Genomic DNA, 144179 nt, shown 5'->3' on the forward strand with positions numbered 1-144179 from the left:
GGAGTGTGTGATGGGACGGTGTGGAGGGAGATTCACTCTGTGTCTGACCCTGGGAGTGTGTGATGGGACGCTGTGGAGGGAGATTCACTCTGTGTCTGACGCTGAGAGTGTGTGATGGGACGGTGTGGAGGGAGATTCAGTCTGTGTCTGGCTTCGGGAGTGTGTTATGGGACAGTGTGGATGGAGATTTTCTCTGAGTCTGACCCCGGGAGTGTGTGATGGGACTGTGAGGAGGGAGATTCTCTCTATGTCTGACCCCGGGAGTGTGTGATGGGTCTGTGAGGAGGGAGATTCACTCTGTGTCTGACGGTGCGAGTGTGTGATGGGACGGTGTGGAGGGAGATTCACTCTGTGTCTGACCCTGGGAGTGTGTGATGGGACGGGGCGGAGGGAGATTCACTCTGTGTCTGACCCCGGGAGTGTGTGATGGGACAGTGTGGAGGGAGATTCACTCTGTGTCTGAACCCGGGAGTGGGTGATGGGACGGCGTGGAGGGAGATTCACTCTGTGTCTGAACCCGGGAGTGTGTAATGGAATGATGTGGCTCAATGCCGGTATTCCTCCCCCCATCCCTATTGTACTCGGGACCCAAGTGAAATCACGTCTGACATTGCAGTCGATTTTAACTGTCTGCGGGGGCAATCGGGCACGATGGGGTTAGGGTGGAGATGCGATCTTGGGCACACAGACTCTGAGACGCTGCTGGACCAGTGTGATGAGCTCAGACCCGTTAGTGCAGTTCACCGTGGGCGGGGGGGGGGGGGGGATGGCAGCAGTAAACCCAGGTCACTGTTTCTCCTTTCATGTGACTCGAGTCTGACAGCGGTTTATTGATTCATCATGACAAGTATAAATTAAACAATGTGTGAGCTGCTGACGTGCGGGAATAAATAAGCTGCTCCCGACTCACTCACAGTCACACACAATTAACTGACCGGCGACAACGAGTGACCGGTTGAATAATCAGTCCCGTTTCTCACCGTCACTCTGCATCGGGGAACCGATGATTATAAAATCACACTTCAGGGCCGTGTCCGAGATCGCTGCAGATCCAGGGTCACTGCCGAGGGTTTGTCAATTTAACATCATTATATCGGCCAGACTGCCGAATGCACCGTCCTCAGCAAAGGGAGCAAAAGGATTCTCTCCCAGAATAATCCCACCCCGGGATACCCGTGTCCCACCTGAGCCCCGTCCCCGGTCTCTTTTTGTCTGTGTAATTCCCCGGGGTCTCACGTGGGGGAGTCTTGAACCCGCACATCTGGCGGAAGCTGGTGCTGGACCGGAGGAGATTATACATAAGTACAGGAGAACAACACACAGCACGAGACAGGAGCCAGTTCCGTTAAAACCGTTGGGAATCACACCTGGAGCGCGGCCATTAAATGTAAGGGCGGGAGTTAAAATGGAGGGTGTGGAATCTGTCAAAATGTCCCCATCCTGCGGGCGGGGATGTTCGCACATTCAGATGTTCACAGATCCACTACTATCAGTCCGGGTCTGAGTCCCCGCAGAGAACTCAGTTTATTCCCCTCGGTCTCACTGAACTGATTCCAGTGCAGCCTGAAACAGATGGAGGAATAAAGATGAAATAAACAGATTACACAACAGTGTCAGTCACAGGGGACCGGGGTTTATGTTTCAACAACACTCAGACAAATATCACCAGAAAACCCGCGGATCCACTGATATTTTATCACATTGAACATTAACACAAACACTCACCCGATCCACGCCAGACTCGGGAGGGTCACTATGAGGTGGCGGAGAGCGGGGACAGATCGGTCTGTCAGAGAGTTTGATCCCAGGTTCAGCCACGTCAGTGATGGTTTTGTACTGAGAACGGAGACGAGATCCTCGACACCAGAATCTGTGAGACCGACACTCCCCAGACTGGAGACGAGAGAGAGTGAGGGTGAAGGACACAGAGAGACAGGAGACGGTACAAATCCCCAGTGTTTATCAGCAACACTATTACTGATCACATTAATGTTCAGTGTCAGACACCCAGTGACTGTAAACACAATCTCCCACAGTCTGGTACTCACCGCAGTGTCTGTATTTTACACTCTGGGTTCCTCAGAGCCGCAGACACAAGTTTCACTCCTGAATCTCCCAGTTTATTATCACTAAGGTACAGCTCCGTCAGTGATGGGATTGTACTGAGAGCGGAGGCGAGATCCTCGGCACCAGAATCTGTGAGACCGACACGGGTCAGCCTGGAGATGAGAGAGAGTGAGGGTGAAGGACACAGAGAGACAGGAGACAGTACAAATCCCCAGTGTTTATCAGAAACACAATTACTGATGTTTTTTTCTTCAGCACGGCTGCACAAGTCGGCCAGTGAGAACAGCGAGAAGAGTTTAAAAGGAAGACAGATTTACAGAGCGAGCGTCAGAAGAGCGGGAGACAGAGTAGGAAGGCTTTGGTTCAACGGGGCTTCGGCGATAAAGGGTCGAGGTGAGATAGGTTATCTGTTTACAATACAGACAGAGAGTATGTGTGTGAGGTTGGTTGTCTCTACTTAGTGTCAGATGTGGGAGATCCGTCGTCTTTGTGATTATTATTAATGACCTAGATGAGGCAGTGGAGGGATGGTTTAGTAAGTTTGCTGATGACACAAAGGTTAGTGGGCATTGTGGATAGTGTGGAAGGCTGTTAGAGGTTTCAATGCGACATTGATAGAATGCATAACTGGGCTGAGAAGTGGCAGATGGAGTTCAACCCAGATAAATGTGAGTTGGTTAATTTTGATAGGTTAAATGTGATGGCAGAATGTAGTATTAATGGTAAAACTTGGCAGCATGGAGGATCAGAGGGATCTTGGGGTCCGAGTCCATTGGACACCCAAAGCTGCTGCGCATATTTACTCTGTAGTTAAGAAGGCATACGGTGTATTGGCCTTAATTAATCGTGGGATTGAATTTAAGAGCCGAGAGGTAATGTTACAGCTATATAGGACCTTGCTCGGACCGCACTTGGAATGCTGTGCTCAGTTCTGGTCGCCTCACTATAGGAGGGACATGGAAAACATAGAAAGGGTGCAGAGGAGATTTACAAGGATGTTGCCTGGTTTGGGGAGCACGCCTTATGAGAATACCTTGAGTGAACTCGGCCTTTTCTTTTGGAGGAACGGAGGATGAGAAGTGACCTGACAGAGGTGTACAAGATCATGAGTGGCATTGAATGTGTGGATAGTCAGAGGCTTTTCCCGAGGGCTGAAATGGCTAGCATGAGAGGGCATGTTTTTAGGTGCTTGGAAGTAGGTACAGAGGAGATATCAGGGGTAAGTTTTGTTTTACACGGAGACTATTTAGTACGTGGAATGGGCTGTCAGCAGCGGTGGTGGAGACGGAAACCATAGAGTCTTTAAGAGACTCATGGATGGCTACATGGAGCTCAGAAAAATAGAGGGCTATGGGTAATGCTTAGGTATTTCTATGGTAGGGACATGTTTGGCACTGCTTTGTGGGCCGAAGGGCCTGTATTGTGCTGTCTGTTTCCTATGTTTATTTGTTTCTACTGATCACATTAATGTTCAGTGTCAGACACCCAGTGACTGTAAACACAATCTCCCACAGTCTGTTATTTACCACAGTTTCTGTATTTTACACTCCGGGTTCCTCAGAGCCGCAGACACCAGTTTCACTCCTGAATCTCCCAGGTCATTCCACCCAAGTCTAAACACAAACAGACAGATTGATGAACAAAGTGATTCAAACCGTGGGTCTGGGGGAATTTCTCTCACTCGGATATTTCAGGAAACATTAAACCCTTCAGTAAATCACTGATCCGAGTTCCCATCACTGTCAATGTCCCTCACTGCCCAGCTCCAGCGTATTTACCGAATGCCAGTAATTTAGTCCCACAGTGAGAAAGATTTGTAAATGGGAAAGTGTTAATGGGAGATATTGGAAGTGATCCCACCTGAGGGAAAGGGATAGGAAGACAGATCCTGCAGGAGGAAAGTGATTGAGGAAGAGAGATCCCACAGGAGGATGGAGGAGGGGTCCCAATAGAGGAAGGAGGATGGGGATGAGAGGTTCCACAGCAGGGAAACAATAATCCTACAGGATGAGATGATCCAAAAACAGATTGTACAGGAGGGGTTGGTCTGAACTGAGGCCCACAATCGGGAGAGGAGATGCGCCCATGGGGTCTGGGTATCTGGTAGTGAGCAAACTCACACAGGTGGACTGATGGTGATAGTCACACACGGGGAAGGGCAGGGGAGGACAATCTCACAATGGTATTTCTTTCCTTCTCACTGGGACAGTCTGCTGACGGTCTCTTGTCCCTCACCGGGAAGGGGATGTGAATCTCTGACCCACCTGCTGCAGTCAGTGTCGGTCTGGGTGTCAGTAACAGTGAGAAGGAACATTGTCAATGGACGTGTCACAGGCAGCGAGAAACACGGCCATTCCTGTGATTTACTACCATTAAACCAGTGGCCGTTGTTCGCTGATCTGATGAAATCTCCAACATCCCTTCACAAGGACCCCCGGACCCTCCCATCATTGGGGAATTACTGACTGACCCCGTGGGCATTTGTCACAGTTCTTGGCAATCTGATTTACTACAGTTTTACCCAAAAAACTTTACATTGAAATAACACAATGGAACAGATTCACAGTTCAGAGTGAGAGATAAATCAAGTTACCTCAACTCCAGGCACTTGTGCAGCCCGGGTCCCAGCCGCTGGATTCCTTCACACTGAATGTGGCAGTTGTCCAGGTCGAGGTGTTTTATTGTATCACAGAATCCGATGATATGAGACAGGACCGCGCAGTCAATCGGGGTCAGTGTGATTCCACTGAATGGAAACGTTTCCACAGACCCCAGTGCGGCCTGAGCCAGCCCATGATTCTGAGACTCAAACAGGTAGTGCAATGTGTTCAGGAGGCTCCTTTTACCAGCTTCATTCCTCGTGTTTCCACTCTGGCGTTTAACCTCCACCTTCACCCAGTCAATCACCCGGCAGGTTGTTTGATGAGGAAATGGACCCAGAAACTCCTCCAGGCCCCGAGCTGTCATTGGGGAGGAGAGACCAGCAACAAAACGGAGAAATACCTCAAATCGCCCATCTGTCGTGTTGTGGGCTTCAGTGAGGAATATCAGGATATCCCCAGGATGTGGATTCAGGAATTGTGCGACTGCAGCTACAAACTCTTGGATGGTGAGGTGTGGGAATGTGTACACCACGCTCCGGGCAGAATCCTCTCTCTCCAAAAGCTCCATCAGGAACCCGGACAGGAACTGAGAAGGCTGCAGATTGTACTTGATCAAATCTCCATCTGTAAACACAATCTTCTTCTCGGACACTCCTCTGAAGGCCATTTGACCAACCCTGAGTAACACATCACGGGGCTTCTCAATCTCACGGCCGTGGTTTTTCAGGATGTTGTAAATATAGTAGGAGTACAGTTGGGTGATGGTCTTGGGAACTCGCTGTGGGTCCCTGACTCTTTGTGTGAAGAAGGGGCCCAGTGTCAGAGCAAGGATCCAGCAGTAGGAGGGGTTGTAGCTCATGGTGTACAGGATCTCGTTCTCTTCCACGTGTTTGATAACAGCTGCTGCCATCGTATGATCTTCAAAATACCTGATGAAATATTCCTTCCATTCCTCACCAACAAATCCAAGAATTTCAGCCCAGACACTAATCCGAGCCTTTTCCAATAAATGTAATGCAGTGGGACGGGTGGTCACCAGCACTGAACACCCTGGGAGCAGCTTGTGCTGGATTAAACTGTACACAATGTCAGACACCTTGCACTTGAATTCAGGATCTGTGCATGTGGTCGGAGGTTCTGTGTCTCTCCGACTATCAGAAAAATCAATTTTGTCATTGAATGTATCCAAACCATCGAATATAAATAGCAATCCCTCTGGGTTCTTCCAGACCTCTCTCAGGATATTCCCAAAGTAAGGATACTGATCCAGAATCAGTTCCTTCAGGTTTATTCTACAGTTAATTGTGTTTAAATCCCGGAATTTGAAACTGAAGACAAACTGGAATTGTTGGTATATTTTCCCCGTGGCCCAGTCATAAACAATCTTTTGCACCATTGTTGTTTTCCCGATCCCCGGGACCCCAGCTACTGCTGCCGAACTCCCAGATTTGGATTTACTCCGGGAAAAGCTGCTCTGGAACAACTGATCAGTCCGGATTTTTTCCAGCTTTCGGCGGAGATGTTCCTCTCTCAATTCTTCGTGTTCTCTGCCTCTTGCCTGCAGCTCGTGTTCCACCAGTCTCCGATCTCGAACAGTAGAAATGACCGTGAGCTCAGCGTATCGATCAACCAGATGGAAAACCTTCACCTTCTCTGTCATCAGGATCGTGTTCACTCTCAGTGTTTCAGTTTGTGCCCGCAGAGACTCCTTGTGTTTCTGTTGAACATCTTCCACGGGAACAGAGAACATTGTCGCAATATTAAATAGCTCAACTGACAAAGAATATTATAACTGCATTTCAGCATTCAGTGTTTCAGATTACATGAATTAATTCAATGCTTCCATGGATATTAGGACAGAAAGTAAAATTCTGTTCACAGTCACTGGAATTGACAGCGATGGATGTCTCAGAAAATGTCCAATACTCATATTCTGATACTAGTTATTTGTGAAGGTGAACATTCCCCTGATATCCTATTCCAATCCTGACTGCACTCCGTTACAACAACATTTCACTATATTTAAAGCATTGTTTGCCTCATTAACAGAGGATGTTAATGTTGATCTTGTGTGGAACTATGGAGAGCAGGACACTGTGCATTTTGGCCAATCTGCACACTGGGGAGTCACAGATGTCCACTGCTCTTGCATCACAACAGGAGCAGAATACGCGGGAAATACTCAAGTCGGGCAGCATCTGGGAGAGAATCACAGTGAAATTGCGGATCGATAACCCATCAGAACAACAAGAATGAAAATGGGTAGTTTTCAGTCTCAGTGATGGAGGAGTGGAGGAAAGATGGAAAGGAATCTCCGTGAATGGCAGAGACAATAAGCGTCTCAGTGGTGTACATCGTGTACGTGGAGAGGGTCTTGGCAACTGCTACTGCTACTGATCAGTCTGGCAGGTGGAGTGTGGGGCTCTGTATTATGATGCCTCCACCTATCAGAGTCGACCATGGATGTTGTGGCCCAGATGACTAGATACTCAAGCCAGGACACTCTTCCATTGGTTAACTTCCTTCTCCTATGATAGTTTCTTCATTTTTATGGATTCTGCTTTCATTTCCATTCAGTGATGTGTACCCTTTATCAGAATTGCATATGCTTGTATGGAGTGCTGAATCCTCCTTGCGTTGATGACAATATATCCTTAGGGCTAGTTGTGGATTTCAGTTAGGCCACACTTGGTTCTGGTCGCCTCACTATAGGAAGGATGTTGAAGCATTGAAAAAGGTATAGAGGAGATTTACCAGGATGCTGCCTGGTTTTGAGAGTATGAATTATGATCAGAGATTAAGGGAGCTAGGGCTTTACTCTTTGGAGAGGAGGAGAATGAGAGGAGACATGATAGAGGTGTACAAGGTATTAAGAGGAATAGATAGAGTGGATAGCCGGCTCCTCTTCCCCAGGGCACAACTGCACAGTACAAGAGGACATAGTTTTAAGGTAAGGTGAGGGAAGTTCAAAGGGGATATTGGAGGAAGTTTTTTTACGCAGAGAGTGGTTGGTGCGTGGAATGCACTGCCTGAGTCAGTGGTGGAGGCAGATACACCGGTGAAGTTTAAGAGAGTACTAGACAGGTATATGGAGGAATTTAATGTGGGGCGTTATATGGGAGGTAGGGTTTGAGGGTCGGCACAACATTGTGGGCTGAAGGGCCTGTAATGTGCTGTACTATTCTACGTTCCATGTTCTATGAGTATTTAACCTGGAACTAATATATTGATGCAGCTACAGAGAAGGCACAACAGTGGCTTTATTTCATCAGGATTTTCCAACATCACTCAACTATTTCTACAGATATAACTTGCAAAGCATTGTAACTGGTTGCATCACCGTCTGGTTCATGGAGACTACTGTACAGGATCGGAGTAAGGCGCACACTCAATGATTCAGGAACAACTTCTCCTCTGCCATTCAGTCTCTGAATGGACATTGAACCCGTCGATAGTGACTGACTAATCTCTTTTTTATTTCTATTTCTACACAACTTGTTTAATATTTTATAGAATCACACAGATATGCATAGCTATATATGCTATATATGGTTTCTTTGGAAATTAGTTCCAGTATTTGAATTAATAGTTTTAGCTTTACTGATGCAAGAACAACTAATTTCCAATCATCCCTGTATAGCTGTGTCAAAGTATAATTTGTTTATTTTTTTCTGATTTTTGTCCGTTTCAGTAAATTAGAAAGCAGGTTTACAAGTCACTCTGGAATACGCCTACATTTATTTTTGTAACAGTGGTTGGTCCTCTGTGGTTGTTAATAGGGCGATTATTGTACGCCAATGCTTCATCAGATGTTGTAGAAATTTCACAAAGATTGGTTGCATCTTATATATATTAGGAACTTCTCTTAAACACACGAGGGGCAGAATCAGGCAACACACACAAAATGCTGGTGGAACACAGCAGGCCAGGCAGCATCTATAGGAAGAAGCACTGTCGACGTTTCGGGCCGAGTCCTTTCATCTGGACTGTCTCAGAATCAAATCGTTTTTGATAGACAATATAATATTGAAAGATTTCTGCTTTCCCCAGGGCATGCTATAGAATTACATAATCTATTAGCAGTTGTTCCTTAAATCTGTTCATACCCACACTGTATTCTTACTGCTCTTCTGTTTGTCTATTGTGGTTATCTAAGTGAGTGGTAATTAGTTAGGGGATGCACGATGTTACAATTATACATACATACATACATATATTTTTTTTGATTTATTATTAAGAAACCAATAATAACATAGTAGATGACCTTTCAATAGTCTTATAAATGCAGAATTAAAGATGTCCTTGAGGCTGTTGCTTCATGCCTTCAGCCTTTTATATCTTCTGCCCCATGGGAATATGACAGAGAGAATGTTTGTGGTGGGTTAGGGTTCAGCAGTGAGGCTTTGGCATGGGGGGGGGGGGAAGTAGCGTCTTGCAAACTTGAATGAGTTCTTCCAGGAGGTGACAAAGGTGCTGAATGAAGTTACACATGGATATTGTCTGCTTGGATATTAGTTGGGTGTTTGACAAGATCCCACATGGGAGGCTCATGCAGAAAATTAACATGCTTGAGAACTGTGTGAATTGTCCTGGCTGCCAGGGACCCACACTGGGAGAAATTTCTTTCACTGGCTGGTGGTGAATCTGTGAAATTATTGTCATAGACAGCTGAGGAAGACAAGTCATTGGGTATATTTAAAATGCAGGTCGATATGTTCCTGATTAGGAAGAGTGTCAATGTTTACTGGGATAATGGAATAGAGAGGAATTGAAGAGAAAATTCACTGAGCCGAAAGGCTTAATTCTGCTCCTAGATCTTTTGGTTTTAGGGAGCATCTGGAGTATTGTATTCACTTCTGATTGTCCAGCTCTTGGAAGGATTGGAGAGGGTGCAGGACAGGTTCATCAGGGTATTGCCTGGGTTCGGTGGCATGTGCTACAAGTAGAGTAACTTGATAGGCTTGGTTTGTTTACTCTGGAGTTAGAATAGAAATCTGACAGGTGTACGAGTTTGAGAGATACAAATTTAGGTACACAGCCTGTATTTTTTTTTCACATATGACTGGTGTCTAGTACCAGAGGTCATTTGGCGAGGGTGCGATGGGGTAAATTTACAGCACGTTGGTAGAGTTTTCACATGGTGGTGGGTGCCTGGAAATTATTGCCTGCGTCATGTTGGATGCAACTATGATATAGATTCTCCTAGATATACACATGAATTGTGCAGTAAATGCAAGGGTATGGTCAATAATATAACAGAGGATGCCAAAGTATTTTTTTTCTTTCCCAGATATGTAAAGAGTAAAAGAAACTGAGAGAGTCGATATCGGAGTGCTGAAAAATGATGTTGTAGATGTAGTAATGGGTGAAAAGGAAATGGCAGACACACTCTGTAGAAGTCATTAGGGGAATTACAAAATGTAAAGAGCATCAGCAGACACAATTGAGTGTAGCTGTTGTTATGAAGGACAAGGAGCTATGGAATCTGACAGGTCTGAAGGTAGAAAAGTCATCTCAGCTGGAGGATAAAGTGTATCAGGAGCCTGCCTAGGGTGTGTGGGCATTCCTTGAACATTAGAAACTGGAGTGAAGGGTTCAGCACACCCAACAGCTGGATTGATAGAAAAATACAATGTAGAATATTCAGGCTGCAGCGAGAGATTCTCTGAATCTCTCCAGACATCAGCGAATAATTATTGGTGAATTTTGATTCCCAGGTTCCACCAAGTCACAGTCAAACATTTGAGATCTGGTTTGAACTGAGCATTTCATCACTCACCTATCAGATGAGAGGGTAACTCTGATAACCCTTGGGCGATATTCATATATTCCTGTGGATCAGGACCTGTTTAAATCAAAAAAATTCCGTGAAAACAGAACTAAAATAATTAAACCTGATTATTTCAATGTGCCTTTGTGTTCAGTGCGTGGTTTTAACGTACTTCGTTCCTGTATTTCCTTCAGTATTCTGTCCAACTTTGGTAACTCAGTCCTCCATGTCACAAAGGATTCCCACATCGCCCTCCGGGCCCGGGAGCCTTTGCCCATCACCAAACTGAGGAAGAGTCTGGAACTCTGTGTCCGGTTTCCCTTCTCTGTCAGTTCAGTGACTTTCTACAAAAGGAAAACAATGAATTTATTGTGGAGCAGACAGACAGACATGGAGAATGTGCAGGAAAGTATCTGTTCATGGCCCCAGTAGCTTCAGAACAGATGCAGTCACTGGGCTGTTGCCTCATCCTCCCTGGGTTCAGTCATTAACAGAGAAACAGTAACTGAAGGAAATTCTCAATCAATTTTGTGAAAGCATAAGATTTTACTGACGCCTTGTGGTAGATGCAATGTTATTAATTTACTTGTCCATCAATGTGCAACATTACATCAAAAATATGCGACAACAAGAACGGAAGAGGGGGAGAGTGAGAGGCAAAAAAATGGATGGCAGGCATCACTGAATTGTGGCAAAATGAAGATCCTTGTTGGGTGCTTACATCTATGGATAAATACTTAATCAAAAGGATAGGCAGGTGGGTGAAAGGGTCGGCTTGACTCCTTTCTCGTAGAAAAATAGAAGTCCTTATAAAGAAGTGATATTGGATTGGACGATGTAGATGTTAAGAAATTGCACAGGACAAATTACCCTGACGGAACAGTAACCAAGGATGTGGGCTACAAATTCCTGTGGGAGAGAGAAGAGGCATGTAACGAGGACAACGTTACAATAGTCATGGGGCATTTCGATGTGCAGGTAGCTTTGGAAAATCAGATCAGTGCTGAATCCCAAGTGAGGGAATTTATAGAATGCCTATGAGATGGCTTTTGAGAGAAGACTATGGTTGAGTCCACCATAGGAAAGGCGGATCTGGATTCGGTGTTGTGTATTGCACCAGATTTGATTAGGAAGCTTAAGGTAAATATACCCTTAAGAAGCAGTGTTCATAAAATAGAAATGGAGGGAGGAGGTAGTTAGATGCATCTGTATTACAGTGGAATAAAGGAATTACAGAGGCACGAGAGAGGAGCTGGGCAAAAATAAATTGGAAGATGACACTAGCAGAGGCAACAGCAAAGCAGGAGAGGAGTAGATGAAGATTCAGGGAGCGATTCGGAAGGCGTCGGTAGAGGTAGATAATCCCAAATATGAAAAATTATACCAGAGGGAGGATGATCAACCGTGGCTGATGAGGAAGTCAATGCAGCACAAAAACAAAGGAGAGGGCATAGAATATAGCAAAATATAGAGGAAAGCTGGAGGACGGGAAGCTTTTACTAACCAGCAGAAAACAACTAAAATGCCGTACGTGGAGAGAATATGAAATGTGAAGGTAGACTAGCTAATAACGTAAAATGGTTCACCAAAAGGTTTGTCTGATATATATAATCTTTTAAGACAACCTTTTGATTTTTGGGGCAATAAGATATCAGCTTTACGTGCGGTGGTTCATGTCTAACCAATCTTAAAGTTTTTCCAGGAAAATTCATGAATCCAAGGAAGTGGGTGTTTTCTCTATGGAATTTAGCACGACATTTGACAAGGTACTGCATAAGAGGGTGGGCAAGAATGTTCAGTTGTTCAGCATTCAAGGTAAAATGGTAATTTGAATTTGACATTGGCTATTTGCAAGAAGACAGAGAGTGGTTATAGACTGTTGAATCTCTGACTGGGAATTTTTAACTCGTGCGGTGCCACAGGGATCGGTGCTGGGTCCGTTGTTGTTTGTCATCTGCATCACCGATCTGGATGAAAATGTGGTTAATTGGATCAGCAAATTTACAGATGACACTAAGACAGGGGACGTGTAGAGGAGAGAGAGGAAGACGACCAAAGCTTGCAGTGGTGTCTAAACCAGCTGAGATATCGGCTGGAAAATGACGGATGCAATTTAATGCAGACAAGTGCGACGTGTTGCACTTTGGAATGACCAAGCAGGGTCGAACTTATACAGTGACCGGTTGGGCACTGAGGAGTGTGGTAGAGCAAAGTGATCAGGAAATACAGGTCCATAATTCATTAAAAGTGGCAGAAAAGATAGATAGATCGGAAAGAAAGTATTTGGCACACTAGCCTTCATAAATGATAATATTGAGTACAGGAGATGAGATATGATGTTGAACGTGTATAAAACGTCGGTGAGGCCTAGTTTTCAGTATTGTGTGCAGATGCGATCACCTACTTAGAGGACAGATGCAAAGAAGGTTGGAAGAGGACAGATGCAAAGAAGGTTGGAAGAGGACAGATGCAAAGAAGGTTGGAAGAGGACAGAGAAAAGGAGACACTGAACCTCTAGTTCCCAGTGCTCCCCACCTTAACAGCTGAAACCAGATCTGCGAGAGACAATCAGAGATCAAAGTCTCCATTGCCATGTAGAATGCCTAGAACGTGCAGGAGATTAATATCGATCACTATTCCCTCTGATACCAGCAGTTCGGTGACAATACACTAAATACACTCACCTCATTTTCTTCTCTACTGAAATGTCCCTCCTTTGTCAACATCCAACCGAGTCTTTCAACCTTTTCTTCAATTGCTTGTTCCAGTCTGTCCCTGTAGAACTTTGTCAGTTGGTACAGTCGATATTCCTCCCCCTCTGCTAGGAGGTTGGAGACTGTAAACTCTGGCTCTGTGAATATAAAAAGAGAATGTATTCACAAACTCAAATATCGCTCGTCTCCCCCATTCTCACCCTACTTGACAAACCAGTCATGTCTTGAACCTCAGTGTTCACCTGCTTTCAGCTGGAATCACGGATTTTGCCCTAATCTCCAACACTGGTCTTAAAACCGACCCAAGAATGCTCTGGGCATGACGTTACCAGAAGGACCACATTCACTAGAAATCTGTCTCTCCCACCATCCCACCCACTCACCAATTTCTGCTTAAGAGGGGCAATAAATTTTGCGACTGTCAATGATAGTCACTTCCCAGAGATACTTTCTCCATCCTGGCGAATACATTTCCCATAACTCATATACTGGAAATACTCTCTTATCCTGCTTTTTTCGATACACATCCTGGAAATCATCAGAGCAGGTAGTACGTTTCCTGTAGTGCAGGAACGGATGCCTCACTACACCAGCACCACACCCACACATTTCCCCTCTCTGACCAACCCTCCAACAAGGAGTCACAATTACCCGCTTCCTGCCTCATTCTGCGAACACAGCACCCGCATATTTCACTCACCCACTTCCTGTTGGGGACTGGACAATTCTGTGTTTAATGAGTTTCCGAGCTGACAGGCAGTAGCCTCACTTTTGCCGGTTCCAGAGTTCTGCTCAGTGTCTTCGACGTCACTGCCTCTGGGCTGAATTTCCTCCTCCTCCTCTGCGGCCATTGGGACATTGCTCTCAACCTGACCCTGCTTTGGTACCTCGCTTCCCGTGTCCCGATCATCTTCCCTTGATGAGTTGCCTGGTAAAAACCTCTTGAGTACTTTCTGTACCCGATTTAATTTCCCACCTGAAGTAAATGATAAATAGCAGGTTTAGAGTAATTTATACTCGAACAAAGATTCATAATGGGTGGGTACAATGGAGCCCAGACTCTGGCTGACCAGATTTGGAGTGGGACTGTGCTGGTGAATGTGAACCACACTTCCTGCCAGGTGACCACTCCGATAAGCTAGTGTCTGGACACATCCACTCCCAGAAAAAGAAGTGGACAGACACAATAATACTGATCACCCACTACGCATTAGTTGAACACACTGATATCCAGCAGTAATTAATGGATAACTGGGAATACTGGGATACTGGGAATTATCACTGGGATTATTTTCCACAAACATAAATCTCCCTGGATCACAAACTGTCCGGTCACCTGTATCACTCACAGACAAGCCACTGGATTACTGATGGTCCGATCCTGCAGATCACACGTTCTCTGTTTGCTTTGTCACACACTGTCTTGTCCCCTGGGTCACAGACTGTCCATTGCCTTGATACGAACAATGTCCAGTCCCCTGGGTCACAGACTGACCACTGCCTTGAGACAAACAATGTCCAGTCCCCTGGGTCACAGACTGACCATTGCCTTGAGACGAACAATGTCCAGTCCCCTGGGTCACAGACTGACCATTGCCCTGATACGGACAATGTCCAGTCCCCTGGGTTACAGACTGACCAGTGCCTTGAGACGAACAATGTCCAGTCCCCTGGGTCACAGACTGACCATTGCCTTGAGACGAACAATGTCCAGTCCCCTGCGTCACAGACTGACCATTCCCTTGAGACGAACAATGTCCAGTCCCCTGGGTTATAGGCTGTCCATTGCCTTGAGATGAACAATGTCCAGTCCCCTGGGTCACAGACTGACCACTGCCTTGAGATGAACAATGTCCAGTCCCCTGGGTCACAGACTGACCATGGCCTTGAGATGAACAATGTCCAGTCCCCTGGGTCACAGACTGACCATTGCCTTGAGACGAACAATGTCCAGTACCCTGGGTCACAGACTGACCATTGCCTTGAGACGAACAATGTCCAGTACCCTGGGTCACAGACTGACCATTGCCTTGAAATGGACAATGTCCAGTCCCCTGGGTCACAGACTGTCCATTGCCTTGAGACGAACAATGTCCAGTCCCCTGGGTCACAGACTGACCATTGCCTTGAAATGGACAATGTCCAGTCCCCTGGGTCACAGACTGACCATTGCCTTGAGCCCATGATGCCTGGTCCCCGGGTCCCATCCCATCTCCTGAATGATGATTGTCATGTAACAACTATACAAGTCATTGGCAAAGGGAGAGTTGTGCGTGTGTTTCTAGTAGCTAAACTTAAAGACTTGCTTTTGCAGTTGCTAATCTATAGGATGGGTGTGATTCAGCTGGAAAGTGTGCAGAGGAGATTGACAAATATGTTACTGGATGGGGCTGTTTGGTTTTTGTGTTATAAGGTTCGGCTGGGATAGTTTGCCCTGGATCATGGGAGCTTGAAGGGTGACCTTACACACGTACATCAAATAATCAGGGGTGCAGATAGGGCAGATAGTCAAAGTCTTTTTCGCAGGTTCGGGGAGTCTGAGAGTCGAGGGCAGAAATTTAAAATTATGTATAAAGTAAAAATACTGGACCTTTACAAAAGGTATCCAAAGGTTGTTTAAAATGAGAAAAAGTCAATATGATTTGAGAGGAAAATATATATTTCAAACCAAAGGATAAGAACAAATGTAAAAATTCATTGTATTTCAGTCAGAGGGGTGAACCAATGGAACAGTTGTAGTGAGAATTTAAAAACATGCACCATATTGACTAGTTTTTAAAATTATTTTAAAACAATTTAATGAACAAATATAAAAATACCTGATTCAAAATGAATGGGAGTAATGCAAATAAATCATACTTGGAATTGGATTTTTTGTTAAAAGATTATGAATTTTTTTTTGATGTGATGATTAACGCCAAATATGTTTTTTGTATAGTAAGAGGGGTTGATTTGTTGGGCCGAAGGATGTACTTCCTGGCTGTAATCTTTATTTTATTCCACGTGGAATCACAGAGTTGAGCACAATCACAATGCCTACGGGAGACAGAGACAGTTGGTCATTAGTTAGACTGGGAACTTAAATTCAGGTAGCAGATCATCTCACGAGGGAAATATTGAGAGCTCATGTTCACTATTTGTCCACAGACCAGACATGGATTGGGCTATTAAAACAGAATCAAATTCAGGTTTATTATCACCGGTATGTGACGTGAAGTTTGTTAACTTATCATCGTTGAAAATGAATTTTTTTTTTTGCTATGATTGTACAGACCAAAATAAAATTTTGTTCATTCATTCATTCAAAAGGGACCGCAGGGGCATTTTTTCACATGGCAGATTATGGGTATAAATTACGTGCAGCCAGAGGAGGCTGCAAACAGAAATATTGAGAACTCACATTCACCATTTGGCCACAGACCAGACATGGATTGGGGTCTTAAAACAGAATCAGAATCAGGTTTATTATCGCCAGCATGTGATGTGAAATTTGTTAACTTAGCAGCAGCAGTTCAAGCCAATACATAATCTAGCAGGGAAAATAATAATGAATAAAATAAAGGAATAATAATAATAATAATAAATAAACAAATAAACCAATTCCGTATATTGAATAGATTTTTTAAAACGTGCAAAAACAGAAGAACAGTTTATTAAAAAGAAAAGTGAGGTAGAGTCCAAAGATTCAATGTCCATTTAGCAATCGGATGGCAAAGGGGATGAATCTGTTCCTGAATCACCGAGTGTGTGCCTTCAGGCTTCTGTACCTCCTACCTGATGGTAACAGTAAGAAAAGGGCATGCTCTGATGCTGGGGGTCCCTTATAATGGACGCTGCCTTTCTGAGATATCGTTTCCTAAAGATGATTTGGGTACATTGTAGGCTACTGCCCAAATGGAGCTGACTAGATTTACAAACTTCTGCAGCTTCTCTCAGTCCTGTGCAGTAGCTCCTCCATACCAGACAGTGACACACCGAAGCAGACCACAAGTTTATCTGAAACGAAGGGTCTCCTGATCCTCAGCCATTTCCAAGGCTGGCAATGTTCTCAGCTCGGCTACAGAAAACAGAGTTCGGAAAATTCCCCTCATCTACTTTGCGCATTGAGAGGGAGTTGATAGCTGCCCTGCCAGTACCTGAAATGTTGTATTATCACACAATCTCTGAAATCCCAGAAATGCTCTTATCTCCTGCCTCTGAATTTTATAAATGAAAGTTGGAGATGTCTTTCACCTCTAAACAGGCCCTGATGTGCAACAAACCCTAAGCCTGGACTTTTACCGAACAAACAACACCGCTGTCACATTCCTGTTAGTGTTTCACTCTCAACCTGCTGATTCAGGGTCTCCGGCTCCTTTCACTCAGATGAAGCTTTGCCTGGTGAGCGGAGTCATTCGACCATTACTGGTGTCAGGTCCCTGCGCTGGAACTGTTGGATTGATCGATTACACAAAGCCGCTTTACCAGTGGGATCAATGACACAGCTTGATGAAACTTTTCTTTGTCCTGTTAGCACCTGTGTAAGGTTCTTCATCTGAACTATTGTGCACCAACAGGGCAGAAGTTTAATTATAAAGATCCCAGTGACCATACCTGTAGCCATTCTGATTCTGACTGACGATTGTTGATTGTCCTCTTCTTGTTTACACTTTGTTTCCGGTGGAGGACAGCTCCACCTGCTGGTGATGACCTGAATTTCACAAAACAAGCAGAGTGAGTAGGATTACATAGCAAGTGTGACAGTATTGCCATCCTCTTATCAGAGCAGCAGTTCACTTTGGAACCAAACATTCCCTGTTAGCATCAACTCCCACACCATGTCTGTATGTCTGTCCAGTGATATCTGGAGCATCCTACTAATATTCACAGAGCAACAGATACAGACCCTTCAGCCCATCGAGACAATGCTGACCACAGTCCCCACAGAGATGGTCCTAATTTCCTAAATTGGATCCATTTCCCTCCTGGCCTCTTCATTCCATCTTCACATCCCAACTGCTTCTGGAGTTAAACATTTGTGCCTGCCTCATCCACTTCCTCTGGCAATTTCCTCCACATAATCACCAATCTCTGCATGGAACCATTGCTACTCGTGTTGGTCTTGAAATCTATTTACCACTCCTCTGCTCATTTAGATCCCCTATAAGCTACGATAATCTTCACCGAGAGAACCATCTACCAATTTTGTGTCATCTGTGAACTTACCGGTCAAGCCTTGTGCACTTGCATTCTAATCATTGCTATCAAATAACAAATAGCAAATGTCCCAACTTGTAGTTTTGCGGTACACCACTAGCTACCAGCCTCCATTCTGAGGAGAAACCTTCAACCACAACTCTTTGCTTGCTACCTTCAAGGCAATCTAGCTCTCTCTTTTTCTCTCTGTACCACATAGGACCTTATCTTGCAGGTCAGGCTGTCATGAGGCACCTTGCCAAAGGCTTTACTGTAGTTCAATGTACAACATCCACTCCCCCATTTCCATTGACAATCATCTTCAAAAAACTTTAAAAGTATTGTTGAACATGACTTTCCATGCACAATGCCATGGTGACTCCTGATCAGTCTCTGTCAAACCAAATGTTGGTAGATATTCTGCTTATGACTGGTCCACATTATGGAAAATTGTCTCCAGCACCTCCCCTTCCATTTTCTCTCTCACCTTCAAAAAGCCAAAATGGGAACCCGTAATAAGATTATGCTTCTCCAAATGTTGTCCCCAAGTATCCGTTCCAAGGGTAGGCCCACCCGAAATGTAACTATTATCCCCAGGATTAAACCAATTGGGTTTACTGAATTTGACAGCCTCCAATCATGTGTTACTATCCCTTGTCCAGAGAGGATACAATGATCATTGTCAATACACCATAACCTCCCCATCACTTCCTGCAGTAACGTGGTGTATATTGATAGATTGAACAACACCTCTTTCATAACATTACCATGCTGCTAAGCTATCGCCACAATCACTGTCCATCTCATTGGTAACTCTGAAGCAAAGCATTCATTAAGCACCTCACCTATCACTGCATCCTCCAGGCACGTTTCCACCTTTGCTCCTGAGTAGTCCTAACCTCAATCTATTCACCCTCCTCTTCTTCACCCACATGTAGAATGCCTTGGGCTTTCCTTCATCCTACTTCCCAAGGACTTCCCAAGTTCCCTTCGACCTCTAAATCACTTTGGAAGCTCCTTCTAGGCTAACTTATAATTATCTAGAACCTTGATTGAATGTTGCTTCCTAACCCTAAATAATGCTTCCTTTTTCCTCTTGCTTAAATGTCCTCTTATCTTGTGAACCATGGTTCTTTTATATAAACATATTTTAACTGTGTGTGGAACAAATTTACCCCGAACCGCATTCAAGTGTTCCTGAAACAACCTTTACAGTTCCATTGCGGATTTCACTTTGAAAATGTTTTCCCAATTTACACCCCCAATTTGCTCCTAATACCATTTTAACTATCCATCCACTAATTAAATACTGCCACGTATCGTCTGCTATTATCCGTGTCCATGACCATGAAAAAGTTGGGGTGTTGTGGTCACTATCTCAAAAAAGTCATCCATCGTGACATCTGTCACCTGACCAGCATCTTTGCTTCATACTAGATACAGTATGGCAACTCCTCCAGCTATCCCATCCACATACTATGTCAAGAATCCTTCCTGGACACACAGTGCATTTCGCCTCATTGACACATTTTGGGAAAAGGAGGTGGGGTCAGCATCAGGAAAGTTGAGGTCAACAGCAATAACAACTTTTTTTGCTTTTGCACCTTTCCCAAAACTGCCAAGTTATCTGCTCCCATTATCCCAGTAGCTTTGGGGGAGGCCTAGGGAATACTGCCAGAATGAAAGCCCCCTTCCGGTTTCTGACTTTCACCCACATTGATGTCCTCTGTTTATGTAGCTGTAATACCATCCTTGATTAGTAAAAACAATTCTCCCCCTTTCACCACCTCCCCATATCTATTCGGAAACAACGAAAACCTGGAGCATCAAACACCGATCCTGCCCTTGTAATAGCCAAGTCTGTGTAATGGTGATAACATGTTCCATCCATGTACTGAACAATATTCTAAGTTACTCTTATTTTTAATACTTGTTGTATTGAATAAAAACATTTCCAACTGACTGCCTGATGCCCTGTCCACAACCGATCCTTCCATAGTCTCTCTGAACATCAACTCTTCTATCATCTGACCCAACACTCTGGTTCCCATTCCGCAAAGACTGAGTTTAAACCGACCCCGGCAGTTCCAGCAGTCCTGGCTGCAAGAACATCCGTTCATCTCAAGTACAGATATAACCTGTGCCTCTGGTACAGGGTCAAATGGGAACATGACTTCATTTCAAAACTCATTTTGCTTAATCACAGATTCGTAGGTTCTGACAATTTATTAGGAGAAAAGTACGTGATGACGATAGGGTATGTAAATGTAAATTATTGGTTGGCATTTGCTAGTTAGGACTGAATGAAATGTGGTGCTGGGACATCTGGCTTCAAGAGGGTTTGCTCTTAGCAGGTGCTTGCACGACGATATACTCGAGGGCAAGTATATCATTGCAGCTTGCAATAGACAGAGGAGTCAATGACATGTTGTTGTAGTTCATGATAATTCCACATTTCTGCAATCGCTACAGCAGGAAACAACTGCGGCGTCTTCCAGAGGGAGGGAATTCTCAACACATTTTGAGATGATTGTGACCTAACACAGACAAGCAAGGAAACACCAGAAGTGATGTTTGAAATGAGCAAACAATATGAGGGAATGTGTGTGGCTTCAGAGAGCTGATGCTGACAGCATATCAGTAGATCTGGAGTGATTGCAACTGGGTCTGATAGACGCATAAATGGTATTTCGAGGCTCATTTAGTCTCAGTCCAGTTATTTCCTACCTTCCTTGGTATAGAAATGTAATGTCTAAAAGACCAGTGTTAGAATAAATGAGACTCACCAAACTTTCTCTTGACTGAATGAATGGAAACTCCGTCAGAAGGTTTACTCCAGTTGATGCTCTGAACCCTTGGGCAGGTTCACTTGTTGCTGTTATCTCATCTTCATTCGTGGTTTTCTTCCAATAAATCTCTCACCGCAGATCTAACGTTAACTAGAGAGATAATGATGCATGTTAACAATACAAACGAGAACAAAGCATTAAACGAAAATTTAAATCTTGAACACGTATATTAAGATCTGAGTGAAGACATCTGTAACTGACCCACACACTTTACAAAATCTGACATGTGATACAAAGGAACACAAACAAAATGCTGGAGGAACTCTTCCGGCCAGGCAGCATCTGTATGTCAACTCTAGTCTCTTCCACAGATGCGGCCTGGCCTGCTGAGTTCCTCCAGCATTTTGCGTGTGTTACTATCCAGCATCTGAAGATTTTCTCTTGTTTGTGATGGGATACAAAGAAGTCATCATTCAGTCATGGTATATACATAGGAGTAGAATTAGGTGATGTGGTCATTCTTGCCTGCTCCATAATCAATCTTGGAGGATGTTTTTATCCAACACAGTACTCTTGTTTTTCTGCTGTAATACTCAACCTATGTATCAATCCAGAACATGAATATACCCAACGACAGCCTCCACCAACATCTGTGGCAACAAATTCCACAAATCAACCAACATTTGGCTAAAGTAATTGCTCTCATCTCAGTTTTTAAGTGAAGCTTCTTTATTCTCTCAGATCCCAGAATCCCCATCTAATTGAGATATCCTCTCCATTCCCATTGCATCCAGAGTTGTTGTTATTCAGTTGGTGTAAATAATCAGCCCCGCCCAAACTTCCTGTTCCCCGCCCACCCCCCACCAAACCCCAATCACCATCACTCTGAACTCCACTGAACACAGGCCTAGGGCCATCAAATGCTTCTCATGCATAATGCTGATCATTCTTCAACTTATTCTTGTGAACCTTGTTAGAAAAAACTGTACTGAACACATTTCCAGGAATAACAGGACATTTGGTGCCAGGATAAATTACTGAGAAATGCTGTGGTTTCTTTACTCTTCTACTGTCACAAAACGAGCGCTGATTCACTTGTCCATTTCCAGGAGATTTAAAGTATTCCAGGGTGAATGTAATAAAGAGAAACTGGAATTATAGAGAGGGTCAGCCGGTGAGGAGCTGCCTTGGGGAGCGGAGCAAAGTTAGCGATTCGGTTTCCTAAACTTTCGTCAGAATGGATTCAAACAAAATCCAGTTTTTAGTGGAAATCTTGGGTTGTTCTCCTTGGAACGGTGGGGACTCGGGGAGGGGGAGATCTGATAGAGGTTTGTAAGATTATGAAAGGCATAGACAGGGAGTATCTTTTTCTGCTGTTTAGAAATGTCTAGTACCACTGGAAATGCCTTGATGGGGTGAGGGAGTAGATGCCGGTGTTTTGCCGTGGTGTTCCTGCCACTTCCCATTCACAAACTAAGGTGGAGCTCTCTGCTGGGACCAGGGCTCAGGCTGGTTCACCAGTCTGTAGATTGTGAGAGGTTGCGTGAAATCATCCTTGTGAACCTCCTCTGGACCCTCTCTGTGGAAAACAACCAGTCAGTGGCAGCCAATCAGAAAAGGATCCTTTTATTCCTACTCATTGCCTCCAACCAATCAGTCAATGCTCTAACTATGATAGTAACTGTCCTGTAATACCATGAGCTCTTAACTTGGTAAGCAGCCTCATATGTTTTCTAAGGACTTCTGAAAAACCAAATGCATCCCCTTTATCTGTCCTACTTGTAATCTCCTCAAAGAACTCCAATAGGTTCAACAGGCAGGATTTTCCCTGAAGGAAACCATGCTGACTTTGTACAATCATTTACTGTGTCACCATGTCCTTCATCACAACATGGTTAGCAATTCACCCTAACATTTTCCCAAACACTGAGGTCAGGTGAACTGGTCTGGTCTATACTTCCCTGTCTGCTGGTTGGGACTTCATCTTGTCTCCAGCAGCTGAAGGCAGCACATTTGATCACTATCTTTTTGCTGCATGGGACCTTGCCAGGCACAGTTCACTGTGATGTTTCCCGCAGTGTAACAAGAACAAAATATACAATTATAAATTAGAAAATGCTGATAAGTCAGTACATCCGTGAAAGGAGAAATGGTGCAAGTGCCAGTATCAGAAATGGGACTGACCACGATGCCACCGATCTGCTAAGCGTTTCCAGCATTTTCTCCTTTTTACTTTAAATTTCCTGCAAATGTAGATTTCTTTCTCTTTATTTAAATGCACAGATAGTAACTGATTGTAAAATGTCTGCAAAACCTCAGACAGAGCAAATGCTACACCACTCCAACCAATTTATTAGTTCTGAATTCATTCTGACCCTGGTGTAGTAAATCCCATACAGTCAATACTCACAGCATCCTTTCCTCCCACTATCACTCTGATGCAGTTGCTGCTGAGGCCGAACCTTCCCGATCAGCTGCCATGCAGGATGTTGTTACAGACTTTACCAAAGTTCAGATGAACAACATCACTGCCCAACTTCACCAAACTCCCTAGTTAACTCTTAAATAGTCTCCAAAACACTTGACGATATGATGTCCTAGTGGGCAGTTTAGACGGTGCTCTTCCAATAACCAATGTCCAACATCCCGGGATTTCAGCTTCACTGCAGACTGAGGAAATTCTGATCCCAGCTGTGGAATTACCAACCTGGACTGAATCCCGTATACTGCCAGTTCCATATCCTCAGAGTCACCGGCCCAATATCATCACCCATACAAAGATGCTTTGGTGCCGGCGATTTGCCGTGGTGTTCCTGCCATTTCCGATTCACAAACTAAGGTGGAATTGGAACCTAATGACCCTCTGCCGGGGCCGGTGCTCAGGCTGGTTCCCTGGACTGTATAGAGGATGCGGATACAGTTCAGCCTGACCCCAGCAGCTAAACCCAGCATATTTGATCACAATCTTCCTGCTGTGTGGGATCTTGCCCAGCACAGCTGGCTGCTGTGTTTCCTGCAGTGTAACAGGAACAAAATGTAAAATTATAAAGTAGAACATGCTGGGAACTCAGTACATCAGCCTACATCGCTGAAAGGAGAAATGATGGAAGACCCAATTTTCAGAACTGAGACTGTCCAAGATGCCGCCGATCTGCTGAGCGTTTTCAGTATTTTCTCCTCTTGACTTTAAATTTCCTGCAACTGTAGTATTTCTCCCTCTTCATTTTAATGCACAGATAGCAACCGATTGCCACCCTGAACTGTAAATGCCACCCCACCCCAAACAATTTGTTAGTTCTGAATTCATTCTGACCCTGGTGTAACACATCTCGTACAGTCAATGATCACAGCATCCTTTCCTCCCACTAGCACTCTGTTACATTTGCCCCTGAGGCCACTGTCTCTACCCTGAGAGGCGGTGACCACAGAACAATAAAATGTGCAACATTTGCTGCAGCTCTGACGGGCTGTTACCCTGGAAACGAAGGAACTGGCTTGCTGAAAATAATCGAAAAGGAAATAACAAATCCATCATATGCCACAAGTGTCATTATGACAAAGATTAACACTGCAAATATTTTGTAATGCTGAAACTAAAATTGTAATGGCTGTTTTTATGCTGTCCCGTGCTGTTTTCAATTAAACCTCTGGTAGCACCAGTGATCAAAATCCGAATGAGGTAAAGGGTGAAGTTCACAATGAAGGCAAAGGTTAGAGGAAAGATTGAAGAAATATACCATTGATGTCTTTGGATACAGACTGGACAGAGGTTGAACAAGATTGTTGATATATATCATTGAGGTGGTAGGATACAGACTGGACAGAGGTTGAACAAGACTGTTGATATATATCATTGAGGTGGTGGGATAGAGGGTGTATAGAGTTTTAACAATACTGTTGATATAAATCATTGAGGTGGTGGGATATAGGCTGGATAGAGGTCGAACAAGATTTTGATATATATCATTGAGGTGATGGGATACAGGTTGGATAGTCTTTGAACAAGATGGTTGATATATATATCATTAAGGTAGTCGTATACAGGCTGGACAAGATGGTATATATATATAGTGCAGGGAATTGAATTGAATTGACCTTATTACTTAGAACTTCCATATACACGAGGAGTAAAAATATTTACGCTCAGTCTTCGTCTAAATGTGCAATGTGCATTTTATAGTACAGTCAATATAACAGAGAAAAACATTCATATCAGCATGAAGTAATCAATCTGATGTCCTGGTGGAAGAAGCTGTCCCAGAGCCTGTTGATCCTGCCCTTTATGCTTTGGTAGCATTTCCCCAATGGTAGCAGCTGGAAAAGTTTGTGGTTGGGGTGACTCGGGTGCCCAATGATCCTTCAGAACCTTTTTATACACCTGTCGCTGTAAATGTTCTGAACATTGGGAAGTTCACATCTACAGCTGTGCTGGGCTGTCCGCACCACTCTCTGCAGATTCCTGTGATTGAGGGAAATACAGTTCACATTCCAGGCAGAGATTCAGCCAATCAAGATGCTATCAACTTTGCCCTGCAGAAAGTTCTTACAATTTGGGGGCCAATACCAAACTTCCTCAACCATCTGAGGTAAACGAGGTGCTGTTGTGCATTTTTTCACCACGCAGCCGGTATGTACAGACCACGTGAGATACACAGTGATGTTTATGCCGAGGAACTTAAAGCTGTTCACTCTCTCAACCACAGATCCATTGATGTCAATAGGGGTTAGCCAGTCTCCTTTCCTCCTGTAGTCCACAACCACATCACTGTGTCAGGGTGTGGACTTCTTTTCTGTAGGCTGCCTCGTTATTATTACAGATTAGACCAATCAGTGTAGTACCTCAGCAAATTTAATTAGCAGATTGGAGCTGTGGGTGGCAACCCAAGTCATGGGTGCACAGAGAGTAAATGAGGGCGAAGGAGGAAACACTGAGGGGTACGTGTGCTGAGAGTTAAAGTGCCACAGGTGAGGGAGCCCACTCTTACCACCTGCCACCAATCTGACAGGAAGTCCAGGATCCAGCTACATAAGGCAGGGTGAGGTCTCTGAGATACTTGTCAATACTTCATGCCTTCATATGGCTACTGCTCTGCCCATGACTGCAAGGAACTGCAAAGACCTTTGAAGAACAGAACACTCAGCTGAGGACATCAGAGAAACAAGCCTGCCGTCCATGGACTCTTCCTACACATCCGCCAGCATCAGAAAAGCAGGCCAAAGAATCCCACAATGTCAAACCCACTCTCCCATAGGGGAATAGATACCACCAGGCCCAAGAATGGTTCCCCATCCCTGACATATTTAGTTGTTTGTTTTTTTTCTCTCTCTCTCTGCCCATCACTCTGCCTGTTCTCCATCTCCCTCTGATGCTCCCCCCTCCCACTTTCTTTATCCCGAGGCCTCCCGTCCCATGATCCTTTCCCTTCTCCAGCTCTGTATCACTTTCGCCAATCATCTTTCCAGCTCTTAGCTGCATCTCACTCCTCCGGTCTTCTCCTATCATTTCGCATTTCCCCCTCCCCCCACTACATTCAAATCTCTTAGTATCTCTCCTTTCGGTTAGTCCTGACGAAGGGTCTCGGCCCGAAACATCGACAGTTCTTCTCCTTATAGATGCTGCCTGACCTGCTGTGTTCCACCAGCGTTTTGTGTGTGTTGTTTGAATTTCCATCATCTGCAGATTTTCTCTTGTTAACACATTAAATTCACTGGGTTTTTTATTTGTCAGAGTGTGCTGCTCGTATGTTTAATTAGTAACAGGACATTCGCCCCCTCAGTCCTGTTCCGCCATTCTCTATGATCACAGCTCGACTGTGATCTCAGTGACACATCCCTGCGACCGTCAGCAACACTTTACTCCCTTGTCCGTCAGTAATCTGCGTTCGGTGGAATTAAACATATTGAAAGAAGGCTCTGCTTTTCTTTCCCTTTGAGGAAGAGAATTCCAATGTCACACTAGTTACGCCTCAGAAAAAAATAACCTAATCCATCTTCATCTGTTTCAGCTCCCCCTATAGTAGCAAACATGTTCTCCATATGCCTATTCAGAATCCGTGTGATGTTCAATGTCCCCAGCAAGGGCTCAATTTCTAAACACCAGCGGATAACAACAAATCTCTTTTCCTTCATCTAAATAACAACGAATACATTCAACTCCCCGTCTTTATCTAATAACAGCGAATGTAGTCAAATGCCTCCGTCCATCCAGTACCCGAAGATAAAATCGTGTTACCTCTAATTCTACTAAGACAGTGAAAACAACCTGCAGTTGATAAACGGGGCAGTGCGGTAGCGCAGTGGTCAGCATTGAAGTGGACGGGAAACGGCAGAAGAAGGCCCCCGGACATGCACTCAGTGGCCACATTATTTGGCATAGGGTGCTCAAAGTGAAGTGTCCTCTCAGTCTAGAATCTGCTATTTTTATCTGCGGCCAGAGAGAATTACCACAATATTTATTAATATAAATATCACTGCCAGAAGTATCTCGTCTTTCCGAAAAAAAAATACACACACAGAATAATAAAGCTCACAAATCCATAAAGCCGCGCGATTTCAATGATAATATTGATATGGTAGCAATACTGGAAATACTACCGTTACAAGTGGGCTTATTAAAATACCATAACACTGCCGAATACAGTCCCTGTTCTTACCTGGTGCTGGACTCTCGACTCCGGTTTCAGTGAATCCGAGCATCTGAATTGTATGTCCCTACCAGTAAGTGAGCACACCCTGAGCAATGTTCAGTTGATAACACGCTCATAAATTAACTTCACCCTACTCAGCATGTAACGCCACATCTTGTTCCACAACGTGTGTGTTAAACCACACAAAGTCTCATTTTCTTTATACGAGTTTCTCTTACAAGTGCTCCGAGCCGGAATGAATACTTCAGTGCGAATGCAATGATGAACTTTCTCTAGAAAGTTTGATCCGCACCAGAGAGGAATAACAACCCGCATCCTGGTTCGGTTCGGCTGGTGTGATTGCTTTAATTTATTGTTCATCTTGCGAGCAGTTAATTTTCGGATTATAAACCCCAGCGACAGCTCAGGGCAAAGATCGCTGTGGGTTTATTGCACAGAGACAGCAGAATGAAAGGCGCTGTCAACTCTGATGAAATATTATGAATTTGGTGTATTTTTTTTCTTTTGATCTCAGTTAAATCCTGGTCCAGATTCAACTGTGCCCCAGTTGTCTGGAGCTGGCCTAAAGGTCAGCCTATTTGTAAAGAGCCATTTTTAACACTTGCTCTTAGTTGGATTGTACAGTAATGGGCGAATTGGGGAGCATCTGTGCCGAGGTAACCGTCTCCCAGAGATAACAACTGGTGAAAGTCGACAGAAAGATAAGAAAGCCCTTCCCCTTCAGTTTATTATTCACTTACTGGAAACAAGTTAGTGTGTCACAGCAGCAACCGTACGAAATTATGACCATTTCCCGTTGGTGAATTTGCCTAGCATCGCACTTATTTTACAAATACCTGAACCATTCCTGGTTAGAAAACGATGGGGGAAAAAAAAAACTAAACATAAAACTCACTGGGTTTCTTATTTCTCAGAGTGTGCTGCTCGCATGTTGAATTAGTAACAGGACATGCACTCACTCAGTGCTATTCCTGCGTTCTCCATTATCACAGCTGGACTGTGATCTCAGTTGAACATCTCTGCGACCACCTGCAGCACTTCACTCACCTGTCCAGAAACTGTGTAAAAAAATCTGCTTCTCTTTTCCTTTGAAAAGAGTTTCACCTCATAAAAATAACCTAATGTATCTTCACCTGTTTCCGCATCCCCTGGAACAGCAAATGATAGTATAGATATGGCAGCAATACTAGAAAACTGCCCTGACAGGTGGGCTTATTAAAACACCCTAACACAGCCCAGTACAGTCCCTGTTCTTACCTGGTGCTGGACTCCTGAGTCTGGTTTCAGTGAATCCGAGTGTCTGAACTTTATGGGCCCTAACAGTAAGTGAACACACCCTGAGCAATGTTCAGTTGATAACACGCTCATAAACCTGAACATCGGCGCCTTCAGAAGGTAACGCCACACCCTGTTCCACAAACCTTGTGTTAAACCACACAAAGTCTCATTTTGCATGAACGTCTTCCTAACATGTGGATCGATGCAGAATTACTACATCAGTATACGGTAGCAATGGTTACCTTTCTCTCTAAAATGTGATCTGCTCCAGAGTGGAATCATATCCCGCATCCCGGTTCAGTTAGGCTAGTGCAGTCTGATACACTCTTCACCTTGGGGCCGGTTTATTGTCAGACTATAAACCACAGCACCATCTACGGCTTTATTGCATTTAGATAGCAGAAGAAAGGACAGTGTTGACTCTGGTCAAATTATGCATTTGGGATAATCTTTTGCATTGAACACTGCACACTTCCTTTCTCCAGATCTAACGGTGCACCAGCTGCCTGGAGATGCCGTGATCTCAGGTTCTGCCTTTTCATGAAGCCATTTTCAACCGTTGTCCGCAGGTGGATCACTGGGGCAATTGACCATTTGGGGAGCAACTGTACCGAGATTACCATCTCCCAGGATTACCCTTCCCTTCAGTTGATTGCTCACTTACTGGAACAACTTTCCATGTCGGAGCGGCAATCATGAAATTACATTGAATTTGCCTGACATTGCCTTTATTTTACAGACACATCAACTGTTTCTCATCAGTCAGTGATGGGAAATTTCTGAACTCTAAATTCACTGCATCTCCTATTTGTCTGAGATTGATACTGCCATATTGTATTAGCACTAGGATATTCGGACTTTCAATCCTGTTCCGCCATTCTATCAGCTCATCTCAGCAGCCCAATCCTGCGTCCGCCTGCAGAAACCTTTCCTGTCAAGAATCTGTGCCCTGCGGAATTCATCACATTGAAAAATAAAAATTCTTTCATCCCCCCGACAGGAGCAAATATATTTTATGCAGTTTTTTCCTCAGAGAATTGTGAGTGCGTAGAATGGGCTCCCGGCAACATTGGTGGAGGCGGATACAATTGGGTCTTTTAAGAGACTTTTGGATAGGTACATGGAGCTTGGAAAAATAGAGGGCTATGGGTAACCCCAGTAATTTCTAAGGTAGGGACATGTTCAGCACAGCTTTGTGCACCGATGGGCCTGTATTGTGCTGTAGGTTTTCTATGTTTCTATATGCTCCAGATTCCTGTCAAGATCCCGCTTGAGGCTGTGTGTTCCAAGCAAGTGCACAATTCATTTATCTATATAATATCAAACACAATCAAGTCCCCGTCTTTGCCTAATACCAATGAATACAGTTATATTCTCCATTCATCCACTAACAGTGCATTAGATAGATTCAACTCTAATGCTTCTAATTCAGCAAACAGAAACAAAAGCTCACAGGTATTTCCTGAAAGGGAATTCACACCAACCAACTATCAATGTACTAAATCTTCTTTGATTGACATTCGTTCTGAAAAAAACACGTCACAGCTTGCGGTGACCCTCCTCAGGTCTGAGAAACAGGCAATGAAATGAACCCATTAACTCCTTACATCGGCAAAATGGATCGACCTTACCTCCAAATTCTTTACACTGCATTCAGAAATGTACAGAAAGTGTGATGTGGCCAGTAGAACTGCTCAGAAAGTTGCTGCAGATAGCTGAAGAAAATAATCAGGATAATTTCAGACATGAGAAATTCTGCAGATGCTGGTAATCCAAGCAACACACCCACATAAAATGCTGGAGGAATTCAACAGGCCAGGTAGCATCTATGGAAAAGAGTACAGACAATGGTGCAGGCCGAGAGTTAGTCCTGCTGAAGAGTCCCAGACTGAAACTTTGACTGTACACTTTTCCATAGATGTTGCCTGGCCTGCTGAGTTCTTCTGGCATTTTGTGTGTGTGATCGGAATAGATTACTGCGAGAAGCTGTGGTTTTTTTAGTGTTCGAGTAACTATCACAAAACGTGCGACTTGGCGCAGATCCTTTTCCAGAAGATTTAAACCATCCGAAGGTGAAAGTAATAGAAAGAAACTATAGTCATGAGAAACGCTCTGCAGGTAAGCAACAGCTTTGGGAAGAGGAGCAAAGTTAACGATTCGCATCACAACCTTTCATCAGAATAGCTTCAAACATTTTCTGGTTCAGTGCAGATCCCCAGCATCTTGAGTTGCTGTTTGATTTCCTCTGACTGACAGCCGTCAGTGAGGGTGGATTTCTAAACCTGATTTAAACACTGAACCCCCGGGTCTATTACTACTGGTGTGAAAACAGCGCAGTCTATTTAATCAAAGCCTCTTCCTGTGAGGAATGGAAAAGGAACTTGTTCTCTCCTCAGATTATCAGACATTGTTGCCAAAGGAACTCCAGAACCAAACAATGGAGCCCAGAGGAAAAATATTTGCTCAGCACCTCATAAAACCAGGTAGCTTGATCCGCAGTCCATTCTAACTGGGTGAAAAACTGTGATATCCCATCACCCAAGCTCACAGGGACTTGCCACTTAACCACCCGGTATGGTGAACTTTTTTTTAAAGCTATTATTAATGCTTTTTGAGTTAGTGATTTAGATGCATATCATATTATTACTGAGTTAAATATTGTATGTAATTAGTTTTTGCTACAACAAGTGTATGGGACATTGGAAAAAAGGTTGAATTTCCCCATGGGGATGAATAAAGTATCTATCTATCTATACCTGTCTGGACAAGCTCCCCCTGCTGACTGCTCCTGTGGCTCCTCCCACGGAACCCAGTATAAAGGCAATTGGGGTCTCCGCCCTGGTCTCAGTCTCCAGGCTGCAGTGTGGTGGTCAATTGCTGCTTGTTCTTTCTTCCAGCCAATAAAAGCGGATATCTCGCCTTACGTCTCCACGAGTTATTGATGGTGCATCAATTTTATTGGCTGGAAGAAAGTAGACAGTATCTCAACCCGGGAGTGTGTGATGTGACAGTGTGGAGGGAGATTCAATCTGTGTCTGACCCTGGGAGTGTGGGATGGGAGAAGTGGAGGGAACTTCTCTCTGAGTCTTACCACGCATGTGTGTAATGGGACGATGTGGAGGTAGCTTCATACTGTTTCTGACCCCGGGAGTGTGTGATGAGCCGGTGAGGCAGGAGATTAACTATGTGCCTGTGGTGAACTACATGTACCTGTCTGGACAAGCCCCCCCGCTGACTGCTCCTGTGGCTCCTCCCACTGACCGTGGCTCCTCCCATGGACCCCGGTATGAAGGCGATTGAAGCCTGAGTCCCGGCCTGTCTCCAGGATGTAGTGTGGTGGTCAATTGCTGCTTGTTCTTTCTTCCAGCCAATAAAAGCCTATACCTCTCTGAGAGTTATTGATGGTGCATCACCCGGCAAGTCTCAGACTGGTGGCTGTTGTTAGTAAATTCCCAACAATCAATATCCATCCACCGGAAACTTCTGTTTCACAGCAGGACGACGAAAATCCCGTCACAACCTCCGATGTCCAAACACTGCCAGTTCCATATTCCCAGAGTCCCCATCCCTGGATTTTAATCCAAGCACCAAAACACTCAAGACTCTTTGCTGCTGGTAATATGCTCCAGCGTCTCGGTCATACCCAGTTCAAAAACTAACACTCCCACACCAACCCACAGAACACTGAGAACATGATGATCCTCTGAATGCGCCGGAGATCACGCTGGAAAACCTGGCAGTCACCAGAGGGCAAGAATACGTCTCACATTGTCTCCTGAAGCTAAACTGAACTCATGTTATCATTATCTTATTGAACGAGACCTTCCCCAGCATAATTAATGATCACATTTCCTGCAGGGTAACAGGAATAAAATGTTTTTTTTTAAAATTATGATACTGAATATGTGCTGGTAACAGTATATGAGATAGGATCAGTGGAAAGAGAAATAGTGGAAGACCTGGTATTGGAATCGTGACAGAGCAAGATGCTGCCCAATTACTGAATGTTCTGACCATGAAATATATGAGCATAAATAGATTGTTTGGCCCATCGAGTCTGTTCTTCCATTTCATAGTTGTTCCATTGTCCCTCTGAGCCACAATCTCCTGCTCTCATCCCATATCACTTTCATCTTCCCACAGTAAAAACTGATCCAAGATACTTTTTCACTTCATCCTCTGTTTTCTTGTCCCACATTATTATTTTCTCAAATTGCGGGGTAAATTCTATCATATTATTTTCTAACATATTAAATTCTATCATATCACTGGCCCTGGATGTTTTTTTGTTTATCTGAATCTCTCTAATAACTTCCAGTTCACTGCACAACACCCAATACAGAATAGATGATCCCCGAACGGGATCAACCACAAGCTGCTCTCAAATTCTGCCTCTTGGGTTCCAGCACCAACCCAATTTTACCATGTTAAAATATCCCACGACTATCGTAACACTGCCCTTTTGAGATACATTTTCTATCTCCCGTTGTAATTTTTAGACCATGTCATTACTACTGAGTGTGGTTCTGTATATAATCCCCATCAGGGTCTTTGTAACACTTGCAGTTTCCTAGATCTACCCACAATGATTCAAGACCTTCTTACCCCATGTCAGCTCTTTCTAATGATTTGATTTCATTTTTCACCAACAGTCACGTCACCCTTTCTGCTGACCTGTCTGTCCTTTCGATACAGTGTGTATCCTTGGTTGTTAAACTCCCAGATAAAATATTCTGTCAGCCACGATTCAGTGACACCCACAATGTCATACATGCCAATCTGTAACTTTGCTGCGTTCGTCTATTATTCCATACACTGCACGCATTCAACTGTAACACTGTCAGTCTTGTACTCTCCCATTTCCATTTTGTTTGCTTTTACGTTGAAGCATCCCATTGACTGCAATTTTGCCCTATCATCAGCCTCCCCGTTCTAGCAGTATCACTGCACACTGCCATGTTTGTGAACCAACTACCCCATTACCACAAACACTACAGCACAGTACAGGTCCTTCAGCCCTCCATGTTGTGCCGACCCATATAATCCTTTAAAAAAGTACTAAACCCACACTACCCCGTAACCCTCCATTTTTCTTTCATACATGTGCCTGTCCAAAAGGCTTTTAAATACCCCTAATGTTTTAGCCTCCACCACCATCCCTGGCAAGTCATTCCAGGCACTCACAACTCGCTGTGTAAAAACATACCCCTGATGTCTCCCCTAAACTTCCCTCCCTTAATTTTGAACATATGCCCTCTGGAGTTTGCAAATGATGCCCTGAGAAACAGGTACTGACTATCCACCCTGTCTATGCCTCTCATAATCTTGTAGACCTCCATCAAGTCCCCTCTCATTCTTCTATGCTCTAAAGAGAAAAGTCCCAGCTCTGCTAACCTTACTTCATATAACTTGTTCTCCAAACCAGGCAACATCCTGGTAAATCTCCTCTGCACCCTCTCCATAGCTTCCACATCCTTCCTATAATGAGGTGACCAGAATTGAACACAATACTCTAAGTGCGGTCTCACCAGACATTTGTAGAGTTGCAACATGACCTCTCTAATCTTGAACACAATCCCCCTGTTAATGAAACCTAGCATCCCATAGGCCTTCTTATACCCTATCAATCTGTGCAGCGACCTTGAGGGATATATTGATTCGAACCACAAGGTGCCTTTGTTCATCCACACTCTTATGTAACTGATCATTAATACTGTACTCAGTCTTCTGGTTTGTCCTTCCAAAATGCATCACCACACACGTCCGGATTGAACTCCATCTGCCATTTTTCTACCCAACTCTGCAGCCTGTCTATATCCTCTTGTAACCTACAGCTCCATCCATTCTCAACATTATAACCCCAGGTCCCATCCTCCTGCAAAATTAGCCCTCCTGAATCGTTCTGGAAAACCTGCCTGGAAGGATCTTGGTTCCCCTCCTCTCTCCTCCCCACTCTCTCCCCATCTCTCCCCCACTCTCCCAACCCTCCCCCTCTCTCCTGCCCGCCCTCACTCCCCCCTCTCCCCTCTCCCCCCCCCCAATATTCAGCAGAAGCAGATTATTACAATCCTGTAATCTGCATTTTAAGTATCACTGCCAGATGCATGTCTGTTTTCCTTAAAAACACACACACAGTAAAAAGCATCCATGTCCGTAATGCCACACAGCTTTAAAGACAATATTGAAAAGGTAGAAACACTGGAAATCCTCTCCTGACGAGGAACGTATTGAAACATCACAATGTTCCCCACCCAGTACGGTCTATGTGTATACTTGGTGCTGAGCTTCTGTTTCTGTTCCAGCGAATCCGAGTACCTGAACTTAGTGGGTGCAAACAGTAAGTGAACACACCGTGAGTGAGATTCAGTTGATAACACACATATAAACCTGGGCTTCACATCATTCAGTATGTAATTCCACACCCTGCTCCACAGCACATTATATGACACAAAAGCTGATTCAAGCAAATGATTCTATTGGGCTGTTCGGTCCAGGCTTCCTATTGTGCCTCAGTGCACGGTGACACAGATTACATCCAGTATCTGTCCACAACTCAATCCGCTCCAGGGAGCAACCGCGACCCGCATCCCGGCTCCGTTCAGTTGGTGTCAACACACTAATTCATTGCAACACGCTCAGAATGCTGGAGGAACTCAGCGGGCCGGGGCCAGGAGGCATCTACAGAAAAAAGTCGACATTTTGGGCCGAGACCTTTCGGCAGCACCGCTTTCCAGAACACCTACATTCCGTCCGCCAGAAAAAGCGGTATCTCCCAGTGGCCGGCCATTTTAATTCCACTTCCCATGCACATCCTGACATGTCAGTATATGGCCTCCTCAGCTGCCGTGATGAGGAAACACTCAGACTGGAGAAGAAATACCTTATATTCCGTCTGGGTAGCCTCTAACCTGATAGCATGAATATCGATTTCTCAAACTTCAGGTATTAACGCCCTCCTTCACCATTCCCCATCCCTCTTTCCCCCTCTGGCCTTATCTCCTTACCTGACCATTGCCTCCATTGGGTGTTTCTCCCCACTTTTCCTTTTCCATGGCCTTCTGTCCTCTCCTATCAGATTCCCACTTCTCCAGCCCTGCATCTCTCACCAATCAATTTCCCAGCACTTTACTTCATCTCTCCCTCTTCCAGTTTCAACTATCATTTTCCGCCTCTTTCTCCACTCCCCTCCCCCTCCTTCTAGCTCTGACCTATCATCTATTTTTTGGCCGGTCTTGCTGAAGGGCCTTGGCCCGAAACATCGTCTGTATCTTTTCTGTAGATGCTGTTTGGCCTACTGCGTTCCTCCAGCGTTTTGTGTTTGTTGCTTGAATTTCCAGCTTCCGCAGATTTTCTCTTGGCATTAATTTATTGTATATTTGGGGAGCAATTTATTTTCAGACTATAAACCATAGCAATAGGCGAGGACAAAGATCCTCCTGAGCTAATAGGAAAAGCACAGCAGCAGGACGGGTACTGTCAACTCTGGTGAAAAGTTATGATTTTGGAATAATATTTTCTTTTGAACACCGGACATTCCCTTTCGCCAGATTTAACTGTGCCCCAAATGTCTGGAGCTCCACTGATCTCAGAGTCAGCCCTTTGATAAAGCAAACTTCAATATTTGTCCACAATGGGGCCATTACAATAATGGGCAAGGCAGCAATGTGTCAAGATTACAAACTGGAGATAACCACACCCTAACGAGTACTGCAAGACAAGAATGTATTTCACCTTGAAATTAATGTTCACTTATTAGAAATAAGTAACCTGATTGATCAGATAAAATTATGACTAATGGGTCTGTTTACTTTCCTACTGTTGGTGTGTTTCCTCGCTATCACTCATACTTTACAAATAGCTGAGCTGTTTCCCTTTACTGAATGATGAAAATCCCTTTTGCATTAAATTCACTGGATGTGATTTGTCAGCCAAAGGATGCTGATGTGAGATTTAATAAAATTCACATGCTGAATTTACTGTGACCAATCTAGGTCTGTCTGTGATCTCAACACCTTAATCCTGCTTCTCACCTGTAACATCTCACTCACTTGTCCTTCAAAGACCATTGTGCTGCAGAGATTACAGAATTAATTGTAATGATCTGCTTCTCCTGAATATTGTGGAGCCCATTCCAATGAGACACTAGACCCAGAGAGAGAGAAAATCTCAATTGCCTTCAACTGGCGGTGCCTGCTTTCAGTTCAATCTGATATATTTAGTTTACAACAATCTGATATATTTAGTTTTAATTTCCCCTCCCTTTTATTCTCTCTCTCTCTCTCTCTCTCTGCCCATCATTCTGCCTGTTCTCCATCTCACTCTGGTGCTCCCCTCCCCCTCTCTTTCTCCCTAGGCCTCCCGTCCCATGATCCTTTCCCTTCTCCAGCTCTGAATCCCTTTTGCCAATCACCTTTCCAGCTCTCAGCTTCACCCCACCCCCTCCGGTCTTCTCCTATCATTTAGCATTTTCCCCTCCCCCTCCTACTTTCTGCAAATAATGAACACATCCTGGTTAGTGTGCAGTCAGCTCCTGGTGATAATCATTAACTAAACCCACAGCTTTATCAGCGCTTCTCTCCGTGTCCTGTTCCTTAGTAAAGGGTACGTTCTGTCTCCAACAAACATCACCATGGAGATTAAATGTGATCTCAGTGATTTTGAGAGTGGAATGTTTGTCGGTGCCAGACGGTACAGTTTTATAGACAATAGGTTCAGGAGTAGGCCGTTTGGCCCTTCGAGCCAGCACTGCCATTCACTGTGATCATGGCTGATCATCCACAATCAGTACCCCGTTCCTGCCCTCTCCTCATATCCCTTGACCCCGCTGTCTTTAGAAGCTCTATCTAACTCTTTCTTGAAAGCATCCAGAGAACTGACCTCCACTGCCTTCTGAGGCAGAGCATTCCATAGATGCACAACTCTCTGAGTGAAAAAGTTTTCCCTCAACTCTGTTCTAAATGGCCTACCCCTTATTCTTAAACTGTGGCCTTCAGTGAGGAGCGAGGGGTGACTGAGTTGTCGTGGCAAGTATATTTAAATTATACTTGCTGACATGTGTGGTAATGGAGGGTTGGAGGATAGCAAACGTTGTTCTGTTTAAGCTCCGCTCCCTCCTCACGGCCTATCTCACTCGTCCCTCTCCCACAAATCCCCAGTCACTCACCCCTGCTTGCTTGCAGCTGCTCTCACTCACCCATCCTCCTCGCCCCCTCATCCACACCTCTCCTTCCTCATCTCCATCCTCCACTCCCCCCACTCCCGAAACCCCACTCACACTATCACTCCGGCTCTACTCCCTTATCCTCTCTACATCCTCTCCACTCTGTCCATCATCCTCTACACCTTTCTCTCCTATTCCACCAACACTCTACTCTTCTCACTATCTCCCTCACTCCCTTTCTCACAGTCCCACCCTCTCTCACCCTGTATCTCCTACTCCCTCTTACCCTTTCTCACTCTTCTTTCCCTTCCTACCTCTCACTCCCCCTCTCCAGATCTCTCTCCCCTTTCTACCCATCTTTCAAACCCCTCACTCACCCACTCTCTCTGTCCCTTTCTCTCTAATTATATCTCCTCCCACTGTCTACCCATTCTGTTCCAAGGTCTACCCCCCCATCTACCCTCACCCTCATCTTAGCTGCTCCCTGTCCACCTTGCAGACCCTCGCCCTGACCGTTTCCCTTCTCCCTGCTCAACCTCTCTCTCTGCACCTCATTCCACCCCTCACCTTTACCCTTACATCAACAATATTTCAAGGGTTATTGGCAACTTTGACTGAGAAAGATGCATGTTTCATACACTGTGTAATGTCTTTATATTAAGGAATGTCACAGTTGGGAATGTCGTGGATCCATTTTTTAAAAAAAAGTACTGGGAAAAAAAGTTTAAAAATAACTGCAGATAATGTGCGTCTGAAGTAAAAATAATTAAAAACTGCAAACTCACAGCTGTAATTGGTAACTCAGCTGGTTCGAGCCCATCAGCAGTGTCGTTTACGACATGCTACAGGTTCATTGCAAACTATTAACAGCTTAGCATATTTGCATATGCAGAAATAGTTAAATAGAATACTGAAGTGACTTTGTTTACAGGATTGAGAGTGAAATGTCGAACCAGTTTCAGCAGAAATGCCGCTCCCTGTTCTGAGGAATGTGCAGGCAGCTGCTTAAACACAAACCCTGAGCTCCGGGAAGTCTCACAGAAAAGAAACCTGCACAATCCAAATCAATCAATGATATTGCCTCTTCCCCCTTCCTTTCCAGTTCCTCTGAAGGGTCTCAGCCAGAAACGCTCCCTTTGTATTCAGTTCCATACACACTGCCCGGACCTACTGCATTACTCCAGCATTTTGTCTTTCCCTGGTTATGAAAGATCCGCGACTGGGAGTGTGTGGGCAGTTTGACTTCATATCAAAACATATCCACGCTGTTGAATATTCTTGGGGAATTAAGGTGTGAATCATTCAAGTCTGCTATTAATTTTGGATTTTTACTCAATCAAACCTTTGTCTGTGATCAAGCAGTCAGAGTCATAGTTAGAGAGTCATATCAAAACAGAACACAGTACAGGTGCTTTGTCTCAGTCATTTGAACCACTTGTTCCCACCCACCTGCACAGTAGCCATATTCACCCATCCATATTTTCAAAGGCAAAATCATGCTCGCATGTACCACTTCTAGTGGGGTAGTGGGGCTGTGGAATCTACTGCCCCAGAGAGCTGTGGAAGCTACTACACTCAATAAATTCAAAACGGAGATAGACATTTTCCTGGATAAAAATGGCATTAGGGGATACGGTGAGCGAGCAGGTAAGTGGACATGAGGCTAGGTTTAGATCAGCCATGTGATCTCCTGGACCAATTTTCGATAGCCTGGATGGGTCGGAGAGGAATTTTCCAGATTTTTTCTCCTCAATTGGCAACTCGGTTTTTTTCCGCCAGGTGATTACATGGGTTTGAGCGGGATGAATAATAAAATAAAATGGGTGGCATGGTGCCCTGTTGGTTAGCACTGTTGTCTTGTGGGATTCGGTGAAAACTAGAGTTAAGATTGGATCAGCCATGATCTTGTTGAATGGCGGAGCAGGCTTGAGGGGCCGATTGGCTTACTCCTGCTCCTATCTCTTATGTTCTTATGTTCTGTTGACAGCTCATTCAACATTCTCTCAACCCTCTGATTGAAGACTTATCCACTCATGTCCCCCTAAAACTGTTCATCTTTCACCCACAAAGCATGATCTCTGGTTGTTGTTTCACGCGACTTCAGTGGAAAAGGCCTGCTTGCATTTACCTATCTCTGCTCTATCAAGTCTCCTCTCAATTTTTAGCATTTCAAAGATTAAAGTCCGGAACTATTCATCCTTTCCTTATCAACCAGGTCCTCCAGAAAAATCCTTGACATTTTTCCCAGTACTCTTTCAAACTTACTTACATCTTTCCTGTGGGTAGGTGATGAAAACCTCACACAATACTCCAAATTCGGACTCACCGATGTCTTATACAACTTCAAAATAACATCCCATCTCCTGCAGTCAATAATTTAATTGATGAAGGTCACTATGCCAAAAGCATTTATTAACCACCCTATCTACCTGTGGCGCTGCTTTCAATTAATTATGGACCTCTATTCCCAGATCCTTTTGTTCCACCGCAACGTTAGTGCTCTACTGTTTACTGTGTAAGACCTACCATAGCACAACACTTTGCACTTGCCTGCAGTAAATTCCATCTGCCATTTTCAGCTCAGTATTTCCAGCTGTTCCAGATCCCTGTAACCTATGATAGATAATTTGCCTCACTGTCAACTACACCCCTAATCTTGGTGTCACATGTAAATGTGCTTATCAAGTTAAAAACATTACCATCCCAATCATTGATATAGATGACAAACAGCAATGGACCCAACGATTAATGGAGATAATCATCTACCATCACAGTCCACCTTCTAATGGAGACAATCATCTACCATCTCAGTCCACCTTCTGCCAAAATGACATTGTCTACTCCAACTTACTTCCTTACGTTGAACGTGATGCAAATGAATTTTCTTGACCAACCTCCGATGCAGGATTGTTAAATGCTTGCAAAAGACCATGTAAACAACATTCGCTTCATTGTCTTTATCTACTTTCCTGGTAACATTCCCCATAACCTCATCAAAAAAAAATTGTGTGTGTTGCCAGGAGTAAACAAAGTCATGCTGACTGTTCCAAGTCAGTCTTGTCTTTTCAAATACTTACATATGCAGTGCTTCTAATAGTGATGTCAGAAGCACTGGTCTATAATTTGCTGGTTTATTTTTTTAAGCCTTTCTTCAACAGCAGGCCTATATAACCCATGTTAGTATGGGGAGCGAGATTTTACACCATATTCCAGGTACAATCTCAACAAAACGCAAGTAATTGTTAATGTCATTTCACTCTTACACACAATTACTCTTTCAATAAATACAATGTACCTTTCACCTCCCTCTCCACCCACTGCACTTAAACTCTCCATTTTAACACACTCAGGATTTCAGTTTCTCCTACAGAAGTGGGTGATCTCACATTTCCCACATTGGACTCCAGTGACCTGTTGTTCCCACTCACTCCTTTTGCCTCCATTACCACAAAACCTCTCAACAAGAGACACAGAACATAGAACAGTACAGCACAGTGCTCAGTCTATTCAATTAATGAAATGGCCAACTAAACTAATCCCATCTGCCAGAACAGTGTCCATATCCTTCCATTTTTCTCACATTCATGTGCTGATCTAAATATCTCTTAAAAGTCCCAATGTATTTGCCACTACCATCACCCCAGGCAGCACAGACTGGATGGAGGTTGAACAAGATGGTTGATATATATCATTGAGGTGGTGGGATACAGGCTGGACAGATTGAACAAGATGTTGATATATATCATTTGAGGTGGTGGGATACAGGCTGGACAGATTGAACAAGATGTTGATATATATCATTGAGGTGGTGGGATACAGACTGGATGGAGGTTGAACAAGATGGTTGATATATATCATTGAGGTGGTGGGATACAGACTGGACAGATTGAACAAGATGTTGATATATATCATTGAGGTGGTGGGATACAGGCTGGACAGATTGAACAAGATGTTGATATATATCATTGAGGTGGTGGGATACAGACTGGAAAGAGATTGAACAAGATGGTTGATATATATCATTGAGGTGGTGGGATACAGGCTGGACAGAGGTTGAACAAAATGTTGATATATATCATTGAGGTGGTGGGATACAGGCTGGACAGATTGAACAAGATGTTGATATATATCATTGAGGTGGTGGGATACAGACTGGACAGAGGTTGAACAAGATGGTTGATATATATCATTGAGGTGATGGGATACAGACTGGACAGAGGTTGAATAAGATGATTGATGTATATCATTGAGATGGTGGGATACAGACTGGACAGAGGTTGAACAAGATGGTTGATATATATCATTGAGGTGGTGGGATACAGACTGGACAGAGGTTGAACAAGATGGTTGATATATATCATTGAGGTGGTGGGATACAGGCTGGACAGAGGTTGAACGAGATGGTTGATATATATCATTGAGGTGTTGGGATACAGGCTGGACAGAGGTTGAACAAGATGGGTGGGGAATGAGCAGATGGAATCAACTGGGAGAAGGGATCAAGGACGATCACTGATGGTCCTCAGGAGGAGGGGTTGGTCAACAGCCCGCCCCCTACATTTCTAATGAGCAGCACTGTTTATTGTTCTTGTGTTAAAATGCTTTTGTGGGATTATGATGGGATGTTCCAGTTCATTTATTGTTACCTTTTAGCTTGGATTATACAGTTACTTGCTTGTGTATTTCTGGGTCACACTAACTGTAACCAGGGTGTGTGATGGTCGCCTCCCCTGTCTGTATGAGACTGGTTGGGTTTACTCTCCGGGTCGTGCTGGCTGGTCTATTTTGTGTTTATCATGATAAAACTGTTATTGAGTTTAATGAGCTGCCTTATCTCTCGTTATGGACCAAATGCTCACCACAATACGACTATATAAAAGATCTGAAAATAACAAAGCTAGAACAAACCATAAGAACTTTGGAATATACACTTTGCCCATCACCAAATTTTATCAATGCATCATAAAAAGTTTCCCATCCGGATACCCCACGCATTGGTATGGTGACTGCTTTGCCCATGGCTGCAAGGAACTGCAGAGTTATGGACACAGATCAGCTCATCACAGAAACCAGTCTTCCCTACGTGAACTCCTTCTGGACTTCCCACTCCCTCGGTAAAATCAAAGATCCCCACAACCTGGGACATTCTCCTTTCTCACCCACCCCCATTAGGGAGAAGATACATATCACCAGGCTTAAAAGCGGCTTATCTGAAGTGAAAAAAGTTTTTGAGAAGTTCCAGGAAGCGAGGCGAAGTCGACAGTTCAGGAAGTTAACGGGACTCATTGGCCAATATTAGATTTCTCCAACAAATCCACGTCAGCTCAAAACGGTGACTGTACTCTGCCAGCCAAGAACTACTGCATTACTGCGCAATGAGATTTTCACATCGTCAGAGCCGGGGGTGGGGTGGGGGGTGCTCGGGAAAAACCCGCAGGCTGCAGATCTGCGGCAGAATAAGAGCGGAAAACAGGATACCGTGACCGGTGGGCGCGTCTCCCCGACAATAAACCGGCTCCATAGGACAAAGGAGCAGAATTAGGCCGTTTGGCCCATCGAGTCTGCTCCGGCGTTCAATCAGGGTGACCCTTTTCCCCCTCCTCAGCCCCACTCCACGACTTTCTCATCGTAACCACTCAAGAACCTGGTGAATACCCCCAACCGGGCCCCCACGGCTCCCTCTGCTAATTCCACACATTCACCACACTCTGGCTACAGAAATTTCTCCGAATCTCTGTGTGGTGAACTAGATATACCTGTCTGACTGCTCCTGTGGCTCCTCCCAAGACCCTGCTGACTACCCCTGTGGCTCCTCCCACAGACCCCTGTATAAAGGCGACTGTGGCCTGCTGCTCTCCCTCATTTTCCCCAGGATGTAGTGTTGTTCTTCAGTCAATAAAAGCCGATATCTCACTTCCTAAGTCTCGGCGTGAGTTATTGATGGTGCATCACTCTGTTTTAAATAGGCGCCCCTTTGCCCTGAGGCCGATTCGCCATTATAACTGTGTGGAGATTGGCCGCCTGGGTTGCTGGTTCGCAGGGAGAGCTCAGTGAAGTGTGTCCGTCTTAGAGGGGCACAGATAGTTGGAAAATGAGTAAATGGCCGACAGTTCGGGAAGTTACCTGGACTCACTGCCCAACATCGGAGCTGCCGACTCGACACTGGCCTCAGTACTCACCGATTTTCTGCCCAGGGCGGGAGGCGAGGACCCTCGCCCTACCACTCTCGATCCCCCAGACGATCCGCTTCAACAACGAACGGGATAAAAACAAACCACCGCCCATCCGGGGGCTGTGAGCATGCGTGGGGTGATTACCGCGTCAGAGAGGAGGGTCGCCCCAGGGAGCAAATTCCAGTGACCGACCCAGCAGACTCGGTGAGGAAAAACATACACGCCCCTCATATCTCCATTAATCTACCCCCCTCACCTCAAATGGATGGCCTCTTATCTAAAATATTTCAACCCTGGGAAAAATATATCATCTCTCCACTCTATCCCTCTCGTAGTCGTATAAATGTCCATCCAGTCTCACTCCAGCCTGCGCCACTCTGGAGAAAACAACTCAAGTTTGTCCAGCCTCTCGTTATAGCTCATGCCCTCTAATCCAGGCAGGGTCCTGGTAAACCTCTTCTACGCCCTCTCCAAAGTCCCGACATCCTTCCGAGAATGGGGGCGACCAGAACTGTATGAAACACTCCAGATGTGGTCTAACTAGTTTTATAAAACTCCAACATAAATTCCCAACTTTTGAACTCAATGTCTCGACTAATAAGGACAACCACGTCATTTGCCGCCTTACCCCCCCGATCAATCTGTGCAGTCTCTTTCAGGGAGCGATGAACTTGGAGTCTAATATCCCTCTGATCATCAACACTGTTCAGGGTTTTGCATTTAACAGTGTACTGTCTCCTACATTCGACCTACCGAGCTGCCAAGATGATCATCAATAATCAAATCTCACTGAGATTTCTCAGGTCCTGTTGAATTTGTTACCAAGTGCACAAGTACGTGAAGGTACAGGGACAGAGAAACACTGACCTGTGGCAGCATCACAGGCAAGTACATTCAAATAACACACAGAACAAGCAATTATACAATTCTCTGTCAGTAACAGTATAGAAACGTGTTTTACTTCATCCTGCTAATAGGACCAGAACAACAGGGGCTGAGCGGCGGCTCATCTCAGACGGTTCGGTGTGTAGGTCTCACAACCCGGACCGACCCCGGCAGATTCTGTGAAGGAAGCGAGGTGAGGCCGCCAGTTCGGGAAAGTTCATCCCCTCCCCCGTCAGGTTTCACTGATCACCTTGTGTTTCTCTCTCCCTCCCCCACCCCCACCTTTTATTCTCCAGTCCTGCCGAAGGGTTTCGGCCGCTAATGGTACTCTTTTCCATAGATGCTGCCCGGCCTGCTGAGTTCCTCCAGCATTTTGTGCGCGTTGCGCGCATTTCCACCATCTGCAGATTTTCTCTTGTTTGAATTCGGGTAAGTTAAAGGGACTCACTGCGCAACATCAGACCTCCCCGCTCGGGACGGGCTTCAATACTCACCGTAGGGGAATTCTTGCTGTCGCCCGGCAGAGAATAATCCATCACCGGCTCCCCGCCCCTGGGGGCAAGGATCCCGGCGGATGCGGATCCCGATCCCACCGCCGACCCATTAGAACAAAGAACGGAACTCCCTTCCCGTACTGAGCATGCGCGATGTCGTCAGCGCGTTATCCGAACGGTGGGCGGGGCCTCGGAAACGAACCTGCAGATGCTGCAGCCCTGCGGTACAACGGGATCACGTGACGGGTGGACGGTCTCCCACGTGACTCGGTGACTCCGCTCCTCGCCCCTCACACGCTGCCCGACCCCCCTCATCGCATTTCAAACATTATCTCATAATTACAATAGATATATTTTAAAATTTCCCTCTGCATCTTCCCCGTCCCCATCCCTTTACCCCCCCGGGTCACAGTTACGGGTTTGAATCCCATCCCGGTCCGGCACACATTTTAGACCCAAACCAGAATTGTGCAGGTTTTATTTAAATCAGTCTATGTTTCTATTCACATTTCCCCGGCCTCACTGGACAGGAACACTGAAACATCAAGTGAGAAACAGCAGGAGGTGGCCATTCAGCCCCTCTAACCATCAGCAAGATGGCGGCTGCTCTCCCATCTCAGCCACATGTTTCTGCCCGATCCTCATTTCCTCCATCCCTTCGGTCTCCACACATCTGCTGGCCTCTGTTTTATGTGAGGACGATCACTGAGTCTTCACCGCCCTCTGTGGTGGGGATTTACAGACATTCACCACCCTCGGAATGGAGACATTTCCCCTCATCTAAGTCCCGGACAGTCCACCCCCTTTTTCAGAGACTGGGATCCCTGGTTCAACCGGTAATGATGTTGTGCATTTCAATGTGTTCACCTCTCAGTCCTCGATTCTCTAAATGAAAGGGTTATCACATTTGATCTTTCTTCATATGATGACCCCACCACTCCAGGGATCAGTCTGGTGAATCTTCATCGCACTCTCTATAACAAATACTCTCTAACCTCTTTGTTGATCCGCTGTGGAATTAATTTCCATCTTCTGCAGCCCCGTGTTGCCCCACCCACTCACCTCCCACCCCTGTCACTATTTCCACCTCTCCACCTCCCCCATCACCTGGATCCACCTCTCACTCCCCAGCTCTTGCCCCATCCCCACCCCTCACCTCTTTTCTCTGACTATTTCCCGTCCACACTCAGTCCAGAGGGAGGGTCTCGGTCCATTTCCCTCCACAGATGTTGTCCGACCCACTGAGTTCCTCCAGCAGTTTGTCCTTTGGTCTGTATAACCCGTGTTAGTATGGGGAGCGGGATTTTACACCATATTCCGGGTACAATCTCAACAAAGCCCAAATAATTGTTAAAGTCATTTTCACTATTATACCTAATAACTCTTACAATAAATACAATGAACCTTCTACCTCCCTCCCTACCCACTGCACCTCAGTCCCTCAACATTTACTCAGACTCAATGTTTCTGTTTCTCCTACAGAAGTGGGTGATCTCACATTTCCCACACTGGGCTCCAGCTGACCTGTTGTTCCCACTCACTCCTTTTGCCTCCGTCTCCCCGAAACCTCTCGACAACACACACAGAACATCGAACAGTACGGTAGCAGAACAGGCCATTCGGCCCAAAATGTTTTGCTCAGCTAATTAAATTAGGAATCAAAGGGCCAGCTAATCCCTTCTGCCAACTCAATGTCCAGACGTTCCTCACATTCATGCGCTGATTTAAATATCTCTTAAAAGTCACCAGTGTGCCAGAACCATCACCCCGGCAAGCACATCCTAGCAACCCACCACTCTCTCTGTTAAAAACACTTGCCCCTCAAACTGCCCCCTCTCACTTTAAATACATGGCCTCTTGAATTAGACATTTGTAACCAGGAAATAAAATACTGTCTGTCTTCTCTATCGATGTCTCTCATGATCTTATACACCTCCATCGTCTCACCCCAGCCTGTGCCGCCCCAGAGAAAACCACCCGAGTTTATACAAACTCTTGTTACTGCTCATGCCCTCGAATCCAGGCAGCATCCTGGTAAATCTCCTCTGCACCCTCTCCATAACTTCCACATCCTTCCTATAATGAGGTGACCAGAACTGAACACAATACTCTAAATGCGGTCTCACCAGAGATTTGTAGAGTTGAAACATGACCTCTCTACTCTTGAACTCAATCGCCCTGTTAATGAAGCCTTGCATCCCACAGACATTCTTAACTACCCTATCAACCTGTGTAGCGACCTTGAGGGATGTATGGATATGAACCCCAAGGTCCCTTTGTTCATCCACACTCTTAAGGAACTGACCATTAATCCTGTACTCAAATCTCCTGGTTTGTCCTTCCAAAATGCATCACCTCACACTTGTCCGGATTGAACTCCATCTGCCATTTTTCTGCCCAACTCTGCAGCCTGTCTATATCCTCTTGTAACGTTCGACAACCTACAGCTCCATCCACAACTCCTCCAATCTCCCTGTCATCCGCAAACTTACACACCCATCCTTCCGCCTCTACATCCAGGTCATTTATAAAAATCACAAATAGCAGGGGTCCCCGGACAGATCCCTGCGGCACTCCACTAGTCACCGACCTCCAAGCAGAATACTTTCCTTCCACAACTACCCTCTGCTTTCTTCCTGTAAGCCAGTTTTTTATCCAAACAGGCAAGGTTCCACTTATCCCATGCCTCATGACTTTCTGGATGAGTCTCTCCTGAGGGACCTTGTCAAATGCCTTGCTAAAGTCCATGTAGACCACATCGACTGCCCTACCCTCATCAATTTCTTTTGTTACCTCTTCAAAAAACTCAATCAGGCTCGTGAGGCACAATCTTCCCTTCACAAAGCCATGTTGACTATCCATGAGTAGACTGTGCTTCTCCAAATGCTCGTCGATCCTATCCTTAAGAATCCTTTCCAGTACTTTGCAGACCACCGAGGTAAGACTCACCGGTCTATAGTTCCCAGGTTTCTCCCTATTAACTTTTTTAAACAAGGGAATTACATTTGCCATTCTCCAGTCCTCCGGCACTTCCCCTGCAGCCAAAGAGGATTCAAAGATCATAGCTAATGCTTCAGGGATCTCTTCTCTCAATTCCCACAACAACCTGGGGTGTATCATGTCCGGCCCTGGGGATTTATCAATTTTGATGTTTTTAAAAAGATCCAGCACTTCTTCTTCCTTAATCTCCACATTGTCCAGCACACAGGCCTGCTCTACTTCGACCTCATCCTGATCAAGATCCTCTTCTCTTGTGAATACTGAAGCAAAGTATTCATTTAGGACCTCCCCAACCTCCTCCACCTCCAGGCACACGTTGCCCTCTTTATCCTTTAGCGGTCCCACCTTTGTTCTCGTCATCCTCCTATTGTTCACATATGCATAGAACACATTGGGGTTCTCCTTAATCCTACATGCCAAGGCCTTCTCATGCCCCCGTCGAGCTCTCCTAAGTCCTTTATTTAGCTCCTTCCTGGGTACCCTATATTTCTCATGAGCCCCACCTACTTCCTGCCTCTTATATCTAACATATGCTTCTTTTTTCCTCTTGACGAGTTGCCTCACATTTTTCGTCAGCCATGGTTCCCTTTTCCTACCATTTTTTCCCTTCTCTCAGTGGGACAACCCTATCCTGAACTCAGCTCAAGTGGTCCCTAAGCTTCTTGCACATTACTTCCGTGCTTTCCCCTTTGAACATCTGTTTCCAATTTACTCTCGCTAGTTCCTGCCTCATCCCTTCAAAGTTAGCCCCTCCCCAGTTAAGCACTTCACCATTTAGTCTGATTTTATTTCTTTTTCATAGCTAGGCTGAAGCTAAGGGAGTTGTGGTCACTCTCACCAAAATGCTCCTCCACCAAGAAGTCTGTCACCTGACCAGGTTCATTCCCCAGAACTAGATCCAGTATAGCCTCTCCTCTCGTCGGCCGGTCCACATACTGTGTCAGGAATCCTTCTTGAACACACCTAACAAATTCAGCCCCATCTATCCCCCTTGCACTCAGGAGGTGCCAGTCAATATGAGGGAAGTTGAAATCACCCAGAACTGCTACACTGTATTTAGTGCACCATTCTAAAATCTGCCTACTTATCTCCTCCTCGGTGGCCTGAGGGCTATATGGGGGCCTACAGACTACTCCCAGCACAGTGATTGATCCCTTCCTATTTATGACTTCCACCCAAACTGACTCCGTGGACACTCCCTCTGCAGCATCCTCCCTTTCTATAGCCATGATACTATCCCTGACCACCAATGCCACTCCCCCGCCTTTTCTACCTCCCATCCTATTCCTTTTGAAACACATGAACCCGGGGAACTGCATCATCCAATCCTGCCCTTCCTCCAACCAAGTTTCAGTAACGGCCATAACATCATAGTTCCACGTACTAATCCATGCTCTAAGTTCATCCTCGTGGTTCCTAATACTTCAAGCATTGAATTAGACACATTTCAACCCCTTTAACTGGCTACAATTATGTTCTGTCCCCTGCCTGTCCTTCCTCATCAACTCAGAACTCTTAGCATCATGCCCTTGTCCTTCTACCTTAATCCCTGCACTCACATTCTGATTCCCACCCCCCTGCCAAACTAGTTTGAACCCTCCCCAACAGCTCTATCAAACCTGCCCGCCAGGATATTGGTCCCCCTGGGATTCAAGTGCAACACATCCTTTTTTTTTACAGGTCACACCCGCCCCAAAAGCGGTCCCAATGATCCAGAAATCTGAATCCTGCCGCCTTCTTCATTCTCTCAGCCATGCATTTATCCTCCACCTCATTCTATTCCTATTCTCACTGTTGCGTGGCACAGGCAGTAATCCCGAGATTACTACCTTTGAGGTCCTGCTTCTCAATTTACTTCCCAACTCCCTGTAGTCTGTTTTCAGGACCTCTTCCCTTTTCCTATCTATGTCATCGGTACCAATATGTACCGTGACCTCTGGCTGTTCTCCCTCCCGCTGCAGGATATCTTGGACGTGATCAGAAACATCCCGGACCCTGGCACCTGGGAGACAAACTACCATCCGAGTTTCTTTCCTGTGTCCACAGAATCGCCTGTCTGAACCCCTGACTATAGAGTTCCCTATCACTACTGCCTTCCTCTTCCTTACCCTCCCCTTCTGAGCCACAGGGCCAGACTCTGTCCCCCCTCCAGCAGAACTCAAACAGGAGTACTTATTGTCAAGGGGTACAGCCACAGGGGTACTCTCTAGTACCTGACTCTACCCCTTCCCCCTCCTGACTGTGACCCACTTCTTCAGTCTCCCGTGGCCCCGGTGTGACCACCTGTCTGTAACTCCTCTCTATCAACTCCTCGCTCTCCTTGACCAGACGAAGGTCATTGAGCTGCAGCTCCAGTTTCCTAACACGCTCCCTTAGGAATTGCATCTCGATGCACCGGGTACGGATGTGGCCGTCCACGACGCCAGGAGACTCCAGGACCTCCCACATCTGACACCGACCACAGAAAATCGGCCTCACACACATACAACTTCCTTTTGCAATCAACAACTGCCTCGCCTCGTCCCGTTACTGCCGAAGCCCGTTGAGCCAAAGCCCTTTCACTCTGCTGCCTCTCAATCCGCTGCCCGCTCCCAACACTGCCCGCTGGATATGGCTGCCTTCTTTTTAAACTGTTTGCATTCAACAGGCTGACGACACATGCCTGCGTAGTCTGGCCTCTCTCTTCCCCCAAGAACTCAAAATGTCTTCCCGCTGGAAATCCTTTGGTGCTCTCCCGCTGCCTTCTTGTTCCAAATCAAAAAATCTTCGGTACCCTCTCCTGGGCCATTGAAGTGCTTTCTGGAATGAGGCGAACAGAACTGCAGGAAATACTTCAGTTGTGGCCTAACTCGAGTTTTAAGAAGTTGCAACATAACTTCCTGAATTTTGAATGCAATATCTTGAGTTATAAAGGCAAGCATGTCATTTGCCTTCTTCACCACCCTGTCAATTCCAGGGAGCGATGAACTTGGAGTCTAAGATCCCTCTGATCATCAACACTGTTCAGGGTTTTGCATTTAACTCATACATTCGACCTACCGAGTTGCCAAGATGATCATCACTAATCAAATCTCACTAAGATTTCTCAGGTCCTGTTGAATTTATTGCCAAGTGCACAAGTACGGGAAGGTACAGGTACAGAGAAACACTGACTTGTGGCAGCATCACAGGCAAGTACATTCAGATAACACACAGAACACAAATTATACAATTCTCTGTCAGTAACAATACAGAAAATGTTTTATGTCATTAACAATATGTTGTGTCAATAGTCATAAATATACATTTTGTGTCATTAACAATGTATAAAATTACGTTTTTTTTCAAAGCAGCCTTGGAAATGTTGAATTTAGTCCCTCAGCCAAATTGTTGACACAGTTTCAGAAAAACTGGGCTCCAAGCACTGGTTCTTCAGACCCAAGTAGGGTCTGGTTTTTCCTTCTCATTAAATACACAGAGAACTGGAACAGAAACAGGCCCAGATCTCTCAGATCGCAAACTCTCCATCTAATGGAAACATCCTCTCCATGTCCACTGTATCCAGGCTTTTCAGTATTCGGTAGGTTTACTTAAACGAGCACCAACCCACCCTCAACTGATCCTTAATAAGTCAAGATATTGCATTCAAAATTCAGGATGTTATGTTGCAACTTCATAAAACTCGAGTTATGCCACAACTGAAGTATTTCCAAACAACTGAGACCAGACCAGAAACACTCTCTCAACACCTCATAAGCCCAAGCAGCTCGATCCCCAGATCCACTTTAACTTAGTCAAATTCTGTGATAGGGTCGCACAGCTGAACGTGACACTTACCGACCCCAGAATCCTCGCTCATCGTCCCCACATCAGGGATTCCCCCACAACCAATGTCCAGCAAGCCGAGACTTCTGATTCACTGTGGAAGGAGGAACATTCAGACCCAGCTACAGAAGTACTGACCTGTTCAAATCCTAAATACTGACAGATCCATATTCCCGGAGTCTACACCCCAGGATTACAGTTCAAGCACCAATTTTCCCAGGACTCCCTTGCTGCCGGTAACATGCTGCAGTGTCCCGGCCATTCAGAGTTCAAAAATTAACACTCCTACATCAACCTGTGGCAGAATGGGAACCTGATAAACCTCTGACTGGAGCAGATATTGGGCTGGAAAACTGGGCGTGGGTCACCAGCAGGCAGGGATACGTTTCACGTTGTCTGCAGCAGCTAAACTGAAATCACTTTATCATTGTCCGATTGTTAAATGAGATTTTGCCCAGCACAATTGGCCGTCACATTTCCTGTAGGCTAACAGGAATAACAGGCTTTTCATTTCAAATTGAAATTAAATGCTGGAAACTCGGTACATCAGATTGGATCTGTGGAAAGAGAAACTGTGGAAGACTCAGTATCAGAACTGTTGCTGCCCAATCTGATGAACGGTTCCAGCATTTTCTCTTTTTACTTTAAATGATGCACAACTATTGACTGATTACCAGATGTTTGTGACGGCCTGAACAAAGTTGCACAAATTTAAGTCCCACATTCATTAGTTTTCTCTGCATTCCAACACAGGGTTAATACAGTCGACACAGTGAATGCTCACAACATCCTCCCCACCCCACTATCAGTCTGTTCCATCTGCTCCCGAGGCCACTAACTCTCAATGAGGGGAAGTGACCGGAGAGCGATAAAAATGTGCACCACTCCCTGCAGATCCTGCGGCTGCTCCTGGCAACAGGAAAATTGCCTCTCCAAACATGACCAAAACAGGAAATATCAGACTCAACTGTAAACACTGGGAGTTTCTGTCTGACAAAGATTAACACAGCGGCCATTTGGTAACTTTCAAACTAAAATTGTAGAGACTGTCTTTATCCTTCCTCATTTTGTATTAAATAAATCCTCTGGTAGTTCCAGGTAACAAACACCGATTTCAGAAATAACTCCGTGAGACAAAAGACTTCACAATGAAGGCAACGGTAAAAGAGAGATTGTCGATATTTATCATCGAGGTGGTGGGATGCAGGCCGGACAGAGGTTGAACAAGATGGGCAGGGATTAAGCAGATGGAACGGGTGGGAGAAGGGATCAAAGACAATCACTGACGACCCTCCAGCAATGCACAGACACTGAATTAACAGTGCATACTACTATGTACTAAAATGACAAAGACAGAACAACAGGAACTTTGGCATTTACCCTTCTCCCCGAAACAACTTTTATCAACACACCATAGAAAGTATTCCCAGGTTCGATGTGAAGGTCTCACAATCCGGACCGACCCCGGTAGGTTTTGTCCAGGAAGCGGGGTGAGACCGCGAGTTCGGGGAAGTTAACGGGACTCACTGCCCAGCATCGGTCGGGACCGGACTCAATACTCACGGCATGGATCTTGTCGGTCCCGCTCCGCAGAGAATGATCCGACCTCCCGGCTCCCCGCCCGAGGGGGCGAGGACCCTCTCCCGATCCGGATCCCGTAGATCCGCCGCTCCGGACTCGCTTCAACACAAAGAAAAAAAATCACTGCCCAGCCCGGGAATGTGAGCATGCGCAGTGTGCTTAATGCGTCATCAGAGCGTGGGCGGGGCCTCGGAGACAAACCCGCAGATGCTGCCGATTCAAGTCAAGTCACTTTTATTGTCATTTCGACCACAACTGCTGGTACAGTACACAGTAAAAATGAGACAACGTGTTTTTCAGGACCATGGTGTTACATGACACAGTACAAAAACTGGACTGAACCACATAAAAAATAACACAGAAAAGAAAAAAAACTACACCAGACCACAGACCTACCCAGGACTGCATAAAGTGCACAAAACAGTGCAGACATTACAATAAATAATAAACAGGACAATAGGGCAGTAAGGTGACTGTCCAGGCTCTGGGTATTGAGGAGTCCGATAGCTTGCGGGAAGAAACTGTTACATCGTCTGGTTGTGAGAGCCCGAATGCTTCAGTGCCTTTTCCCAGACGGCAGGAGGGAGAAGTGATTGTATGAGGGGTGCGTGGGGTCCTTCATGATGCTGTTTGCTCTGCGGATGCCGTGTGTAGGGTAAATGTCCGTGATGGCGGGAAGAGAGGCCCCGATGATCTTCTCAGCTGACATCACTATCCGCTGCAGGGTCTTGCGATCCGAGATGGTGCAATTTCCGTACCAGGCAGTGATGCAGCTGCTCAGGATGCTCTCAATACAGCCACTGTAGAATGTGATGAGGATGGGGGGTCGGAGATGGACTTTCCTCAGCCTTTCCAGAAAGTAGAGACGCTGCTGGGCTTTCTTTGCTATGGAGCTGCTGTTGAGGGACCAGGTGAGATTCTCTGCCAGGTGAACACCAATAAATTTGGTGCTCTTAACGATCTCTACCGAGGAGCCGTCGATGTTCAGCGGGGAGTGGTCGCTCCGTGCCCTCCTGAAGTCAACAACCATCTCTTTTGTTTTGTTCACATTAAGAGACAGGTTGTTGGCTCTGCACCAGTCCGTTAGCCGCTGCACCTCCTCTCTGTAAGCTGACTCGTCGTTCTTGCTGATGAGACCCACCACGGTCGTGTCTCAGCGAACTTGATGATGTGGTTCGAGCTGTGTGTTGCAGCAGAGTCGTGGGTCAGCAGAGTGAAGAGCAGTGGACTGAGCACACAGCCCTGGGGAGCACCCGTGCTCAGTGTGGTGGTGTTGGAGATGCTGATCCCGATCCGGACTGACTGAGGTCTCCCAACCAGGAAGTCTAGGATCCAGTTGCAGCGGGAGGTGTTCAGGCCCAGTAAATTCAGCTTTCCAGTCAGTTTCTGAGGGATGATTGTGTCGAATGCTGAACTGAAGTCTATGAACAGCATCCGAACGTACGTGTCGTTTTTGTCCAGGTGGGCCGAACTGCCAAGATGATCATCACTAATCAAATTCACTGAGATTTCTCACGTCCCGTTGAATTTATTGCCAAGTGCACAAGAACGGGAAGGTACAGGTACAGAGAAACACTGACTTGTGGCAGCATCACAGGCAAGTACATTCAGATAACACACGGAACACAAATTATACGATTCTCTGTCAGTAATAATCTGTAAATATGTTTTATGTCATTAACAATGTATAAAATACGTTGTGTCATGATCAATATTAAAATGTGTATTTGTGTCGATAACAGACTTGGAAATGTTGAATTTGGTCCCTGTCTCCATTCCTCCTGTAATCCACAACCAGCTCCTGTGTTTTTGTCACAATGAGGGAGAGGTTGTTTTCTTGACACCACTGTGTCGGGGTGATGACTTCTTCTTTGTCGGCTGCCTCGTTATTATTTAAAATTAGGACAGTCAGTTTAGTGTCGTCAGCAAATTTAATTAGCAGATTGGAGCTGTGGGTGGCGACAAAAGTCATGGGAATACAGGGAGTAAACGAGGGGTCAAGGAGACACCCCTGTGGGGTATCTGTGCTGAAGGTGAGAGAGACAGAGGTGAGGGAGCCCACTCTTACACGTCGAGCTGCGGATCTGCGGAACAACGTGAACAGGAAATGAGATCACGTGACGGTGGAGGGTCTCCCACCCCAGGCAGTGACTCCAGCTGCCCACTACTCTGTGGAAAGAAGCAAACTTGCCGCTCAGATCTCCTCTCACCTTAAATGTATTAGACATTTCAACCCCCAGGAAAAATATATCGTCTGTCCAGTCTATCTATTCCTCTCCTCATCTTATAAACGTCCAGCCAGTCCCACCCCAGCCTGCGCCGCTCTGGAGAAAACAACACAAGTTTGTCCAGCCTCTCGTTATTGCTCATGCCCTCTAATCCAGGCAGTGTCCTGGTAAACCTCTTCTGCGCCCTGTCCAAAGCCCCGACATCCTTCCGAGAATGGGGGCAACCAGAACTGTATGAAACACTCCAGATGTGGTCTAACTAGTTTTATAAAACTGTGTTACGAACTGAAACGTTTTAGAAACGAACCAGCAGCAATAGAGTTCACACTGGAGTCTGGTTTTGATGTTAAAACCACTCACTTTATTATAGTAACTTAACAAACTAAAGGAAAGTTAACAGAGTTATTTGTATATATGTGTAAATGTAACTCCCAGACTATCGAGCCTGAGGGAGCAAAGCTCAGAGTCTTGAGATGGTAAGGTAGGAAAGTTCAGTAATCCACGGAATAAATGATGGGAGAGAGATATTTGTAATCCAGGGTGAAACGTAGAGAAAAGGCCGTTACTTCAAAATAACCGTCGACGAAGTTCTTATTCGTTGAATCCGTCCACATACGAGTTCGTCTTCCAGGCGATGCCACACAACATACCCAGGCAAGGGTTAACACAAGACATTCCAAAATCAACTCCTATGGATTATACGAAGTGGCAGCCACACACATTCGTTGTGGTTCCGTGTACCGATGATCAACCCACTCTTGTTGGCGTAGGAGAGTTCCAAGCCTCAGCTGCGACTAACTGAAGCTATCAGCTTTTCCAGTCTCTCTCTCTCTCTTTAGACTGGCCGACTGCCTGTCTGCAGATCGCTCTCTCTCTCTCTTATGGTTCAGTCCACAGTAGGCGCTGTCAGCCTGTGACTGACGTCATAGTCCCGCCTCCTCACGCCGGCGCTCTTAAAGAAACAGTCACAGTACGACCGCAGGCTCGTAACAGCCGCAACACAACTTCCCGACTTTTGAACTCAATGTTTCAACTAATAAAGATAACCATGCCATTTGCCTTCTTAACCACCCGGTCAATCTGTGCAGTCTCTTTCAGGGAGCGATGAACTTGGAGTCTAAGATCCCTCTGATCATCGACACTGTTCAGGGTTTTGCATTTAACAGTGTACTGTCTCATACATTCGACCTACCGAGCTGTCAAGATGATCATCACTAATCAAATCTCACTGAGATTTCTCAGGTCCTGTTGAATTTATTGCCAAGTGCACAATTACGGGAAGGTACAGGTACAGAGAAACACTGACTTGTGGCAGCATCACAGGCAAGTACATTCAGATAACACACGGAACACAAATTGTACGATTCTCTGTCAGTAACAATCTATAAAATACATTGTGTCATGATCAATATTAAAATGTGCATTTTGTGTCAATACCAGAGTTGGAAATGTTGAATTTGGTCCCTGTCTCCATTCCTCCTGTAATCCACAACCAGCTCCTTTGTTTTTGTCACAATGAGGGAGAGGTTGTTTTCTTGACACCTCTGTGTCGGGGTGATGACTTTTTCTCTGCAGGCTGCTTCGTTATTATTTGAGATTAGGCCAATCAATGTAGTGTCGTCAGCAAATTTAATTAACAGATTGGAGCTGTGGGTGGCGACACAAGTCATGGGTGCACAGGGAGTAAAGGAGAGGGCAAAGAGACACCCCTGTGGGGTATGTGTGCTGAGGGTCAGAGAGACAGAGGTGAGGGAGCCCACTCTTACCACCTGCAGGCTATCTGACAGGAAGTCCAGGATCCAGCTACACAAGGCAGGGTGAAGGCCGAGGTCTCTGAGCTTCTTGTCGATACTTCACGCCTTCGTATGGCTACTGCTCTGCCCATGACTGCAAGGAACTGCAGAGAACATCAGAGAAACAAGCCTCCGCTCAATGGACTCTTCCTGCACTTCCCCTGCCTCGGAAAAGCAGGCCATGTACTCAAAGACCCTCACAACCTGAACATTCTCCCTGCAAACCCGCTCCCCCATCGGGGAAGAGATACAAAAGCCTTAAAGCGCGAACCACCCGGCTCAAGGACGGCTTCCTGTCTGTGGTTATAAGCCAAATGAATGATAAAATGTACTCGGCCTCACAGTGTAACTCGACGTGACTCTGCACCATATGTCTAGTGATTGTTTTGCCAGTTTCATTTTTCATTTTTAGAATCTTTTTTATTGATACATAATCTTCTACAGCTATAAAATGATACAAAACGTCAATAGATTAATATGTATACAATTAATAAAGCTGAAAAAATCGTAAAATATAAAAATGGAAAAATCTATATATAGAACAATAAGGGAAAGAAGTACCCCATCTAACTCGGAAAGAAACCCACTAACCACAAAAAAGGGAAAAAAATCCATTAGGAATGAACCCTCCGGAGCAATACGTTTGACCATCATCTAATTTTTTTTTAAAAAGAATCATCAACCGCCATTTCATAATTATAAAAATATAAAATTGGACAGAAACCATATAGCATAATTCAAATTAAATGATAATATTTGGCAAAAGAACCCCATCTTCTCTCAAAATCGAATCGAGGATCAAAAGTTCTACTTCTATTTTTTCCAAACTAAGACATAACATTCCTTGAGAAAACCATTCAATTAATGTAGGGGAAGAAATATCTTTCCATTTTAATAAAATAGCCCTTCTTGTCAGTAGTGTAACAAATGCAATTACATGTTGATCTGAAGATGAAATACCCTGAATATGATGTGGAGCTATTCCAAATAGAACAGTCAATCTATTTGGTTGTAAATTAATTTTCAGAGCTTTAGAACTTGTAGAAAATAAAGATTTCCAAAACGATTTTAGATTGATAGATATATAGATAGATAGATACTTTATTCATCCCCATGGGGAAATGCAACTTTTTTTCCAATGTCCCATACACTTGTTGTAGCAAAACTAATAACATACAATACTTAACTCAGTAAAAAAATATGATATGCATCTAAATCACTATCTCAAACAGCATTAATAATAGCTTTTAAAAAGTTCTTAAGTCCTAGCGGTTGAATTGTAAAGCCTAATGGCATTGGGGAGTATTGACCTCTTCATCCTGTCAGAGGAGCATTGCATCGATAGTAACCTGTCGCTGAAACTGCTTCTCTGTCTCTGGATGGTGCAATGTAGAGGATGTTCAGAGTTTTCCATAATTGACCGTAGCCTACTCAGCGCCCTTCGCTCAGCTACCGATGTTAAACTCTCCAGTACTTTGCCCACGACAGAGCCCGCCTTCCTTACCAGCTTATTAAGACGTGAGGCGCCCCTCTTCTTAATGCTTCCTCCCCAACACGCCACCACAAAGAAGAGGGCACTCTCCACAACTGACCTATAGAACATCTTCAGCATCTCACTACAGACATTGAATGACGCCAACATTCTAAGGAAGTACAGTCGACTCTGTGCCTTCCTGCACAAGGCATCTGTGTTGGCAGTCCAGTCTAGCTTCTCGTCTAACTGTACTCCCAGATACTTGTATGTCTTAACCTGCTCCACACATTCTCCATTAATGATCACTTGCTCCATATGAGGCCTAGATCTCCTAAAGTCCACCACCATCTCCTTGGTCTTGGTGATATTGAGACGCAGGTAGTTTGAGTTGCACCATATCACAAAGTCCTGTATCAGTTTCCTATACTCCTCCTCCTGTCCATTCCTGACACACCCCACTATGGCCGTGTCATCAGCAAACTTCTGCACATGGCAGGACGTCTGATGTGTACAGGGTGAACAGGACCGGAGAGAGTACGGTTCCCTGCGGCGCTCCTGTGCTGCTGACCACCGTGTCAGACCTACAGTCTCCCAACCGCACATACTGAGGTCTATCTGTCAAGTAGTCCACTATCCAATCCACCATGTGAGAGTCTACTCCCATCTCCGTTAGTTTGTGCCTTAAGATCTTGGGCTGGATGGTTTTAAAGGCACTAGAGAAGTCAAGGAATGTAATCCTCACAGCACAACTGGCCCCATCTAGGTGAGAGAGTGATTTGTGCAGCAAATACATGATAGCATCCTCCACTCCCACCTTCTCCTTATACGCAAACTGAAGAGGATCCTGGGCGTGCCTGGTTTGTGGCCTCAGATTCTGTATTATCAGCCGCTCCATGGTCTTCATCACGTGCGACGTCAAGGCAACAGGTCTGAAGTCATTCAACTCCTTTGGTTGAATGAAGAACATGACCAGAACATATGTGACAAAGTAGCTACTTCAGTTTTACATCTATCACAGCATTTGTCTATACTAGGAAATATTTTAGATAGTCTCCCCTTTGTTAAATAATAATGGTGAACAGTTTTAAATTGAATTAAACAATGGTTGGCACATACAGAAGAAGAATTTACGTTTTTCAAAACTCGAAGCCAATCTTCATTAACAAAGGTCATATTAAGTTCTCTCTCCCAATCTTGTTTAATCTTTAGTGATAAGTTCTCGTTTTGTAACAAAAACAAATGATAAATGCTGCCAATGGAACCTTTCACTAAGGGATTCAATTTCAAAATGGTATCCAAAAAATCAGATTCTTGTAAATATGGAAACTTAGGTAAATATTGTAAAAAATGTCTAACCTGAACACATTGCAAAAAAAAGTGTATGAGCGAGAGAAAATTTGTTAATTAACTCTTCAAAGATCATAATGGACCATCACAAAATAAATCTGTAAAAGAATGGATCCCTTTATTTTTCCATAGGAGAAAAATGGGGTCAGTTGTTGAAGGTTTAAATGAGAAGTTTCGATGTAAAAAACTAGTCATCTTAAATTGTTTAAATTTTTTTTTTAAAAAGGAAACTGAACCCAAATCCGTAGGGATTGTTTAATAACCGGGTAAAGATTTAAATTTGGAATTTTAGAGAGCTGTAAAGGTAATGGAGCTCCTAAAATTGAAGTTAAATAAAATTGTTTAACAGATTTTAATTCCAAATCAACACATAATGATTTTTGGTTCTTATCAAGCCAATATAACCAAAAACATAATTGTCTAATATTCACAGCCCAATAATACAGGCTGAAATTAGGAAGTGCATGTCCAACATCTTTTTCAGATTTTTGTAAATGATACTTATTAATTCTTGGACTCTTATTGTTCCAAATAAAGGTAGAAATAAGAGAGTCAATTTGATCGAATTTTTTTTAGTTAAAAAGATATGTATATTTTGGAAAATATATAAAAATCTAGGTAAAATCATTTTCACAGCATGAATACGACCTATTAAAGAAAAAGTAAGTGGATTCCATCGAGAAAATTGTTGTTTCATGGAGTCCATTATAGGAACTATATTCGCTTTATAGAGATCTTTATATTTTTTAGTAATTATAATACCTATGTACAATGTCCTGTGTATGTTACTAAAAAGGGCTTCTTTGGTTTATTACGAGTAGGAATGTTTCTTTGTCTGTTAAATGTTTTTCTCGCCGTTGTTTCGCTTTAGAATGGCTGATATGGTAATTGTATTCATTTGTTAATCAATGGGGAATGTTATTGTGTTTTGTGAGGCTGGGAACTTGGGGGAAGGGTTGCGCGGGCTTGGGAGTGAGGGGAGTCGGGAGGGAGATGCCGAGGAAGGAGGACGTGCGCTCGGACGACCACCGGGGAGTCCGAAGTGGAAAACGCGGAATTCTGGAGGGCAAGCGACGAGGAGTCAAATGGTTCGCTGGATGAGCTCCACCAAGTGCACTAAACTGACTGAACTTTGATAAGTTGGCGCCTTTTGTTTTTTCTTGTATATATGTATATTGTATTGCCTAATACTCTTTTAATCTTAGTAAACTCTTTAAAGTGTATTTCATACCGGTATTTGTTGTGGGTTTGATACTGTTGGCGGCCGCGAGGCATAAACGCGATTCTCACAGCACCTGCGTGTACGGGAGGTGGGTTGTTGTGTGGCTGGATCTCCTTTTCCACTAGACATATACCAGCCTTTGTGGGTAAGTGTTACACCTAAATATCTAGATAGATAGATAGATAGATAGATAGATAGATAGATAGATAGATAGATAGATAGATAGATAGATAGATAAATAGATAGATAGATAGATAGATAGATAGATAGATAGATAGATAGATAGATAGATAGATAGATAGATAGATAGATAGATAGATACTTTATTCATCCCCATGGGGAAATTCAACCTTTTTTCCAATGTCCCATACACTTGTTGTAGCAAAACTAATTACATACAATACTTAACTCAGTAAAAATATGATATGCATCTAAATCACTATCTCAAAAAGCATTAATAATAGCTTTAAAAAAGTTCTTAAGTCCTGGCGGTTGAATTGTAAAGCCTAATGGCATTGGGGAGTATTGACCTCTTCATCCTGTCTGAGGAGCATTGCATCGATAGTAACCTGTCGCTGAAACTGCTTCTCTGTCTCTGGATGGTGCTATGTAGAGGATGTTCAGGGTTTTCCATAATTGACCGTAGCCTACTCAGCGCCCTTCGCTCAGCTACCGATGTTAAACTCTCCATTACTTTGCCCACGACAGAGCCCGCCTTCCTTACCAGCTTATTAAGACGTGAGGCGTCCCTCTTCTTAATGCTTCCTCCCCAACACGCCACCACAAAGAAGAGGGCGCTCTCCACAACTGACCTATAGAACATCTTCAGCATCTCACTACAGACATTGAATGACATTAAATGTATTAACAGTTCTAAAAGGAATATCATTATTTATACTAACAGGGACATTTAATGGAAACAATTCACTTTTTTCAAGTTGTTTATATCCAGAAAATTTAGCGAAATATTTAAGTGTTTCCAAAAGATTAGGAATTGATTCCTCAAAATTTGAAATAAAAACCAAAAGATCATCTGCATAAAGAGAAATCTTATGTATGGTTCCATTCATAGAGATACCAAGAATATTTTTAGCTTCACGTAGTGTTATAGCTAAAGGTTCCAATACAAGATTAAATAATAAAGGGCTTAAAGGACATCCCTGTCCAGTGCCACGAGAAAGTGAGAAAAAAAAGAGCTGCAGTTATTAGTAATGACAAGCTCAAGGGCGGCTTCCTGTCTGTGTTTATAAGCAAAATGAATGATAAAATGGACTCGGCCTCACAATGTAACTCGACGTGACCCTGCACCATATGTCTATCTGCACTGCACTTTCTCTGTAGCCATAATGCTTTGTTACAGTGATTGCTCTGTCGTATATCAGCTCAATGTACTGTTGTAATGTATCTATCTGTGTGGATGGTACGTCAGACAAGATTTTCACTGTAGCTCAGTACATGATGAGAATAAACAAATTCCCCACTTTAATTGTGTGGAAATATTAGACAGACTGAGCTTCTGCTCTGGAACCTCAGAAGGAAACTTAACTGTTGTCATTTCTGTGGAATACAAATATATGGAAAATGCTTCAATCTCACATTACGATCTGCGGTAACTGGGATCAGGTGACCGGTGGTGGGTCTCACATATCAATATCAGAATCAGGTTTAATAGCACCGGCATATGTCATGAAGTTCGTTGTCCCTGCGGCAGCAGTAGAACCTAATTCATAACAATAGATTTTAACAATTGTGATTTAAAATAAGAATATACATATTAAATAGTTAAATTATATAAATAGTACAAAATGAAAAAAAGTTGTAATAAACTATTTTAATTGTGTGGAACTATTTGACTGACCGGGTTGTTGCTTTGGAAATTTTGGAGTGAAGCTTAACTGAACTGTAGACATTTATGAAAAGCGCAGAGAAATAGAAAAGGCTAAATTCTCACATAAATGGGTCAGACACCCAGAAACATTGGCTGCACATCAGCAGGTAAAAACAGTGGAATGAAACATGCTGAAAATATTGCAGAAAAAAACATATTGTGCACCACAACGAGAAAACGTGACAGATCCGGATCTCACTGCCTTGTCTGAACGGGGAAAGATGAAGCTACACGTACACGTAGAGCAGTGACCCGCAGATGCTGCAGATCTGCGGAAAAACGTGAACAGGAAACGGGATCAGGTGACGGTGGAGGGTCTCCCACCCCAGACGGAGAACCAGCTACCAACCACTCTGTGGAAAGAAGCAAACTTGCCGCTCACATCTCCTCTCACCTTAAATGTATTAGACATTTCAACCCCCAGGAAAAATATATCGTCTGTCCATTCTATCTATTCCTCTTGTAATCTTATAAACGTCCATCAAGTCTCACCCCAGCCTGCGCCGCTCTGGAGAAAACAACACAAGTTTGTCCAGCCTCTCGTTATAGCTCATGCCCTCTAATCCAGGCAGGGTCCTGGTAAACCTCTTCTGCGCCCTGTCCAAAGCCCCGACATCCTTCCGAGAATGGGGGCGACCAGAACTGTATGAAACACTCCAAATGTGGTCTAACTAGTTTTATTAAACTGTGTTACGAACTGTAGCGTTTTAGAAACGAAACAGCAGAAATATAGTTCACAGTGGAGTCTGACTTTGATGTTAAAACTACTCTCTTCATTAGTATCTACTTATGATGTAGTAACTTAATGAAATAAAGGAAAGTTAACAGTGTTATGTGTATATATGTGTAAATATAATTCCCAGACTATCGAGCCTGAGGGAACAAAACTTAGAGTCTTGAGATGGTGAAGTAGGAAAGTTCAGTAATCCACGGAATAAATGATGGGAGAGAGATATTTGTAATCCAGGGTGAAACGTAGAGAAAAGGCCGTTACTTCAAAATAACCTCCGACGACGTTCTTATCCGTTGAATCCGTCCACAGACGAGTTATCAGCGAAAGTGACCTGTCAAAGGAATACCGTTTTCCAGGGGTTACCACACAACATACCCAGGCAAGGGTTAACACAAGATATTCCAAAATCCACTCCTATGGATTATACGAAGTGACAGCCACACACATTCGTTGTGGTTCAGTCTACCGATGATCAACCCACTCTTGTGGGCATAGGAGAGTTCCAAGCCTCAGCTGCGACTAACTGAAGCTATCAGCTTTTCCAGTCTCTCTCTCTCTCTTTAGACTGGCCGACTGCCTGTCTGCAGATCGCTCTCTCTCTCTTATGGTTCAGTCCACAGTCAGCGCTGTCAGCCTGTGACTGACGTCATAGTCCCGCCTCCTCACGCCGGCGCTCTTAAAGAAACAGTCACAGTACGACCGCAGGCTCGTAACAGCCGCAACACAACTTCCCGACTTTTGAACTCAATGCTTCAACTAATAAAGACAACCATGCCATTTGTCTTCTTAACCACCCGATCAATCTGTGCAGTCTCTTTCAGGAAGCGATGAACCTGGAGTCTAAGATCCCTCTGATTATCGACACTGTTCAGGGTTTTGCATTTAACAGTGTACTGTCTCATACATTCCACCTACCGAGCTGCCGAGATGATCATCACTAATCAAATCTCACTGAGATTTCTCAGGTCCTGTTGAATTTATTGTCAAGTACACAATTATCGGAAGGTACAGGTACAGAGAAACACTGACTTGTGGCAGCATCACAGGCAAGTACATTCAGATAACACACGGAACACAAATTATACGATTCTCTGTCAGTAACAATCTGTAAATATGTTTTATGTCATTAACAATATATAAAATACATTGTGTCATGATCAATATTAAAATGTGCATTTTGTGTCAATAACAGTCTTGGAAATGTTGAATTTGCTCCCTGTCTCCATTCCTCCTGTAATCCACAACCAGCTCCTTTGGTTTTATCACAATGAGGGAGAGGTTGTTTTCTTGACACCACTGTGTCGGGGTGATGACTTCTTCTCTGTCGGCTGACTCGTTATTATTTGAGATTAGGCCAATCAATGTTGTGTCGTCAGCAAATTTAATTAACAGATTGGAGCTGTGGGTGGCGACACAAGTCCTGGGTGCACAGGGAGTAAAGGAGGGGGCCAAGGAGACAACCCTGTGGGGTATGTGTGCTGAGGATCAGAGAGACAGAGGCGAGGGAGCCCACTCTTACCACCTGCAGGCTATCTGACAGGAAGTCCAGGATCCAGCTACACAAGGCAGGTTGAAGGCCGAGGTCTCTGAGCTTCTTGTCGATACTTCACGCCTTCGTATGGCTACTGCTCTGCCCATGACTGCAAGGAACTGCAGAGAACATCAGAGAAACAAGCCTCCCCTCCATGGACTCTTCCTACACTTCCCCTGCCTCGGAAAAGCAGGCCATGTACTCAAAGAACCTCATAACCTGGACATTCTCGCTGCAAACCCGCTCCCCCATCGGGGAAGAGATACAAAAGCCTTAAAGCGCGTAACACCAGGCTCAAGGAGGGATTCCTGTCTGTGTTTATAAGACAAATGAATGATAAAATGTACTCGGCCTCGCAATGTAACTCGACATGACTCTGCACCATATGTCTCGTGATTGTTTTGCCAGTTTCATTTTTCATTTTTAGAATCTTTTTTATTGATACATGCTCTTCTACAGCTATAAAATGATTCAAAACGTCAATAGATTAATATGTATACAATTAATAAAGCTGAAAAAAACTGATCGTAAAATATAAAAATGCCAAATATATATATAGAAAAATAAGGGAAAAAAGTACCCCATCTACCTCGGAAATAAACCCAGTAACCAAAAAAAAAAGGGGAAAATCCGTTAGCAATGAACCCTCCGGAGCAATACGTTTGACCATCATCTAAATTTTTTAAAAAAGAATCATCAACCGTCATTTCATATTTATAAAAAAATAAAATTGGACGGAAACCATATAGCATAATTCAAATTAAGTGATAATATTTGGCAAGAGAACCCCATCTTCTCTCAAAATCGAATCGAGTATCAAAAGTTCTACTTCTATTTTTTCCAAACTAAGCCATAACATTCCTTGAGAAAACCATTCAATTAATGTAGGGGAAGAAATATCTTTCCATTTTAATAAAATATCCCTTCTTGTCAGTAGTGTAACAAATGGAATTACATGTTGATCTGAAGATGAAATATCCTGAATATGATGTAGAGCTATTCCAAATAGAACAGTCAATCTATTAGGTTGTAAGTTCATTTTCAGAGCTTTAGAAATTGCAGAAAATAAAGATTTTCAAAACGATTTTAATGAAGAATATGACCAGAACATATGTGACAAAGTAGCTACTTCAGTTTCACATTATCACAGCATTTGTCTGTAGTAGGAAATATTTTAGATAGTCTCTCCTTTATAAAATAATAACGGTGAACAGTTTTAAATTGAATTAAACAATGGTTGGCACATACAGAAGAAGAATTTACGTTTTTCAAAACTCGAAGCTAATCTTCTTTAACAAGGGTCATATTAAGTTCTCTCTCCCAATCTTGTTTAATCTTTAGTCTTTAATCTTTTTTTGTAACAAAAATAAATTATAAATTCTGCTAATAGAACCTTTCACTAAGGGATTCAATTTCAAAATGGTATCCAACAAATCAGATTCTTGTAAATATGGAAACTTAGGTAAACATTGTTGTAAAAAATGTTTCACCTGAACATATTGCAAAAAATGTGTACGAGCGAGAGGAAATTTGTTAATTAACTCTTCAAAGGTCATCAATCGACCATTACAAAATAAATCTGTAAAAGAATGGATCCCTTTATTTTTCCATAGGAGAAAAATTGGGTCAGTTCTTGATGGTTTAAATGGAAAGTTTCGATATAAAAACTATACAACGTAAATTGTTTAATTTTTTTTTAAAAATTACGAAACTGAACCCAAATCCGTAGGGATTGTTTAATAACCGGGTAAATATTTAAATTTGGAATTTTAGAGAGCTGTAAACGTAATGGAGCTCCTAAAACTAACGTTAAATAAAATTGTTTAACAGCTTTTAATTCCAATTCAACCCATAATGATTTTTGGTTCTTATCAAGCCAATATAACCAAAAATATAATTGTCTAATATTCACAGCCCAATTATACAGTCTTAAATTAGGAAGTTCAAGTCCACCATCTTTTTTTAGAATTTTGTAAATGATACTTATTAATTCTTGGTCTCTTATTATTCCAAATAAAGGAAGAAATAAGAGAGTCAATTTGATCGAAATTTGTTTTAGTTAAAAAGATGGGTATATTTTGGAAAATATATAAAAATCTAGGTAAAATCATTTTCACAGCATGAGTACGACCTATTAAAGAAAACGTAAGTGGATTCCATCTAGAAAATTGTTGTTTCATGGAGTCCATTAAAGGAACTATATTCGCTTTATAAAGATCTTTATATTTTTTAGTAATAATAATACCTAAATATCTAAATATATTAACTATTCTAAAAGGAATATCATTATATATACTAACAAGGACATTTAATGGAAACAATTCACTGTTACTCAAGTTAAGTTTATATCCTGAAAATTTACCGAAATCTTTAAGTGTTTCCAAAGGATTAGGAATTGATTCCTCAAGATTTGAAATAAAAACCAAAAGATCATCTGCTTAAAGAGAAATCTTATGTATGGTTCCATTCATAGAGATACCATGAATATTTTTAGCTTCACTTAGTGTTATAGCTGAGGGCTCCAATACAAGATTAAACAATAAAGTGCTTAATGGACATTCCCTGTCTAGTGCCACGAGAAAGTGAGAAAAAAGAAGAGCTGCAGTTATTAGTAATGACAAGCTCAAGGACGGCTTCCTGTCTGTGGTTATAAGCCAAATGAATGATAAAATGGACTAGGCCTCACAATGTAACTCGACGTGACTCTGCACCATATGTCTATCTGCACTGCACTTTCTCTGCAGCCATAATACTTTGTTACAGTGATTGTTCTGTCGTATATCAGCTCAATGGACTGTTGCAATGTATCGATCTGTTCGGATGGTACGTCAGGCAAGATTTTCATTGGAAGTTCAGTACATGATGATAGTAAACAAATTCCTCATTTTAATTGTGCGGAAATATTAGACAGACTGAGCTTCTGCTCTGGAGCCACAGAAGGAAACTGAATTGTTGTCATTTCTGAAATGAACTGAAATGTTGTCCAGCCTGGTTCTCTCTAATCCAGGCAGTATCCTGGGAAACCTCTTCTGCGCCCTGTCCAAAGCCCCGGCATCCTTCCGAGAATGGGGGCGACCAGAACTGTATGAAACACTCCAGATGTAGTCTAACTCGTTTTATAAAACTGTGTTACGAACTGAAGCGTTTTAGAAACGGACCAGCAGCAATAGAGTTCACACTGGAGTCTGGTTTTGATGGTAAAAACACTCTGTTTATTAGTATCTACTTATAATATAGTAACTTAACGAAATAAAGTTAACAGTATTAAGTGTATATTTGTGTAAATGTAACTCCCAGACTATCGAGCCTGAGGGATCAAAGTTTAGAGTCTTGAGATGGTAAAGTAGGAAAGTTCAGAAATCCACGGAATAAATGACGGGAGAGAGATATTTGTAATCCAGGGTGAAACGTAGAGAAAAGGCCGTTACTTCAAAATAACCGTCGACGAAGTTCTTATCCGTCGAATCCGTCCACAGACGAGTTCTCAGTGAAAGTGACCTGTCACAGGAATACCGTCTTACATGGTTACCACACAACATACCCAGGCAAGGGTTAATACAAGATATTCCAAATTCCACTCCTATGGATTGTACGAACTGACAGCCACACACGTTCGTTGTGGTTCTGTGTACCGATGATCAACCCACTCTTGTGGGCACAGGAGAGTTCCAAGCCTCAGCTGCGACTAACTGAAGCTATCAGCTTTTCCAGTCTCTCTCTCTTTAGACTGGCCGACTGCCTGTCTGCAGATCGCTCTCTCTCTCTCATGGTTCAGTCCACAGTCAGCGCTGTCAGCCTGTGACTGACGTCATAGCCCCGCCTCCTCACGCCTGCGCTCTTAAAGAAACAGTCACAGTACGACCGCAGGCTCGGAACAGCTGCAACACAACTTCCCGACTTTTGAACTCAGTGCTTCAACTAATAAAGACAACCATGCCATTTGCCTTCTTAACCACCCGATCAATCTGTGCAGTCTCTTTCAGGGAGCGATGAACTTGGAGTCTAAGATCCCTCTGATCATCAACACTGTTCAGGGTTTTGCATTTAACAGTGTACTGTCTCATACATTCGACCTACCGAGCTGCCAAGATGATCATCACTAATCAAATCTCACTGTGATTTCTCAGGTCCTGTTGAATTTATTGCCAAGTGCACAAGTACGGGAAGGTCCAGGTACAGAGAAACACTGACTTGTGGCAGCATCACAGGCAAGTACATTCAGATAACACACGGAACACAAATTATACGATTCTCTGTCAGTAACAATCTGTAAATATGTTTTATGTCATTAACAGTATATAAAATACATCGTGTCATGATCAATATTGTGTCATGATGCCTCGTTATTATTTGGGATCCGGCAGATCAATGTAATGCCGTCAGCAAATCCAATTAGCAGATTGGAACCCGCCACTGCAGCCCCACAGTGCACTATGTACTGATTGCAAAGCTACGAAATTGCATGTGAATAGCCTCCCCTCCAACAACTCCACTCTTTCTGCGTCACCAGCTGACTGGGACATCTCACATCTCGCTGCCTCCGCCAGGACATTAAACTGTGAACAACTGTGGTCAGGGACTGATCTCTGAGGTACTCCAAACGCTACCTCATTCCAGTCTGAAAACGACCCACTCATCCAGACTCACACAACCGGCAGTTTATCGATCTCCAACGAAAAAGCCTAATCACCTACTCCTGAGGGTCAATACCATTGCTGACTCTGAGTTTACCACCATCAAATGCCAGGAGGGACATAATAATCAGAAAGTCTCTAGTCACAGCCGTGTAAATAAAATGTGATCTCAGTCGGTGTGTGGCGCATGCTCAGAATGCGAAGGAGACAGACAAACTGAGCCAAGTCACAGACTGATGAAGGGGAGGAATGATCCATTTTGATACAGAGAGTTTGATGTTGTGCCTGATGCCGGAAGTGTGGGCAGTTAGAAAGTGAAGTCTTGTTCCTCCAACTTGTTCTGAACAGTGAAAGTGTGTCAAGTACATTCAGATAACACACGGAACACAAATTGTACGATTCTCTGTCAGTAACAATCTATAAAATACATTGTGTCATGATCAATATTAAAATGTGCATTTTGTGTCAATACCAGAGTTGGAAATGTTGAATTTGGTCCCTGTCTCCATTCCTCCTGTAATCCACAACCAGCTCCTGTGTTTTTTGTCACAATGAGGGAGAGGTTGTTTTCTTGACAGCACTGTGTCGGGGTGATGACTTCTTCACTATCCGCTGCCTCGTTATTATTTGGGATCCGGCGGATCAATGTAGTGTGGTCAGCAAATGTAATCAGCAGATTGGAACCCGCCACTGCAGCCACACAGTGCACTATGTACTGAATGCAAAGCCACGAAATTGCATGTGAATCGCCTCCCCTCCCCCGACTCCACTCTTTCTGCCTCACCAGCAGACTGGGACATCTCACATCTCGCTGCCTCCGCCAGGACATTAAACTGTGAACAACTGTGGTCAGTGACTGATCTCTGGGGTACTCCAAACGCTACCTCCTTCCAGTCTGAAAACGACCCACTCATCCAGACGCACACTGCCGGCAGTTTATCGATCTCCAACGAAAAAGCCTAATCACCTCCTCCTGAGGGTCAATACCATTGCTGACTCTGAGTTTACCACCGTCAAATGCCGGGAGGGACATAATAATCAGAAAATCTCTAGTCACAGCCGTGTAAATAAAATGTGATCTCAGTGGGTGTGTGGCGCATGCTCAGAATGGGAAGGAGACAGACAAACTGAGCCAAGTCACAGACTGATGAAGGGGAGGAATGATCCATTTTGATACAGAGAGGGAAGCAGAGAGTTTGATATTGTGCCTGATGCCGGAAATGTGGCCAGTTAGAAGATGAAGTCATGTTCCTCTGAATTGTTTTGAGATGTGACAGTCTTTTAATCAGAAGGCACCATGGAGACTAAAATTATTTCAGTTGAAATGTTGTCCTTCACCCACTGACTTGCTTTGTAAACCTTTAGCAGTGTAGGAAAGTCAAAGAATTTGTGTATGGGAATCTCGAACACAACAGCACGTTAATTCCGCTGTATCTGTCAGTTCACCAGCGCTTTAATACCGCCGATGCTTGAATGTGGAGGCGGAGATGTTGGAGAAGACAGCGCCCCACTCGCTACAAGGAGAGCCCGAACACGTGTCCGTGTCCGTGATCTGATTGGATACATCGCCATGACGCTGTAGCACTGTGACGTCATTCACTGGCTCTCAATTTGGAAGGGATTCAGTCGGCCATCGCAGATACATCAACAGCTTCGCACTGGGAAGCGGCCGTTCACCTGCTCCGTGTGTGTGCAGAGACTCATTCAGTTAACCCACCTTGTGATGCTCCGGTGAGTTCACAATAAATAGAGGCCACATTTCTGTCCGGAGTGAGCAAAGAGTTTTACTCAATCATCCCAGCTGCTGCAACACCAGCAACTTCACATCAGTGAGGAAGTTCAAATCAGCTCCGTGTTAAATGTTTAACCATCACGGTGACTGAAGGCAGCTGCAGGTTCATGAGGGACTGTTACTGTCAGATTCTGCAGTTCTTGCGGCTGCTCATCGCACCCAGGACTGAACCCTGGTCACTGAGCATTGGAGGAGTCCGTTCTGCTGATGTTAGCCTTAAACTAGACTGTTTAATATTGTGGATCTGTGAAGGATAAATCAGTTCTGTATCAAATCCCGTGTGTCATGTACTTACAGTCTCTACCACACTTACAATGTACACTAGAAAGGGCACTCGGCCCATCTGGTCCCTGCTCATATTTCTGTTCCATATCAGTATATCAAAATCTACCCCTGCCGTTCCCCTCTCACTCTCCCTGAGATGACAGGTTGCAACTAGTCACCACTCCGTGGGATAGGAGATTTCTCTTGAATTTCATAGAACTATAGAAATCTACAACACATTACAGACCCTTTGGCCCACAATGTTGTGCCGACCATGTAACTTACTCTAGAAGCTGCTTAGAATTACCCTACCGCATAGCCATCTATTTTCCTAAGCTCCATGTACCTATCTAAGAGTCTCTTAAAAGACTCTATTGTATCCGCCTCTACCACCGTCGCCGGCAATGCATTCCACACACACACCACTCTTTGTTTAAAAAACTTAGCTCTGATATCTCCTCTGTACCTACTTCCAAGCAGCTTAAACCTATTCCCCCTCGTGTTAGCCGTTTCAGCCCTGGGAAAAAGCCTCTGGCTATCCACACGACCAATGCCTCTCATCATCTTATACATCTGCATGAATTTCCTGCATGATTTTCTCCAGGCTGAATAAGACGATGAGCTCACTGTGGTTGTGACGTTCTTCAGGGCTCTGGACGAAGTTGGTTAAACTCCTTCTTCCCCGCTCTTTTCAAAGTTTTGGGTCATTTTCACCAATTTTAAAGGACTGTGCCTCAGACAGCAGGGTTGTTGCAATTGTTACGGACCAGCAGCAACAGATCACTAATGGAGTCTGGTTTCGATGTTAAAACCACTCTCATTAGTATCTGCTACAAATATAAAAGATTAAATGAAATAAACAGAAGTTTATTTGCTTATATACAGCTCCCGAACTCTCAAGCTTGAGAAACAATGCTTAAAGTCTTAAGATGATAAAGTGGAAAAGTTCAGTAATCCACGGAATAAGTGAGTGAGAGGAGAGATGTGTAAATCCACACGAACGTCTAGAGAGAAGGCAATTACGAAGAATTCCACACACATTCCACGCTGGGTAAACGAAATAACAGTCGCCGAAGATCTTATCCCTCGATTCGTTCCGAAATCCACTTAGAAATATCATCAGGTGACAGTGGCAGGAATATCGTCTTCAAGTGGTTACCACAGAACACCCCGATTCCACGTAAGGGATCTTGTATTGTCCCGGTACCGAAGAAACCACAGCCAAAGGAGTTGAATGACTTCAGACCTGTTGCCTTGACGTCGCACGTGATGAAGACCATGGAGCGGCTGATAATACAGAATCTGAGGCCACAAACCAGGCACGCCCGGGATCCGCTTCAGTTTGCGTATAAGGAGAAGGTGGGAGTGGAGGATGCTATCACGTATTTGCTGCACAAATCACTCTCTCACCTAGATGGGGTCAGTTGTGCTGTGAGGATTACATTCCTTGACTTCTCTAGTGCCTTTAACACCATCCAGCCCAAGATATTAAAGCACAAACTAACGGAGATGGGAGTAGACTCTTACATGGTGGATTGGATAGTGGACTACTTGACAGATAGACCTCAGTATGTGCGGTTGGGAGACTGTAGGTCTGACACAGTGGTCAGCAGCACAGGAGCGCCACAGGGAACCGTACTCTCTCCGGTCCTGTTCACCCTGTACACATCTGACTTCCAATATAACTCGGAGTCCTGCCATGTGCAGAAGTTCGCTGATGACACGGCCATAGTGGGGTGTGTCAGGAATGGACAGGAGGAGGAGTATAGGAAACTGATACAGGACTTTGTGATATGGTGCAACTCAAACTACCTGCGTCTCAATGTCACCAAGACCAAGGAGATGGTGGTGGACTTTAGGAGATCTAGGACTCACATGGAGCCAGTGATCATTAATGGAGAGTGTGTGGAGCAGGTTAAGACCTACAAGTATCTGGGAGTACAGTTGGACGAGAAGCTAGACTGGACTGCCAACACAGATGCCTTGTGCAGGAAGGCACAGAGTCGACTGTACTTCCTTAGAAGGTTGGCGTCATTCAATGTCTGCAGTGAGATGCTGAAGATGTTCTATAGGTCAGTTGTTGAGAGCGCCCTCTTCTTTGTGGTGGCGTGTTGGGGAGGAAGCATTAAGAAGAAGGACGCCTCACGTCTTAATAAGCTGATAAGGAAGGCGGGCTCTGTCGTGGGCAAAGTACTGGAGAGTTTAACATCGGTAGCTGAGCGAAGGGCGCTGAGTAGGCTACGGTCAATTATGGAAAACCCTGAACATCCTCTACATAGCACCATCCAGAGACAGAGAAGCAGTTTCAGCGACAGGTTACTGTCGATGCAATGCTCCTCAGACAGGATGAAGAGGTCAATACTCCCCAATGCCATTAGGCTTTACAATTCAACTGCCAGGACTTAAGAACTTTTTAAAGCTATTATTAATGCTTTTTGAGCTAGTGATTTAGATGCATATCATATTATTACTGAGTTAAGTATTGTATTGTATGTAATGAGTTTTTGCTACAACAAGTGTATGGGACATTGGAAAAAAATGCTGAATTTCCCCATGGGGATGAATAAAGTATCTATCTATCTATCTATCTATCTATCCAAAAGTGATACCACAGGATACTGCAACAAATCCACACATATGGATTATACGAAGTGACAGTCACACATCTGTTGTGCACTGCGTGCCGATGATCAACCCAATCTTTTGGGCATAGCAGTGACAAGCTGAAGTCTCTCTCTCTCTCTCTCTCTCTCTCTCTCTCTCTCTCTCTCTCTCACTCTCACTCTCACTCTCACTCTCCCTCTCCCTCTCCCTCTCCCTCCCCCCCCCACTGTCTCTGCTGCAGCGCGTGTGTGACGTCACAGCCCCGCCTCACTCAGGCACTTAAAGCGACACTCACACTAAACGAATCTGCGATCTCGCAACACAATGCACCTCTAAAGTCTGACAGCAGACTAGCGAGTGAAACTTCGATGGTGCAGAATCAGAAACCAAAGTGTTGCCAGCCTGAGTCAGGTCTTTGGGGCTCCAGAGAGAGAATGGTCTAGGAGGAAGAGGAAGAGGAAACAGGCCAGCAGGATATGGCTACAAAAGGAAGATCAGAAAAATTTGGAAACTGGTTGACCCAAAAAAAAAGATGGTTAGTTTCTGCAAAATACTGGTGGTAACCAAAAGATCAGGCAACAATTGTGGAGAGGAATAAATAAACAACTTTTAGACCGAGCCTCTTCAGCATACCTAGACTGTGTACTCCGCTGCTTAGTTGCTGCCTGAACTGCAGAGTTACTCCAGCATTTTGTGTGTGAGCGTCTCTGTATGTCCAGCAACTGCAGAATCTCCTGTTTTATATCTGCATTTTACTTTGGCATTAGATACACGTTGATATTGAGTACATTGTTTACGTGAGCCGCTTTCTGCGTTAAAAGAGCTGCAGATTTTTTCGATACACCCGAAAAAAAATGAGATATGGACATTGAACCGGTGCTTCAAGAAATGTTTAATGGCACCGTTATTACCCATAAGGCCGTGCGGTAATAATTTTTATCAGGCACTGAAGAACTGATGAACTGCGCAGGCGTCAGGCTGATGATGTCCCCGAGTATCACGCAGGCGTGCAGAACACAGAAGGCTTTGAAAATTTCGGTTGCAGGTAAGAGCGATTCTCTGTATTTTTATCTTAAACTCCGACTTCGGGACGATTCCTGTGAATTTCTGACACCGTGGCCAGCAATCCCGGGACAGTCCTGCCCTCTTCCCCCTCTCTCAGCCCCACGATCCGTACACGGGCCCCGGGGAGCTTCCGGCTGATGAGGGAATGGAAACCGATGGATCTCTCAGACAGAGCTGAGCAGCTATCTAAATGCAAGGATTAGGAACTCGGAGAAAGGGAACAAAACCCATCTGTGGACACTTTCTGGAGGTCCAAGATACGTATGTTCCACGACCGCTGGACTAAGTGTGTAAATGTAGGAGGGGACTATGTTGAAAAATAGATGTGCTAGATTTTCTAAAATTGACTCCTTCAACCTTAGGCCACAAACTTATCTATCACCCCTTTTATATAGGGAAAAGCAGTATAACATTAGATGATCATCACCATAAGATGAAAGTTTAAATCTTAGCCTTTGTTTTAAATTAACACTTAGTCTTTCCTGTGATTAGAAAATAGGAATCTTGGCTAAATTACCAGACATAAAGTATGGTGAGGTACAGTGCTAGCATTGTAGATTAGCAAGGATTCTACTTTGGGTTGGACTTCCAGAGCACACTTACTGGATATCCACAGGACAGTATTGTTGAAGACTAAGACAGTACTTTCAAATAGAATTGGAAAGGAAATGAGAGCTTTTACCACCTGATCATTTGCCACCTCTTCTTGTGATTCTGCTCCTAAATGTGAAGACATGGAGAAGTGAGTTTAAAATTATGCCATCGAACTGGTTGTAAGAATGGACCACACCTATTGGTCCTCATTTGCTTTATTCAGAGCCTTGTCAATAGCATGAATAACTGAATAAACATTTCATTAGAATGGGGTGGATTAAACTGAATATATAGGATCTTTAAATTATACCCCTGCCCACTTATTATTTTCGCTGGAAAAGAGATGTTGAAATTCTAAGTAATCCTGACTAAAGTGTAATATGGTTTTAAAAAAAGCTCAAGGTCAAATAAGTGTGAGACATTTGTAGAGCATTTTATAGGAAGGGATATTAAAGACATTCATCATTCATGCTGATTTTTCCTCCCAGCACTGCCGAAAATACACAAACCACCCCACCTCCCTTCAGATCTACTCCGTGCTGTGCCTGATGAACCAGCCAAGATTAGCAGTTCACCATCTGTGGGAAAAATTGAGTCCAAATACCTAATAAGTTTGAGATGTGTATATTCATCTCCCAATTTATGATGTAGGAGCATTGATATTATGCTGCTTTGTATGTAAAATATACAATCCTCTTTGTTCAAATCTTTATTAGCTAGTGAACTTACAAGTTTGCTTCAGGGAGTTAAGCAATTTAATTTTAAACAATAGCATGAATTGATAAATGTTACCAATTTTAAATAGCAAAAAGTTTATAGTATTTTTTTTCCTGGGAAAAAGACTTTGGGTCCGAAGTTTGAATAGTGTTATGATGTGACTGCATTTTTCGAAAGAAAAGAACAAAAATTGTAGTTATCCAAATGCAGAAAGGTTAATCCTACATTAAATGTGAATTGCGATTAAGAGATCCAAGATAATGTGTATTTAATAAAATAATTTAAATCAAATTATTGCTTTAAATCTACATTATACATTCAAGAATGCATTTTAGGTAGCTCAACACCTCATGCAGGTCAGTCAGGTATCTCTGCTCCCTTTAAACTTGCACGTTTCTGTTTCCCAGATGCCTTTGAAACTTACTTTGACCTTATTTTCTGAGCTTCTTTTAAACTTGCAGGTTATGTGGAACACATCATTCTATAATGTGATGTCTAAAAACAGTGATTTGGAAGTGAGGTATGATGTATTAATATGAGAACATCTAATAATACAGAAAATCTGCTCGTCCGACACCCAAGACCCAATCATGGCAGGTTCACTAAATTTTACTGTGGTTAGTCACAGGTTTGGAGGGCTGTCGCCTGAAAGTAATGATCATTAATCACCATCAATGTTACATAGTTCACACTAAAAATAAAAGCACAAGGGAGAAATCGGCCTCTGCAGCACCTTTTTTTTTAGAGTGCTCAGTGGTTCATTTGAAATCAGGTCCAGAATTTACCTGCACTTCTGATGGGAAATCTGTTGGATGTGTTTCTGACAAACATACACCCAAAAAATGTTATGAGTCAATGCACCGTGGATTGAACGCCAGCACTTTTGAACGGTGTGTTTCAGCCTATTCTGTTTCAATCTTTATGAAACGTGAAAGAATCTGAAAGGTCTAGAACTTGATAGAGGGCTAAAAGATTATGAGAGGCATAGACGGGGTGGATAGTCAGTACCTGTTTCCCAGGGCACCAATAGCAAACACCAGAGGGCATATGTATAAAATTAAGGGAGGGAAGTTTAGAGGAGACATCAGGTGTAAGTTTTTTTTACACAGAGGGTTGTGAGTGCCTGGAATGACTTGCCAGGGGTGGTGGTGGAGGCTAAAACATTAGGGGTATTTAAGAGCCTCTTGGACAGGCACATGGATGAAAGAAAAATGGAGGGTTACGGGGTAGTGTGGGTTTAGTACTATTTTTAAGGATTATATGGGTTAGCACAACATGGAGGGCTGAAGGGCCTGTACTGTGCTGTAGTGTTCTATTCTATGGCTCTAAAATCTTTTACATCACCAGTTGAGAAAATCATCTTTGTTCTACCTCCAATCACAAAGAGGAAATCTGCCAATGCTGGAAATCCAAGCTACACACACAAAGTGCTGGAGGAATTCAGCATTAGTACTCTTTTCCATAGATGCTGCCCGGCCTGCTGAGTTCCTCCAGCATTTTGTGTGTGTTGCTTGTTCTACCTCCTCTTGGTCTGGACTTTTCTACCGGTGAGAACATGTTTTGTCCCATTCTCTCTGGCTACATAATGATATCAAACACCTTTGCCCTTGGCAACAAGTAGCTTTCACATCACAAATGTGCCAGACTCCGGTGAGACAGACTACTGCCCTTCCCTTCGTATTCATTGGCATTGCATTCACCACTGTCAGTCACCTGGGGGAGGGTTCAGGAGGAATATTTAAGTATAGTACTTTTACCTCTGTGTATTGTGGTGATGCAAGAGTTGGTGGGGAATTTTCAAATTGGAAGAAGTGAGTTGATATTTGGAAATCTGAATTTTTAAAGCATCATTTAGCAAGAAAATCACAGTAGGTGGTTTGCAAAAGCTGTGGCAAGTAAATCCGTCATTAACCACTACAGACCTATTACGTAGGTTGTGTGAGAGTGCAGATGAACTCAATCAAACCCAGAGGAGATCAAAATTCTTACTGACAGTGATTTGCTTGCTGTTGAAATGAATACCTCTCTATATAAAATTCAGTTTGCACATGTTGTTCTCACTGGGTAAAAATTGTACAGCACAAGATTTTTGCACACACTGGTCATTACAAATTAGAGGGGACACTGGTGGGAAGGCGGGGAGACCTCCAGTGTCCCTGACGCCCTCACGTAGAAGGTGTATATCCAGCTGCACTTTAAGGAGTTGGAGCTGGAAATGGATGAATTCCGCATCATCCGAGAGTTGGAGGGGGTGATAGATATGACATGGTGGGTTACACCCAAGGTGCAGGACACAGGAAACTGGGTGAGAGTCAGGAAGGAGAATGAAGTTAAATAGCCACCGCAGAGTACTCCTGTTGCCATCTCATACAACAACAGGTGGACACTTTACAAACTGTTAGGGGGGATTACCTGGCAGAGGAAAGTCAAAGGGGAGATGGGGGATTTGTTAGTTAGGGGAACAGAACTAGAATGGGACTAATATCCGAGTGGCAAGGCTTGCTAGTGCTTCCCTGTGGGGTGGGTGGTTAAACTAAAGTTGCAGGAAGGATTGGAGCCAGAGTGACAGAACAGATAGTGGACAGAGTGAATTGAATTGAATTGACTTTATTACATACATCCTTCATATACACGAGTTGTAGAAATCTTTATGTTATGTCTCTGTCTAAATGTGCAATGTGAAATTTATAATAGTTTATAATAAATAGTATGTACAACAGGAAAGTCAGGATAAATAAAAGTACAATTGTATCAGCATGAATTAATCTATCAGAGGGCCTGGTGGAAGAAGCTGTCCCTGGGCCTGTTGGTCCGGGCTTTCAGGCTGTGGTACCGTTTCCCAGATGGTAGCAGCTGGAGCAGTTTGTGGTTGGGGTGACTCTGGTCCCCAATGATCCTTTTTACACAGTGGCCCTTTTTACACACCTGTTTTTGTCAATGTCCTGAATAGTGGGAAGTTCACATCTACATATGCGCTGGGCTGTCCGCACCACTCTCTGCAGAGTCCTGCAACTGAGTGAAATACAGCACCCATACCGGACAGTGATGCAGCCAGTCAGGATGCTCTCAATTGTGCCCCTGTAGAAAGTTGTTAGTATTTGGGGCCTCATCCCAAACTTCCTGAACCGCCTGCAGTGAAAGTGGTGCTGTTCTACCTTTTTCACCACACAGCCAGTATGTACAGACCAGGTGAGATCCTCGGTGTTGTGTATGCCCGGGAACTTGAAGCTGTTCACCCTCTCAACCCCAGATCCTGGGTCAGCCTGTCTCCATTTCTCCTGTAGTCTGCAGCCAGCTCCTTTGTTTTAGTGACATTGAGGGCCAGGTTGTTTTCTTGTTACCAAACAGAAGTTGTTCAGACCTCAGGGCATGAAATTATGATATTGTAGCCATTACTTGGACTTGCTTGCACCCAACAGTCTGAGGGATTTCAAGGAACAAATCTGTAGAGAGATTGTGTACTATGCCAAGAAACAAAGGTTGATAAAGTGTTACGAACCCCATAACTGGGTCACTTACCAGCAAAGTTAGAGAGGTCCGTTGAAGTCTGATGGTACTATTTTAACAGTATTTATTGGTAAAAGTACACCAACATAATATCAATGCAAACATACAGATACTATACGTCATCAATACTAGATCTAAAAGTGCGGGTATAATAATAATCAATAAGAAATAAGCTCTTTCGTTGTCTAGGGGATAATGTATTGTCCGATGGAAATATCAAAGGTCATTTAGTTCATGCAGGCTGCAGCCTTTGGTTGGAGTCAAGAGAGGGATTTTTGAAACTTGCCAGCTTTTCCTTTTTATGATGTCGATCCTTCCAGAGTTCCGTTGGTGTTGGTTTCTCCTTTTAGCTAAAGCCGTTCTTCCGTGGTAAGGCCCACCAATTCCTTGGCAAATGGAAAAGGACGCACGCGGGCCCCCCACTGGCTGTCACTATTAAACGCTGTCACGGGATTTCTTAGCGTGTCTCCTGGTGAGTCTAAAGGGGTTGTTCCCCAGACCATCTTTTATCCTTACTCACGGGGTCTCAGATATCAATCAGGTTGGGATGATGCAATCCCTCAACCAGCCCACTCTGGTCATCCCCTGAGGGCTTCAATGAATAGTACAGTACTCAATACACAATTCTGTCTCCAAGAGACAATGGCCAATATCCGTGGCTTTGTATCGCCGAGGCCAGGACACATTCCAAATGTCTCTCTCTCATTTCCTGGGTCCCCAGACCCGAATTAATAGCGATCTTGCGATTCTCGAAAAGGAGGGGGTTACTTTGTACCCTTTGGCTCCTCAGAGTTGTGGCACGTTCATAACAAAAGTGAGTGATTTTAACTTTCCATTTATTGACTGGACTCCCGTGCTGTAAAAGGACTAGATGGGGTAGAGTTTGTCAAATCTACCTTAATCAGTACGTAAAATTCCCGATGTAGAAGTGTGCAGTAAGCTATTGGGAAGTGATCTAGTGCTAGTGACAGAAATTAGTGTATGGGAACACTTTGTATCTACTGATCATGAGATTCCAAGTAAATACAGAAAAACAGGGGCCTGGACCTCTTTCAAGATTCTAAATTGGAGAAAGGCCAATTTTTATGATATTTGCAAGGATTTGACAAGTGTGGATTGGGACAGGCTGTTTTTTAGCAAAGGAGTACTTGGTAAGTGGGAGTTCTTCAGAAGTGAAATTTTAAGGATGTAGAGTCTGTATGTGTCTGACAAAATAAAGTTGAATGGTAACTAGTGCAAGGAATCTTGGTTTTCAACTGTAAAGGGGATTTCATCTTTTTCTTTGTTACTGTGTATGTAATCAAAATGGCTTCATTGTTTTGTTAAAAGTAGGAATGTTTCTTTGTTGCGAGAGAGTGCTGGAAGCTTGTTTGGGTTAAAATTTACTGATAACGAGAATTGTATTCCTTTGTAAACCAATTGGGATTAATGTTGTTTTGCTTCTGAGTCTGTAAGCTATTGTTGGCGGGCTTTTGGGGAAATCGGCGCGAGGGGGTGAAAGAGAGAGGACGCGATGCTGTAAACGAGGTGAGGAACGGACCCCAAGTGGGGGGGGGGTCCGAGGCCAGGAGGTACCCCGAGGAGAGGAGATGAAGCTAGATGTGCTTGGTGGACCACTTCGGGTGGTCCTAAGCTGCGGGTCGAGGAGTTCGGAGGGGATCGTATGGTGGCCAGAAGACTTCAGTAATTGAGCTCCAACGGTTGTGCAGGAAGTGGTTTGGACTTTGATAAGTTTGGCGCCTTTTTATTTTTTTTCCTTCATATATATTGTATTGTTATTAATAACTTAGTTTTAGTAACCTTTATAAATTGTACTCATTTAATCGCATATGGTGTACTGTCTGTTTATGGCGAGGCGGGGACATCACACAGCATCCACACATGCTGATTACCCAGTTTGGCGGGGCCGAAGGCTGCTCCCCCTAGAAGAGAACAAGCTGAGCGAGCCTGAGGCGACCCAGGGGGTTGCACAACAGATACTGAGGCCCTGGATATCTCATTCCTCTAAATGCCATGGACTGTTGGGTGCAACCAAAACTCATTAATGACAACCATTTCATAATTCCACTCCCAAACTCATCTGACTTTCCTTTAGTTGTCTTCTGTTGGATTCTAAAAGGTCTTTTGCTCTTTTGTTTGCCCTCTCCTCAGCTTTTATGTTGGTTTTGGATTCTCATTTAACCCACAGTTGTGCCCTGCTGCCTTTCCAATGCTTCCACATCTTTGGGATGTATCGATCACTCAGCTCTTGAATTGCTCCCAGAAACTCCAGCCATTGCTGCTCCATTGTCACTCCTACCTTTTCCCTTCCAAACAAGTTTGGCCAGCTTCTCTGTCACAGAAACATGGAGAAGTTCAGTGGAGAAACAGGCTATTTGGCCCATTTTGTCAATGCCACAAAAACATTTAAGCTCTCTAATGCAACTACCTGCACCGGGATCATCACCCTCCATACCCCTACCATCCAGGTACCTGTCAAACTTCTCTTAATGGTGAAATCGAGCTCATATTCACCACTAGTGCTGACATCTCATTCTACACTCTCACGACCATTTCAGCAAAGAGCTTTTCCAAATGTTCCCATTAAATTTTCACCATCCCCACTTACCCATGACCTCTGGTTGTCATCCCACCCAACCTCAGTGGAAAAAGCAGCTTGCATTTACCCTATCTATACCCTCATAATTTTGTTTACTTCTAACAAATCCTCAAAGCAATGTATAATTTCCTTGTTTATGTTTAGAGCCTTTTTTAGGTTTAGAAAATGATGAGGGGTATTGATCGTGTGGATAGCCAGAGGTTTTTTTCCCAGCGTTGAAATGGCTAACAGGAGGGGGCGTAGTTTTAAGGTGCTTGGAAATAGATACCGAGGGGATGTCAGGGGTAAGTTTTTTTACACAGAGAGTGGTGGGTGTGTGTAATGCACTGCTAGCGGTGGTTGTCGAGGCGGATACAACAGGGTTTCTTAACATTCTCTTCGATAGGTACATGGAGCTCAGAAAAATAGAGGGCTATGCACTAGGGAAACTCCAGGCAGTTTCTAGAGTAAGTTACATAGTCGGCACAGCACTGTGGGCCAAAGAGTCTGTAATGTGCTATAGATTTCTATGATTCTATGAAATTCAAGGGAAATTTCCAAACCCACGGAGTGGTGACTAGCAGAGAATAGTGAGAAAGTTACTGGAACGTATGTGCAGGAACCGGAAATATAAGTATTTGGATCGATGTGGACTTATTAAGTATAGACAGCATGGCTTTGTGCATGGTAGGTCATGTCTAACCAGTCTTAGAGAGTCTCTCGAGGAAGTTATCAGGAAAGTGGATGAAGACAAGGCAGTGGATGTTGTCTACATGGACGTTAGCAAGGCACTTGACAAAGTCTCATATGGGAGTTTGGTCAACAAGGTTCAGTCACTCAGCATTCAAGATGAGATAGTAAATTGGATGAGACACTGTCTTTGGGAGAAGCCAGAGTGTGGTAGCAGATGGTTGCCTCTCTGACTGGAACCTGTGACTAGTGGTTGCCACAGGGATCAGTGCTGGATCTGTTGTTGTTTGTCATCTATATCAGTAATCTGGATGATACTGTGGTTAACTGGATCAGCAAATTTGTGGATGACACCAATACTGGTGGTGTAGTGGACAGTGAGGAAGACTATCATGGCTTGCAGTGTGATCTGGACCAGCTGGCAAAATGGTTTGGGAAATGGAAAATGGAATTTAATGCAGACCAGTTTGAGTTGTTGCACTTTGGTATGACCTACCAAGGGAGGTCTTTCACAGTGACTGGTCGGGCACGGAGGAGTGTTGTAGAAGAAAGGGACCTGGGAATACAAGTCCTTAATTCACTGAAAGTGGTTTCACAGTTAGATAGTGATGGAAAAAAAGATTTTAGCCCATTGGCCTTCATGAACCAAATACTGACAATAGATGGATGTTAAGTTGACTTGTAAAAGACATTGGTGAGGCCTAATTTGGAGTATTCTGTGCAGTTTTGGTCACAAACCTACAGGAAAGATGTAAAAGAGGTTCAGAGATTTTAGAGAAAATTCACAAGGATGTTGCCAAGTTTGGAGGACTTGGGTTATAAGGAAGGATCGAACGGGTCAGGACTTTATTACTTGGAATTTAGAAGATCGAGGGGAGATTTGTTTGTGATAAGAGAGGCATGGATAGTGTAAATGCAAGCTGGCTTTTTCCACTGAGATGGGGAGGGACTATAACCAGTGGCCAGGGGTTACAGTGAAAGGTGAAATGCTAAGGGGAGCATGAGGGGAAACTTCTTCACACAGACAGTCGTCTGGGTGTGGAATGAGCAGCCAGCACAAGTGGTGCATGCGAGCTCGATTTCAACATTTAAGTGGTTCGTGTAGGTACCTGAATGGTAGGGGTATGGGAGTGGTCAATTTAAATAGTTCAGCACATACTAGTTGGCCCAAAGGGCCTGTTTCTGTGTTGTAATTTTCTATGACTGTGACAAGAACCTAAAATAATACAAAAATTCACTCTAAGTCCTTTTAACAGCTGCGGACCAACAATTCACCTCAACAGGAATTTTTTATATGGCGTTAAAACTGTGGCACTTTAAGTTAATAATACATAAAAGAAGATCCCAGCTGCACGTCAAGAGACTATTTGTGTGAGACTGTTTCAGTTACTGTGGGGCGAGGAACCCGTGCAGCTCAGTAGGAACAGGGAATAATACCAATGGAGAGAGTCAAACTGAGCCAAAGCACAGATTGGTGATGGCAGAAATGCCCCATTCTTAACAGAGACAGGAAGAGCATCAGGGAATTGATGGTCATTCCAGATACCAGCACTCTGCCCAGTCAGGAGATGATTTCTCTTCCAACTTGTGTTGAACCTCACTGTAACAGTGTGACACCAGATCAAACCTTGGCAACTCATGTAATCTCATCTGAAATGTTGCCCTAAACCCATTGATGGATTTTGTAAATATTTTCACAGGTTAAAAACGAGAAGGAATTTGTCTCCAGGAATCTCAAACACGGCACACAAGTTTTGCTGTCTCTGTCTAGATATTTAAGAAGTGGAGCAAGCTACCTACCTACTTCCAAGTGACATCTCCTCTTCACTCGATCATCCTTCCTGCTCAGACTGTGGGGAGGGATTCACTCGGTCATCTGACCGAATAGCAAGCCTGTCATTTTACACAGGAGAAAGGCCATTTACCTGCTCAGACAGTGGAAATATATTCACTCGGTCATCTCAACTGAAGGTACATCAGCAAGTTCACACTGGGCAAGGCCATTCACTTTTTCTGTTTGTGAGAAAGGATTCAATTGGTCTTCCTACCTGCGGACACGCCGTCAGTTCACACCACACCGAGCAGAGGTTGTTCATCTGTTGAATTTCAGGGAAAGGATTCACTCAGTCATCTGACCTAATGGCTCACCAGCCAGTTCACACCGGGGAGCGGCCGTACACCTGCTCAGTCTGTGAGAAGAGATTCACTCACTCTTCCACCCTATGGAAACACCAGCTAGTTCACACTGGGGAGAAGCAATTCACCTGCTCAGAATGTGGGAAGAGATTCACTCAGTCATCCAACCTACTGGTACATCAGCGAGTTCACACTGGGGAGAAGCCGTTCATCTGCTCAGAATGTGGGAAGGGATTCACTCAGTCATCCACCCTACAGAGTCATCAGAGAGTTCACACTGGGGAGAAGCCGTTCACCTGCTCAGAATGTGGGAAACGATTCACTCGGTCATTCCAACTACTTGAACACCTGCGAGTTCACACTGGGGAGAGGCCATTCACCTGCTCAGAATGTGGGAAAGGATTCACTCAGTTATCCACCCTACAGAGACATCAGCGGGTTCACACTGGGGAGAAGCCGTTCACCTGCTCAGAATGTGGGAAAGGATTCACTCAGTCATCCCACCTACAGAGTCATCAGCGAGTTCACACTGGGGAGAAGCCGTTCACCTGCTTAGACTGTGGGAAGAGATTCACTGATTCATCCAACCTACAGAGGCATCGGCAATTTCACACTGGGGAGAAGCCGTTCACCTGCTCAGTCTGTGGGAAGGGATTCACTCATTTATCCAACCAACAAAATCATCAGCGAGTTCACACTGGGGAAAAGCCGTTCACCTGCTCAGACTGCAGGAAGAGATTCACTCATTCATCCACCCTACAGAGTCATCAGCGACTTCACACTGGGGAGAGGCCATTCACCTGCTCAGTCTGTGGGAAGGGATTCACTCAGTTATCCAACCTACAGAGTCATCAGCGAGTTCACACTGGGGAGAAGCCATTCACCTGCTCAGTCTGTGGGAAGGGATTCACTCAGTTATCCAACCTACAGAGTCATCAGCGAGTTCACACTGGGGAGAAGCCATTCACCTGCTCAGTCTGTGGGAAGGGATTCACTCAGTTATCCAACCTACAAAATCATCAGCGAGTTCACACTGGGGAGAAGCCGTTCACCTGCTCAGAATGTGGGAATCGATTCACTCAGTTATCCCACCTACTTGAACACCTGCGAGTTCACACTGGGGAGTAGCCGTTCAGCTGCTCAGAATGTGGGAAGGGATTCACTCGGTCATCCCACCTACTTGAACACCTGCGAGTTCACACTGGGGAGAAGCCATTCACCTGCTCAGAATGTGGTAAGAGATTCACTCAGAGGTCTGAAGATGGCGCTCATGGAGTAAACCGCTTCTAGGCTTTGCTCCAAACCTTTTACATCTTTTTAACCTACAAACACCCCTTAAAGGATCTTTTTATACTTATTCTAAAGGGGTCCAAACATACAGAATTTTTCTTTTTAACTATTTGAATTATTCTCAACTTGCTGAAATGTCTAGAGCAAAAGAATCAAAACAGACGAAAGAACCGATAACTTTAGAATCAATTGTGAAGCTTATAGAAGACAAATTTGAAGAACTGGAGAGAAAAATAACCGTAAACTTTTTTCGGTTTGATGAGCGTTTGAAACTAGTTGAAGAAAAGCTCCAGACATTTTCACTGGAATCACAAAAACAACAAGCAAGTATTTTGGCTCTTGAAGAAGCCGCTCGCAAGAAAGATCGTATAATTGAAAAAATACAAGAAGAGCAAACTTCGACTTCTCAACAGATGGATCGTTATAAAGTTAAAATTACTGATTTGGAAAATCGCTCTCGAAGACAAAATCTTCGATTAATTGGGATTCTGGAAAAATTTGAGAGCGGTGATCTTACCGTTTTTTTCTCTAAATTTCTAATGGATGTCTTGGGTCCAGAGGTACTGGACTCTCCCCCGGTAATCGATGGGGCACACTGTGTCTCCCGTTTTCGGTCGTATTCAAGTTTGAAACCACGACATGTAATTCTTCGGATCCATTACCCTCATACCAAAGAAAGTTTGATTCGGGCGGCTCGAAAAAAAGGGATGATCAGCTATCAAGAGTTCAAATTTCGCATTCTGGAAGATTATAGCCCTGAAGTCTTAAGGGCGAGAATGGCTTTTAGATCGGTTATGTCGAAATTTCACCAGAAAGGCTGCAAGCAAGCGCTGTTATTTCCAGCACACTTGAAAGTCACTCTTGATGACGGAACTTTTCGGCTGTTTAAATCTCCAGCGGATGCTCAAAATTTCCTGGAACAATGACATTCTATCGGGCTGACTAATGTAATTTAGCCTATAGATTTGGATCTGTTACAGAATGATGTTTGGGTTTTTTTTGGGTATGGCTTACATGTATTTCTTATTTCTTTTTGCTCGGTTCATTTGGACTATTATTTTTCCATATTATTAATCTATTAGCATTGAAAATAACTTATTAGGGTTTTTTTTCTCCTTTTTCCTTTTCTTTTTAAGCTGATATACGCTTTTTTATACTCTTAATATTTAAATATTAAGATTTTTTTAAAAAAATAAAATGTCGTTTCTTCTTCCCGGCAGACTTCAGTGCTTGGAACATCATATCTGTTTAGATGTGTTTGAAAATTTTAAACTTTCATTTAAAATACCAAACAAGTATTAGTCATCTATGGGTTTTATCGTTTTAATTCTTTTTTAACCCTTTTGTTTCTATACATTTATAATACTAATTTTATATTTTAACTTTTGTTATACCAACCCTCTCTTATAATGTGGGTTGTTTGTATTTTTTTTTAACTTTGTTGCGTCTGAGTTGCCGTCTTGAGACACGGGGGTAATTTTAGTATTAGATTGCTTGCTTGCCTCTTTTTGGCTTTTTTTCTGGGGTTTTGAGGGTGGAGGGAGGGGGAGTTTTCTTTCTTTTTTTTTTGCTTGCTTTCTGCTTAGTTTTATTTCATGGGCTTATATGAAACTACAAAAATGGTCGCAGTGCCGTGACTTCTGGTTTCTCCTTGAACTTACTTCCTTCTTCCGGGTTCATCAGTTCACTTTTTTTTCAAACTTATGTGTTAATTGTAATAAATATTGTCAATATGGATAGGACTATTAACTTTGTTTCTTGGAATACTAATGGTTTAAATCATCCGATCAAACGGAAAAAAACATTCAAAGTATTCCATAGAATGAATGCTAATGTTATTTTTGTACAAGAGACTCATGTAAGGAAGGTGGATAGTCAATGGTTGTTTAGGTTTTGGAAGGGCCAACAGTATCACTCAAATTCGCAAGCCAAAGTGAGAGGTGTTTCTATTTTTATAGATTCATCAACTTCTTTTATACATCATGAAACAATTTCAGATCCGCAAGGTAGATTTTTGCTTATTACTGGTCTACTTTTTAATCAAAAGGTTGTTTTAGTTAATGTTTATGCTCCAAATACTGATTGTCCTGAATTTTTTAAATGTTTATTTACATCCTTTCCTAATTTGAATCAATATAGATTAATAATGGGTGGGGATTTTAACTGTTGTTTAAACCCTTTGATGGATAGATCCAAGCCCACCCAAACTCTTCCGAATAAATCGGCTTCTCTTATTAACTCTTTTATGATTGATTCAGCTATTTGTGAAATTTGGCGCTTTTTACACCCTAACGACAAAGAGTTTTCATACTTTTCCCATGTTTACCATAATTAGTCAAGAATTGATTACTTTTTCATTGATCACCATTTACTTACAGATGTTATGGATTGTAAATATGACTCTATTACCATATCTGATCATGCACCTTTGAAGTTATCTATTAAGATGACGGATTCATATATTAATACTAAAGGTTGGAGGTTTAATCCTGTTTTATTGCAGGATCCTGAATTTGTCAACTTTATTAAACAGCAAATTGATTTGTTTTTCACAACAAATTTTACAGCAGAGATCTCTAGTGGAACTTTGTGGGATACTTTTAAGGCATATATTCGTGGACAGATTATTTCATATTCTGCTGGAGTTAGGAAACGAACTAATTCTAAAATATTAATACTAGTTGATAAAATTAAAGCAATTGACAAGATTTATTCAATGACCCCTAGTAAAGAACTTTATAAAGAAAGAGTGGAACTTCAAATGGAGCATAGCTTACTATTATCCTTCTCGATTGAAAGTCAGTTAATTAAATCAAAAGCCCAATTCTATATATATGGAGATAAGTCTGGTAAATTACTAGCTAATCAATTGAAAATTGTTTCAGATAAACGACAGATTACTAGGATTCGTAAACAAGATGGTACTTTGACGATCGATCACAAAGAGATAAATAAAGCCTTTCAAGATTTTTATAATTCCTTATATCAATCAGAATGTACTAAGGACTCTTCTATAATAAATTAATTTTTAAGGAAATTGAATATTCCAAAAGTAACTGTTGAGGATAGTGTATTTTTGGATACACCTATTATGGAGTCTGAAATAGAAAAGGCTATTTTTCAATGAATTCTTGTAAAGCTTCTGGTCCAGATGGTTTTTCTACAGAATTTTTTAAATCTTTTTCTTCCATACTTTCTCCTTGGCTTTGTAAAATTTTTAAAGATGCATTAAGTATAGGTAAACTACCACAATCTTTTTATGAAGCTTCTATTTCTTTAATTCTTAAAAAAGATAAAGACCCTACTGAATGCGCATCCTATCGGCCTATATCCTTGTTGAATACAGATTTTAAGATTTTTAGTAAAATTTTGGCTATTAGATTAGAAAATATATTACCTCGAATTATTTCTGAAGATCAGACTGGATTTATTAAAAATCGCTATTCATCTTTTAACATTAGAAAATTAATTAATATTATTTATACCTCTTCATCTAAAATACCAGAATGTGTCATTTCTTTAGATGCCGAAAAAGCATTTGATAGAGTCGAATGGCAATATTTATTTAATACAATGCAACATTTTAATTTTAGTTCAAAATTTATATCATGGATTAAATTAATATACCATAAACCCCTAGCTTCGGTTTTTACCAATAATCAAAGATCACCTTTTTTTCAGCTATTTTGTGGTACAAGGCAAGGTTGTCCTTTAAGTCCTTTATTATTTGACATTGCTTTAGAACCCTTGGCTATAGCTATTCGTGAATCACCCAATATTTTCGGTATTACCCATGGGGAGATGATGTATAAGGTATCATTATATGCGGATGACTTGTTATTATATATATCTGACCCTGAAAGATCTATTCCGGCTATTTCTTCTTTGCTCGCTCAATTTAGTAACTTTTCTGGTTATAAATTGAATTTTAATAAGAGTGAACTATTTCCATTAAATATGCAATTTCCAATTTATAATCATGTACCATATAGAATTGTTACAGATTATTTTACTTATTTAGGTATTAAAATTGCTAAAAAAACATAAAGATTTATTTAAAATTAATTTTCTACCTTTAATCGATCAAATTAAGCAATTTGCTAATAGGTGGTCTCCATTATCTTTGTCTTTGGTAGGCAGAGTTAATGCCATTAAGATGATGATACTACCTAAATTTTTATATTTATTTCAAGCATTACCAATTTTTATTCCTAAATCTTTTTTTTTGATATGGTTGACTCTAAAATATCTTCTTATTTGTGGCAGAACAAAAATCCTAGACTAGGCAAAAAATATTTACAGAAGCCTAAGAAGGAGGGCGGCTTGGCTCTACCAAACTTAAGATTTTACTATTGGGCAGTTAACATACGGTATTTAATATTCTGGACACAAGAATCGACTACAGCTGCTTGCCCACAATGGGTAAATTTGGAATGTAAATCTGTGCAAGATTTTTCATTGATCTCAATCTTAGGATCTTCACTTCCTTTTTCGTTATTTAAAATGAATAAACAGATAACTAATCCCATAGTCAAGTATACATTACGAATTTGGTTTCAATTTCGTAAATTTTTTGGCTTGAATAAGTTTATGCTCTCATGTCCTATAATATCTAACTACTTCTTTCGGCTTTCATCTATAGATCAAGCTTTTCTATTATGGAAAACAAAAGGTATAACATGTTTTCGTGATCTGTTTTTGGATGATAACATTATGTCCTTTGAACAGCTATCTAATAAATATAATTTACCTAAAACCCATTTTTTTAAATATTTGCAAGTCAGAAATTTTCTGTATAATGAATTAAAGTCTTTTTTGAAAGAATGTCCATTGGACATTACAGAAAGAATTTTAGCCCTCAATCCTTGTCAAAAGGGTTTAGTAGCTATCATTTATAATATGATTATGAGTGTACAGCCAGATGTATCAGAAAAAATTAAGTAGGAATGGCAAGAAGAATTGCATTGTCCTATATCTACTGAGCAATGGGAAAAATTTTTATCATTGGTAAATTCATCCTCTATTTGTGCTAAACATGCCCCAATACAATTTAAGGTTGTACATAGAGCTCACATGTCTAAAGATAAACTTGCTCGATTTTATTCTTATGTTAATTCAACTTGTGACAGATGTCATTCTGATGTTGCTTCATTGACTCATATGTTTTGGTCTTGTCCTTGTTTACAAAATTATTGGAAAGATATTTTTAATATTATTTCAAGAGTTTTAAATATCAATTTCCAACCGCATCCTTTTACTGCAATTTTTGGTTTACCAATGATAGATAATAATTATCTATCCGCTTCATCTCAACGATTGATTGCATTTGTTACATTAATGGCTAGAAGATCTATTTTACTGAATTGGAAAGAAATTAACCCTCCAACTGTATTTCAGTGGTTTTCTCAAACTATTTCTTGTCTGAGTTTAGAAAAAATTAGAAGTGTGGCTTTTGATTCTTCAGTTAAATTTGAGGAAACTTGGAGACCATTTTCATATGAGTTAAATGGTCTGATCCTAAACCTTACTGTTATTATCCTTAATTATTTGGATGGAGGTTCGGAGTTATCGGCACTACTGTATGTATTTAACATTATGCAATTGCCCATGTTGGTTAGTTTTTTAAAAAGTTTTCTTTTAGTTTTTTTGGTTTTTTTTTTTCTCTTTTTCGATTCTTTTACATTAATACTATGAGTTTGGGAGGCTTTATGTATTGATTATTACATATCTGATTGTCTATTTAAACTATTAATTATGTACTCTCAAACGTTTTGTATTCATATTTCACTTATGCTTTTCTTAAAATTAATAAAAAGATTTAAAAAGAAAGAAAGAGATTCACTCAGTTATCCAACCTACAGAGTCATCAGCGAGTACACACTGGAGAGAAGCCGTTCACCTGCTCAGTCTGTGGGAAGAGATTCATTGATTCAACCAGCCTACAGAAACATCAGCGAGTTCACACTGGGGAGAAGCCGTTCACCTGCTCAGAACGTGGAAAACGATTCACTCAGTCATCCCACCTAGTTGAACACCTGCGAGTTCACACTGGGGAGAAGCCGTTCACCTGCTCAGAATGTGGGAAGGGATTCACTCAGTTATCCAACCTACAGAGACATCAGCGAGTTCACACTGGGGAGAAGCCGTTCACCTGCTCAGTCTGTGGGAAGAGATTCATTGATTCAACCAGCCTACAGAAACATCAGCGAGTTCACACTGGGGAGAAGCCGTTCACCTGCTCAGAACGTGGAAAACGATTCACTCAGTCATCCCACCTACTTGAACACCTGCGAGTTCACACTGGGGAGAAGCCGTTCACCTGCTCAGAATGTGGGAAGGGATTCACTCAGTTATCCAACCTACAGAGACATCAGCGAGTTCACACTGGGGAGAAGCCGTTCACCTGCTCTGAATGTGGGATGGGATTCACTCAGTTATCGAAGCTACAGAGTCATCAGCGAGTTCACACTGGGGAGAGGCCGTTCACCTGCTCAGTCTGTGGGAAGGGATTCACTCGGTCATCCAACCTACAGAGACATCAGCGAGTTCACACCGGGGAGAAGCCTTTCACCTGCTCAGTCTGTGGGAAAGGATTCACTCAGTCATCCCAACTACTGGCACACCAGTCAGTTCACACTGGGGAGTAGCCATTGTTATGAATCCCTAGGTTTTGTTTGCATTGGACTGTCATTTTAAGAGAGAGCGATAAGGCGAATCAGTCTGACTTGCAGCTTGTTTAGTTTTCTTTCTTTTTCAATCTTTTTATTAAGTTTTTCAAAAGCAATTCATAATGTTCTTAGTAGTACAAAGGGAGTGGGATTACATTGTTGGCAATTAACATATGAAAAAAAACTATAAATATCACCAATATAATTGACCTCCCAAACCCCTAATAATACCAAAATAGAAAGAAAAGGGAAAAGAAAACAAATTGAAATCAAACAAAAACTAAACTAAACCAAACTGAAACTAAACAAAACAAAGCTGGGCTATTCAATTATGTCAAATAAAATCATTAATGTCGTCAACTCCGCTCCTCTACTCAAATCAATGGATAAAGTAAACGAATCAGAAGAAGTCAAATTACATTCTATGGAAGTGTTGAATAAAAGGCCTCCAAGTTTCTTCAAATTTAACCAGGGGGTCAAATGTACCACTTCTAATTTTTTCTAAATTTAAACAAGATATTGTTTGGGAAATCCACTGAGCTGTAGTTGGAGGATTCGTCTCTTTCCCGTTCAATAGAATAGATCTTGTAGCCGTTAAGATAGCAAATGCAATCACCCGCCAAGCTGCAGAGGACAAATCAATCCAAAAATTGCAGTAATAGGATGAGGTTGTAAACCTATGTGTGAAATTTAGAGAATATCTCAACAATATTTTTTCATAATTGTTCCAATAGAGAGCAAGACCAAAACATACGAGTTAGAGAAGCGACCTCAGAACTACATCTATCACAGATCGGATTTATATAAGAATAAAATTGGGCTACCTTATCCTCAGATATATGTGCCCTATGTACCACTTTAAATTGAATCAACGTATGTTTGGCACAAATAAAAGAACAATTAACTAATTGTAATGTTTTTTCCCCATTTCTTTATAGGTACGGAGAGTTGAAGTTCCTTCTCCCATCCATTTTTAATTTTCTCAGATATATCTGGCTGTATATTCATAATCATACCGTAAATGATTGCTATTAAACCCTTTTGATAAGGATTTAAGCCTTTTTTCCCATAACAGTTGGATATGAAAGCAGAAAGGTCGGTAACATCGTATTTAAAAAATGTCTGATCTGTAAGGATCTAAAACATGTTGCTTTTGGGCAAATTATATTTAATAGACAACTGTTCAAAAGACATGAAACAGTTATCCAAAATTAAATTACAAACACATATTATACCCTTCATTTTCCAAGCCATAAAGGTTTGATCCATGACAGAGGGTTAAAAGAAAAAATTAGATATAATAGGATTTGATATAAAAAAATTATTCAAGCCAAGGAATTTACGAAATTGAAACCATATTCATAATGTATGTTTAATTGTAGGGTTAACCATTTGTTTATTCAATTTAGAGAGAACCAAGGGAAGTGAGCTCCCTAAGATGGAAGCCAATGAAAATCCTTGTGCCGAATTGTGTTCAAGATTAACCCAATGAAGACTAACATTCAAATCCACTTCTTACGTCCAAAATATTAAATATCGAATATTAATTGCCCTGTAATAAAACCTTAAATTTGGCACTGCCAAGCCACCATTCTTTTTGGATTTCTACAAATATTTTTTACTTAGCCTAGGATTTTTATTGTGCCATTTTTTAGATGAAATTTTAGTCAATAGTATCAAAAAAGGTTTTAAGAGAAATGATTGGTACTGCTGGGAAAATATATAAAATTTTAGGTAAAATAATCATTTTATAGCATTAATTTGGCCAATCAATGACATAGACAATAAGGACCATCTAGTAAACAATAGTTTGACCTGATCAATTAAAGGTAAAAGATTAACATTAAATAAATCCTTGTGTTTTTTTTTAGTAATTTTAACACCTAGATAAGTAAAATAATCCGTAACTAATCTAAATGGTAAATGTCTATAGATTGGAACTGACAAATTTAAAGGGAAAAGTTCACTCTTATTAAGATTCAGTTTGTAACCAGAACAGTTACTAAACTGAGCGAGCAGGATATAAAAGCAGGATTGGATTTGTCAGGATTCGAAATATATAATAACAAATCATCTGCATATAATGATAACTTGTGTACCACATTCCCGCGAGAAATGCCAAATATGGAAGGAGAGTCACGAATAGCAATAGCTAAAGATTCCAGGGCAATGTCAAATAGCAATGGGCGAAGAGGATAACCTTGCCTAGTGCAGCCAAATAACCGAAAACAAAATCTTATATTATTGGTAAGTACCGAAGCCATAGGGGCATAATATATCAATTTAACCCAAGATATAAATTACAAACTAAAATTAAATTTCTCAAGCGTGGTAATTATGTATGGCCGTTCAACTCTATCGAATGCTTTCTCGGCATCCAATGAGATGACTCATTCTGGAATTCTAGATGAGGGAGTATAAACAATATTCATCAATCTCCTAATATTAAAGGACAAATAGCGTTTTTTAATAAATCTGGTCTGATCGACCGAGATACTTTGAGGCAATACATTCTCCAATCTAGTAGCCACCATTTCCGCCTCCTGTTCAGGGGTGCTGCATTTACCTGATGTGCAGGTTCGAGATTCCCACACGTGGGACCTCGGGGAATTGCACAGACGCGAAGAGGCCCGGGGGGGGTGGGGCGTTCCTCAGTCTGGGACTCCAGTGTCCCGGGGTTTGCATTTTTCCGGAGAGAATCCTTTTGCTCCCTTTGCAGAGGACGGTGCATTCGGCGGTCTGGCCGATATAATGATGTTAAATTGACAGATCCCTCAGCAGTGACGCTGGATCTGCAGCGTTCTCGGTCACGGCCCTGCAGTGCGATTTGATAATCATCAGTTCCCCGATGCAGAGTGACGGTGAGAAACGGGACTGATTATTCAACCAGTCACTTGTTGTCGCCAGTCAGTTGAATCGGAGGCAACTTATTTATTCCTGCACGTTGGCAGCTCACACATTGTTTAATTTACATTTGTCATGATGGAATCAATAAACCGCTGTAACTTCCTGTTCTGGTGCCGGACGAGTTTTATTTGAGGTTTCTGCTGCCCCCCGCACCCTGTGCACTGCAACAGTGGGTCGGAGCTCCTCACACTGACACAGTAGCGTCTCAGCTCCAGGCTGAGGGGGGTCGGACCGGCTGAGCCTGGGTGCCCAGTATCTCATCTCCACCAAAGCCCCTTACTTGCTAAATGACCCTCTCCTGCCCCCCGCTGACAGTTAAAATCGATGAGATTCCACCCTGCAAACGGTTAATATCAACCGTGAGTACACTGAGGTCCCAAGTACGAGAGGGATGGGGGATGAAATATCGGCGTCAGACACGGAGTGAAGCTCTCTCCACAACGTCCCATAACACACTCCCGGGGTCAGACACAGAGAGAAGCTCCCTCCACACCGTCCCATCACACACTCCCGGGGTCAGACACAGAGAGAAGCTCCCTCCACACCGTCCCATCACCCACTCCTGGGGTCAGACACAGAGTGGAGCTGTTCTGATAGCGCTGGGTGAAATCGAGAAAAAACTGCTTTATGAAGGTCGTGAGTTACTTGGAGTTGGTTTGAAACGTCTCTTGGACATCTGAGTGAGAGCGGCTGGGTTAGTGTGAAAGCTTCGTTTGGAGTTTTTCTGCCAGTTTGGACTGGGTTCGTTGACGGTTGGGAACAGCGTAGCTCCCAGCTGTGGCCGCTGGCAACTCGCTGGGAAGCCGGGTCGCTCCAAAAACCGGAGACAAACGCTGTCGTTCCCCCACTGACATCGGGACAACCTCCTTCCATCTTTATCGTCGTGACTCTCGTTTGGTGCAGGCGCCGAAGCATCGTTTGAGACGTCTCGACCTCTCACGGCCTGGAAGTTCTGCAGGACTAACGGAGCCTTTCCTGGCGTTGGAATTTCTGGCACTGAGCCAGCAAGGTACTGTCGAGTACAAACTTTTCCCGCCAGTTACTCAACTCGCTCCAGGACTTTATAAGCAGCACCACCACCGTATCATTCTCGATTCGGACACAGAAGCAAGATGCCGGACCGGTCTACAGGGAGTCGCAGCCCTTCGGGGAGTTATGCAAAGGCGGCTGCCTCTCCAACCTCGGACAACGCCCTGTTTCGGTCGGTGAAAGTGGAACGCGGGGTGCAATATATTTTGCGTCCTTGAACTACCCTGGAAAAGTGCGCGGAGGCTATGGAGGACTTGTTGGGGAGAGATGGTGTTTTGGCCACTGAGAAAGAGTTCGGGAAGGCAGTGTTTTATCTGAGGAATGATGAGTTGGTGCATTGGGCTATCTATCTATCTATCTATCTATCTATCTATCTATCTATCAGTAGAGGGATCACGGTGGAGAACATCTTTTTACAGATGGAGCTGGTGACAGCTCCCACACAACGCATCGTCCTCGGTCACGTACAGCCTTTCATCCCCAACGAGGACCTGCTTCCTGCACTAGCACGCTTGGGGCAAGTATGGTCAGAAATAACTGCCATCAGGCACAAATTCAGGAGACGTACCCTCCGTATAGTAATCTCTTTCCGGCGACAGGTATTCATGCAGCTGGAAAAGGGGGACGAAGTTGAGGGCCGGTTTACTGTCCGGCACGAGGGGGTAGATTATCAGGTGTATTGGAGCTCTGAGCGTCCACGGTGCCATGCGTGCGGGCAGGTGGGGCACTTTCGGAGGGACTGTCCTAGTACCCGAAACCCTAGGGAGTCCACTTCGGGAACTACTGCCCCTGCTAGCTCTGCCCCGATCCCATTCCTGCTCCTACACCTGTGCCGGCCCCTGACCCTGTCTCTACCCCTGTCCCTATTCCTACCCCTGTGCCGGCCCCTGCTCCTGCCCCTGTGGATCAGGCGGCTGATCCTGAGGCTACGTGCAGGGGGGTTCAGGCGAGGGACGGGGCGGAGCCTGTGCGGGGAAGGAAAGTGAGGAAGAAATCCAAACACATGAAGAAGTCGGCCCCCGAGACCGCAGAGCTCACGCTCATTTAGGAGATCTAGGCCTCATATGGAGCCAGTGATCATTAATGGAGAATGTGTGGAGCAGGTTAAGACCTACAAGTATCTGGGAGTACAGTTAGACGAGAAGCTAGACTGGACTGCCAACACAGATGCCTTGTGCAGGAAGGCACAGAGTCGACTGTACTTCCTTAGAAGGTTGGCGTCATTCAATGTCTGTAGTGAGATGCTGAAGATGTTCTATAGGTCAGTTGTGGAGAGCGCCCTCTTCTTTGTGGTGGCGTGTTGGGGAGGAAGCATTAAGAAGAGGGACGCCTCACGTCTTAATAAGCTGGTAAGGAAGGCGGGCTCTGTCGTGGGCAAAGTACTGGAGAGTTTAACATCGGTAGCAGAGTGAAGGGCGCTGAGTAGGCTACGGTCAATTATAGAAAACCCTGAACATCCTCTACATAGCACCATCCAGAGACAGAGAAGCAGTTTCAGCGACAGGTTACTATCGATGCAATGCTCCTCAGACAGGATGAAGAGGTCAATACTCCCCAATGCCATTAGGCTTTACAATTCAACCGCCAGGAGTAAGATATGTTAAGTGCCGGGGTTGATTGTATTTAATGTATTTAAGTAAACTACTTAAGAACTGTTTAAAAGCTATTATTAATGCTTTTTGAGATAGTGATTTAGATGCACATCATATTTTTTACTGAGTTAAGTATTGTATGTAATGAGTTTTGCTACAACAAGTGTATGGGACATTGGAAAAAATGTTGAATTTCCCCATGGGGATGAATAAAGTATCTATCTATCTATCTATAACTGAGCATTTTTGCTTTCTTTCTGGATAGTGCGCCTGAGGGCGCCTCCGCTCTCAGTGGGAAGGGTTCTGGTGCTGAGGCCCAGTCTGCTCCCGACATGAAGCTCACTGTATCTGGTCTCAATTTGAATGGTAGCTGGGGTTCTCTCCGAAGATAAAACACTCTCGCAGTCTTCAGCGATGGGAGATATACGGTGAGTTTCCTGTAGGGAACCCATACCATCCCGGGGGACGAGTCCGCTTGGCCCCTGGAGTGGCAGGGAGGGGTATACATGAGCCACCTCAGCTCCAGCTCTAGCGGGGTGGCGATCCTGTTGGTCTCGACCTTCCAGCCGGAAATGGTAAAAGCTCAGGATGTCGAGCCCGGCCGCCTGCTCCATCTGGCTGTGCGCCTGGATGGTGAACCTCTGCATTTCATCAACGTGTATGCCCTGAGGGGCGGGGTGATGCAGACGCGCCTACTCCCTATTCCGTCAGCTGTCCACTCTACTGAGCTCCCTGGATCCTGGGGGTGGGGACTTCAAATGTACCTTCGAGGTGGAGAACCTCTGCAATCTGCAGCGCGACACAGCGTCGGCAAAGAAGCGAAAGGAGTTAGTCGGCCCCTTTGACTTGGTGGACGCCTGGCGGGATCTACATCCTGACTCTGGAGCCTTCTCGAGAAGGTCTAGAGGGGGAGATTCCCGAATAGACCGCCTCTGTGTCTCTCAAGCGTACAGCTCCCCCGCGACGGCAAACTGCATGCGGCAAATGTCGTCCTCGAACCATCACCTTGTGTGGATGGAATTTGTCCCCGGCACTCTGAGGCGTCGTGGCATCAGCGCCGGACTCCGGAGCGAAGGGTCCCGAGTTCAAAGCAAGCCGGCTCCCTTGCACGCTTTCCATCCGTGCTGGGTTGAGCGTCGAGCTGGCAACTCGACCTCGTAAAAATAAAACTGGAGAATGCTACAGAAACGCCATGAGCAATCACCGGAAAGATCGGAGCAAAAAGCTTGTCATGACGGCGCCCGATGACTCCACCAGGAGTTAAGGACATTCTTCTTCTTCTTCTTCTCTGAGCTGGGATCCAGGCACTGGCACTGTAAGAACCAGCTGCTGGAGGAAAGCCGACTCCGAGCGTTCTTGGTCGCCTGGAGGGAAAGGTCGCCGGGAGTACACTGAGACTGAGCGGTTTGAGAGAACATTGCTTGACCTAGAGTATCGGAGGGAGTCGTGACAGTCACGTGACAGCACTGCTCACTACCTGGTCGAAAGGCACGTCACCTGCCAATCAAGGTTTGACCCCTCCTCGCCCATCAATGCGCTGTTACGGACCCGCAGGTTTCGTTCACTGTGGACTGTCACTTTAACAGAGCGCTTCAGTGAGGCAGGACTATGATGTTGTTCACTGACCGACTCGCAGCTTGTTTACCTTTAAAACAAGGACACAGACAGTCACGGTCAGGAGTCGGAAGAAGAGAGAGAGAGAGAGAGGAGCGAACCTGGAAAAGGCAGCAGTTCCAGCTTGTCGAAGCTGGGGATTTGGAACTCTGCTACACCCACAAGGGTGGGGTGATCATCGATCCGGTACACATCGGATGTGTGGCTGTCACTCCGTACAATCCAAAGGAGTGGATTTGGGAATGTCCTTTGGTACCACTCGAAGTTACCCCTTGCCTGGGTGTGTGATGTGGTAACCCCTTGAAGACGGCATCCCTGTGACAGATCACTCTGGTGGTAATCCGTGTGTGGATTTGGAACGGCTCGACGGAGGATCTTCCACCACTGATATTTATTAATTACCACCGTGGAACCCGTGAAATTCCCCGTAATTGCTTTTTCTCTCTACGTTTTACCTCTCATTATCATCGCTGTGTGTATGTTATGCTGTGCTTGCCAAACCATTCAGAGCACGTCTGCCTTTCTTTAGCTCTGTATAGACACATACAAATAGTTAAGTGTAAGACTTCCATTAAGATATATTACTTTCCTTCTCACTCTGTTACATGTAATGCTTGGCGAGTGGCGTGGATCCGAGGGGTAGACTGTATTGGAGGGGGTCGTGACTGTCACGTGACAACGCTACCCACTACCTGGTCGGAAGGCACGCCACCTGCCAAATACACACCTCACCACTGGCCCCTTTAATTAGCCTTGGACTTGGCCTCGAGCAATTGGCCTTTGTAATCGGCTTAACTCTGCTGGCACGGAGCCTTTGGCCCCTCTGTAGATTACCTGCGCTGGACCCTCCATCCCTGTGCACTATAAAGGGTGCCACGTGTGCTTTCCCTTTGCCATCTTCAAGGGACCACCCTGCTTCACTCCAGGCTGAGAACCGTGGAACGGCGCTGGAGGAATTGTTAGTGAGTTGTGCGTTGAATAAGATGGGAGCGTTGATTACTGTCTTTAATAACACAGAGCTGTGCCTGCACAGGGTCAAGGGCTGGCGGATATCGTATAGAATTTTCCCTTGTGTGTTTGCGGGTGTGCGCGCGTGTATTTTGTTCCCAGGCGATTTCCCAACGTTCGTTAGTAATTGTCCGTGTGTGTTTTATTGCCGAACCGACTTTCCCCACGACTGCTGTAAATTGTGCGCATGTGCCTGTTGCTTCTGTTGCCGTTTTCCCACGTTTGCCTTTTGTAAATAAAATCATTTTCTGTCCAAAGTCCTTGCTTCTGAGACATATCGAATCTGTTTCCCCACTTACAACATTTGCTCAGCCAATTTACATTTTTCTACGTTCATGCAATATGGGTGTTGTTTAATCGGTTTGGCTTGACCAATATCTGTGTCATGTACTGAGACCGTGGTTTGCTTGGGAACATCGGGAAATAAATCTTTAAACTTCAGAATTAATTCCTTCAGCTGTTGTTGTTGCTTTGGCTGCAGATGAGACAACTTGTTATCAATGTTTTCTGGAACAACCGAGTTCATTATCCTAACTGTGACCATGTTTGGCTTGTGAAAAGTCTCAGATGAGTCAATTGTTTCATTCTGAGGGTTACCAGATTCATATGTTCTGACAACAACACTCACAGACGGTGCCTGCTTGTCAAAATTAGGCTTTATCATATTTATGTGTAACACCTGTATTAGGTTACGTCAGTCGGTCGTTTTAATAACATAATTCACATCATTAAATTGAGAGACTATTTCATATGGTCTGTTGAATTTCGCCTGAAGTGGATTCGTCAACATTGGAAATAGGCAAGCACCTTATCCCCCACTTGGTATTTTCTTTTGCAAGCCGACTTATCAAACCAACACTTCATTTTGTTTTGAGAAATCTTTAGGTTTTGTCTCGCTAGACTACAAGCTTGGTGTAGTTTATTTCTGAACTTCAAAACATAGTATAACAAGTTAACATGCACATCCCCATCAATCCACTGTTCCTTTAACAAGGTCAAAGGTCCCCTCACTCTCTGACCAAATACAAGTTCAAATGGACTAAAGCCCAGTGATCTCTGTACCGACTCTCTTACTGCAAACAAAAGCAAATGTATTCCTTCATCCCAGTCTTTTCCATTTTCAACATTTTAATGTCATAATCATTGTTTTGAGGGTAGAATGAAATTTTTCTAAAGCCCCTTGTGATTCTGGATAGTACACAGACGATGTAATTTATTCAGCTCCCAGTTCATAAACTACCTGCTGGAATAATCCAGATGTAAATACACGTCCTTGATCAGACTGGATTTCTTTAAACAAACCAGAAAATGTAGAAAACTTGGTAAGAGCCTTCGCCACAGTTTTAGCTTTAATATTTCTGAGAGGTATTGCCTTTGGGAATCTGGATGCAGTACACATAATAGTTAGCAGATATTGATGGCCAGCTTTAGTCTTTGGCAATGGGCCAACACAATCCACTATAAATTTTGAAAAGGGTTCACCGAATGCAGGTACAGACCACAGTGGGGCCACTGGGGTGACCTGATTAGGTTTACTCACAACTTGACAAGTGTGACAGTTTCTGCAAAAGCTCACAACATCTTTCCTCAGATTAGGCCAGTAGAATTATTTCGTAATCCTGTTTACGGTTTTATTCACTCCAAAATGGCCACCTAAGAGCAGACTGTGGGCCAAAGTTAAAATTTCAGCCCTATAAACTAAGGAACTACAACTTGGTGAACAGTTGCCCATTCCTCACTCGCTGGTATAGCAGGTGGCCTCCACTTCCTCATTATCACTCCATCCTTGAGATAATACCTTACTGGCACTTTCTTAATCTCATCATCTGAGAGAGCTGTTTCTTTTAAAGCTTCAATCTCAGGGTCTCGGTTTTGTTCTGCTATAAACTCGTCTGCGTCGGCAGACATTTTAGCCAAACTTCGAGTTCCTGTGCAGGAAGGATAAATGTTAAAATCCATCTGTGGGTCGTCAGTGGTTGGGTTAGTTGTTAACTGCACTGCAGGAACAACTTTGCCATCTGTCAGATCATTCCCTAACAGCAAAGTAACATCTTCCACCAGTAAACTGGAGCATAATCCGATCTTAACAGGTCCCGAAACCAACCCTGACAGTAAACTTACCTTGTGCAATGGCACAGAAACCATGCCGCCCCCAATGCCTTTAATAAGATTTACCTCACCAGTGTTAGACTCATCACCAAAATTTAGAACGCTGTCTAATATAAGTGACTGAGAAGCCGCAGTATCTCGAAGAATTTTCACTGGTACTGGGGTTGACCCTTCCTTTACTAATACAAACCCATCTGACATAAAATGATCGAATTCCTTCTTATCTCGGTCAGACCTCTCAGACTTTAACTGAGCCTCAATATGTTGATCAGGACCCTGTGGGTTTATAGGTGCTTCAACATACAGAACACAGGCATTTGGGACTGCCTCCTTTTCCTTTTTCTTCTTCAGGACAGAACAATTAGCCATCACATGACCAGCTTTCTTACAATAGTAACAAGTGAGCCCAGAATATTTCTCCTTCAACTGCTTCCCTTCATCCTTACTCTTATCACTAGTTCCAGCTTTAATTTCTGGTTTACCCTGGTGATCCCTGCTACTCTTTTGGAAGCTCTTATTCGGGATAAACTTAACCTTATGAGTTAGAGCAAACTCATCTGCTAATCTAGCAGACTCCTGCAAAGTGGCAGCATCCTTTTCATCTAAATATGTCTTTATGTAATCAGGGACGCACCTTTAGAATTTTTCAATTAAAACCAATTCTTTCAAGCTGTTAAAATCATCATTCACATTTTTATATGCGCACCAGCGGTCAAAACACACAGACTTCTCAGAAGCAAATTCCATAAAAGTCCGGTTCACAGATTTCCTCAAATTTCTAAACTTTTGCCTGTATGATTCTGGGACCAACTCATAAGCTTTGAGCACAGCCTGTTTCACTATGTCATAATCAGCTGCTTCATCAACTGTCAAAGCAGAATAGGCTTGTTGAGCCTTCCCCTTAATTACACTTTGTAAGAGAATAGGCCAAACCTCTTCTGGCCACTTTAAACTCTGAGCAACCTTCTCAAAATGCTGAAAGTATTTATCAACCTCTGCGTCATCAAATGGAGGGACCAATATAACTTCCCAACTGGCCTCAAATTTATCACCAGAGACCAAGGCTAGACTCCTTTGCTGCAAACTCTTTATCTTTTCCAGCTCGAACAGCCTCTGTCTTTCTGTTTCATCCCTCTGTTTTTCTGCCTCTTCTCTGTTTTTCTGCTTCTCGAGCCTCAAACTGCCTCTGCCTTTCCGCAGTCTCCAGCTTCAATTTTTCTCACTTGTACTGGAGCTCAAGCTCACTAGGTTTACTTTCAGGAAACACCTCCAACTCCTCCACTTTAAACACACCCTCAGATACATAATGTTCAGCTGTTATCCACTGCATCTGTGCCCTCCTCATTGTCAATTTCAACATAGCAAGTTTTAACCTTCTAGCAAAGCTCAACAACTCAATCCTTCTGGCGTCCTCTAATGCCTCAGAGGTTGGTGATTCCAGACATCTATCAGCATCCATTGTTGCTGATTTTCCATACACAAATAAATCAAAAGGGATGAAATTGATAATTAATCAATATGCCCCAAAATCTGTTCATATCCAGGACACAGGCCCCAATTGTGTTACGAATCACAACGTTTTACAAACGAACCAGCAGCAATAGACTATACCTGGAGTCTGTTTTTGATGTTAAAAATATCTTTATTAGAACCTACTAGTAATTTAGTAACTTAAGCAAGATAAAAGTTAACAGTGTTATGTGTATATATGTGTGTAAATATAACTCCCAAACTATTGAGCTCGGGGAAAACAAGGCGTGGAGTCTTGAGATGGTAAAGTGTGAAAGTTCAGTTCAATCACGGAATAGGTGATCAGAGAGATCTTTGTAATCCAGGGTAAATGTTGAGAGAAGGCAATTATGTCGGATTCCACAGGTTCCATGGTGGTAAAACGAGAGAACAGTCACTGTAGATTTTATTTGTTGTCGTTCCAAACCCACATACGATTTATCACCGAAAGTGACTTGTCACAAGGGGATTCGTCTTCAAAAGAATTACCACACCACATCCAGGCAAGGGTTAACAAATCAGTGGTCTTCACAGGATACCCAAAATCAGATCCATTCCTATGAATCAAACGATGTGACAACCGCACATTCGATGTACGGTGAATCGATAAATAATCCACCCTTGTGGGCATAGGTAAGTTCCAAACAGTGACCCTTGGCCACTAGTTCACTTGTTTCAATCCTTCCATTTTGCCTCCTTCATCTCCGTCTGTCTCTGAGTGTCTGTGTCCTTGGTTAAAACTATACAAGCTGTGAGCGATGTAAACAAGCTGCAAGTCAGACTGATTCACCTTCTTAATCTCTCTCTCTTAAAATGACAGTCCATAGCAAATGAAACTTAGGGAATCATAACTATGGCCACTCCCCATTGTGAACTGACTGGTGAGCCAGTAGTTGGGGCGACTGAGTGAATCTCTCCCCACAGACTGAGCAGGTGAATGGCTTCTCCCCAGTGTGAACTCGCTGATGACTCTGTAGGTGGGATAACCGAGTGAATCTCTTCCCACATTCTGAGCAGGTGAACGGCTTCTCCCCAGTGTGAACTCGCTGATGATTCTGTAGGTTGAATGACCGAGTGAATCTCTTCCCACAGACTGAGCAGGTGAATGGCTTCTCCCCAGTGTGAACTTGCTGATGTTTCTGTTGGGTGGATGAATCAGTGAATCCTTTCCCACAGACTGAGCAGGTGAACGGCTTCTCCCCAGTGTGAATTCTTTGATGAATCTGCAGGTGGGCTGACTGAGTGAATCCCTTCCCACATTCTGAGCAGGTGAAGGGCCTCTCCCCAGTGTGAACTCGCTGATGATTCTGTAGGTTGGTTGATTGACTGAATCTCTTCCCACAGACTGAGCAGGTGAACGGCTTCTCCCCACTGTGAACTCGCTGATGTCTCTGTAGGTTGGATAAGTGAGTGAAGCTCTTCCCACAGGCTGAGCAAGTGAACGGCCTCTCCCCAGTGTGAACTCGCAGGTGACTCTGTAGGTGGGATGACTGAGTAAATCCCTTCCCACAGACTGAGCAGGTGAATGGCTCTTCCCCAGTGTGAACTCGCTGATGTACCTGCAGGGTGAATGAATGAGTGAATCTCTTCCCACATTCTGAGCAGGTGAACGGCCTCTCCCCAGTGTGAACTCGCTGGTGTCTGTGTAGTTGGGACGACTCAGTGAATCTCTTCCCACATTCTGAGCAGCTGAATGGCTTCTCCCCATTGTGAACTCGCTGGTGTTTCTGTAGGCTGGTTGAATCAGCGAAACTCCTCCCACATTCTGAGCAGGTGAATGGCTTCTCCCCAGTGTGAACTCGCTGATGTCTCTGCAAGTGGGCTGACTGAGTGAATCCCTTCCCACAGACTGAGCAGGTGAACAGCTTCTCCCCAGTGTGAACTCGCTGATGTCTCTGTAGGTGGGATGACACAGTGAATCCCTTCCCACATTCTGAGCAGGTGAACGGCTTCTCCGCAGTGTGAACTCGCTGATGACTCTGTAGGTGGGATGACACAGTGAATCCTTTCCCACATTCTGAACAGGTGAACGGCTTCTCCCCAGTGTGAACTCGCTGATGACTCTGTAGTTGGGATGACACAGTGAATCTCTTCCCACATTCTGAGCAAGTGAACGGCTGCTCCCTGGTGTGAATTCGCTGGTGAGCCATTAGGTCAGATGACAGAGTGAATCCTTTCCCAGTAATACAGCAGATGATCAGCCTCTGTCCAGTGTGGTGTGAACTGACTGGTGCCCCCAGGAGGGAAAACTGAGTGAATCCTTTCTCACACACAGAACAGGTGAATGGCCTTGCCTAGCGTGAACTTGCTGATGTACCTTCAGTTGAGATGACCGAGTGAATCCCTCCCCACAGTCTGAGCAGGAAGGATGGTCGATTGAATCCCTTGCTCCACTTCTTGAATATCTAGACAGAGACAATAAAACTGGCGTGTCGTGCTTAAGCTTCCTGGAGACAAATTCCTTCTCGGTTTTAACCTGTAAAAGGATTTACAAAAACCATCAATGGGTTTAGGGCATTTCAGATGAGATTACATGATTTGCCAAGGTTTGATCTGGTATGACACCATTACAGTGAGGTTAAACCCAAGCTGGACAGAGATATATTATCTCCTGACTGGGCAGAGTGCTGGTATGTGGAATGACCATCAATTCTCTGATGCTCTTCCTGTCTCCATACGAATGGGACATTTCTGCCATCTCCAATTTGTACCCTCGCTCAGTTTTACTCTCTCCATTGGTATTATTCCCTGTTCCTGCTGAGCTGCATGGGTGCCTGGCCCCACAGTAACTGAAACAGTATCACATAAATTGTTTTTCTTGACGTGCAACTGGGATGTTCTTTTATGTATTATTAACTTAAAGTGCCACAGTTTTAATGCCAGATAAAAAATTCCTGCTGAGATGAATTGTTGGTCCACACGTCTGATAAAAGGACTTAGGGAGAATGTTTGTATTATTTCACGTTCTTGTCACAGTCATAGAAAATTAAAACACTGAAACAGGCCCTTTAGGCCATCTAGTTTATGCCGAACTATTTAAATTGCCCACTCCCATACCCTTACCATTCCGGTACCTACACGAACCTCTTAAATGTTGAAATCGAGGTCGCATGCACCACTTGTGCTGGCTGCTCATTCCACACCCAGATGACTGTCTGTGTGAAGAAGTTTCCCCTCATGTTCCCCTTAACGTTTCACCTTTCACCCTTAACCCATGGCCTCTGGTTGTAGTTCCACCCCATCTCAGTGGAGAAAGCCAGCTTGCATTTACACTATCTATGCCGCTCTATCAAAATCAAATCTCCCATCAATCTTCTACATTTCAACAAATAAAGTCCTGATCTGTTCAATCTTTCATTAAAACCCAAGTCCTCCAGACCTGGGAACATCCTTCTGAATTTTCTCTGAACTCTCTGAACCTCTTTTACATCTTTCCTGTAGGCAGGTGACCAAAACTGCACACAATACTCCAAATTAGGCCTCACCAATGTCTTCTGCAAGTGAACATAAAATCCATCTATTGTCAGTACTTTGGTTCATGAAGGCCAATGGGCTAAAATCTTTTTTTCCATCACTATCTAACTGTAATACCACTTTCAATGAATTAAGGGCTTGTATTCCCAGGACCCTTTCTTCTACAACACTCCTCCGTGCCCGACCAGTCACTGTGAAAGACCTCCCTTGGTAGGTCAGACCAAAGTGCAACACCTCACACGTGTCTCCATTAAATTCCATTTTCCATTTCTCAAACCATTTTCCCAGCTGGTGCAGATCACACTGCAAGCCATGATAATCTTCCTCACTGTCCACTACACCACCAGTCTTGGTATCATCCACAAATTTGCAGATCCTGTTAACCACACTATCATCCAGATTACTGATATAGATGACAAACAACAACTGATCCAGCGCTGATCCCTGTGCAACCACTAGTCAGAGGCCTCCAGTCAGAGAGGCAACCATCTGCTACCACACTCTGGCTTCTCCCAAAGACACTGTCTCATCCGATTTACTATCTCATCTTGAACGCTGAGTGACTGAACCTTCTTGACCAACCTCCCATATGAGACTTTGTCAAGTGCCTTGCTAAAGTCCATGTAGACAACATCCACTGCCTTGCCTTCATCCACTTCCCTGATAACTTTCTCGAGAGAGTCTGTAAGACTGGTTAGATATGACCTACCATGCACAAAGCCATGCTGTCTATACTTAATCGGTCCACATCTATCCAAATACTTATATATCCGGTTCCTGCACATAATAACGTTCCAAGAACTTTCCTACTAGTGATGTCAAGCTCACCAATGTACAATTTCTCAGTTTATTTTTACAGCCTTTCTTGAACAGCAGAACAACATCGGCTGTCCTCCAATCCTCCAGTACATCACCTGTCACTTACGATTATTTAAATATCTATGCTTGTGCCCTGACAATTTCTGCACTTGTCCTCCGCAGGATCCTGGGGAACAACTTATCAGGCCCTGGGGATTGATCCACACTAACTTGCCGAAAGACAGCGAACACCTCCACCTCAGTAATCTGTACAGGGTCCATGAAGTTGATGTGGCTTTGCCTCACTTCTATAGACTCTGTGTTCATCTCTTGAGTAAATACGGATGCAAAAAAAAATCTCCCACATCTATTTTGTCTCCTCATATGGATTACCATTCTGATCTTGCAGAGGATTAATTTTTTTCCATTGCTATCTTTTCGCTCTTAACATATCTGCAGAATCGCTGAGGATTCTCATTCACCTTGTCTGCTGGGGCAAATTCATGCCTTCTTTTATTTCTTTCATAAGTGCTCACTTGAATTTCCTGTATTTCATAAGTACCCCATTTGTTCCTATCTGCCTGTACCTGGTATGCACCTCCTTTTTATTGATCTGGGAGAGGAAAGCCAAACGGGTGATAGAGCTGGGAGGTTGGAGTGGTTGGGGGTGGGGGAGGTTAAACTAAAGTTGTAGAGGGAATGGGAGCCTGAATAACAGAACAGAGAGTGGAGAGGTTGTGGAGACAGATGTTGTTCAGTCCTCAGACAAAGTCAGGAATGAAAAAGTTGAGCATGGTGCAGCGAATATGCTGAGCCCTGTATATTTCAATACAAGGAGCAGCATAGGAAAGGCGGATGTGTTCAGGGTATGGAACAACACCTGGAATTATGACACTAGGATCTGGCAACTGTGGACTGGGACAGGCTGCTTTATGGCAAAGGTGTGCTTGTTAAATGGGAGGCCTTCAAAGCAAAATTTTGAAAGTACAAAGTGTGTATCTCCTTGTCAGAATAAAAGGTAAAGATTTATTTATTTTATTTCTTATGTGTTCTCTTGCATTTCTTATACTCCATAAGAACCTGCCTGCCTATCCCTGTTATGCAACTCCATTTTGTGCTTCACCAGGGTCTCAATATCTCTTGGAAAAAAAAGGTTCCCTACAGTTTCTAAGAAATGCAAGAGGACACATAAGACATAAATCAGGATGGCTAAAAGATGGCATGAGGTTGCTGTCACAGAAAAGATGAAGGATAATCCTCAGGGATTCTAGTGATAGATTAAGAGCAAAAGGATTGCAAGGCACAAAGCTGGTCCTCTGGAAGACCGGAATGGCAATCCACGTGTGGAAACAAAGCAGATGGGGGAGATCTTAAATATTTTTTCATCTCTATCTACTCTGGAGATGGACAAAGGGTCTATGGGAGTGTAGAAAAGCGGCATTAAAATCGTGGACCCTGTACAGTTTAAAGAAGAGAAGTTATTTTGCTGTTCAACATTGAACACCATACATAGAAATCTACAGCCAATTCCTGGCCATTCAGCCTACAATGTTGTACCAACCATGTAGCTTACCCTAGAAACTGTCCAGATTTCCAATAGTGCATAGCCCTCTATTTTTCTAAGCTCCACGTACCTATCTAACAGGCTGTTAAAAGACCCTATTATATCTGCCTCGACCACCGCAACTGGCAGTGGATTTCATGCACGCACCACTCTCTGTATAAAAAAAAACTTACCACTGACAACCCTTTGGTATCTATTTCCAAGCATCTTAAATCTATGTCCCTTCATGTTAACCATTTCAGCCCTGTGGAAAAAACCTCTGGCTATCCACACATTCAATACCACTCATCATCTTATACGCCTAAAAAAGGCTTTAAATATAAGCACAGAAATTATACATTGCTTTGAGGATTTGTTAGAAGTATAGAAAATCATGAGGGTATAGATAGGGTAAATGCAAGAAACTTTTTCCACTGAGGTTGGGTGGGACGACAACCAGAGGTCATGGGTAAGTGGGGAAGGTGAAAATTTAATGGGAACATTTGGAAAAGCTCTTTACTGAAATGGTCGTGAGAGTCTGAAATGAGATGCCAGCACTGGTGCTGAATATGAGCTCGGTTTCACAATTCAGAGAAGTTTGATAGGTACCTGAATGGTAGGGGTATGAAGGGCGATGGTCCCAGTGCAGGTAGTTGCATTAGACAGCTTAAATGCTTTTTTCAGCATTGACTGCATGGGCCAAATAGTCCATTTCTGTACTGAACTTCTCCATGTTTCTATGACAGAGAAGCTGTCCAAACTTGCTAGGAAGGAAAAGTTAGGAGTGACAATGGAGCAGCAATGGCTGGAGTTTCTGGAGCTGGGAGCTGAGTGATCGATACATCCCAAAGGAGTAGAAGCATTAGAAAGGCAGGAGGACACAACTGTGGTTAAAATGAGAAGCCAAAGCCAACATAAAAGCCAAAGAGAGGGCAAACAAAAGAGCAAAAACTATTCAGAAACTTTTAGAAACCAACAGAAGACAACAAAAAAAAAACTCAGATGAGCTTAGTGAGTGCAATTATGATTAGTCGTCCTTAATGGGTCTTGGTAGCACCCAACAGTCTGAGACATGTCGAGGAACAAAATATCCGGGGCCTCAATATCTCTTGAAACCCAAGGTTCACTGCACCAGTTCCCCTTCAGCTTTTATTTTGGCGGGCACATACAAACTCTACACCCTCAAAATTTCACTTCTGAAGGCCTCCCACTTGCAAGTACTCCGCTGCCAGGAAACAGCCTGTCTCAAACCACACTTGTCATAATCTTTCTGATACTATCAAAATTGACCTTTCTCCAATTTAGACTCTCAACCCGTGGTCCAGACCTCTCTTTTTCCATATTTACTTTGAATCTCATAGCATTATAATCAGGAATTTCTGTCACCACCCTGGATCATTTCCCAAAAGCTCACTGCACACTTCTACACCGGAAGTTTTATGTACTGATTAAGGCACATTTGACAAACTCTACCCCATTTAGTCCTTCTACAGTATAGGAGGCCCAGTCAGTATATGGAAAGTTAAAATCACTTACTGAATCAACATTTGTTAATTGGCATGGTCTGCGATCTCTCTACAAATTTGTTCCTCTAAATCCCTCAGACTGTTGGGTGCAACGAAGTCCCAATAATGGCTACAATATCATAATTCCCTGTCCTGAGCTCATCTGGCTTTCCTACGATGCTTGCATTGTGATATACACAGCTCAGCACATTCATCGCACCATGCTCAACCATTTGATTGCTGACTCTGTCTGCGGTCTGAACAACATCTGACTGGTGTCAAGAAAACAAACTCTCCCTCGTTGTCACACAAAAACAAATGAGCTGATTGTGGACGACAGGAGGAATGGAGACAGGATAACCCCTATTGACATCAATGGATCTGCGGTTAAGAAGGTGAACAGCTTTAAGTTCCTCGGCATAAACGTCACCAATCATCTCACATGGTCTGTATGTACCGGCTGTGTTGTGAAAAGAGCATAGCAGCACCTCTTTCACCTCAGATGTCTCTTTAACCTAAGGACTTTCTAGAGGAACACAATTGAGAGCATCCTGACTGGCTGCATAACTGCCTGGTATGGGAAGTGTCCTTCCCTTAATTGCAGGAAACGGCAGAGAGTGGTGCAGACAGCCCATCGCATCTGTAGATGTGAAATCCTCACACTATTCAGGACATTTACACAGACAGGTGTGTAAAAAGAGCCCAAAGGATATTAGGGTCCCAATTCACCACAACCACAAACTGTTCCTGCTGCTACCATCCAGGAAACGGTACCACAGCAAAAGGACCAACAGCTCCCGGGACATCATCTTCCACCAGGCCATCAGACTGATTAATTCATGCAGATACAATTGCATTTCTATGTTATATTGACTGTCCTATGTACAAACTATCTATTATAAATTACTATAAATTACACATTGCACATTTAGAAGGAGATGTAATGTAAAGTTTTCTACCCCTCATGTTTATGAAGTATTTATGTAATAAAGTCAATTCAATTCCATTCACCCTCTTCACTATCTGTTCTGTCATTGTGGCTCTCATTCTCTCTACAACTTATTTTAACCATATCACCCCCACCACCACGCTACATCTAGCAAGCCTAAGATATTGGTCGCCTTTTGTTCTGTCCGGCTAACTAACGAATCCCCTATCACCCCTTTGATTTTCCTCTGCCAGGTAATTCCCCCGACAACGCTTTCTAGAGGTCTACCTGTTGTTGTGGGGGATGGCCACAAGATTATTCAATGATGGCCATTTAACCTCATTCCCCTTCCTGACTCTCACCCAGTTTCCTGTGTCCTGCACCTTGGGTGTAACTCACCTCACTTCATGTCACATCCATCACCACATCCAACCGCCGGATGATCCGGAATTCGTCTACTTCAAGTTCCAACACCTTAAAGTGCCGGGTTACAAGCTGCAGCTGGATGCACATCTTCTAGGTGAGGGTATTGGGGACACTGGAGGTCTCCCCTCCTTCCCTCCAATATCTCCTCTAATTTGTAATAACCAGTGTGCACATACATCTTGTACTGTGAATTTTGTAGCCAGTGACAACATGTGCACAGTGAATTTTATACAGAGAGGTATTCATCTTAACAGCTAGCAAATCACTGTCGATAGGAACTTTGATCTCCTCTGGCTTCAATCCAGTTCACCTGCACTCTCACACAACCTATGTAGCAGACCTGTAACCAGTAATGAAGGATTTTCTCACCAAAGCTTTTGCATATTGTCCATATGTGGTTTGCTTGCCAAATTATGTTTAAAAAGTCAGATTTCCAAATATCACTCCACTTCTTCCCACTTGCAAATTCTCCAGCAACTTTTGCATCACTACAATGCACACAGGTATCACCAGTTTCTGTATTCTACATAAATATCTTCCCTGAAGTCTCCCCCAAGTGACTGACAGTGATGGTAATGGCAATGAATATGAAGGGATGGGCAGTAGTCTGTCTCATTGGAGTCTGGCACATTTGTGATGTGAAAGCCACTTGTTGCCCAGGACAAAGGTGTTTGATATTATTATGTACCCGGAGAGAATGGGACAAAACATATTCTCACCGGTAGAAAAGTCCAGAACAAGAACACACACAAAATGCTGGAGGAACTCAGCAGGCCAGGCAGCATCTATGGAAACGTGTACTAAAGCTGAGTTCATCCAGCAATTTGTGTTGCTTGGATTTCCAGCATCTGCAGATTTTCTCTTGTTAGTGATTGGAGGAAGAACAAAGGTGATTTTCTCAACTGGTGATGTAAAAGATTTTGTTCCCTTTCTCCCAGTTCCAAATCCTTGCGTTTAGATAGCTGGAGCTCAGCTCTGTCTGAGAGATCCATCGGTTCCCATTCCCTCATCAGCCGGAAGCTCGCCAGGGCCCGTGGGGCTGAGAGAGAGGGGAGAGAGCAGGACTGTCCCGGGATTGCGATCACGGTGTCCGGATTTCACAGGAATCGTCCCTCAGTCGCTGTTTAAGATAAAAACATAGAGAATCGCTCTTACCTGCATCCGGTATTTGCAAGGCCTTCTGTGTACTGTGCGCATGGGTGATACTTGGGGACGTCAGCAACCCTGACGCTTACGCATTTGTTCGGTGCTTCAGCGCAAGCGAAATTTTAAATGCACTGCCTTATGGGTAATCACACTGCCATTAAAGATTTCTGCAGACACTGGTTCAATATACATACCTCATTTTTTTCGTGTGTGTATAGAAAAATCTGCAGGTGTTTTAACGCAGAAAGCGGCTCCCATAAACAATATACTCAATATCAACGTGTATCCAATGCCAAAGTAAAATGCAGATATAAAACACAGGAGATTCTGCAGTTGCTGGAAATACAGAGACGCACACACACACACACACACACACACACAAAACGCTGGAGGAACGCTGCAGTTCAGGCAGCAACTAAGCAGCGGAGTACACAGGCTAGGCATGCTGAAGGGGCTCGGCCTAAACGTTGTCTATTTATTCCTCTCCACATTTGCTGCCGGATCTGTTGATTTCCACCAGTGTTTTGCAGAAATTAACCACATTTTTTTCGGTCAACCAGTTTCCAAATGTTTCTGATCTTTGTTTTGTGGCCACATCCTGATGGTTTGATTCCTCCTCCTCGTAAACTCTAGACCCCATCTCTCTTTGCAGCCCCAAAGCCTGACTCAGTCTGGCAACTCTTTGGTTTCTGACTCTGCACCATCGAAGATTCACTCGCTAGTCTGCTATCAGACTTTAGAGGGGCATTGTGTTACGAGACCGCAGGTTCGTTTACTCTGAATGTCGCTTTAAGTGCCTGAGGGAGGCGAGATAGTGACGTCAGACACAAGCGACTGCAGCCTGCTTCAGACTTGAGAGAGAGAGAGAGTGAGGGAGAGCGGGAAAGAGAGGGAGAGAGAGAGTGAGAGACTTCAGCTTGTCACTGCTATGCTCAGAAGATTGGGTTGATCATCGGCACGCAGTGCACAACGGATGTGTGACTGTCACTTCGTATCATCCATATGTGTGGATTTGCTGGAGTGTCCTGTGGTATCACTTTTGTTGGCCCTTACCTGGAATCGGGGTGTTCTGTGGTAACGATATTCCTGTCACTGTCACCTGGTGATATTTCTAAGTGGATTTCGGAACTAATCGACGGATAAGATCTTCGGCGACTGTTATTTCGTTTACCCAGCGAGGAATGTGTGTGGAATTCTTCGTAATTGCCTTCTCTCTACATGTTGGTGTGGATTTACAAATCTCTCCTCTCACTCAATTATTCCGTGGATTACTGAACTTTTCTACTTTACCATCTTAAGACTTTAAGCATTGTTTCCCAAGCTTGATAGTTTGGGAGCTATATATACGCACAACACAGTTAACTTCTGTTTATTTCGTTTGATCTTTTATAGTTGGAGCAGATACTAATGAAGATAGTGGTTTAACATCAAAACCAGACTCCGTTAGTGATCTGTTGCTGCTGGTACGTAACAATTACAACAGCCCAGCTGTCTGAGGCACAGTCCTTTAAAATTGGTGAAAATGACACAAAACGTTGAAAAGAGCAGGGAAGAAGGAGTTTAACTAACTTCGTCCAGAGCCCTGAAGAACGTCACAACCACAGTGAGCTCGTCGTCTTATTCAGCCCGGAGAAAATCATGCAGGAAATTCATGCAGGTGTATAGGATGATGAACTGCAGAATTTGACAGTAACAGTCCCTCATAAACCTGCAGCTGCCTTCAGTCACCGTGATGGTGAAACATTTAACACGGAGCCGATTTGAACTTCCTCCCTGATGTGAAGTTGCTGGTGTTGCAGCAGCTGGGATGATTGAGTAAAACTCTTTGCTCACTCCGGACAGAAATGTGGCCTCTATTTATTGTGAACTCACTGGAGCATCACAAGGTGGGTTAACCGAATGAGTCTCTTCGCACACACGGAGCAGGTGAACGGCCGCTTCCCAGTGCGAAGCTGTCGGTGTATCTGCGATGGCCGACTGAATCCCTTCCAAAATGAGAGCCAGTGAATGACGTCACCGTACTATGACGTCATGGCGATGTATACAATCAGATCACGGACATGGGCACGTGCTCGCGCTCTCCTTGTCGCGAGTGGGGCGCTGTCTTCTCCAGTATCTCCGCCTCCACATTCAAGGATCGGCGGCATTCAAGCGCTGGTGAACTGACAGATACAGCGGAACTAACGTGCTGTTGTGTTTGTGATTCCCATACACAAATCCTTTGACTTTTCTACACTGCTGAATTTTACAAAACACTTCAGTGGGTAAAGGACAATATGTCAGCTGAGATAATTTTAATCTCCATGGTGCCTTCTGATAAAAACACAGTCACAACTCAAAAACATTTGGGGGGACAAGACTTCATCTTCTAAGTGGCCACAGTTCCGGAATCAGGCACAATATCAAACTCTCCGCTTCCCTCTCTGTATCAAAATGGATCATTTCACCCCTTAATCAGTCTGTGACTTGGCTCAGTTTGTCTGTCTCCTTCGCATTCTGAGCATGCGCCACACGCCTACTGAGATCACATTTTATTTACGCGGCTGCGACTAGAGACTTGCCGATTATTATGCCCCTCCTGGCATTTGACGGTGTTAAACTCAGCGTCGGCAATGGTATTGACCCTCAGGAGTAGGTGAATAGGCTTTTTCGTTGGAGATCGATAAACTGCCGGTAGTGTGTGGCTGGATGAGTGGGTCGTTTTCAGACTGGAAGGAGGTAGCGTTTGGAGTACCCCAGAGATCAGTCCCTGACCACAGTTGTTCACAGTTTAATGTCCTGGCGGAGGCAGCGAGATGTGAGATGTCCCAGTCTGCTGGTGACGCAGAAAGAGTGGAGTTGGGGGAGGGGAGGCTATTCACATGCAATTTCGTAGCTTTGCAATCAGTACATAGTGCACTGTGGGGCTGCAGTGGCGGGTTCCAATCTGCTAATTAAATTTGTTGACTACACTACATTGATCGGCCGAATCCCAAACAATAACGAGGCAGCTTACAGAGAAGTCATCACCCCGACGCAGTTGTGTCAAGAAAACAACCTTTCCCTCATTGTGACAAAAACAAAGGAGCTGGTTGTGGATTATAGGAGGAATGGAGACAGGGAGCAAATTCAACATTTCCAAGTCTGTTATTGATACAAAATGTACATTTTAATATTGATCATGACACAATGTATTTTAAATATTGTTAATGACATAAAACATATTTTTATAGATTGTTACTGACAGAGCATCGTATAATTTGTGTTCCGTGTGTTATCTGGATGTACTTGCCTGTGATGCTGCCACAAGTCAGTGTTTCTCTGTACCTGTACCTTCCCGTACTTGTGCATTTGGCAATAAATTGAACAGGACCTGAGAAATCTCACTGAGATTTGATTAGTGATGATCATCTTGGCAGCACGGTAGGTCGAATGTATGAGACAGTACACTGTTAAATGCCAAACCCTGAACAGTGTCGATGATCAGAGGGATCTTAGACTCCCAGTTCATCGCTCCCTTAAAGAGACTGCACAGATTGATCGGGTGGTTAAGAAGGCAAATGGCGTGGTTGTCTTTATTAGTTGAAGCATTGAGTTCAAAAGTCGGGAAGTTGTGTTGCAGCTGTTCCGAGTCTGCGGTCGTACTGTGACTGTTTCTTTAAGAGCGCCGGCGTGAGGAGGTGGGACTATGACGTCAGTCACAGGCTGACAGCGCTGACTGTGGATTAACCATAAGAGAGAGAGCGATCTGCACTCAGGCAGTCGGCCAGTCTAAAGAGCGAGACAGACTGGAAAAGCTGATCGCTTCAGTTAGTCACAGCTGAGGCTTGGAACTCTCCTATGCCCACAAGAGTGCGTTGATCATCGGGACACGGAACCACAACAAATGTGTGTGGCTGTCACTTCGTATAATCCATAGGAGTGGACTTTGGAATATCTTGTGTTAACCCTTGCCTGGGTATGTTGTGTGGTAACCCCTGGAAGACTGTATTCCTGTGACAGGTCACTTTCGCTGAGAACTCGTATGTGGACGGATTCAACGTTGTCGGCGGTTATTTTGAAGTAACGGCCCTTTCTCTACGTTTCACCCTGGATCACAAATATCTCTCTCGATTCATTTATTCCGTGGATTACTGAACTTTCCTGCTTTACCATCTCAAGACTCTGAGCTTTTTTCCCTCAGGCTCAATAGTCTGGGAATTATATTTACAGATATATACACATAACACTGTTAACTTTCCATTTTTTTTAAAGTTACTACATCATAAGTAGATTCTAATAAAGAGAGTGGTTTTAACATCAAAATCAGACTCCACTGTGAACTATTTTGCTGCTGTTTCGTTTCTAAAACGCTACAGTTCGTAACACAGTTTTATAAAACTAGTTAGACCACATCTGAAGTGTTTCATGCAGTTCTGATCGCCCCCATTCTCGGAAGGATGTCGGGGCTTTGGAGAGGGCGCAGAAGAGGTTTACCAGGATACTGACTGGATTAGAGGGCATGAGCTATAACGAGAGGCTGGACAAACTTGTGTTGTTTTCTCTAGAGCGGCGCAGGCTGGTTTGAGACTGGATGGATGTTTATTAGATTACGAGATGATTAGACAGAGTGGACAGACGATATATTTTTCCTGGGGGTTGAAATGTCTAATACATTTGAGGTGAGAGGAGATGTGAGCGCAAGTTTGCTTATTTCCACAGTGTAGTGGGTAGCTGGACATCTGTCTGGGGGTGGGAGACCAATCCGGTCACGTGATCCCATTTCCTGTTCAAGTTTTTCTGCAGATCTGCAGCATCTGCGGGTCACTGCTCTACGTGTCCGTGTAGCTTCATCTTTCCCCGTTCAGACAAGGCAGTGAGATCCGGATCTGTCACGTCCTCTCGTTGTGGTGGCCAATATGTTTTTTTTCTGCAATATTTTCAGCATGTTTCATTCCACTGTTTTTATCTGCTGATGTGCAGCCAATGTTTATGGGTGTCTGACCCATTGATGTGAGAATTTAGCCTTTTCTATTTCTCTGAGCTTCTCATAAATGTGTGCAGTTCAGTTAAGCTTCACTCCACTACTTCCAAAGCAACAACCCAGTCAGTCAAATAGTTCCACACAATTAAAATAGTTTATTACATTTTGAAAAAATATTTTTGCATTATTTATATAATTTAACTACTTAAAATGTATATTCTTATTTTAAGTCACAATGGTTAAAATCTATGGTTATCAATTAGGTTCTACTGCTGCCGCAGAGACAACGAATTTCATGGCATATGCCAGTGCTATTAAACCTGATTCAGATATTGATATGGGAGACCCACCACCGGTCACCTGATCCCAGTTACCGCAGATCGTAATGTGAGATTGAAGCATTTTCCATTTATTTGTATTCCACAGAAATGACAACAGTTAAGTTTCCTTCTGAGGTTCCAGAGCAGAAGCTCAAACTGTCTAATATTTCCCCACAATACAAATGGGGAATTTGTTTATTCTCATCATGTACTGAGCTACCATGAAAATCTTGCCTGACGTACCATCCACACAGATCGATACATTATGACAGTACATTGAGCTGATATACAACAAAATAATCACTGTAACAAAGCATTATGGCTGCCGAGGAAGTACAGTGCAGATAGACACATGGTGCAGGGTCACATCGAGTTACATTGTGAGGTCGAGTCCATTTTATCATTCATTTGGCTTATAACCACAGACAGGAACCCATCCTTCACCCTGGTGTTACGCGCTTCAAGGCTTTTGTATCTCTCTGCCAATGTGGGAGCAGGTTTGCAGCAAGAATGTCCAGGTTATGAGGATCTTTGAGTACATGGCCTGCTTTTCCGATGGAGGGGCAGTGTAGGAAGAGTCCATGGAGCGGAGGCTTGTTTCTCTGATGTTCTCTGTTCTCCATAGTTCTCTGCAGTTCCTTGCAGTCATGGGCAGAGCAGTAGCCATATGAAGGCGTGAAGTATCGACAAGAAGCTCAGAGACATCGGCCTTCACCCTGCTTTGTGTAGCTGGATTCTGGACTTCCTGTCAGATCGCCGGCAGGTGGTAAGAGTGGGCTCCATCTCCTCTCTCTCTCTGACCCTCAGGGACACATAACCCACAGGGTTGTCTCTTTGTGCCCCTCCTTTACTCTCTGTGCACCCATGACACTGTGTTGCCACCCACAGCTCCAATCTGCTAATGAAATTTGCTGACAACACTACATTGATTGGCCTAATCTCAAATAATAACTTTCAATCTATCAAATGCCTCCTGACAAGGCTCGGTCCAAACAAACTTTTCACCCTTCTTCAGGAGATTGTTCAGAAGAAGAGCGATAGCAGCAAAGTTCTTACACAACTTACGGAAACATCCATCCATTCCCAGAAACCTTCTAAGAGCCTTCTTAGCTGACAGAATAGGAACTTGAGAAATTGCCTGGACTTTTGCCCGAACAGGAGCCAACTTGCTTTGACCAACAACATAGCCAAGACAGGTCACAGTGGCGTGGCCAAATTGACTCTTAGCTAACTGTAAAGTTGTCCTGAGAAAGTCTCTCAAACGGCTTCTCTACTGCAGAGATATGCTTTTCCCAAGTGTCACTCCCTGTGACTGAGTCATCAGTACAGGCATCTGTGTGTTCTAACCCTCGAATTACAGAATGAATCATTCTCTGGAATGATCCTGGACCATTTTTCCTTCCAAAAGACAAAACATTGTATTCATACAGTCCAGATGGTGTCACAAATGCAGAAATTTCTCTACCTCTGTCCATCAATTGAACACACCAATACCCTTTCAACAGATCGATCTTTGTAAGAAATTTAGCTTTTCCAACCTTATTGATGCAATCATCCACCCTAGGGATAGGATCGGATTCTGTTTTTGTTACTGCATTTACCTTCCCATAATCAGTGCAAAATCTAACACTACCATCAGGTTAAGGCACAATAACACAGGGTGAGCTCCAATCTGATGCTGCAGGACTAATAATACCATTTTCAGCATCTATTCAATTTCTTGCTCAGCCAATTTACACTTTTCGACGTTCATGCAATATGGGTGTTGTTTAATCGGTTTGGCTTGACCAATATCTACATCATGTACTACGACCGTGGTTTGCTTGGGAACATCGGGAAATACATCTTTAAACTTCAGAATTAATTCCTTCAGCTGTTGTTGTTGCTTTGGCTGCAGATGAGTTTTTCTGCCTCCTCTCTGATTTTCTGCCTCTATAGCCTCGAACTGCCTCTGCCTTTCCGCAGCCTCCATCTTTAATTTTTCTCACTTGTACTGGAGCTCAAGCTCACTAGGTTTACTTGCAGGAAACACCTCCAACTCCTCCACTTTAAACATACCCTCAGATATATAATGTTCAGCTGTTATCCTCTGCATCTGTGCCCTCCTCATTGTCAATTTCAACATAGCAAGTTTTAACCTTCTAGCAAGACTCAACAACTCAATCCATCTGGCATCCTCTAATGCCTCAGAGGTTGCCGCTTCCAAACAATAATCAGCATCCGCTGCTGATTTTCCACACACAAATCAATCAAAAGGGACTTCCCCAATGAAATCGATAATTAATGACTACGCCCCCATAGCTGTTCAGATCCCGGATGCAGGACCCAATTTTGTTATGAATCGTAAAACTTCAGAAACGAATCAGCACCAATAGACTACACCTGGAACAACACACACAAAATGCTGGTGGAACACAGCAGGCCAGGCAGCATCTATAAGGAGAAGCACTGTCAATGTTTCAGGCAGTCCTGACGAAGGGTCTTGGCCTGAAACATTGACAGTGCTTCTCCTTATAGATGCTGCCTGGCCTGCTGTGTTCCACCAGCATTTTGTGTGTGTTTGAATTTCCAGCATCTGCAGATTTCCTCGTGGAGTCTACACCTGGAGTCTGTTTTTGATGTTAAAACTATCTTTATTAGAATCTACTTATAATATAGTAACTTAAGCAAGATAAACAAAAGTTAACAGTGTTATGTGTATATATGTGTGTAAATATAAATCCAAAACTATTGAGCTTGGGGGAAACAACGTCTGGAGTCTTGAGATGGTAAATTATGAAAGTTCAGTTCAACCACAGAATAGGTGATGAGAGAGATATTTGTAATCCAGGGTAAATGTCAAGGGAAGGCAATTATGTCGAATTCCACAGGTTCCATGGTGGTAAAACAAGAGAACAGTCACTGTAGATTTTATCTGTCATCCTTCCAAATCCACATACGAATTATCACCCAAAGTGACTTGTCACAAGGCGTATCATCTTCAAATGAATTACCACACCACACCCAGGCAAGGGTTAACACATCAGTGGTCTTCATAGGATACCCCAAATCAGATCCACTCCTATCGATTAAACGAGGTGACAACCACACATTCGATGTACGCTGAATCGATAATTAACCCACACTTGTGGGCATAGGAAAATTCCAAACAGTGACCCTTGGCACCTATTTCCCTTGTTTCGATCCTTCCATTTTTCCTCATTCATCTCCGTCTGACTCTGAGTGTCTGTGTCCTCAGTTAAAACTAAACAAGCTGGGAGTGATGTAAACAAGCTGCAAGTCAGACTGATTCACCTTCTTAATCTCTCTCTCTCTCTCTTAAAATGACAGTCCACAGCAAACAAAACCTAGGGATTCATAACAGCTGACTGGTGTGCCAGTAGTTGGGATGACTGAGTGAATCCTTTCCCACATTCTCAGCAGGTAAATGGCTCCTCTCCAGTGTGAACTCGCTGATGTCTCTGTAGTGTGGAAGACCGAGTGAATCTCTTCCCACATTCTGAGCAGGTGAATGGCCTCTCTCCAGTGTGAACTCGCTGGTGTTGCAGAAGGTGGGATGACAGAGTGAACCGTTTCCCACATTCTGTGCAATTGAACAACTTCTCACCGGAGTGAACATGCTCATGTCTCAGTAGGGTGGAAGACTGAGTAAATCCCTTCCCACATTCTGAGCAGGTGAATGGCCTCTCCCCATTGTGAACTCGCTGATGTCTCTGTAGCTGGGATGACTGAGTAAATCTCTTCCCACATTCTGAACAGGTGAATGGCTTCTCCCCAGTGTGAACTCGCTGGTGTTTCTGTAGGGTGGATGGATCAGTGAATCCGTTCCCACAGACTGTGCAGGTGAATGGCCTCTCCCCATTGTGAATTCGCTGATGACTCTGTAGTTGGGATGACTGAGTAAATTTCTTCCCACATTCTGAACAGGTGAATGGCTTCTCCCCAGTGTGAATTCGCTGGTGTTTCTGTAGGGTGGATGGATCAGTGAATCTCTTCCCACAGAATGAGCAGGTGAACGGCTTCTCCCCAGTGTGAACTCGCTGATGACTCAGTAGTTGGCATGACTCAGTGAATCTCTTCCCACATTCTGAGCAGATGAAAGGCTTCTCCCCAGTGTGAGCTCGCTGGTGTCTCTGTAGGGTGGATGAATGAGCGAATCTCTCCCCACAGACTGAGCAGGTGAACGGCCTCTCCCCAGTGTGAATTCGCTGATGACTCTGTAGTTGGGATGACTGAGTAAATCTCTTCCCACATTCTGAACAGGTGAACGGCTTCTCCCCAGTGTGAATTCGCTGATGACTCTGTAGTTGGGATGACTCAGTGAATCCCTTCCCACAGACTGAGCAGGTGAATGGCTTCTCCCCAGTGTGAACTCGCTGATGACTCTGTAGGTGGGATGACTGAGTGAATCCCTTCCCACATTCTGAGCAGATGAACGGCTTCTCCCCAGTGTGAACTCGCTGATGTCTCTGTAGGGTGGATAACCGAGTGAATCCCTTCCCACAGTCTGAGCAGATGAATGGCCTCTCCCCAGTGTGAACTCGCAGATGACACTGTACTTGGGATAACTGAGTAAATCCCTTCCCACATTCTGAACAGGTGAACGGCTTCTCCCCAGTGTGAACTCGCTGATGACTCTGTAGGGTGGATGAATCAGTAAATCCTTTCCCACATTCTGAGCAGGTGAACGGCTTTTCCCCAGTGTGAACTCGCTGATGTCTCAGTAATTGGGATGACTGAGTGAATCCTTTCCCACATTCTGAGCAGGTGAACGGCTTTTCCCCAGTGTGAAGTCGCTGATGTCTCAGTAGGCTGGATAAGTCACTGAATCCTTTCCCACATTCTGAGCAGGTGAACGGCTTCTCCCCAGTGTGAACTCGCTGATGTACCAGTAGGTTGGATGACTGAGTGAATCCCTTCCCACAGACTGAGCAGGTGAACGGCCTCTCCCCAGTGTGAACTCGCTGGTGATTCTGTAGTTGGGATAAATGAGTGAATCCCTTCCCACAGACTGAACAGGTGAATGGCTTCTCCCCAGTGTGAACTCGCTGGTGAGCCATTAGGTCAAATGACTGAGTGAATCCTTTCTCAGAAATTAAACAGATGACCAGCCTCTGCCCGGTGTGATGTGAACTGACTGGTGTGTCCACAGGTGGGAAGACCGACTGAACCCCTTCTCACACACAGAACAGATGAATGGCCTTGCCCAGTGTGAACTTGCTGATGTACCTTCAATTGTGATAACCGAGTGAATCCGAGTGAATCCATTCCCACTGTCTGAGCAGGTGAACAGCCTTTCTCCTGTGTAAAATGACAGGCTTGCTATTTGGTCAAATGACCAATTAAATCCCTCTCCACAGTCTGAGTAGGAAGGATGGTCGATTGAATCTCTTGCTCCGCTTCTTAAATATCCAGACAGAGACAGCAAAACTGGTGTGCCGTGTTTGAGATTCCCGGCGACAAAATCCTTCTCATTTTTATCCTGTGAAAAGATTTACAAAATCCATCAATGGGTTTAGGACAACATTTCAGATGAGATTACTTGAGTTGCCAAGGTTTGATCTGGTATCACACTGTTACAGTGAGGTTCAACGAAAGTTGGACAGAGAAAACATCTCCTGACTGGGCAGAGTGCTGGTATCTGGAATGACCAACAATTCTCTGATGCTCTTCCTGTCTCTATAAGAATGGGGCATTTCTGCCGTCTCCGATTTGTGACCTGGCTCAGTTTGACTCTCTCCATTGGTATTATTCCCTGTTCCTGCTGAGCTGCAAGGGTGCCTGGCCCCATAGTAACTGAAACAGTCTCACGCAAATTGTCTTTGTGGATGTACATCTAGGATTTTCTTTTATGTATTATTAACTGAAAGTGCTACAGTTTTAACACCATATAAAAAAATTCCTGCTGAGATGAATGGTTGGTCCGCACAGCTGCTAAAAGGGGTTAGAGTGAATTTTTGTAATATTTCAGGTTCTTGTAGAAAAGTACAACACAGAAACAGGTCCTTTGGGTCATCTAGTCTTGTGCTGAACTATTTAAACTGCCACTCCCACACCCCTACCATCCAGGTACCTACACGAGCCTCTTAAATGTTGAAATCGAACTCGCATGCACTACTCGGGATGGCTGCTCATTCCAAACCTAGATGACCATCTGTGTGAAGAAGTTTCCCCTCATGTTAACGTTTCACCTTTCACCCTTAACCCCTAGCCACTGGTTGAAGTCCCACCCCCATCTCAGTGGAGAAAGCCAGCTTGCATTTACACTATCTATGCCCCTCTACCACAATCAAATCTCACCTCGATCTTCTACATTCCAATTAATAAAGTCCTGACCTGTTCAATCTTTCCTTATAACCCAAGTCCTCCAAACTTGGCAACATCCTTGTGAATTTTCTCTGAAATCTCTGAATCTCTTTTAAATCATTCCTGTAGGTAGGTGACCAAAACATCACACAATACTCCAAATTAGGCCTCTTTTACAAGTCAACATAATATCCATCTATTGTCAGTATTTGGTTCATGAAAGCCAATGGGCTAAAATCTTTTTTTCCTTCACTATCTATCTGTGATACCACTTTCAGTGAATTAAGGACTTGTATTCCCAGGTCCCTTTCTTCTAAAACACTCCTCCGTGCCCGACCAGTCACTGTGAAAGACCTCCCTTGGTAGGTCATACCAAAGTGCAACAACTCACACTTGTCTGCATTAAATTCCAATTTCCATTTCTCAAACCATTTTTCCCAGGGGGTCCAGATTGCACTGCAAGCCATGATAGTCTTCCTCGCTGTCCACTACACCACCAGTCTTGGTGGTCATGAATCTGCTAATCCAGTTAACCACACTATCATCCAGATTACTGATACAGATGACAAACCACAACAGATCCAGAACTGATCCCCGTGGCACACCACTAGACACAGGCCTCCAGTCAGAGAGGCAACCATCTGCTACCACACTCTGGCTTCTCCCAAAGACAGTGTCTCATCCAATTTACTGTCTCATCTTTAATGCTGAGTAACTGAAACTTCTTGACCAACCTCCCATATGAGACTTTGTCAAGTGCCTTGCTAAAGTCCATGTAGACAACATCCACTGCCTTGCCTTCATCCACTTCCCTGATAACTTCCTCGAGAGACTCTATAAGATTGGTTAGACATGGCCTATCATGCACAAAGCCATGCTGTCTATCTTTAATCAGTCCACATCTATCCAAATACTTATATTTCCGGTTCCTGCATATACGCTCCAGTAACTTTCCCACTATTCACTAATAGTCACCACTCCGTGGGTTTGGAGATTTCCCTTGAATGTCATAGAATCATAGAAATCTATAGCACGTTACAGACCCTTTGGCCCACAGTGCTGTGCCGACTTTTAACATACTCTAGAAACTGCCTGGAGTTTCCCTAGCGCATAGCCCTCTATTTTTCTGAGCTCCATGTAACTATCTAAGAGAGTGTTAAAAGTCCCTGTTGTATCTGCCTCGACAACCGCTGCTGGCAGTGCATTCGACACATCCAACACTCTCTGTGTAAAAAACCTACCCCTGACATCCCCTCGGCATATATTTCCAAGCACCTTAAAACTATGCCCCCTCCTGTTAGCCATTCTAACGCTGGGAAAAAATCCTCTGGCTATCCACACACTCAATGCCCCTCATCATCTTATACACCTAAAAAAGGCTCTAAGCATAAACAAGGAAATTGTACATTGCTTTGAGGATTTGTTAGAAGTAAACAAAATTATCAGGGTATAGATAGGGTAAATGCAAGCAGCTTTTCCCACTGAGGTTGGGTGGGACGACAACCAGAGGTCATGGGTAAGTGGGGAAGGTGAAAATTTAATGGGAACATTTGGAAAAGTTCTTTGCTGAAATGGTCGTGAGAGTGTAGAATGAGATGTCAGCACTAGTGGTGAATATGAGCTCGATTTCACCATTAAGAGAAGTTTGACAGGTACCTGGATGGTAGGGGTATGGAGGGTGATGATCCCGGTGCAGGTAGTTGCATTGGAGAGCTTAAATGATTTTGTGGCATTGACTAAATGGGCCAAACAGCCTGTTTCTCCACTGAACTTCTCCATGTTTCTGTGACAGAGAAGCTGGCCAAACGTGTTTGGAAGGGAAAAGGTAGGAGTGACAACGGAGCAGCAATGGCTGGAGTTTCTGGGAGCAATTCGAGAGCTGAGTGATCGATACATCCCAAAGACGTGGAAGCATTGGAAAGGCAGCAGGGCACAACCGTGGGTTAAATGAGAATCCAAAACCAACATAAAAACAGAGAGGGCAAACAAAAGAGCAAAAGACCATTAGGAAGCTTTTAGAATCCAACAGAAGACAACTAAAGGAAAGTCAGATGAGTTCGGGAGTGGAATTATGAAATGGTTGTCATTAATGAGTTTTGGTTGCACCCAACAGTCCCAGGGCCTCAATATCTCTTGAAAACCAAGATTCCCTGCACTAGTTACCATTCAACTTTTATTTTGTCAGACACATACAAACTCTACACTCTTAAAATTTCACTTCTGAAGAACTCCCACTTACCAAGTACTCCTTTGTTAAAAAACATCCTGTCCCAATTAACACTTGTCAAATCCTTGCAAATATCATAAAAATTGGACTTTCTCCAATTTAGAATCCCAAGAGAGGTCCAGGCCTCTGTTTCTCTGTATTTACTTGGAATCTCATGATCAGTAGATACAAAGTGTTCCCATACACTAATTTCTGTCACTGGCCCTAGATCACTTCCCAATAGCTTATTGCACACTTCTACATCGGGAATTTTACATACTGATTAAGGTAGATTTGATAAGCTCTACCCCATCTAGTCCTTTTACAGCCTAGGAGTCCAGTCAATAAATGGAAAGTTAAAATCACTCACTTTATCAACCTTTGTTTCTTGGCATAGTCCGCAATCTCCCTACAGATTTGTTCCTTGAAAATCCCTCAGACTGTTGGGCTAAGGACAAGTCGAAGTAATGGCTACAATATCATAACTTCATGCCCTGAGGTCTGAACGACATCTGTTTGGTGTCAAAAAAACAACCTTGCCCTCAATGTCACTGAAAGAAAGGAGCTGGCTGTAGACTACAGGAGAAATGGAGACAGGCTGACCCAGGATCTGGGGTTGAGAGGGTGAACAGCTTTAAGTTCCCTGGCATACACAACACCGAGGATCTCACCTGGTCTGTACATACTGGCTGTGTGGTGAAAAAGGCACAAATGTGCCACTTTCACCGCAGGCGGTTCAGGAAGTTTGGGATGGGGCCCCAAATACTAACAACTTTCTACAGGGGCAATATTGAGAGCATCCTGACTGGCTGCATCACTGTCTGGTATGGGTGCTGTACTTCACTCAGTCACAGGACTCTGCAGAGAGTGGTGCGGACAGCCCAGCACAAATTTAGATGTGAACTTCTCACTATTCAGGACATTGACAAAAACAGGTGTGTAAAAAGGGCCACTGTGTAAAAAGGATCATTGGGGACCAGAGTCACCCCAACCACAAACTGTTCCAGCTGCTACCATCTGGGAAACGGTACCACAGCCTGAAAGCCCGGACCAACAGGCCCAGGGACAGCTTCTTCCACCAGGCCCTCTGATAGATTAATTCATGCTGATACAATTGTACTTTTATTTATCCTGACTGTCCTGTTGTACATACTATTTATTATAAACTATTATAAATTTCACATTGCACATTTAGACAGAGATGTAACATAAAAATTTCTACAACTCGTGTATATGAAGGATGTATGTAATAAAGTCAATTCAATTCAATTCAACCTCTCCACTATCTGTTCTGTCATTCTGGCTCCAATCCTCCCTGCAACTTTAGTTTAACCACCCACCCCACAGGGGAGCACTAGCAAGCCTTGCCACTAGGATATTAGTCCCCTTCCAGTTCTGTTCCCCTAACTAACAAATCCCCTATCACCCCTTTGACTTTCCTCTGCCAGGTAATCCCCCCCAACAGTTTCTAAAGTGGTCCACCTGTTGTTGTGTGGGATAGCAACAAAAGTACTCTGCAATGGCTATTTAACCTCATCGTCCTTCCTGACTCTCACCCAGTTTCCGGTGTCCTGCACGTTGGGTGCAACTCACCTCTCTTCATCTCATATCTATCATACCCTCCGACGCTTGGATGATGCGGAATTCATCCATTTCCAGCTCCAACTCCTTAAAGAGCAGCTGGATATATACCTTCTACGTGAGGGCATCAGGGACACTGGAGGTCTCCCTGCCTTCCCACCAATGTCCCCTCTAATTTGTAATGACCGGTGTGTGCAAAAATCTTGTGCTGTACAATTTTTACCCAGTGACAACAACATGTGCAAACTGAATTTTATAAAGAGAGGTATTCATTTCAACAGCGAGCAAATCACTGTCAGTAAGAACGTTAATCTCCTCTGGGCTTGATTGAGTTCATCTGCATTCTCATACAACCTATGTAACAGGTTAATGAAGGATTTACTCGCCACAGCTTTGGCAAACCACCTATTTGTGATCTTCTTCCTAAACAATGCTTTAAATTTCAGATTTCCAAATATCACTCCACTTCTTCCCACTTGAAAATTCTCCAGCAACTCTTGCATCACCACAATGTACACAGTATTGTACATAAATATTCCCTCTGAACCCTCCCCCAATGACTGACGGTGGTGAACTCAGTGATGGCAATGCCAATGAATATGAAGGGAAGGGCAGTAGTCTGTCTCACCGGAGTCTGGCACATTTGTGATCTAAAAGCTACTTGTTGGCCAGGGCAAAGGTGTTTGATATCATTATGTAGCCAGACAGAATTGGTGGAAGCATGTTCTCACCGGTAGAAAAGTGCAGACCGAGCGGAGGTAGAACAAGCAACACACACAAAATGCTGGAGGAACTCAGCAGGCCAGGCAGCATCTATGGAAAAGAGTACTAATGCTAGATAGATAGATAGATAGATACATTATTCATCCCCATGGGGAAATTCAACATTTTTTCCAATGTCCCATAGACTTATTGTAGCAAAGCTAATTACATACAATACTTAACTGTTTAAATACATTGAATGGTAACTTCAGCTCAGTCCTAACCCCGGCACCTTGACATATCCTACCCCTGGCGGTTGAATTGTAAAGCCGAATGGCATTGGGGAGTAATGATCTCTTCATTCTGTCTGAGGAGCATTGCATCGATAGCAACCTGTCGCTGAAACTGCTTCTCTGTCTCTGGATGGTGCTATGCAGAGGATGTTCAGGGTTTTCCATGATTGACCGTAGCCTACTCAGCGCCCTTCGCTCTGCTACCGATGTTATACTCTCCAGTTCTGTGCCCACGACAGAGCCCGTCTTCCTTACCAGCTTATTAAGATGCGAGGCGTCCCTCTTCTTAATGCTGCCTCCCCAACACGCCACCACAAAGAAGAGGGCGCTCTCCACAACTGACCTATAGAACATCTTCAGCATCTCACTACAAACATTGAATGACGCCAACCTTCTAAGGAAGTACAGTCGACTCTGTGCCTTCCTGCACAAGGCATCTGTGTTGGCAGTCCAGTCTAGCTTCTCGTCTAACTGTACTCCCAGATACTTGTAGGTCTTAACCCGCTCCACACATTCTCCATTAATGATCACTGGCTCCATGTGAGGCCTAGGTCCTCCAGCAAATTGTGTGTGTTGCTTGAATTTCCAGCATCTGCAGATTTCCTCTTTGTGATTGGAGGTAGAACAAAGATGATTTTCTCAACTGGTGATGTAAAAGATTTTAGAGCCATAGAGTAGAACACTACAGCACAGTACAAGCCCTTCAGCCCTCCATGTTGTGACGAGCCATTTAAACCTTAAAAAAAAGTACTAAACCCATACTACCCCATAACCCTCCATTTTCTTTCATCCATGTGCCTGTCCAAGAGGCTGTTAAATACCCCTAATATTTTAGCCTCCACCACCACCCCTGGCAAGTCATTCCAGGCACTCACAACCCTCTGTGTAAAAAAAACTTACCCCTGATGTCTCCCCTAAACTTCCCTCCCTTAATTTTATACATATGCCCGCTGGTGTTTGCTGTTGGTGCCCTGGGAAACAGGTACTGAATATCCACCCCGTCTATGCCTCTCATAATCTTTTAGCCCTCTATCAAGTTCTAGACCTTTCAGATTATTTCACATTTCATAAAGATTGAAACAGAATATCCTGAAACACACTGTTCAAAAGTGCTGGCGTTCAATCCACTTGGTGCATTGGCTCATAACATTTTTTGGGTGTATGTTTGTCAGAAACACATCCAACAGATTTCCCATCAGAAGTGCAGGTAAATTCTGGACCTGATTTCAAATGAACCACTGAGCACTCTAAAGAAAAAGGTGCTGCAGTGGCCGATTTCTCCCTTGTGCTTTTATTTTTAGTGTGAACTATGTAACATTGATGGTGATTAATGATCATTACTTTCAGGCGACAGCCCTCCAAACCTGTGACTAACCACAGTAAAACTTAGTGAACCTGCCATGGTTGGGTCTTGGGTGTCGGACTAGCAGATTTTCTGTATTATTAGATGTTCTCATATTAATACATCATACCTCACTTCCAAATCACTGTTTTTAGACATCACATTATAGAATGATGTGTTCCACATAACTTGCAAGTTTAAAAGGAGCTCAGAAAATAAGGTCAAAGTAAGTTTCAAAGGCATCTGGGAAACAGAAACGTGCAAGTTTAAAGGGAGCGGAGATACCTGACTGACCTGCATGAGGTGTTGAGCTACCTAAAATGCATTCTTGAATGTATAATGTAGATTTAAAGCAATAATTTGATTTAAATTATTTTATTAAATACACATTATCTTGGATCTCTTAATTGCAATTCACATTTAATGTAGGATTAACCTTTCTGCATTTGGATAACTACAATTTTTGTTCTTTTCTTTCGAAAAATGCAGTCACATCATAACACTATTCAAACTTCGGACCCAAAGTCTTTTTCCCCCTTTTATTTTTTCCCAGGAAAAAAAAATACTATAAACTTTTTGCTATTTAAAATTGGTAACATTTATCAATTCATGCTATTGTTTAAAATTAAATTGCTTAACTCCCTGAAGCAAACTTGGAAGTTCACTAGCTAATAAAGATTTGAACAAAGAGGATTGTATATTTTACATACAAAGCAGCATAATATCAATGCTCCTACATCATAAATTGGGAGATGAATATACACATCCCAAACTTATTAGGTATTTGGACTCAATTTTTCCCACAGATGGTGAACTGCTAATCTTGGCTGGTTCATCAGGCACAGCATGGAGTAGATCTGAAGGGAGGTGGGGTGGTTTGTGTATTTGCAGCAGTGCTGGGAGGAAAAATCAGCATGAATGATGAATGTCTTTAATATCCCTTCCTATAAAATGCTCTACAAATGTCTCACACTTATTTGACCTTGAGCTTTTTTTAAAACCATATTACACTTTAGTCAGGAATACTTAGAATTTCAACATCTCTTTTCCAGCGAAAATAATAAGTGGGAAGGGGTATAATTTAAAGATCCTATATATTCAGTTTAATCCACCCCATTCTAATGAAATGTTTATTCAGTTATTCATGCTATTGACAAGGCTCTGAATAAAGCAAATGAGGACCAATAGGTGTGGTCCATTCTTACAACCAGTTTGATGGCATAATTTTAAACTCAGTTCTCCATGTCTTCACATTTAGGAGCAGAATCACAAGAAGAGGTGGCAAATGACCAGGTGGTAAAATTTCCTTTCCAATTCCATTTGAAAGTACTGTCTTAGTCTTCAACAATACTGTCCTGTGGATATCCAGTAAGTGTGCTCTGGAAGTCCAACCCAAAGTAGAATCCTTGCTAATCTACAATGCTAGCACTGTACCTCACCATACTTTATGTCTGGTAATTTAGCCAAGATTCCTATTTTCTAATCACAGGAAAGACTAAGTGTTAATTTAAAACAAAGGCTAAGATTTAAACTTTCATCTTATGGTGATGATCATCTAATGTTATACTGCTTTTCCCTATATAAAAGGGGTGATAGATAAGTTTGTGGCCTAAGGTTGAAGGAGTCAATTTTAGAAAATCTAGCACATCTATTGTTCAACATAGTCCCCTCCTACATTTACACACTTAGTCCAGCGGTCGTGGAACATACGTATCTTGGACCTCCAGAAAGTGTCCACAGATGGGTTTTGTTCCCTTTCTCCGAGTTCCTAATCCTTGCATTTAGATAGCTGGAGCTCAGCTCTGTCTGAGAGATCCATCGGTTCCCATTCCCTCATCAGCCGGCAGCTCCCCGAGGTCCGTGTACGGATAGTGGGGCTGAGAGAGAGGGAAGAGGGCAGGACTGTCCCGGGATTACTGGCCACGGTGTCAGAAATTCACAGGAATCGTCCCGAAGTCGGAGTTTAAGATAAAAACACAGAGAATTGCTCTTACCTGCATCCGACATTTTAAAAGCCTTCTGTGTTCTGCACGCTTGCGTGATACTCGGGGACGTCATCGGCCTGACGCCTGCGCAGTTCATCAGTTCTTCAGTGCCTGACAAAAATTCCTACCGCAGGGCCGTATGGGTAATAACGGTGCCATTAAACATTCCTTGAAGCACCGGTTCAATGTCCATATCTCATTCTTTTTCGGGTGTATAGAAAAAATCTGCAGCTCTTTTAACGCAGAAAGCGGCTCACGTAAACAATGTACTCAATATCAACGTGTATCTAATGCCAAAGTAAAATGCAGATATAAAACAGGAGATTCTGCAGTTGCTGGACATACAGAGACGCTCACACACAAAATGCTGGAGGAACTCTGCAGTTCAGGCAGCAACTAAGCAGCGGAGTACACAGTCTAGGTATGCTGAAGAGGCTCGGTCTAAAAGTTGTTTATTTATTCCTCTCCACAATTGTTGCCTGATCTTTTGATTACCACCAGTATTTTGCAGAAACTAACCATCTTTTTTTTTTGGGTCAACCAGTTTCCAAATTTTTCTGATCTTCCTTTTGTAGCCATATCCTGCTGGTCTGTTTCCTCTTCCTCCTCGTAAAATCTAGACCATTCTCTCTCTGGAGCCCCAAAGCCTGACTCAGGCTGGCAACACTTTGGTTTCTGATTCTGCAACACCGAAGTTTCACTCGCTAGTCTGCTGTCAGAATTTAGAGGTGCATTGTGTTGCGAGATCGCAGATTCGTTTAGTGTGAGTGTCGCTTTAAGTGCCTGAGTGAGGCGGGGCTGTGACGTCACACACGCGCTGCAGCAGAGACAGTGGGGGGGGGGAGAGAGGGAGGGGAGGGAGAGGGAGAGGAAGAGAGAGAGAGTGAGAGACTTCAGCTTGTCACTGCTATGCCCAAAAGATTAGGTTGATCATCGGCACACAGTGCACAACGGATGTGTGACTGTCACTTCGTATCATCCATATGTGTGGATTTGTTGCAGTATCCTGTGGTATCACTTTCGTTGGCCCTTACCTGGAATCGGGGTGTTCTGTGGTAACCACTTGAAGACGATATTCCTGCCACTGTCACCTGGTGATATTTCTAAGTGGATTTCGGAACTAATCGACGGATAAGATCTTCGGCGACTGTTATTTCGTTTACCCAGCGTGGAATGTGTGTGGAATTCTTCGTAATTGCCTTCTCTCCACAAGTTCGTGTGGATTTACAAATCTCTCCTCTCACTCACTTATTCCGTGGATTACTGAACTTTTCCACTTTACCATCTGAAGACTTTAAGCATTGTTTCCCAAGCTTGATAGTTCGGGAGCTATATATACGCCCAACACTGTTAACTTCTGTTTATTTCGTTTGATCTTTTATATTTGGAGTAGATACAGATAAAGATAGTGGTTTTAACATCAAAACCAGACTCCGTTAGTGATCTGTTGCTGCTGGTACGTAACAATTGCAACAACCCAGCTGTCTGAGGCACAGTCCTTTAAAATTGGTGAAAATGCCCCAAAACGTTGAAAAGAGCAGGGAAGAAGGAGTTTAACCATCTTCGTCCGGAGCCCTGAAGAACGTCACAACCACAGTGAGTTCATCGTCTTATTCAGCCTGGAGAAAATCATGCAGGAAATTCATGCAGGTGTATAAGATGATGAACTACAGAATCTGACAGTAACAGTCGCTCATGAACCTGCAGCTGCCTTCAGTCACCGTGATGTTAAACATTTAACACGGAGCTGATTTGAACTTCCACCCTAATATGAAGTTGCTTGTCTTGCAGCAGCTGGGATGATTGAGTAAAACTCTTTGCTCACTCCGGACAGAAATGTGGCCTATATTTATTGTGAACTCACCGGAGCATCACAAGGTGGGTTAACTGAATGAGTCTCTTCGCACACACGGAGCAGGTGAACGGCCGTTTCCCAGTGCGAAGCCGTTGATGTATCTGCGATGGCCGACTGAATCCCTTCCAAAATGAGAGCCAGTGAATGGCGTCACCGTGCTATGACGTCATGGCGATGTATCCAATCAGATCACGGACCTGGGCACGTGATCGCACTCGCCTTGTTGCGAGTGGGGCGCTGTCTTCTCCAGCATCTCCGCCTCCACATTCAAGGTTCGTCGGCATTCAAGTGCTGGTCAACTGACAGATAGAGCGGAATTAACGTGCTGTCGTGTTTGTGATTCCCATACACAAATCCTTTGACTTTTCTACACTGCTGAATTTTACAAAACACTTCCGTGGGTAAAGGACAATATGTCCGCTGAGATAATTTTAATCTCCATGGTGCCTTCTGATAAAAACACAGTCACAACTCAAAACAATTTGGGGGGACAAGACTTCATCTTCTAAGTGGCCACAGTTCCGGAATCAGGCACAATATCAAACTCACCGCTTCCCTCCCTGTATCGAAATGGATCATTCCTCCCCTTCATCAGTCTGTGACTTGGCTCAGTTTGTCTGTCTCCTTCGCATTCTGAGCATGCGCCACACACCTACTGAGATCACATTTTATTTACGCGGCTGCGACTACAGACTTTCCGATTATTATGCCCCTCCTGGCATTTGACGGTGTTAAACTCAGAGTCAGCAATGGTATTGACCCTCAGAAAAGTTGATTAGGCTTTTTCGTTGGAGATCGATAAACTGCCGGTAGTGTGTGTCTGGATGAGTGGGTCGTTTTCAGACTGGAAGGAGGTAGCGTTTGGAGTACCCCAGAGATCAGTCCCTGACCACAGTTGTTCACAGTTTAATGTCCTGGCGGAGGCAGCGAGATGTGAGATGTCCCAGTCTGCTGGTGACGCAGAAAGAGTGGAGTTGGGGGAGGGGAGGCTATTCACATGCAATTTGGTAGCTTTGCAATCAGTACATAGTGCACTGTGGGGCTGCAGTGGCGGGTTCCAATCTGCTAATTAAATTTGCTGACCACACTACATTGATCGGCCGAATCCCAAATAACGAGGCAGCCTACAGAGAAGCCATCACCCCGACTCAGTGGTGTCAAGAAAACAACCTCTCCCTCATTGTGACAAGAACACAGGAGCTGGTTGTGGATTACAGGAGGAATGGAGACAGGGACCAAATTCAACATTTCCAAGTCTGTTATTGACACAAACGCACATTTTAATATTGATCATGACACAATCTATTTTCTATACAGTTAATGACATAAAACATATTTACAGATTGTTACTGGCAGAAAAACATATAACTTGTGTTCCATGTGTTATCTGAATGTACTTGTCTGTGATGCTGCCACAAGTCAGTGTTTCTCTGTACCTGTACCTTCCTGTACTTGTGCACTTGGTAATAAATTCAACAGGACCTGAGAAATCTCAGTGAGATTTGATTAGTGATGATCATCTTGGCAGCTCGGTAGGTCGAATGTATGAGACAGTACAATGTTAAATGTAAAACCCTGAACAGTGTTGATGATCAGAGGGATCTTGGACTCCAATTTCGTCGCTCCCTGAAAGAGACTGCACAAATTGATCGGGTATTTAAGAAGGCAAATGGCATGGTTGTCTTTATTAGTTGAAGCATTGAGTTCAAAAGTCGGGAAGTTGTGTTGCGGCTGTTACGAGCCTGCGGTCGTTCTGTGACTGCTTCTTTCAGAGCGCCGGCGTGAGGAGGCGGGACTATGACGTCAGACACAGGCTGACAGCGCTGACTGTGGACTGAACCATAAGAGAGAGAGCGATCTGCAGACAGGCAGTCGGCCGAGAGAGAGAGAGAGAGAGAGAGAGAGAGAGAGAGAGAGAGAGAGAGAGAGAGAGAGAGAGAGAGAGAGAGAGAGAGAGAGAGAGAGAGAGAGAGAGACTGGAAAAGCTGATCGCTTCAGTTGGTCGCAGCTGAGGACTGGAACTCTCCTATGCCCACAAGAGTGGGTTGATCATCGGGACACGGAACCACAACGAATGTGTGTGGCTGTCACTTCGTATAATCCATAGGAGTGGATTGTGGAATATCTTGTGTTAACCCTTGCCTGGGTATGTTGTGTGGTAACTCCTGGAAGACGGTATTCCGGTGACAGGTCATTTTCGCTGATAACACGTATGTGGACGGATTCAACGGATAAGAACGTCGTCGGCGGTTATTTTGAAGTAACGTCCTTTTCTCTACGTTTCACCCTGGATTACAAATATCGCTCTCCCATCATTTATTCCGTGGATTACTGAACTTTCCTACTTTACCAGCTCAAGACTCAAAGCTTTGTTCCCTCAGGCTCGATAGTCTGGGAATTATATTTACACATATATACACATAACATTGTTAACTTTCCTTTAGTTCATTTAGTTACTATATTATAAGTAGATGCTAATAAACAGAGTGGTTTTAACATTAAAATCAGACTCCAGTGTGAACTCTATTACTGCTGGTTCGTTTCTGAAACGTTTCAGTTCGTAACACAGTTTTATAAAACTAGTTAGACCACATCTGGAGTGTTTCATACAGTTCTGGTCGCCCCCATTCTCGGAAGGATGTCGGGGCTTTGGACAGGGTGCAGAAGAGGTTTACCAGGACACTGCCTGGATTAGAGGGCATGAGCTATAACGAGAGGCTGGACAAACTTGTGTTGTTTTCTCCAGAGCGGCGCAGGCTGGGGTGAGACTGGATGGACGTTTATAAGATTACGAGAGGAATAGATAGAGTGGATAGACGATATAATTTTCCTGGGGGTTGAAATGTCTAATACATTTAAGGTGAGAGGTGATGTGATCGGCAAGTTTGCTTCTTTCCACAGAGTGGTGGGGAGATGGTTCTCCGTCTGGGGTGGGAGACCCTCAACCGTCACCTGGTCCTGTTTCCAGTTCACGTTTTCCGCAGATCTGCAGCATCTGCGGGTCACTGCTTTACGTGTACGTGTAGCTTCACCTTTCCCCGTTCAGACAAGGCAGTGAGATCCGGATCTGTCACGTTTTCTCGTTGTGGTGGACAATATTTTTTTTTCAGCAATATTTTCAGCATTTTTCATTCCACTGTTTTTACCTGCTGAAGTGCAGCCAATATTTCTGGGTGTCTGACCCATTTATGTGAGAATTTAGCCTTTTCTATTTCTCTGCGCTTCTCATAAATGTGTACAGTTCAGTTAAGCTTCACTCCACTTCTTCCAAAGCAACAACCCAGTCAGTCAAATAGTCGACACAATTAAAATAGTTTATTAAATTTTAAAAAATATTTTTGTACTATTTATATAATTTAACTACTTAAAATGTATATTCTTATTTTAAGTCACAATTGTTAAAATCTATTGTTATGAATTAGGTTCTACTGCTGTCGCAGGGACAACGAATTTCATGACACATGCCGGTGCTATTAAACCTGATTCTAATATTGATATGGGAGACCCACCACCGGTCACCTGATCCCAGTTACTGCAGATCGTAATCTGAGATTGAAGCTTTTTTAATTATTTGCATTCCACAGAAATGACAGCAGTTCAGTTTCCTTCTGAGGTTCCAGAGCAGAAGCTCAGTCTGTCTAATATTTCCACACAATTAAAATGGGGAATTTGTTTATTCTCATCATGTACTGAGCTACAGTGAAAACCTTGCCTGACGTACCATCCACACAGATCAATACATTACAACAGTACATTGAGCTGATATACGACAGAACAATAACTGTAACAAAGCATTATGGCTGCAGAGAAAGTGCAGTGCAGATAGATATATGGTGCAGGGTCACATCGAGTTACATTGTGAGGCCGAGTCCATTTTATCATTCATTTGGCTTATAGACACAGGCAGGCAGCTGCCCTTGAGCTTGTCATTACTAAGAACTGCAGCTCTTCTTTTCTCACTTTCTTGTGGAACTAGACAGGGATGTTCATTAAGCCCCTTATTATTTAATCTTGTATTGGAACCTTTAGCTATAACACTACGTGAAGCTAAAAATATTCTTGGTATCTCTATGAATGGAACCATACATAAGATTTCTCTTTATACAGATGATCTTTTGGTTTTTATTTCAAATTTTGAGGAATCAATTCCTAAACTTTTGGAAACGCTTAAAGATTTTGGTAATTTTTCTGGATATAAACTTAACTTGAAAAAAAGTGAATTGTTTCCATTAAATGTCCCTGTTAGTATATATAATGATATTCCTTTTAGAATTGTTAATACATTTAGATATTTAGGTATTATAATTACTAAAAAATATAAAGATCTCTATAAAGCGAATATAGTTCCTTTAATGGACTCCATGAAACAACAATTTTCTAGATGGAATCAATTACTTTTTCTTTAATAGGTCGTATTCATGCTGTGAAAATGATTTTAACTAGATTTTTATGTATTTTCCAAAATATACCAGTCTTTTTAACTGAAAGAAAATTCGATCAAATTGACTCACTTATTTCTTCCTTTATTTGGAACAATAAGAGTCCAAGAATTAATAAGTATCATTTACAAAAATCTGAAAAAGTTGGTGGACTTGCACTTCCAACTCTAAGACTATATTATTGGGCTGTGAATATTAGACAATTATGTTTTTGGTTATATTGGATTGATAAGAACCAAAATCCATTATGGTTTGATTTGGAATTAAAAGCAGTTAAGCAATTTTATTTAACTTCAATATTAGGAGCTCCATTACTTTTACAGCTCTCTAAAATTCCAAATTTAAATCTTTACGCGGTTATTAAACAATCCCCACGGATTTGGGTTCAGTTTCGTTTTTTAAAAAATTTTAAAGAATTTAAGATGACTAGTTTTTTACATCGAAACTTCTCATTTATACCTTCAACAACTGACCCCATTTTTCTCCTATGGAAAAATAAAGGGATCCATTCTTTTATAGATTTATTTTCTGATGGTCCATTATGATCTTTGAAGAGTTAATTAACAAATTTTCTCTCGCTCATACACATTTTTTTGCAATATGTCCAGGTGAAACATTTTTAACAACAATACTTAACGATATTTACCTGTTTACAAGAATCTGATTTGTTGGATAACATTTTGAAATTGAATCCCTTAGTGAAAGGTTCCATTGGCAGAATTTGTAATTTATTTTTGTTACAAAACGAGAGCCTATCACTAAGGATTAAACAAGATTGGGAGAGAGAACTTAATATGACCTTTGTTAATGAAGATTGGCTTCGAGTTTTGAAAAATGTAAATTCTTCTTCTGTATGTGCCAACCATTGTTTAATTCAATTTAAAACTGTTCACCGTTACTATTTAACAAAGGGGAGACTATCTATAATATTTCCTAGCATAGGCAAATGCTGAGATAGATGTAAAACTCAAGTAGCTACTTTGTCACATATGTTCTGGTCATGTTCTTCATTAAAATAGTTTTGGAAATCTTTATTTTCTACAAGTTCTAAAGCTCTGAAAATTAATTTACAACCTAATAGACTGACTGTTCTACTTGGAATAGTTCCACATCATAGTCAGGGTATTTCATCTTCAGATCAACATGTAATTGCATTTGTTACACTACTGACAAGAAGGGCTATTCTATTAAAATGGAAAGATATTTCTTCCCCTACATTAATTGAATGGTTTTCTCAAGGAATGTTATGTCTTAGTTTGGGAAAAATAGAAGTAGCACTTTTGATCCTCTATTCGATTTTGAGAGAAGATGGGGTTCTTTTGCCAAATATTATCATTCAATTTGAATTATGTTATATGGTTTCCGTCCAGTTTTATTTTTTATAAATATGAAATGGCGGTTGATGATTCTTTTTTTAAAAAATTAGATGATGGTCAAACGTATTGCTCCGGAGGGTTCATTCCTAATGGATTTTCCCTCTTTTTTTGTGGTTACTGGGTTTTTTTCCGAGTTAGATGGGGTACTTTTTTCCCTTATTTTTCTATATATTTTTTTCCATTTTTATATTTTACGATCAGTTTTTTCAGCTTTATTAATTGTATACATATTAATCTATTGACGTTTTGTATCATTTTATAGCTGTAGAAGATTATGGATCAATAAAAAAGATTCTTAAAATGAAAAATGAAACTGGCAAAATAATCACTAGACATATGGTGCAGAGAC

The 144179-nt window shown here is 43.5% G+C and overlaps 3 protein-coding genes across 6 annotated transcripts; 1 reads left to right on the forward strand and 2 right to left on the reverse strand.

Moving 5' to 3' along the window:
• Positions 1 to 810: 810 nt before the first annotated feature.
• On the reverse strand, positions 811 to 54263 carry LOC140723007 (NACHT, LRR and PYD domains-containing protein 3-like). 4 transcript variants are annotated; one of them, XM_073037636.1, is made up of 12 exons: positions 54123 to 54263; positions 21116 to 21268; positions 17748 to 17844; positions 13855 to 14130; positions 13125 to 13291; positions 10613 to 10784; positions 10450 to 10515; positions 4661 to 6398; positions 3594 to 3680; positions 2049 to 2219; positions 1726 to 1893; positions 811 to 1563 (listed from the first exon to the last, which is right to left on the reverse strand). In XM_073037636.1, the coding sequence occupies exons 3-12, from the start codon at positions 17755 to 17757 to the stop codon at positions 1473 to 1475; spliced, it is 2946 nt and encodes a 981-aa protein (XP_072893737.1). In that variant the 5' UTR covers positions 17758 to 17844; positions 21116 to 21268; positions 54123 to 54263; the 3' UTR covers positions 811 to 1472. The 4 variants fall into 4 exon arrangements, with proteins under 4 accessions (XP_072893737.1, XP_072893734.1, XP_072893735.1 ...); XM_073037633.1 differs by having other exon boundaries at positions 13125 to 13297; XM_073037634.1 differs by lacking the exon at positions 54123 to 54263 and adding an exon at positions 45756 to 45883 and having other exon boundaries at positions 13125 to 13297.
• A 32621-nt stretch (positions 54264 to 86884) lies between these two features.
• On the forward strand, positions 86885 to 98121 carry LOC140722993 (uncharacterized). Its single transcript, XM_073037615.1, is given in 3 exon segments — positions 86885 to 88203; positions 94089 to 94789; positions 98118 to 98121. Coding segments are annotated over 3 exon segments (1968 nt in total). The 5' UTR covers positions 86885 to 86940.
• Positions 98122 to 124309: 26188 nt separating this feature from the next.
• On the reverse strand, positions 124310 to 136208 carry LOC140722995 (uncharacterized). The gene is made up of 2 exons (XM_073037616.1): positions 136170 to 136208; positions 124310 to 127227 (listed from the first exon to the last, which is right to left on the reverse strand). The coding sequence occupies exon 2, from the start codon at positions 126803 to 126805 to the stop codon at positions 125162 to 125164; it is 1644 nt and encodes a 547-aa protein (XP_072893717.1). The 5' UTR covers positions 126806 to 127227; positions 136170 to 136208; the 3' UTR covers positions 124310 to 125161.
• Positions 136209 to 144179: the final 7971 nt, after the last annotated feature.

This window comes from Hemitrygon akajei, unplaced genomic scaffold (assembly GCF_048418815.1).
Source record: "Hemitrygon akajei unplaced genomic scaffold, sHemAka1.3 Scf000096, whole genome shotgun sequence".
Classification (NCBI taxonomy): Eukaryota; Metazoa; Chordata; class Chondrichthyes; order Myliobatiformes; family Dasyatidae; genus Hemitrygon; species Hemitrygon akajei.

Excerpts from the sequence above, each read along its gene's own strand:
- LOC140722995 (XM_073037616.1), bottom strand. The coding sequence starts at position 126,805 with ATGGCTCACCAGCGAGTTCACACTGGGGAGAAGCCATTCACCTGTTCA.
- LOC140723007 (XM_073037633.1), bottom strand. Across the intron at positions 10,516-10,612 it reads GAAGGAAATACAGGAACGAA|GTCCTGATCCACAGGAATAT; the intron begins GTACGTTAAAAC and ends TGATTTAAACAG. Across the intron at positions 1,894-2,048 it reads TGTAAAATACAGACACTGCG|TCTGGGGAGTGTCGGTCTCA; the intron begins GTGAGTACCAGA and ends TCTCGTCTCCAG.